This window comes from Carassius carassius, chromosome 2, assembly GCF_963082965.1.
Source record: "Carassius carassius chromosome 2, fCarCar2.1, whole genome shotgun sequence".
Taxonomy (NCBI): Eukaryota; Metazoa; Chordata; class Actinopteri; order Cypriniformes; family Cyprinidae; genus Carassius; species Carassius carassius.
In genome coordinates, this window is record NC_081756.1 from 33,937,049 (window position 1) to 34,081,227 (window position 144,179).

General features: G+C 37.5%; 1 protein-coding gene across 4 annotated transcripts; it reads right to left on the reverse strand.

Moving 5' to 3' along the window:
• Positions 1–7,885: 7,885 nt before the first annotated feature.
• Positions 7,886–117,043, reverse strand: LOC132109193 (protocadherin-7-like). 4 transcript variants are annotated; one of them, XM_059515297.1, is made up of 4 exons: positions 112,919–117,043; positions 63,711–63,927; positions 12,917–12,935; positions 11,644–11,782 (listed from the first exon to the last, which is right to left on the reverse strand). In XM_059515297.1, the coding sequence occupies exons 1-3, from the start codon at positions 116,003–116,005 to the stop codon at positions 12,919–12,921; spliced, it is 3,321 nt and encodes a 1,106-aa protein (XP_059371280.1). In that variant the 5' UTR covers positions 116,006–117,043; the 3' UTR covers positions 11,644–11,782; positions 12,917–12,918. The 4 variants fall into 4 exon arrangements, with proteins under 4 accessions (XP_059371279.1, XP_059371278.1, XP_059371281.1 ...); XM_059515296.1 differs by lacking the exon at positions 12,917–12,935 and having other exon boundaries at positions 7,886–11,782; positions 63,735–63,927; XM_059515295.1 differs by lacking the exon at positions 12,917–12,935 and having other exon boundaries at positions 7,886–11,782.
• Positions 117,044–144,179: the final 27,136 nt, after the last annotated feature.

Sequence of the window (144,179 nt, forward strand, 5' to 3'; positions counted from 1 at the left end):
TCAAAGTTCTCAACTCAAAGACTTCTTCTATGTACACAAAAGGCCCATTTCACTCAAATATTGTCCACAAATCTGTCTAAATCTGTGTTAGTGAGCACTTCTTCTTTGCCAAAAACCAGTCAGTATTTGGTGTGACCAGACAGACTCACAGTTAATAAGGTTGTTGATTGTGGCCTATGGAATGTTGGTCCACTCCTCTTCAATGGCTGTGTGAAGTTGCTGGATATTGGCTGGAACTGGAACACAATGTCATATACGCCGATCCAGAGCAGCCCAAACATGCTCAATAGGTGACATGTCCAATGAGTATGCTGGTCATGCAAGAACAGGGATGTTTTCAGCTTCCAGGAATGGGGTACAGATCCTTGCAGCATGGGGCTGTGCATTATCACGCTGCAACTTGAGGTTATGGTCGTGGATGAATGACACAACAATGGGCCTCAGTATCTCATCACGGTATCTCTGTGCATTCAAAATGCCATAAATAAATTGCACCTGTGTTTGTTGTCCATAACATATGCCTGCCCATACCAAAACCCCACCGCTACCACCATGGGCCACTCGATCCACAACATTGACATCAGCAAACCGCTCACCAACACGACGCCATACATGATGTCTGCCATCTGCCCTGTACAGTAAATCCGGGATTCATCCATGAAGAGAACACCTCTCCAAAGTGCCAGACTCCATCGAATGTGAGCATTTGCCCACTCAATTCGTTTACGATGACAAACTGCAGTCAGGTTGAGACCTTGATGAGGACGACGAGCATGCAGATGAGCTTCTGACAATATGTGCAGAAATTCTTTGGTTATGCAAACCGATTGTTGCAGCAGCTTTCCAGTTGGCTGGTCTGTGGATGCTGGATGTGGAGATCCTGGACTGGTTTGGTTACACATGGTTTGCGATTGTGAGGCAGGTTGAATGTACTGCCAAATTCTCTGAAACACCTGTGGAAATAGCTTGTGCTAGAGAAATTAACATTTAATTCACTAGCAACAGCTCTGGTCGACATTCCTGCAATCATACCTCCTGGGAAAAAAATAGGTTGCTGCTGGAAGAGGTGTTAGTGAGGACAGTAGGGGGTACTCACCCTGTAGTCTGTGTGGCTCTTAATGCCCCAGTATAGTGACAGGAACACTATACTGTCGAAAAGCACAGTCTTTCGGATGAGACGTTAAACTGAGGTCCTGACTCCCTGTGGTCATTAAAAATCCCATGGCACTTCTCGTAAAGAGAAGGGGTGTAACCCCAGCGCCTGGCCAAATTGCCCACCCTGGCCTTTGTCAATTATGGCCTCCTAATAATCCTCAACCACTTGATTGGCTCTATGACTCTCTCTCCTCTCCACCTGTAGCTGGGGTGTGGTGAGCGCACTGGTGCGTTTGTACTGTGGCTGCTGTTGCATCATCCAAGTGGAACACTGATGCACACTGGTGGTGCTTGATGAGAGACCCTCCCACATGATTGTAAAGTATAAATTGTGTATATAATTGTATACAAAAATACACAATAAAGTGCTATACACATGCATCATTAATTAATTAATTAATCAATTAATCAATTAATTAATTCATATAAATATACAAACACTCAACGCAACTCTTTCTCATTTCTTCCATTTTTTTATTTTTAATAGTAAATCCCCTGTTTACCAAAAAATAAAGTTTGCTTAATTTTCAATAATTTAAAGAATAATTCAATGAATGCTTTATGTCTTCATTTGATAACCAGAAAAATGTATAAACACAACATAATTCCTAAGTGAAAAAAAATCATAAGGCTATTTTAAGAAAAAAAAATGAATAAATTAAGTTGTTTTATGCACTTTAAATAATCAGACATGCTAAAACACAGAATACAATAAAACATATGTTGAAGAAGAAATAAAACATTTCATAGGGCCCAAAACATGTAATTTTTGTAAAACTTTTAATAAATTGTTGAGAAAATGTATGTGTTATGATTTTAATTAATTAGACATGCTTTTTTGATTAATACAGTTAAATGTTACCATTATAAAAGGAGTTGAGAAAAATTTTAACAGAAAAAATTGTAATACAGAAAAATTTAAATGAAAAAAATGGAATTTGGAAAAAAATAAAATGGAATTTGGGAAAAAATAAAAAAGATTTCATAGGGCCCTATGATTGACACGTTTTTGTGACATGAGATGTTAGCGTAACGTTAGTGCAGAGGCAGCAGGACTTACTGTGTGCAGTAAGACTCATTATGTGGCCTTTTTACCCTTAACTGATTTAACCCTTTACACTTTTTTAAACCTATATATATATATATATATATATGGTTGGGGAAGTTGTGGCCTAGTGGTTCGAGAGTTTGACCATGACTAAGGCCACAGCATAAATAGCTGCCCACTGCTCCAGGTGTGTGTTCACGGTGTGTACAGTATGTGTCCACTGCTGTGTTTTTGCACTGTGGATGGGTTAAATGCAGAGCACAAACTCTGTTTATGCATTGTCACTCCGGACTGTATGTTACATCACTTTAATTAAGTAAATAAAATAGTGTACATGCCATGTTATATTTGATATACTGTTTGAGTATGGTACCAATTTTATTGTTTCCACCAAACATTTTACATACTCTTGAAGATTTCTTTAGGTCTTGTCTCAGACCCAATCTCTCTGGTCTCCGTCTTGACTCGGACTCAACTCTCTCTGGTCTAGGTGTTGACTCGGTCTCAACCCTTTCTGAACTCTGACTTGACTCGGACTCAACCCTGTCTGGACTCGATCTAGACTCGGATTTGAATGAGCTGGTCTCGACTATAACACTGCTTCACACTTGTAAACAGGAAAGTAACAGAATCTATGCAAACTTCATATATAAGGCAAATCTAAATTCTGCTGTAAAGCAGCCTCAACAAGACAGTAGTGTCATTATTCACCTCCAGTCAGTTTAGTGTTGGTTCAGTTCAGTTCAATAAATGTGTAAAGTTAATCAGTTATGAAAAAAAAAAAATCTGACATTAAGCAGCTCTTCTGAAGACATTAGTGTCATTATTTGACTTGAGTCAGTTTAATGTTGATCAAATTCAGTTCAATAACAGTGTTGATGTTGCAAAATTGTAATTTTCAGTTAATTCTATTGAGCTATAAAGGTACTGTCTTTAAAAGACAGTAGTATAAATGATTAGTTTTTCTCAACTAATCATTTAGTTCTTCACTTCCATGGCACTTGAAATGATGATTTAATTATTTAAAGGGGGGGGGGGATAGGCCAAACAAACAACAAAAATCAATTGTACAAAGTGCTAACAGTCTTTGATTGAATTTCCTGTTATGTAGAGGACAATATTACAAATTCATACATCCAAAAAAACATAACTCTGCATTGACAGGGTATGGGCTGTGCCCATATGCTTTGGCATTGCCTCAGTGATTCATATAATTCTCCATCAGTGGCTGACAAAGGCAGGGTTAAATATGACAGGGAAATTCATTTAAAAACACCATCTCGAGCAGAACAGCAGTGACTGTGCTGATCAATGACATTATTAATTAACCTTGCTGAGTATCGACTCTCTCTCGTTGGATCTGGATCTCCATTTCTTTCCATTTCTCCCCTTTAGCACACACTCACATCTGATCTAGATGAAGATACATTATATTTTATTGGGATGGCGGGACGGACATAGTTACATAGTTTGCTCTTATTCAGAAGTGAGGTGTCATTCCATGCCCCATGTTTTATAAAAATAAATACATAATGCTTTGTATAGAAATTATATATAGACTCAAATGCAGGACTGCTTGTGCAAGTTTTCACATTTGTGCAACTATTAGTTGTTTTTACACCCAGGAAGTCTGTACTTTGAGCATTATATAAATCATGGCATACATGGTCAAAAAGGTTAGGGACAAGTTTATATTATTGAGCCAATAGAAGTTTTTTTTTTTTTGGGGGGGGGGGGGGGGGGGGGTAATAGTCATGCTCTCATACCTCGAGTGTCATGTAAGATTTCTGCTGTAGCTGAGAGCCTCTGATCCAGAGTCCAGAGTCAGTTCTCTGTGAGTGTTCCATCCATCACACTGGCTGAGGGATATTAGGCTGAGGCTGAGCAGGGAACAGCGGTGAACTTTGGGGAGTTTAGGCACCCTTCTGCAAAAGTAGAAGTCACCAAACTCTCTAGGGCATAGGGTAAATAATGAGGTTTAAAAAAGCCCATGGTACCCATGTCCTTGTGTAACTAATCACAGAGACAGAAATAATTTATGTTATTAAAAGCTGTTCATAGTGTACATGACTGAAGTTCTACTTATAAGCCTTTTTTTAGTTTTTTTTTGCTGTTGAATAATATATTTTCTGAATAAAATGCCTCAGTCTATTCTATTCTATTCTATTCAATTCTTTTTCTTTTTTTTCTTCTTTAGGGATTGAATGAGGGTTCCTCTTCAGGAACTCGAACTGTGTCGAAAACTCTACGGGGAACGCGTTTAGCGCTATATCGAATAGCGAGAAGTCACAGGCGGGATGACGTAAGCGACCAGGAAGCTATAAAAGCACATGCCGCGCAGCTGGCATCAGCTTTGCGTCTTTCAGCAAGCACTCTCTGTGTGCACTTATGACTTATTTATTGTTGTTTGTCACTATTAGCTCCTTAAAGAGTAAGCAATAGTCAAAGAGCAAAGCTAAGACGAAACATCTAAAAGGCGAATCCAAATCGTGTTTCAGACTGTGTGCTCCTCCCTGCCCTCACTACACCACAAGTGGGAATACATACAGTCTGTGCTCGGTCTGCCTAGGATCGAAGCATGCTGTTTCGACTCTTGACGGAGCCAACTGCCTGCACTGGTACGAGCCAGTGTGGACGCTTCGATCCCGGAGGGCTCTTCTCGAGAGGGAGTCTTCGCCAGCGTTCCTCGCGGTGTCGGTCCAGCTTTCGCTGAGGCAGAGCGGCACATGCATTCGCTGGGTTCGCAGATAGATCTGCTGGAGGTTATGGAGATGGGTGCTTCCCTGTCTCCTTCCTCACCCACCAGATCTGCCCGATCTCTGGGTTCGGAAGCTGTGACGCACCGCCTTTTTTTCTCCGAGGAGATTGAAACGGAGGGCGTCGATGAGCTCTCAGCTGCACAAGCATCAGTTTCACAAGCATATTATGCCTATCTTTATAACGAGCAGCATTAATGAGGAGCGCAGCTCGCGCAGTCATTTCTCTGGAAAAATAAGGGGGCTGACTGTGCTTCTCGCATATCTCGGGACGGGCTGAAGATGGCTCTTCCTATCTCCAACCGTGTTCCCAAGATCTAGAGTTCGTTCTCGAGGTCTGGAAGAATGCGCAGCTAACTGCCCAGTTGGCTGCGTCTCGATGCCATACCCCCGGCACCCCTGCCGGCGCGTGCTGGTACTCAAAGCTGATTCCAGCTACGTGCCATGTGCTTTTATAGCTTCCTGGTCGCTTACGTCACCCCACCTGTGATGTCACGCTCTTTCATAAAACAGATTACACATGATATTCAGAGTCGCTCACGCTAAACGTGTTCCCTGTAGCATTTTCGACGCAGCGTCTCATTCCCTCAAGGAACTATGGTTACATGCGTAACCTAGAGACCATTTCTTGCAGTCCAATGAACATTCATAGCATTCATTGCTGAAACACCTGGTTTTAGACCACAATATTTATGAGTATGGTGTAGGACCTCCTTCTTACTGCCGATACAGCATGAATTCATCTTGGTAATGACAGATACAAGAATTGCTCAGTGGCTAGAGGGATTATGAGCCATTCCTCTTGCAGAACTGTGGCCAAGGCACTATATGATACTGGTGGAGGAAAACATTTCCTGATTTGCTCATTCAAAATACCTAAAAATGGCTCAATTTATGTTCAAATCTGGCAATTGTGCAAGCCAGGGAGATCTTCAACTTCCATTCTTTCACCAGTCAAGATGTGTGTATTGGTGCATTATCCTCCTGATACATGGCTCCACCTTCAGGGTTTGAACCATTAGGTACACATAGTCCTCCATAATGGCTTGGTAGTCCTTGGCAGTGACGAATCCATCAAGCACAGTGGGCAATGCCATGGTATTGCAGCCCAAACCACCACTGATATGCCCCTGTGATTCACTCGGGCACACAACATTCCAGGTAGTAAGCCTCTTTGGGGCTTCTCCACAACGTAACATGGCTGCAATGCAAAGACAGTGTAGGTGGACTTATCAGAGAACAATACATGTTTTTCATTTTCCATAGCCCATGCTGTGCACCATTTGGCCTTGGTATCAGTAACAAAATGCTTGGCTATAGCAGCTTGACCATGAATATTGTCCTTGTGAAGCACCCGAAGAATCATTTTAGTTGGAACAGGAAAGTCAATGTGTGCATTTAATTCTACAGTGAGTTGGGGTTTTATATTTTTCGCATACAATTTGGGTTAGTACCTAGACATCTCTTGCATCCCTTGCAACAGTTTCCTCTTGCATCGACAGTTACTCTTGTTGGATGTGGTGTGTCCTTTCTGGTGGTATGCCCACATTATCCTGGATACCATAGCTCTCAATACACCACAAAGACTCGCTGTCCTGGTCACAGATTTGCCAGTGAGATGTGCACCAAGAAGTTGTCCTTTTTTAACACCTCTCCCATTATGCTGCGTAGTATTGCACTGCTAATTTAACCTTTCATTTCAGTTTCAATGTCATACTCATATATACAGTATACAGGAATTAGTTCCACATTTGGCCTACTTCTCCAAAATAAATAAATAAATAAATAAATAACTTAAAAAAATAAAATGAAAAAATAAATAAAAACTATATTTTGCCAGATATTTTTCACTGTAGACCAGGCAAGTACATAATAATCTAAACAAAGCAGTTGTCTTAAAGCAGAATGTCTGTACACATTCTTGAATTTGATTTGAACAGATTTGATTTGAAAGATCACAGCACAGAGATACATTCTATTTTTGGTGCATTACATTATAGTGAGATTACATAAATATCTGGATGAAAAAAAAAGTTTGGTACTGATTTATAATGTTATATCACACAATTATTACTGGATCTTTTGGATGAGTCAGAAACCATGATTATTAGTGTTAATTCTGTTTCGGAATTCATTAAAAGTATATATATATATAGCAGGCAATGAGAAAAGTTGGAAGACGATGGCATAAACTCCAGAGGAACAACGCCCAGTCCGCTCAAGCCACAGTAACTCTAACCTAGCGCAGGAATCCAAGGTGGGAGAGGAATAACCGAGAAAAATACCAACTGGACGAGAACAGGAACAACAAATAGACAGGAGAGACAGGACAATAATGAATGAACCAACAACACGACCAGGATTGCCAGCCAAACATAAAGGCAGCGCAAATGAGTTGCAGCTGGCTTTCATAGACCGCAGAGACGCAAGATGAACGCACAGACCCATGAACCGAGACAGTGAGTATGTCTGATTGATGATTGAAACCTCAATATAAGATTTTATCAGCATTGGTAAAATGGAAAATGCTGTCCACTCTCTAATCATTTATAAACTTTACTGTATGCTGTCAACAGATGGCAAAAAGGCCTGTGTCTGACATCACAACTCAACAAAGTAAAAGGCTTCATTTATTGACGTTGCTTGCCAGCCTGTGTTGGCTATATAAGTGTGCTCTATGACTTGTGATTCATGTGAAATGTATTACTGGCTTACATTTGTTAATCAGCAGATGAAAAAAAAACAAAAAAATCTAATAAAATAAAGTGTTTATATGTTTTTACTTATTAATTTGACTGTTTGCTTGTATTCATACATTAACTATTCACTCTATTATTTGACAATCTATTGATTACGTAATATCCTTTGTGTATACCCCCCACCCAAACAAAATAAAATAAAATAAAATAAATAAAAACACATCCTGTCACTGTTGTATCATTGTATATTTTAATTTCTGCAGAGACAAAAATTACAAGCAATTTATTTACAGAAATACCTGTACAAAAGCAAAAATTATGTAAAATAGATCATAAATAGAGGTGGGCTTGCGCTCAGTACAATTGCCATGTTCAGCTGCGTGCATAGTGACTCATAATAAAACAATTATTAAAATCAATTCTCAATTCTACATCAACATCCAAGTCAAAGGACAAATAGAGTATGATTAAAATGACAAATTTGTTTTTATTTTTTTATTTTTTTATCTGTGATGTGTCTTATGACCTAAGTTTTACAACTTAAGTTTTTTTCTTTTTCTAAGTTGAAAGCTTAAGGAACACACACCTCAGAGTGCAAACGACAATTAAACAAAAGCGATTTCAGCACGTTGACAAGAAAGTCAGATGTCTTTTAGGAATTAAGGTGCAGACTTTTTCCAGGCATGTACAGTAGACATAGGTGTTGATCTCCTCAGTTTATTTTTTAAATGTAGTAACTGCCTGGTGCATGTAATCAGCTATATATATATATATATACTCGATAGTCCTCTGAGGTGTGTGTCCCATTCACAAACCTTTGGAGCTTCGTGTTTCATCTACCTTTTAATATCATGAAAATTGCAGAATGTCTCAAAGCATGTTTGCTTCATCGCTTAAGGACACACTTTGCATTTCCTCTGTTTTTCTGTAAAGGCCATTGCAGCATTGTGTTGTTGATGATCCTTTTTGAACTTTCACTTTCATGACTAAAGTTATCTTTGCTGTAAAAAAAGAAAAGAAAAAGAAAACACAGTTTGGACGTGTGATCATGATAACTTTGAAATGGATGGATATACCAGGGTATCACCTATGACCTGTACAGTTGGTACTCATCAACATACTTAACAAAGTTTGACTGATCTTACTTAAAGAAGTCACAAGATAAAAGCTTTTGTTATTTTAAAGTCTATCATAGTAAAATTGCCAGGACTGTAGTTTCAGCATAAAGTACTCTTCCCCCACTTTTAGAAAGCATCTCAGTACAATTGGTTTCATACTGGTTAAAACCAACAAGTCATACCAATAAAGGTATAAAAAGGCACAGTTGCATATTTTGCATTCATTCTAGTTATGTTTTTTTTTTTGTTTTGTTTTTTTACAGAAGCACTACATAAACAAAGTGGCACTGGAAAGGAAAGGGAAAGATATGACTGATGAGATCTGAAGAGGGCATCATTATGAGCGTATATTTGAATACCAAATACAAAAGAGAGTTATGTTGAGAGTCCATTTGAATTCTTCTGGACTCATGTTTCACAACTACATAATGAATCTGCTTAATAATGAAAGGTATTTTTATGTGACAAGAATATAAACATTACAGAACCAATGGATAAAAGTACATCTGCCATAAAATAAAATTGTAAATAAATCAGATAAATAAGCAATGGGTGATATGATGCTAAATACTGAATAACAAATGTGTATGATTCTTTTTCATCCTCGTCAAATCAATATTCATAGTCATATTACAATGTCTAGTGTCTGTTTGTAACAAACGCAAGCAGTGGACTTCCATGTTCACAAGTTATGATATTTGTACACTTTTTTTTTTTCTTCTTCATAGTAAGTGTAGATTCCCTTTAAACGTGCAATAAAAATGTACATTTCTATGTATACAGATTGTAAGCATCAGAGCACTTCTTTTAAACACGAGTAGTACAGACTACAGATCTGGACGCTGCAAAAAAGCAGTCTGTTCAAACTTAAGGAGTCATTAACACAAAAAAAAAACAAAAAAAAAAAAACAATTGCATCTGAATAATTTACCACCTTTTTGTAAAAGCACGTAGCCTGTTAAGTATACTTGTCCTCTTGCAAATGGTTTTGGATAGGCCCATGATGCATGTATAATTCTGCACTTGGTATCCCCACATTGCAATGAAACATATGTGAAGGTAATTGAAGCAACATGTGACCTAAAAAGAAGCTTTCCTGTCCCAGTTCTTTGAAACATCATGTCATGTTGTTCCCGATACTTTGGTTATACAGCTGCATCATCTGCCGCATTGCAATCGCTCCTATCGTGCCTGTAGTAGATGAACTTTGAATGTGATTGTACTACATGAGGGACACAAGTTCTCATCCTTGATTACTCTTCTGAAGTGTGTGAGATTGATAGTGTATCTGTTGAATGAGTTTATTGCTCTATTTAACATTCATACTAGGAATGTTACACAGGGCCAGCCCAAGCTCTTCAGCAGGGCAATATTATTAAACTAATTCACCCCAGCAGCATATCCAAATCATGTTCCTGTGGATTTATGGGATAATTATAATGTGTATGTACAATGTGTGGATCAATTGTGTGTGTGTTTGCAAGTGTGTGTGCCGGAAGGCCAACTTGAGATCACAAAAACTTCAGCATAGATTCACACATATATAGAGAGATCAACCACAATTACACAAAGCCATGGCATTCAGGCAAATAACTGACAAGCTGTGAGATGTACATAACCTCCCTCTGCTTCAAGAGGTGTAAGGGAGCAGGATGAAAACGGGTTGCTTGTGATTTCAATGCGTGTGTCAAGAGTATGTTTACAGATTGTGTGTGTGTACAATACTTCACCCATATGACAAAACCGTGCATTGGTGGATCTTTGTATGCTTGTGTTCCTTCACTTCTACATAAAGTTGTTAGGCACACAGGTAAACTTGCTTTTCACGCTGTAAGTTCGTCGTTTACAGCGCATACGGCATTGACTTCGACCATTTGAGTATCTACAAACCCTTTTAAAACTAAGGCTAAAGTCAATGACGGTGTACGAAGCACTCCGACATCAAGTAGTTATGCCATCATTGATCGTCGTGTGATAATTTTTGTCCATCATCAGCCTGTCTTTTTTGTTTTTTTCTTCGATAATGTGATTGGTTGTCTGGACAGTTCAGTGCTTTGACTGATTGCATATGGACATAATACATCCATGTAAAAACACTCCCACCCTTCCCCCAAAATAAAAACGGATTAAAAGACAGAACCAGTCACATCGGTTCACAATCAGTTATAAAAACAAAGACAAAAAGGTATAGTCCAGGTCCATCTCAAAGGGCACACACTCTTAAGGGGCTAGATGATGCATGCATGTTAAGAAAGAGGTCTACAGAAACCAGGCAGCACTTTGGGGAAGTCTACGGGGCCCATTACGCTAGCAGCAAAGTAGTACTGATCCACCTACATTCCCTTCTCTCCACCTCGGCCACTTCCCCCTCCCCCGTCTCATCCTTCTCACGCACATATACAACATGTAATTCCACGGTTTTTAGTCAGACGGCTATTTAAGTTCGAAAGTAGTGCTGCACTAATAGCGCGAGCAGTTGGAGGAAAATCCATGTTGCTTTTGTTTTAGGGTTTGGTTTGCTTACAGCATCTCTGACAATGCGGAATCACTGTCATCATCCCTCGCAGTCGATGTGTGTCGTTTACAAGTAAACTTCCCGCCTGGTGAGAGTTCCGCATTGTTTCGGCTTGTATTCACCTGTGGGTGCTAGCGGAATCTCCTCAATGGGGCGAGACGTTTCCTCGCTGACAGGAAATCCAGCTGAACTAAATGCGTCGTAGGATGAGGAGGAGGAAGCCATCTTCTTGTTAAGGAGATTACGGTTACGGTCGCCCAGCAGGTGCGAGTGGTCCCCGTTGGCAACAGCTAGCATCTCCTGGCTGCCGGGCTGTTCAGCAACGCTGCCCCCAGGGGAGGTCATGAAGGTGGAGAGTTTGGGAGGGGTGGCCTTGGGCCTACGTTCAGGCGAGGTGCGCACAGGCATCCAGCAGGCATCCGAGTGGCCATATTCGTCACACTCCCGCGTGCATTTACCCGTCATAGCTACGTCAGGCAGGGGCCGAGAGTCTGGGGGAAACAGGGAGAAGGAAACAGAAAAAGTGTAATGTTAATGACATTGTTTTACTTTAAACAACTGGAGAAACAGAAGAAAACAATTGTAATATTGACTAAATAAATAAATAAATAAAATATTGTGGTATGTGTCTCATGAAATGGGCTTTAGAACTGTAAGTGTTTGACAAATGTTTCTGAATGTTCAGAATTTCTTTTTTTCTTTTCTTTTTTTTCACTGTAACTTCATGGTCAACACATATCACATTACACAAAATTGAAACATACATTCACAAACAACAACACTCAAAGCTAAAACATAAATTATACAAAATAATAAATAATGTGAGATCTAAAAAGAAGACCATGCTTTGAAAACGTGGGGCAATTCTAGTGTTCCATGACCTCTGACTCCTTAACTAATGGCCTGAATTCATCTCTAATTGCTATGTGTGTAGCTGGTCTGTTTCTATGCAATTGCGTTGTGTTTTTATGTTTCTACTAACAATTTAACTCTACAAAAGCTTTCACATTTTAGCAAAGTTGTACAGAAATGAAGACAGTGTGTCATTTTCTTGTCTAATCCCCTCTTTGGCCTGAAGGAAACCTACAGTGTACTTATGGAATGACATATTGAAGGATTTGCTGTTAAGTGACATGCTATTGGGTTACATCTTTAACACATGTATGCAAGTTAAAAGGATTATACAAGCATTTTCTAAAGGCTCTAACTGTTACGCATCTGAATGATTGCTTATTTTCCCAGGGTGGGAGAAGAGATCATTTTAGATTCAAAGCCACAAAACCACAAGTATCCTTAACATCTCATATCGCTTCTATTCAGAATGTCTTCTGAACAAATATAATTCTGTTAAACACTCAACGAGCAAACAGATAACCATCTGTCTATGCACAAACAAGGTTGAATATGAAGTTCACTAAGCTGAAATGCACACAAACACTAAATGCTGAAGTCCCTAATCTTTGATGCCAAAGCACAAAGCTGCAGTGTTAGAGAGGGCCGGTTAATGACCAAATGTGAGGCATGGCACAAGCAAAAGAGGTTAAATGCAAAAAAATAACATAAAATAAAAATAAAAACATGCTGCCTTCGTTGAAGAGCAAAAATTTGGGTTAACAATGGCTTACTTTTAATGTTCTTTTTCTCCTGCAAAGAAAGAATAGGGTAGAATCACTGTTCGGTTCCTTCACAATGTAATGCTATGTAAGAGTAATCAATTTAGAAAATGGTATCAGACAAAAAAGCATAAAGTGTTGCAGTTATCTGAGAATTACATATATATATATTTTTTTTTTTGTTTTTGTTTTTGAAAAATGTCATCTATGGTGACAGATTGAGAGAAAAAAAATGAGAGTGAGAAAATAAATAAACACATCTATACAAGAGCAACATGTTGCTCCACAACTTTTTTTATTATTATTATTATTTTATTATTATTATTATTATTATTATTATTATTATTATTATTGTTGTTGTTGTTGTTAAGTGCTTAAATTCCAGGAAATCAATAATGCAAAAAGAAAGAGTGCTATGAGTTGCATTTTTAAGTCACACATCACAAGAAGCTAACATTTAAACCCACTGTCTCTCAAGACTGTTCAAGATCCTAGTTGCAACAAACCAATTTAGCATCCTTGTCCAATTACCGCAATTCGCTGACCTCAAGCGAACCCCCAAACATGTCCTCCTGACCTCAAGGCCAGACTACAGTGTGGTTGCATTGTGGGCAAGTAAGGGTTATTTGGGTCTGACCGAGACACCAGACCACAGAAAGAGTTCAGTGCCGCATTTATGAGACCGTAAGGCTGGATTACTGCCCTGTGTCTAGGGAAAGGTGTGGATGTACAATTGCCCCACAGAGCTCTGTCATGCATCAATGAATGCTCAGTCAACCGACGGTACTTCAATAGCACTAATAACAAAGATGAGCGTGAAGGCTCCAATCTGCAGGACGCCGATATGCCAGTGCAATGTTAATGCTTCTGACAGGGATTACAAAATGGCTGGATAAATCTTATTTGACAGTTAATGTGTTCAAAGAGGCATTACAAAATGTAACATGTTATTCCCATACACGACAGTCAAGAAAATATCAGTGTCAGACACTCATCTGTTTAAAACACTGTGTTAAGTCTCTGTAAGGAAATAGTGTGTGTACTGGGGTGGGTGGGGGGTGTCTGAAATAGAGAAAAGTAAAAAAAAATATATATATATATAAAAAGTAGTCCAGTCAGACTTGTGAAAGAATCATTTTGGAAATGCCATAAATGTTTAGAACAACATGAGTGATGTTCATTTTTTGGGATGTAATTTTACTGAACGGAGACTGAAGGTTTCAAGCTTCAAAACCAAAGCAAAATCATCACAGAAGTATCATAAACAGTATGACCTAAGGCATTCAGACTTCTGTGAAATGGATCAGCTGATTCATTAAAGAGTTGACTCAAAAGAACAGATAGATATTGCTTTTTCTCTCATTGACATGCCAAGGAGAACTAGACAGCATTTCAGTGGATAAAAAAGCCATCTAGTGCTCCACTTTTATTACTTAGAAAAGACTAGCCAGCATATTATTAAAATAAATCTACTTGTGTTGCTCCCCAAAAGAAAAGTGTTGGTGGGGCTGGTCATTACGGTTTGGAATGATGACAGAATGTTAATTTTCTTCTCCAGTATAACTGTCCATAAAACTAAAGAGACTCAACATCTAGCATCTTCCATCAGCCTGGTATTATGTCCACATATAGCTGCAAGTCCAGTCAATTTTGATTGTTAGTGTTCAGTTGATAAACATTTCATGCCAATCAGTCTTTCAGACTACTACCATATCTCGGCAGCTTCACAACTCCAATGCCTGGCTGTCAGACCACTCAGGCCCCTCAAGGCAGTACATTGGCTTTTCATCTATCGCTCATTGTGCCATCTTCAGCTACTGTTTCCTCCAGTGAAAAACAACAAAGAAGCAGTATGAGTGAGAGCAGTACTTCATTAGCGTTCCTCGTACACCGCTGCCATAAGGCCTGTTACTTGAGTCTACGCTTCTGTTTTATTATTCCGGCACTAAACTTTAGAACTACATTATACACATATGTTTCACAAAAATTGTCACTTAAAGCCAACAATTGTTATGATTTAGCCTGAGGATGTAAGATACTTTGGTCTTACATGTCAGAGATGGATGAATTTGTTGGATATTATATGATTTTGTCTGATATCTATTCTGCATGTCCTGAAGCATTCAAGTGAAACTTATAACTGCTGGCATATTAAGTATAGTTTCCTGTTCAATGTTCTTATTTCTTCCCTATAAGTTTGTTCTCTCCCAGCTTAAGCCATTTTTTTTCCAGCTTTAAACTCAGAAAACTCGTCTTAACTGGATTTCAGCTTTTCCTAGTTTGTGCTCCTATTTTAGATTCTCTTCTAAGAACAGTTTTGTCCAATAATCTCATTGCAAATGGAACAGAGCATTGCCTGATTTTAGTCAGCAGTTAATGTAATATAACAGCATGTAATTGTGATTTGCACAATCTCTGTCTCTCTTCAAGCTCATTATAGAGGTAAGATGGAGACCATTTAAGATGTCACTCAAAGACGCACGCTGAAGCAGCCATAATTCAGAGCATTTAGATGGGGGCAGACACAGGTCAAACATGCACTGAGATGAATTCAATCATTGCTAGAATGGCTTTGCCTCCACCTTGTTTCATTTAAATTATCATCTTAAAGGAATGAATAAGTCCGGCAGAAATCTGCTGATCCATTTTCTTTTATCTCTCTCTCTCTCTCTCTCCTCTCTTTCTTAAATATTTGAATGGATGCAACAACAATGTCTGAATGTTTTGGAATTGGATAAAAATAATCAAACCGAGGGGCATCAGCAAATAAATAACGGTCAACCTTTCCTCAGAACTAACTTTACTTTTCCTAACCATTTAATTTGCAATTACTTTTACCCAACTGTTCCCAAGGTCAGTTACAGTGATACATGAAGTAAAGAGATGTATTTGATTGCATTAGGGCTAACAATGAACATGGTCAAAAATTGTATGTGCCATTTCACATGAATGAATAAATGAATAAATGAATAAATGAATAAATGAACGAATGAATGAATGAATGAATGCTACTTGTCTCATTTGAGACAAAAAATAAATAAAATAAAAATAAATCTATAGGCCTGCAAACACAAAAGAGTATTTCTTCCTTACATATTTTCCCTAAAACCCCCATGCCTTGAAATTTGACACCAAGCCACCAAGCAACTCAGTTTGAGCCTGAAAAGCAAGGATTTGGAGATGGCAAACAAAGGGCCATACTCAGGCCTCTACCCCAGGGCCGAGCGAATGTCGCCGGAAACGCACATGGCTCTGTGGCACACTAACTGTCACTCAGTATAGTGGGCTTTTCTGCCAACGGAGGTTCGGAGTATAATGCCTGCCATTTTCCGCAACCAGTCCTTTTGAATAACTCTGAAGAAACATCCACTCTTCTCTGACAGAGGGTTTGGAAACGAGTGATCAGGGTAACAGCGGGAGGGGGGAAGGGAAGATATGGCTCTCAGAGCTATTCTGTGAGTTAATTACGTGTGGACAAAAGTGGATTCCCTGGCGCAGTCGGAGCTCTGCTGTTGTGAGGCTGGTGTCAGGGTTCTGGAAAGCTGTAAGTTGGCCAGAGGCTCAGCTAATTGACAGGGATATGAGGATTTTGTAATCTATGTGTTTGGGTTTGTGTGTATTTTGCCCCACTGTATAAAGCTTAATGCCTAGCTTTTCTAGCACACATGAACATGCTTGTGCTTGGAAGCATTAGTCGTCCTTCTATATTTTCAGCACTCTGCGTGTGCATGTGTTTTCATCTTCTGCAAGTTAAGCCTCGTCCCTTAGAGGCCCGCTGAACTACAGGCTCCCCTTTTGCTCTCTGTTTTCCGGATGGGAGGCCCTGCCAAAACATAACTGCCAGCCAGAATGGCTGACCCTTCTGTCCAGTCGCTCTGTGTGTGTCTGTGTGAGAGAGATGAGCTTAGGACACAGTCTAAAATCTCAGCAGAATCCACAAGTTTATCCAATAGATATACAGCATTTACAGAAAATCATCTACCACGTGTTCACACAAGCAATTGCATGTGACCCAACAAACCATTACAAGACGTCTCAGTGTCATTTAATGTTGCTGTTCACAATGGGAGAGAAGTAATGGACAAAATGACAAAATAAGTGCCAATAAGAACATATTTAAAGAGACACAGGAAAATGTTTTGTCATCATTTACTCACACTCATATACAATTTACCAACCCCATAGTCTATTAACTGAATAAATAATAATAAATAATAAATAAATAATTTACGTGGGTCTTAACCTTTTTAAGCGGTACGGTCCCACATATGGGATTCCTATTTCCGTGCCCCTGAGGGTATGGTCCTACATATGGGATTTAGAATGCTCGGTGATGTCTCATAACCTCCAAATTCAAACTGTGGTTTCACGCGTTGACTGGCACTGAGACAGAGACAGACACGCATTGCGCTTGTCATATTATCACAACTATGCGTATTATTAACCACATAATGCATATTTTAGGTTTCAGACATTTAAATACACATAAATACTATTAAAACAATGCATTTAGAGTTTGAAAAATACATGCATATGTCTATGGAAGCAAAAATATTTTTTTTTTATTAATATCAGTTACACATACTATAAAGTTCACTCTATTCTTAACCTAGCTCACCCCATTTCACATTACAGATCACGATCAAGATCATTCAGAAAGGTTTTTAAATGACAAAACACTCATTTACACATAATTATGAATCAGAATATCAGATTGTTCATGACAAGGTATGCAAGTTTGTGAATATTTTAAATAAAAACAAGGAAAAATGAAATAAAAGCGATACATCTGTCATACAGTGTTATTGTAGACGCGGTGTGTCATGTGACAAGCCTGACTCGTCGCCATAGAAACAGTAAGGGGAACGTTCTAAAATAACGGTCATCTTAAAAAAAACTCACTCTGGGGGGACCGCTAGAATATTTAAAACTCACCACTGAAAAGGTTAATATTAATAGCACTGCCAGTTTATATTTACCAACTTTTTTGTCAACTTTTCAAATCTGTCAGTTCCTCAACTCCCGTAGCCTTATGGGATAACAAAGTGTCCACTTGTTTCCCACATCAGAATCTCAGCAGATGCAGTACATCCTACTGGTATTGTCCACCTACTTTATGATGACATCCTGCTAACATATTGTTTTCTGGATACTGTGTAGTAGGCAATTACACATACTGAAACACAATCTCTCCATTTCTTTGCAACAACAGGGATATTGTCTCCCCGTGAATGTTCCTGTCTGTTTTCCCTGCAAATAAAATCAGCCTCTAAGCAGCATCACAAGCTTTCTCTTAGTGAGATTAAAACCCCTCTTTAACACACTATCTTGTCTTTGTCCACGGATGCTACACGAGTTTCATATTTTCATTAGGAGGCATCTGCACAAGACATAGCAGTTCTTTTCACCAGACACCACTGGAAAGGCTGGAATATTGAGGGAAAAGGAAAATGAGAAAGACTGTTCTTTTTTTTCTAGTTAGTGCTGTCTATTTGATTCAATAACACTGGACTGTCCTTGTAGAATAGGCTGCAGCTCTAATGCTCTCTCTGTTACTTTCTCTATTTCTTTGCACATTGTGGACACCTAAACTCAAGATATCACATCTGTCATTAAACCTCAATTTTATATACACATACAGTAACCAAATAAATAAATAAATCATATGAACAATTACACTCTTAAAAATAAAAGGTTCTTTGTTGGCATTGATAGTTCCATGAAGAACCTTGGACAACTGTGGAACCTGTTTAATGCACAAAAGGTTCTTTATAGTGTAAAAGGGTTATTTAAATTATCAAAATGTTCTTAACAGTAAGAACAAATAAATGGTTCTTTTAATTATTGTTTACTGAAAGGTTCTTTGGGGAACCCTAAGTGGTTCTTCTATCACATCATATTGGAAACAAACCTTATTTCAAGAGTATAGAGCAGCGCTCCTGGGGGGCCGGAGTCCTGCAGAGTTTAGTTCCAACACTATTTATAAATCAAGGCAAAAGTATTTGAAAACTTTTTGGATGTCAAAAATTATAGGGACATCTTCATAATTAATGTGATGAACTAGACTTAAAGTCCAGAAACTTTTTAGGGCCATATGTCCTATAGTTGCAGCATACTTACTGACGGGCAAAAATAATTAAGTTAGCAAAAGTAACTTTTTAGCACTTTCCCTTGGAAATTGCTGGCAAACTGAGAGCATAACGCCTTCTAATAGCATTAGGCAAGGTAACACAGCAGTCAGCTCATGAGTGCTTTAGCTGAGCTAATATGATGTGTGAGCCGGTAAAGTTTCTGGAGGATTGAGGCCGCTGTTGACCTGGTTTGCTTCAGTAACCTCAGCGTTACACTGCATATGTTTTCAGCGGTGCTGCACCAGTGAGCCAAGACAACAAAGTGTACAGTAACACAACAATAGGAGAAGAACCATGTCAGACATGGTGCAATGAATTGCGGCGGAGTGATGTGTGTATTTAATTTCCTATTTTGCTCTGGTCTTTCTACATCTCTACATCAGACTCAGCCCACACCCTCCAGGTGGCCTCCAAATTATTATATTACATTCACAAATGAAACTCACAAATGAGATTGCTTTAATATCTCTCTATTTCCATATATATATATATATATATATATATATATATATATATATATATATATATATATATATATATATATATATATATATATATATATGTTTATATATATATATATATTTTTTTTTTTTTTTAATTTTTTTTTTTTCTCCAAGACAGCAATGTGATTAAATACAGAAACGTCCACCGCTTCTCAGATTTTTTTCCTTAGTAGGCTTAGTGATCTCACATGTCTGGTAAGTGTAACTGATTTCTCTAGTTGTTAGTAGAAACACAATTTCATCTCACATTGTGTTCACATATGTCAATATAACAAAATTATTATTTTATAATAATCAAATTACCTGAGCTACCATATAGTAATTTAATGCTCTACACTCTTACAGCATTTAATGTATTATTATTATTAGTAGTAGTATTATTAATATTATTAATATTATTATTAAGAACAGAGCAGAATGATTTAACTAAATAAATAAATATATAAATAACTGCATTTAAAATTTTTCATATCTCACAGTGTGACTTTATTTATTATAAAAAATAAAAATAGAAATAAGGATAATAATGCACAACCACATGCACACACACACATACACACACACACACATACACACACACATATAAATACTCACAATGGACCACATTTTCAGCAAAATCCCTGCAAACTCTAACTAGTGTTGAACAGGTATGGGTGTACCCTTATGGTGCTTAAAAGCACTTGGGGAAATAATTATTCTACCATTAGAGCTCTCCAGCTATGATTAATTGAGCAGAGATTAACTAGCATAATTTAGTTTTGCCGACTATCTCACTGCCATTTACCTAATGCGACTTCCTCTCTCTGCATCTCCCACTCCCTCTCTCTCATCAGAAGGCATGACGAGTCTCGTAAATGTGGCGCTGACCCTCGTTTTCCTGACTTCTCATCTATCAGTCATAAAAAAAGAGCGAGTGTGCTCATATGCATACACAATCACAGTACTGTCATGTCTACCTCTCTAAATTGAGAAACAAAAAAAATCTACAATTACACATTGTGCATCTGAAAAGACTAGTGAAGCTGCAACGTTCGAAAAGCTGAAACTAAAGTAAATGCCTTTTTCCCCCACATTAGTCAAAAACATTTCAACGGTCCAATCCATTGCAAGCGCTGACACATATATTACACAATTTCCATGAAAAAGAGTATGAGTGATAAGGTGAAAAGCATTCAGGAGGTGGACAGACAGTAAAAAATGAAAAATTGTAACATTTATATTAGAAAATGGTAGGGCTTGAGCAAGGATTGACTCTGTGCCAAAAGAGAGACATATATATATATATATATATATATATATATATATATAGAAAGTAAGAGAGACCGGGATTAAAATCTCACATGCGTGTGTGTTTGTGGCTAAGTGTGTGTGCATGATTTTTTTTTTCATTGATGGTCTTTAGACTTCGTCTCATTGGCTCAGAACTGGGTGCCTTATCGCACGTTCCCAGACGCACACACACAATAGCCTATTTTACACCATTAAATGCGTATTTGTCAAAATACAATTTCAATTAAATCCCACAAACCTACTGGTTTGTGCTTTGCTCCACTTACTACTAAAGGAAAGGGAACAGAGGACAGAGTAACTCTCTCTCTCATATATATATATATATATATACACACACACACACACACACACACAATACACATTCACACATAGACAGAATACAAGGAGAAAGGCAAAATGAGAGACATAGAGGCTAGGAAAACGAAACTGGATTGTTTGAAGAGAGCACTTCTTTTAAACAAAGTGTCTTTACTTAATGCTGGCTTATTCCTAATCAATGTATGCACGATCACAGATAAAAACTGTTTTCAAGCACAAACAAATACAAATGAGTAATGGTGTCATATTGGGAGGATACTTCAACTCGTGCAATCTCATCTCATCAACAGTGCACAACTCACGATCCCTGCGGATATTGGATCATAACCTCTCTGTTAGTCGACCCAACTGGCCTTACTCACTACACCACTTTTCCTGAGCCATGGACCCTGCATATATTTCTTATGAAAAAAGGCACCAGATGAGTCATCACATTTAATTCTCAGCATGCCAAGGGGTGTAAAAGGCTAATTAAGTAAACCAGAGGTAGGAAGGGTCTAGCTGGCTGTTCCAGATCTCCAACACTGTAGGGTTTTGGCCCTTCAGGTCTGCTGAAATTGAGCAAAAACTTGCAAAATGACCGGGGGTTCATATTTCCACGGGGTTAAGCCATGAGGTCTTGATGAGACATCCTCTTGTTTCTCAGTCTAGCACCTCATCAAAAGTCAAGTGAACTTTCGGAGGTTCCGTCTAGTCAGGCTTTGGTTTTGTGAGGCTTTCATTAAGGATGAGTGGACTGAGCAAAGACACACAAGCTGCAAACAACTTCCATGGCATATTTCCGAGGTTTTTAACAATGTGAATATCCGAAAAACAAAAAAAATGGGGATGTGTGGGCACTGACAATATGAAGAACATCACATTCTTTTTGCTTGTATGCTGGGAAGCACGGGAACAGATAATTGCTAAAGCATTACCGCGTCCCCATTTTCTCTCAATTTAGCACCCAAAAAAACGTTAAAATTCTCAGCATCACTCCTGTTTGAAGAGCCCTTTTTGCAAAGACACACTTTAATGTGATGACACATTAAAGTCATATACTAACTTAGCTTCAAAGTATAGCAAAATAGCTTAATGGAGTAGTGGTTTTGCTCAGACTAAAGGCTTAAATTAATTTACGTGGTCCCATGATGTTAAACATTGACATTCCGCATGCAAAAAAAAAAAAAAAGTGGTTTTAAGCACCTTTATCCTCCAAACAGACATTTTGTCATCTTAAAAAAACAAAATAAAAAAAAAACATTTAAATGCGCACAAGTCATATTTTCATTTAAATCAAAACCTTTTTCCAATCATCAATGTAAATCTAGAAAAACAAATAAATAAATACATAAATTATATTATATTATATTATATTCATGAAGAGGTTTATTTTGCGATAACAACTGGCTGAATGTGCACTACCCAGTGTATCACAGAGCTGCGTCCCACATAAATAAATAACTGGACACAAAATTGATTGAGTTAAAATATATCAATAACTACTAATACTCAAAGCAAAGTTTCTTGAAGAAAACTGTTACTAGCAAGTAGCGTTTAGTCAAGAAGAATGGAAGTTCAAACTAGACGAATATTTAATGGAATATTTAATGATAAGGTATAGTCATACTACTTATTACATGGCTTTTCATCACAGAAATAATTATGGGTTACAAATGATAATGAGATTTGAGATGAAACTGATTTCAAATCTTACCTGTCTATTATCTTATAATCCATTACACTGTTCAAAACAATGATCCTGGCAAGAAGACGAGCACAGCAACGATATTATAATAATATTGAAATCCTCATTAATACTGATGTCCTCCAAAGTAATTTCAAAACAACTGAAAACTATAACAGTGGCTCAAGATGGCAGCAGCTGGTTTACCCAGATGAGCGGTATGTTATTCAATATTACTACTAATGATGGTTGTTATTGGGGAATAACATGCCTGGAATGTCGTGACTGACCAATCAGAATCAAGAATTCCAGGGAGCTATATTATATTTTATTATATTATATTATATTATATTATATTATATTATATTATATTATATTATATTATATTATATTATATTATATTATATTATATTATAATGCCACTACTCCTTGAATTAACAGTAAAAGTCTATGTTGAAATCTGAAATACCTCTGCAGCCTCATTAAATTCAAGTTTCTCAGTGTTTCTGAGCCATACATGTGGCTGATATTCCTTTACGAGGGAACATAGAGCACTTACAGGTGTGCTTTGTTATAAGAAATGACTGTAAGCGTGAAGATGTGTCCCAATGGTGTGTCTCTTGCCTGTACCACAGGTGGCTTAAGCTAAATCAAGGGCAGTGTCAGTGCACTGTCACTGCTGCTCTCTCCTGAGCTGGAACTAAGATATCAATATCCTCTTTTCTGTACCTGAGGACTGCTGGAGGAAAGAATGACATTAAAAACAAACATAGTCCAGCCACCTGCTGTGAACGTGTACAGTATGTTAGTGTAGAGGCTGCAGAGGCTTTACGTTGTATGTAATGGCATGTATGCTTACAATAATAGCTATTGCTAATAACTCCGTGTCTGTTTGTACAACATCTATGGTTGTGGACAGGGTGGAAATGTTTGATAAAACATTGCATGTTCACATTACACCCTATAATTGATCTCTCATTCGTGTCATTATATATCTGGAAACCCTCTGCTTAAGGGTGGGCCATCTTGTTAATACTAGCTAAGCTACCAGCTTAAAATTTCTGTATGTACTATTAAATTTTTTTTTTTTTTGCCTTTTCAAACCCAAGCTCATCAGAAAAATGAGCATACTTTATTAAATGCACTTACACAAGCGGTTTATGCCAGTGTGTCTGCAGTGATCAAAGCACCTTGCCACATCGCTTTCTCACATTTTGACTGATTCCTCTTGGCAAAGTGATTCAATTAAATCTCTCTCTCTCTCTCTCTCTCTCTCTCTCTCTCTCTCTCTCACACACAAACATACACATTTATTAGCTATCTAAATGGGGACATTCCATATGCGCAATGGTTTTTATACTGTACTGTATATATATTATAACTGTATATTCTATCACCCTACACCAACCCTGTACCTAAACCTACCCCTTAAAGAAATCTTTCTGCATTTTTACAATAAAGAAAATAAAACAAAAAAGAAAAAATGAAAGAAAGAATAAACTTTATTTCACTATTTTATACCAGATTTACAAATGAGGACGCCCCCAAAAGGGAAGTTTTTTTTTTTTTTTTGATTTTGTTAGGTTTAGCTAGCTTTTGGGTACAAATTTGTCCCCAAAACATGGTTAAGTAGGCACATATATTTTCATGCTTGTTTTGAAGAGAATAAAAGGTGATAGAAATATGTCAAATCACTGCATTATGCTGCAAACTGGTATTTTTCATATTATTTTAATTTATTAGGATAAAAAAAAACTGGTTTGTGGAACAAATATTGTAGTTTTACTGTTTATTGCGCAATATCAAAACATTCATCAAGATGCATTTCATTTCATTCAAGAGTTCATTGTGATTCTTATTATTTAAGTAATTTTGCCTCTCAAATAAATTTATTTTGATTTAAGAAAACAAGACAAAAATAAAGATTAAGAGAATCTTAAATGTCAAGGGGAAACATTGCTCTTTGATTTTATGTTTTTATAGTGCTTTGTTATAATGGAAGCAAACTACATATACATACAAAATACACACACACACACACACACACATCAGTCAGAATGAGCTTTTTTGTTTTTGCTCCATTTTTCATGAGCTGAACTCAAAGATCTTAGACTTTTTCTATGTACACAAAAGGCCTATTCCTCTCAAATATTGTTCACAAATCTGTCTAAATCTGTGTTAGTGAGCACTTCTCCTTTGCGGAGATAATCCATCCACCTCACAGGTGTGGCATATCAAGATGCTGATTAGACAGCATGATTATTGCACAGGTGTGCCTTAGGCTGGCCACAATAACAGGCCAATCTAAAATTTGCAGTCCAGTCAGTATCTGTATACTGTAACTGTAATATAAAATGACTGTCCACCCCTACCGATGGATATTTAACACGTTTAAAGCTTTCTGCTTTTCTCTCCTATCTTACCCTCTCTCTCTTTCTCGTTAAGGTGGATTGATTTTTGTCCATTCCCACCTAGCAGTGCAACACTGATTCTCAAGCAGTGAGTCTGTGGGAAATATTTATCCTTATTGATCCAAAGAGCTGATGAGTCTGTTATGAACGCTGCAGTTCAAACAGTTTTGGTCCTACAAAAATCTCTAAATAGCAATTTTCACTTGACTCCACCATGTGAGAGTGGACAAACATGTCAGATGTTTCTTTATAATTGTCTCTCTGTAGCACAGCATTAAGGAAAGTGCAGCACTGAGCAAGACAAAAAGGGAACAGCGAGGAGAAGACGTCATCCTCATGTAGATGAGGAGCTGGAGGGGTTTACTGGCTGTGAGCATGGCAAGAGGGTAGCGGAGCGGGCGCTGATAATTCCGTCTGCTGTCATGTCATGAAAAATTCAACACCTACAGGATATTTTCTGCATCAAACTTTCATGCCATCAGGTTGTCTCGACACCACTTGCTTCACACACCCTAACGATGAGAAAACTGATGAGAAAAAGCTCATCTTCCTGTGTGCTGTCTCTGATAAAGGTGCACATCACAGCGTGCCGCTGACAGACAGGGTACAGTAGGCAACAGCAAGCTCTGAGAGAATGCATAAAGGTTTAAGGCAGCTCATCTCTTAGTTAGGTTCACCGTATCTTCACAATGAGAAACCGCAAGGGAAACCTTAACAGCTGGAGCCTATTCCAGAAATGCAATCTGTTTCTTCTCATTCGTATGCGCGCGTGCACTCATGCTAGCTGATCTGACTTTTAGTCGTCATACTCTTTTAAATCTCAAAGAAAAAGTCAACAAAGTTGATCATCTCTCTGCAATAAAACTATCCACAAGTTCTCCCGTGTACAATCCCGTGTATTACACAAGGTCATATGGAAATCTGTCCCATTTCCCAGCCGGCACAATGCATCATGTCAACATAATAAACAACAGCAGAAAGCGCTTGATGAATTCAGCAGAGCACAGCGTTCAAAAGGCTAAGTGACTTTACTTTAGCAGGAGAACATTAAACATGCCCACCATCAAACTAAATTCAATAAACATCACCATTCACAGCTTATTGCATTAGATAATGCGCATTAATTGTTGTTCAGCAACATTACTAGTTATTGAAGAAGATTTTAAGTGAAAAAAATGTAATGAAATTTTCTGCCTAAAAGCATCCTTAAAGTACACTATATATATCTCTCTCTAGAAACGAGCAGCACATTAATCAGAATGAAATGCTGCTTTTATTTTTACTCTGAGATGAACGGGTTGGCTCTTTATCAATAGCAGTACTGGACTCTAAAGTTGGACAGGGTACAAAATAAAAATGAAATAGCACCCACAAAATGGCTCTAATAGTAACGTGAGGCTGTCATTATAAAAAAAGCAATAGATTTTAACATTGCTGACGCACCACCTGAAAATCTAATAAGCAGTACATTTGCCTCCATATTCTGTGTGCAGTGAGTGAGCTGCATAGAGAGACTGGTAATGTGTGAGGCAATTTAATAAGACTTACTCCTGGCTGTAATATTGCATGAACAACACGGTCCACCAGGGTGAAAAAAGTATGCATACAGAGAGAATCATGCCCTGGCATACGCCTTTTAAGAGCACTTCCACAAAAAAAAAAAATCTTAAATGGAACACTTCCTGTGGAATATATATATTTTTTCTGCGACTAAGCGACTAATACAATTTTGATCGACTAAGCCTCTTCTCATTGACTGGCAGTTAGTCGACTATTAGGGTGCAACCCTAAGTAAATGCACGGTAACTTCATTAAAAACTTTAATATTGACAACAATGTTCTTACAATGACTTTGAAGATCACATTTTTCATATATTCTACCAAAAACTATGGCCATTAATGTGCATTTTATGAAGACAACATCAAGTAGCCTTGCAGTGGTACGTATGCCAAACTTAATACGGCCACAGTAGGAATGTGTGGAGTTTATGGTGTTTATACATGACTGCTCTAGCTGTCTCCTGGTCTGTCACATTCTCTGACATTTACAGCAAAGCCCAAGCTGCCAGTGTATAATTCACCCTGGGCCATGGAGAGTGTATATTTAGGACAGGCCTATCTCAGTCAACCCCTAAAACATTCTCGCTAAACTCTCTCACACTTCACTGAAAGCCATGTCCAAGCTAGCGTCTAAACATGACCCTACGCCACTGTGGGCGAGGAGCTGCACACAGAATGACAAACTCTTTTCTCACTTTCTTCTCTGCCTTCCATTCCGTCTCCTCTGTAACATCTTCGGCTTCCATTTCGTTCTTTTTTTTTCCCATTTGCTCACATTGAGAATTGCACATTTTCTTCCCATTTAAAGGGTTAGCGGATTTGGATATCAACATTACGCTGTAGATGAAGGCATAATGGAGCGCAAAGGAGCTCCTGTGATAGGTGGATCATCTCCCACCTAATACAGACACACTAAAAGCCATTAACTAGAGGAAGCATTCGAACTTTCCAACCCGCATTACTTCAGCAACGAGAATGGACTAACAATCAGAAGAGGTTCTCAAGAATGCAAATAAGCAAAAAAGCTACAGCTGGAAGCCTGAAACATATCATTTCTTTCAACTTATCCCCTACATTAGCATTTAATTTTCTCCACCACTTAAGCGTGCTCATTATATATATTTGCTACATAAGAAATGGAGGATAAGGCACTTGCTTAATTTGTTCTCCTCCCTCAAGGTCTTGGCTAATCTATTGTATGGCATAAAGGGCTTGTGTGTCATGCACTATGTTGGAGGGGATGCAAGTGCATTAGTATTATTAAAGGAATGATGAAAAGTGACTCCATCGCTCCCCGATGATGAATCACTTGGCTGTCTTTTCATAGTCAAATGACACGGGCTGGTGAGAATCCATGTGATGTGGCAGGATTTGACCCTGCACACAGATAAAAACAAGAAATCGCCAAAATGAAAAGAGCAGCTTTTTATGAAACAAGATGCTCAGCTGTGCAATATTGCTCAGGATTCATGTGAAAGTGCATCAGAGCTGCCAACGCAGTTTCACATACACATAAACTCTAAGTAAGGATGCTTTATTTTCCTCTGTGTGATCTTTTGAGGCAAATAAAATATTAATAGAGCTGGAGTGCAAGTATGTGATCATTATAACAATTTCTCTGCTTGTAAAGAAAAGGAAAATGTTTTCACAAGTGAAAATGCTGATTTGATGAAAGTAAGATATGGAATGTGGGGGAGAGAAAGACAGCAAACTTGACCCAGAAAACAAGGGTCTCTGCTATGTTCTGATAATTACAATAATTATAATATCATATTTTATTTTATTTTATTTTATTTTCCTGCTGGTTATAGCACATTTTAAAGATTTTCTTCAGTAAAGTATGAGTGGGAGACTGAAACGACTTTATTCTTTATTATTGTGCCATTAGCTGAGAAAGGTTTTTCCATTTAAGAGTGTATGGAAGAAGTGTACAGTACAGCAAAGCAAAGCAAGCTATCATTAATATTGGACAAGCTCAAGATTTCCTGCATGCATAAGTGGCGAGATTTATTGATGTCTTTGCGCCACAGATGTGACAGGTGCGTGTAGGTACTTATTCAAGAAAGAGCACTCTGTGAATGTTCTGTCAATGTTGCTCACTGGTTAACGGAACGTTTGCCAAAGGGTTCTCACTTGCATGTGTAGTTTTGCGGCATGCTTTGAGCACTAAGTCAAAGTAAAGAAAGACTTCCTGTCTTACATTAAAGTTACAATATGTCTAGACCAATTGATGTTTTCCACATTATAGACCACCTACACAGCAACCATTTAAGTGGAAAAGTGGAATATAATTGCATAAATAAAGCAAAATAATATTTTATTATTTAAAAAAAAAAACCTTACTTGATGTACAAATTTGCAGCAGTTTTGGCCCAAGCCCTCTCTCTCTCTTTGCTCAGTGTTGGTGTTTACTGAGGGAAGAGTAAATTCTGCCCTGTGGCCTCCCTTGCAGATGATAATGGAACAGAGTTGCCCCATACATATGCCACATTAGTGCCTGCTCCACATGCCGCCTATCAAACACAACACAGATAAATCCTTGTTGCTTCACCCTCAAGGACTAAACTAAAGGCGTCCATCATAAGGCACTCTCTCAGACACATACACACTGTGCTCTGAGTGAGGAGCCCTTTTGAACCTTTTACTTTGCAGATGAAGTCGGCCTTTTGTCGCTGTTCAAGTCAACATCGAAAGTAAAGGCCAATAAACTTGTATATGCCCCCAGAAATATGAGCATACATAAAAAAAATATGACTATTAAACCTGTTCAGCCTCAGGCCTACCACTCTTATATGGATATAATGGATTTTTACAATTGTAAATTGTCTCCCAAACTGGTTTAATATTCATTAATTGTATCATAGACTTAGAAAGAGATTAGTGCCTAAATCTGATCAACATAATAGTCATCTGGACTCAAAATAGCAGTCGGTCCTGGGGGTTACAATTAGTTTTATTTATTTATTTATTTATTTATTTATTTATTTATTTATTTATTTATTTATTTATTTATTTTTGTGAAACATATGGCTTACTCATAATTGTACAGTATCTGCATTTTTACCTGTGCTAAAAGTATGAAGACTGATAATAATAATAATTATAATAATAATAATAATAATAATAATAATACTGTACGTCACACTATAGTCTATGCTATTTTTGGTTGTTTGATGGTTAATCTGATGTATCTGTAAGTTTGTAAATAATAATTGAATGATAATCACTACTCTTTTGTTCACAGTAAATGTAAGATTGTATATGGCTCAATGCATTACAATGTGCCTTTTTGTTTTGTTTTTTAAGAATCAGTATAGGATTAAAAAAAAAGTAATGCAAATTGCATAGCAGACTGAATATGTGAATTTGAATTGCTAATTCAACTGCTTGTTTCTTTATCAGAAACAGAGAGAGAGAAAAAAATTGTTTTCTCAATTTTGTCTTGCTGATTGTATGGAAAACATGCTGTGTCGCCCTTGAAATCTCCTCATAGTCTCTTACTTTCTCTAATACTCTCACCTAATTTATACAGCAATGCATCATGGGTATTGAATCCAGCTTCGATCAATGATGGCTGCAAATATCCCAGCAGCTTATTTTCCCAGGAAATGGCCTGACTTTTCGTAGTGTGAGAGTGAGCAAGTGAGTTTTGTAGCCAGTGAGAAAGAGGGAAATGGGGTTGAAGGGTAATTCCCTTGTGTAATAACGTGCCTGTATGGCGACCAGTGTTTAATGCAACTGAAGTCTTAAAGAAAACATGAAATAAGAATGGACTCTATTTGCTTCCTAATGCACATTCCTGATCTTATTGTGAACAATCCATCACCACATTATTTCAAAGAAATAGAGTTATAGTTAGAGTTATATTGTAAAGGTCATGTTCTTGACCTTATCTGCTGCTCTTGTGTAACTCCTTCTAATTGTCTTGCATTGAACTTGCGCATATCAGATCATCATAAGTTAATATCATTCAGTGGCTGCGTTTTAATGGGCCATACTAATCCAATCATAATTGGACTAGAAGCACAAGCAGAATAAAAAATAAATAAAAAGTCACATGTAAACACGTCAATCAGATTGAACTGGCCAGATCTGACTAACATTTCGGTAACACTTTAGAATAGGTAACAACTATTAGTTGCTTATTAGCATGCATATTACTAGAATATTAGCCATGTATTAGTGCTAATTAAGAACATATTAATACCTTATTCTGCTTGACCTTATTCTACATCCCTAATCTTACCCAATCCCTAAACCTAACAAGTACCTTACTAACTGATTAATTAAGAATTTCTTGAGAGAAATGTTATAGTTAATAATTAATAAGTGTTACCAAAATTTGATTGGCTTGTAAGGGGTGGATTATTCATTTTATCACTTTTATCACCAATCACTTTATTTAATGTTCATGTCAACAACACATTCAGATTCGTCAAACAGAATTAATTCATTCTGATGGAAGCAAAAAAATGTCCATGTAAACGTACCTAATGTTATCTTAATGGTAGAAAAAAAAAATCAATATGGTTCGTTCCAAATCATTTTGTAATATTAAGAACATTTATTTATCTGCTCTTTCTGATGGACTTTACAATTTCTTCAGGAGAGATGCCTTTTGTACTCAAGATGACTTGGTTTCCTGTTATCATGAGGGACTGCATAGTGTGCTTGATACACTTGCACCATTAAAAACTGTCTATTTTATTCTGCACATTGGTTTACACCAGAACTGAGACAACTTAAAACTAGCATGCGTCACTTGAAATGTGTATGCATTAAAATGGACTTACTTTTCATAAAGATATGTATACAGATCACATGCTCTTTTACAAGAATGCTCTTTTAACCACTTAATCTGCTATAATTAGGTCAGATGAAGGAAACACAAGATCTTTGTTTAATACAGTAAATAATATCTTACAGCCTCTTGATACCCTTCCTTCTCACCTATATTCTACTGATTTATCCAATAATTGTATGAGCTTTTTTAATACAAAATTACAAAATAGCTGATTCTGGACTGTTAACTATACTCATCCTACATGATCTATGTGTGGCCTTTGATACAATTTCCCATCAAGTTATTTTAGATAGATAATTGTCTATAGGTATCACTGGTGTCCCTCTCTCCTTGTTCAGATTTTATCTTTCTGGGAGCACTCAATTTGTCCATCTTTATCTGTTACCACTGGTGTTCCTCAATGCTCTATTTTTATAATTTACTAATTAACTCATGGTAATATTTATTTAGGAAATATACAGTTTTCTTAAGCTGAATATTGATAAAACAAAGGTTATTCTTGTTGTCACCAAATCCAACAATATTACTCTGTCTGCACATTTCCACCTATGGAACATCAGCCCTCTTCATCCATTCCCCACATCCAGTTCTGACTTCCTGTTTAATATTGAGTAGAGTACAAGATTATGTGTCGTACTTTTAAAGCTCTTCACAATCTAGCACTCTCATATCTCTCTGACTTGCTTCATATCTACATCCTTAAGTGTACTCTTATATCATCTTCATCTGTTTCCCTTGCTGTACCGTCTGTTCGTTTAGTCACTATGGGGTCCAGGGCGTTTATCTGTGCTGCTCCTCGTCCTCATCCTCATCACAATCTATATGAGAAAGTGATTGTTTGACTACTTTTAAATAATAAAATAAAACGTTTTAATTTATGCTGGAAAATTTTATTTTTACTCAAAAAAACATCAAGTTAATGAAGCAAAATGTCTTGCGAATGTAATTCATGATTTTAAGGCTGAACATCTGAGAGATTTGGCTTCAATCTTTATCGGAATCAGCTTTAATGTTACTAAAGCTCAGGGTAGCCTAAGTATTCAAAGAGTTGACCATAAGGGTCATTTGTGAATGTCACCTTATCACACGCAGCTATGTCTCGGCCAAAGTAAAGGTGACACAGGTGTAATCCTGCAGTCTGTTGACTAAGGGAAGTTTTCCGGCGAGCCCACAGATCCCTCAAAGACGCCACAAACACTTCCCTCTAAAAAAGTCAATATTTGTCCGGAACTGCAGGTGAATAATTTATAAATTTGCTCTCTCTCCTAAATACCATCCTTCCTGAATCGCACCACAACACAGAGCATTCGCCACCGACTCTCATCCACCAACAGGAGAAGCTATTTCTGCCTCAGCTGCGGTGCTGTGGATCTGTCTGCGAGAATATATCAGCTTTGCCCCTCTTTTTATGGAGAGCAAATGAAATGAAATTACTTTCATCTGTAAACTGTTTCCGTCTATGGCTTGCCGTAGTCGGGGGTGAAATTGCATTTCTCCCTCCCTCATCCCTTCTCTTACTTTCTTGCTCCTTTTTATTTCTCTTTCTCTCCCACCATCCAACCATTGCTTTTTGGGTAACATCATTTTGATGAAAAGCTCCATGAGGGCACAGTTGAGGGACTAAGGCTGGTAAGATCATGAATGTTGATGGTTATTGGTTTTATTGATCTTTATAATGCATGGTGAGCGTGTTATCACATCACCTTTGCATTCATCATTGTGTTATCAATTGCCCGCCATTATTGGCTAAAAAGCGTGAGCAGGGGTTCAAAGAGAATGGAGCAGGTGTGATCCATGTGATCCGTGGACATTTGTGGACTGATCATAGGTGTAACGTGTAACATAATCAATGAAAATTAGGAACTTGATTCTGTCAGAGGTCAGAGAGCGTGGGGATGTGAGTTAGGTTTGTTTTGTGTATGATAGCATGCAAGAAACTTGATTTCCTATTACATTTGTGATGACCATGAACCAGACCAAATTGTCTTATAATTTCTTCTTTTCAAAAGTAGCTTTATTCTAGAAGTTTTCTGGTAATAATCTAATACACTGTATAAATACTGTATAAATCTAAAGTCCTTTCAATCCCAGTACCGTGTGTCAGTCTTCCTCTCACAAGAAAAGAGTCAGATGACTCTAGGACCCCCACTAAGATTGATTCATTCCTCCCTCCTTCCCACCGCATGTGTGCTCCAATCAGCAATATTTCACACTGACAGAAGGACCCCACAGCGGGCATCCGCCAAGATGCCTGACTTTCTTCTCATATATTAAATTATTCCATTGAGATAGAAAATTACGACACAACTCTTCTGAACCCAATTCCATGTATTTATTTATTTATTTTTATAATTTTTTACAAGCCTTAGCACAAAACTAGTGGATGAACAAAAGCGCATTTGAGATATAAAACCCATCAAGTGCAATAATGGAGCCAGTTTTTTCTGTTTATTTATTTATAAGTACCTGTTATGTCCCCTGAATTAGAATGCTGTCTCCTGCTCCCGCCAGCCTGAGGTAATGGGTCGAGCGTCAGCAAATATGTGTCAAGCTGGTAACTAATGAACAAGTATCTTGCAAGTGCCTCTACGGTAACAATTACAGAACGTCCACCCAGGCCCTGATGACTTCTCCCCGTTCCCTCCTTCCCTCTCTTCTTTTGTTGAGTGGTCTTGTGGCCCTAGCCAAACCTCCCACACTCTCCCTTCTGCTTTTTTTCCATCTAACTATTCTGCTACTCCCTCTCTCATGGCGCAGAAAGCTAGTATTAATATCCCTGTTAAGTTGATTGACTCCATTTTGTGGCAGATGCCTAGTGCATCACCCTCCCCTTCAAATAATACCTTATCATGCAACAGTTAGCTTGTAGCTCCCCTGCTGCAAGCAAGCAATTGAATGAATGAAGGAAGGGGAGGTGGGTTAGCTCAGGCTACATTTTGAATACTAATGCACTCATTTTTATTTTTATTTATTGTAATGCAGGGTCTAACCGCCCCCACTACCACCAATGTTTCCTTTCTGCCCCATGAATACTGCATCAACTCTAACTGACTGTGCATGCTGACAAAGAGCCCTAAGAGCCTTAAGGAGTTTGACTGGGGCAAGTCCATCTCTGATGCTGTCTACTTTATTGCTCTCTCTCTCTCTCTCTCTTGTGTTGCACTTTCACCTCTCTACCCATCGAATGAAATGAATTGGAATTAACAGGTCTGTCTCGAGCAATAAGTTTGACTTAGTAAGTTTGAGAGCTATTGTGTGAATTAGCATTAGGAGAGAAGTGACATGCAAGGAAACTGGACAGGGAGTACTTCTGTTGCTCTTAGTTCAATGAATATACAGTGAAGTTTATATACAGTACCATTCGCCAAATCTGCATTATGTTTGCATTTCGTTGTCAACAAAAATAAAAACAAAAATTTGATGTTCTTATTTATTTATTTTTTGCCATGTTACACATGATGGTGATTTGAGTGTCATTTCAAGTTCAGAAAGTCTGAGTCTGCATTATAGTACAAGCCCATTTGTGTGCATTTGAGTTCATTCAAAACTGTATGTTCTTTGGTTTCCCAGCATGCTCTTTCTCTAAACAGTGTCTCAATGTTGCCGAGGAACAGATTTGCAACTTGGGACATCTGAGGGACTCATATAAAACATACAATTTTATGAACCAAAGGGGTGTGTAAACTTTTGATCAGGATAATTTGATTTAATTCAGTTATTGTGTTGTCACTGTATGTATTTAATTTGAGCTTTACAGCTTCTTCAGGGCAGTACTAAAAATATATATATTTTTTGTGATTTCATATTATTAAAAAAAAAAAGAATTTAAGGGGTTTGTGAAAGTTTTTAACTTATAAGCCTAACTTTATGTTCTCCTCGTGTGTATGCTACGAATGAATGTAAATAAGTAAATCAATACATATAAAAAATGAAAGAAATATGTTCCTCAGAAGCAAACTTGGCATCACTAAGTTGCAATCAAATTATCATTCACTAAGGTAATCCAAAAGTTGTACTTTGTTCAGACGTTGGAGGTCTTGAAAGGGCAATTTGTCTCTGACTTGCCCAATTACTGTACTAAAGAACAAACAAATGTCAATACCCAATGAATAATTACTATCATACAGACCTAATTAATCTTGCCAATTAAACCCCAGAGATGACAGAACTTTTTTATCTAGCTCTGATGGTCACAATCTATACAACCTCCGTGACCATGACTCAAACGTTCGTGACTCCTGATGCCAAAACAAAGCTGCTTTTCTCACATGCAGCGCACACGCGCGAGCACATGCTGAGCCTAATTAATGCACAAAGGGTCCTTAGTAGCAGCCTGCTTCATTGGCGTGATTCACATGCACCATCTTTGAGTCATACACACATACGCTCAGTAGAGAGAAAGAAAGGAAACGATGAAACGAAAGAATGGATGAGGCTCTCGTCTTTGTGACAGGGCGATAGACAGTGTCTAACATTCAAGGTCCTCAATAGCTCAGGAAAAAAGGCTATCTGGCAAAGTTTCCAATTTGAGTGATACAATAAAGAGAGAACTGAATGAACTGTTTTTCATGTATTCTATAATACTGTCTGGTCTGTGAATAACAAGGTAAGAATGTCCTCTATTAAAAAGTACGCCAAGTCGCGTTCTGTGGGAACTTCTTCAGATTTTTCCAGGTCTATGATGGGTTTGAAATTAAAGAAAACTGGCTTTGAATTTGGTATGGATTGAGCACTGCCCTCCTATTTAGTCTGCACTGCAGTTGTGTACAGTGACGTAGTGCCACTGCGAGTCTGAGCCATTTCTTTTGCTGCAGTATGTGTGTGTGTGTGTGTGTTTGTATGAAGGTGCAAAAGGTTTGACTGTTTCTACCTGCTTAGTGGAGTTTAACTGCTCACATTTTGTGAGTTTAACACTCTCTTACTCTCCTTTTTGTTACAACAAATCTTTCTTCATTCATTTACTTTCTCCACGGCACATTTTGCTTTCATTCTCATGTCCCCTTTTTCTCTCTGTCCCTGCTCTGCTCTGTTGATCCTCAGCACTTTGTGTTGAGGCAGATCCAGCTGCCAGCGCATGGAACCACTGCACATGGTTACCTTTCTGATTCAGTTTTCTATTCCCATGATATCTCTCTCTCTCTCTCTCTCTCTCTAACATACGCTCTTTCTCTTTTTAAACTTCTTTCCACTTCCCCTCTCATGGCTCTGTGAGCTCTTACGTGTATCAGTCCTGTTTTCCACCCATTTTTCCCCCCTTTTCTTTTTTTCTTTTTTCTTTTTTCTTTTTCTCTTGCTCTCTCTCTCTTCTGCTGATAGTCTCAGACAGAGCATGCTCCTCACACACTGGGCTCTGGAACAAAACGGGCACCATTAACTAGGGAATACACACCTATCCATCTGCGCATCAAGAGCTGTCAGTCAAAAGGTTGGAAATTTGTGCCCTACACACTCTGCGATGTACTGGAAATAATAAAAGTCTCTCATGAAAACACATATCAAGCACTGTAAATTTAAAATATTTTTGTATGCCCGTCATTTTAATAGAAATGCAATCCTTATTAAAAATATTAAAACCTATTAAAATGCCGTCCAAAACCAATAAGCCAATAATTATTTTAATAAGCCAATCTATTAGTGTTATTTCTCATTTTAATTAGTTGTTTTTATTATTATGAAATATTAAAATTTTTAAAGTGTTATGGCAGAAATCAGAAAAATGTTTGACATTCAAATGTGTCTAAATAAAATAATAATAATACAGATAACAAGTGAATCTTACATTTTTAATGTGATATAATATTTAGTTTGAATATTTTATGTCAATTTTATAATGCACAGTGTTGGATGTTTGGTAAATATGAATTTTGACAGTGTTTTTATTTTTTTAGAGATTAGGTGATGGTCATGGTGATCATGCTCATGGTCATGGAATCATGGTGATGCAAAAAGTCAAACTAAATGAAAAATAGGAGAACTTAAAAATCCAATATTTATTTAATCCAATCTAAAGTTTTATAATATTTACAAATACATACTGTACATACACACATACATAAATAGATAGACAGACAGACATAAGATAAGGCACCAGTAGATTGTGCATATCTATGTTTACTGATTGGCTATTTAGCTGATTGCCAGTGCAATTGATTGAAGAAAATATTGATTTAAGGTAGTGATAATGATGATGGTGATGAAGACCATGATGAACCTAATTATCATCATCTTCGAAATGAACGTCTTATAAATCTGTTTAATCCCAGAGGGCCTAAGGTAGTCTTCAGCGTAATGCTTTCCCCAGATTCCTTTGCAGCCCTCAGGGAATTTATCAAAAGAGGATGCATCCTGCCTTCTGCCTAAACATTCCCCTAATGGCCTGGAAACACACACACTCACACAGACACACACCATGATTATATCTAAGGCATCTCCCCTTAATTAAAGATCAGGGGAGAGGTGGCAGACGTCAGTGACTATATGCGAGGGGTCCTCCAGGAGTCTCGAGCCACCTCTGGAGGTCAAACGTTAAACCCTTGTGACACTTGAATCAACAGACAGAAGCCGGATCTAAACATCTTTGCTAAACATCTCTTGCCATGTCAAAACAGCAGGAAATGAAAGGTTGAAATGAAACAGCAGAATATAGGGTTCCATTTCCTCTCTCTTTCACAGATTCTGCCTCTCTTCCTCGCGCGCCTCGAATTTCACCCCATCCGTTCTCTTTCTATCTCTAAAGTCGAGCGGAAGTGGAGCTAAAAAAGACAAAACAGCATGATTCTCTCGTTGTCGACAACCAGTCAAAACCATTAAATATTCATTCCAAAGAGGATTGTGTTCTATTGTACAAAAAAATAGAACACTATTGTTCTATTGTAGAAAAAAGGCAGATTACCAAAATCGGCGACCATTGTAGTCCCTAATCCCCCTGTAATCCGGAGGTATTGATCGATGATCCCAGGGATGGTTGGAGGCAGAACCGGAAAAAAAAAGCAGAGCAGTGTTCCTCTTCTTAACGGATATGGTATTTAGACCAAAGTAGCCTTGTCAAGTTAAAACAGAAAAGCTTTGCAATAAAAGGCCCTCTGCTATTCATCCGTGTCCCATTCTCTCTTTGTTCTAATCCATCCGTGCTCTAGACAAATGCGGTGGCCAGTAGTAAAGCAGATTAGATACATGACTCTCAAAACTCAAAGACTTTTGTTTGGACTGCCCAGTCCCAAATAGTTTACTGAGATACAATCAATTACAGAATTTCCATCAACGTTTGTTTAAGAATCGGCCACTGTATATGGCTGCCATCATTACTCAGGCCACAAAGCCAGCGAGTGACATGGCTAATGGCACCAGTATGTACGGCCTGTTGTCCTGGATGCACTTTAACCCAGGAAACAGATGAGTGTGGACGTTGTCGCTAATGGAATCTGTAGCTATATTATCTGAAAGCGGGGAAAGTCGATACAGGCTTTGTGTCTTAACCGTATTGTCCAGCTGTAGCAGTGGTCAGCCTTTCTACAGCAGTCTATCCACACAGCTAGTCCACTCAAAGAACACCTGTGCCCTGAGCTCTGAGAGCGGCCATCAAAGACTTGTTTTACAGACATCAGTCAATACCATTCATCGCCTCGCTCACAATCCCTTTACCTTATGGCATTTTCAGTCTTGTAAAAAAAAAACCTCACCAGGTTTATATTTCTTTGGCTCCTTTGAAGACTGTTACTGACACAGGCTGTTACAGATACTCAGATGTGGCTTAATAATGACTTATTTTGCTTCTTTTCTCAGCAATATATATATATATTATATTATATTATATATATATATATATTTTTTTATTTATTTTTTTTATTTTTTTTGTGCTCATTTAACATTGAACTTACTCAGGCAGTTTTATTTTTTTCATTTTTGACATGTAAGATTTAAAAAAAAAAAAAAAAAAAAAAGAGAAAAAAAAAATCTAGCAAATAGCAAAGTAAACGGCGTGTAGCAACAAAAGATGCTCGACCTTTTCTCAGTGCTAACTTCACTTTTGTAAACATTCATTTTGCAATTGCCTCCAAAAAAAATGGTTCTAAGGTCATATTTGTCAGTTTCATTCAATATTACAATTTAAAGTCCTTTTGGCCCCTTTTACAGATGGCATTAACATGTCTTTCATGCCTGGATAGTATCTGGACAGACATCCTTGGTTGTTTTAACTGAAACCCTTCTATCATTTACTGACACTGATAAATACACATTGATGGATAATTCAAAATGCTTTGTGACATTTCTTTTTTTTTTTCTGTACAAACCATTGAGTAATTAGGACATTATTCATTATTTACTCAGTAATTAGTATTTGAAATTATAAGAAGAAAGGACAATTGGATTTTTAGATTAATAACATTAATAATTTTAATAGTCTTTTTATTTATTTATTTATTTATTTTAATACTCTACCATTCAAAACTTGCTGCCAATATTTTCTTTATGTTTTTGAAAGTCTTTTATACTCAGAAGGCTTAATGTATTTGATTAAAAATAGATTATATATCTATATATCTATATATATAACTGATATATTTTCATCAGGATTATTTTGTAATATTTTATAACATTATAAATGTCTTCACTATTGACTTAATGCATCCTTACTCAATACAAATATTAATTAAACCACTATCTAACTAAATAATATTAAGGAAAAACTCTTGACATTTACACACTTTGTAATATATATATATACCTATCAGGCTTTGTAAAATCACCTATCACCTGACAAGTCAGTCCTGTGTCTATTCCCGAGAAAGACAGGGCTTAAATGAGACCCTTTACACCTGAACTGACTGGTGGCCTACATGTCATACATGTGCACAACACACGTGACATATTCTTGAAGGCACAGTTCAAAACACACAAACACAGCACCTCATTAGTCACCATCACTAGAGGTGTTAGGTGTCCTAGCACTGCATGTATTTACCTGACTGCAACACAATACACCAAAGGCTAATGAGATCACTCTTTCCACAGCCAAATCCCTCTCTCCCTACATCAATCCCTCCCCTCCTCATCCTTTATTTGTCTCTCCGTCCCACAAGAAGCTTCAGTACCGAAGGAGGAGTCAATATTTTGGAAAGAGCTGTTAGGTTGTCCTGCTACCCAAAGGATGGGTGTGTGAGTGAAACTGTAGTGTGTAAATGTAAACATCAAATGTGCTATTACAGATATCAAATCCTTGTGAAGGTCTTGCTATAAACGGAGGTTAACTTGGAGGGTTTTTTAGACATATTGTCTCATTTTAGTGCAATAAACATGAAAGAGCTGCCTGCAAATACATTGCATTGAAATCAAACAGAAATCCTAACAAACAGCCACCGCCACACATGTTAATCCATTAAAGGGGGCTTAAGGACAAATCTCCGAGATATGATCCCTGCAGAAGAGTCTGTGTGTAAGAGTCACAGAAGGTAGGGCCAATTAGAAAGAAACAGACAAGAGAAACCGAACAGAAGATGAGAGAAACTGGTGGAGGACTTCTATTCTTATGGATGAGAGGAGTTTTGGAAGACAGAAGGGGTCGATTTAATGTTTTTATCATAATTCTAAAATCCATATCAAAGGGCAAGAGTACTGAACACAGCAACTTCAGCTCATGCCTTCATTATGATGAAAATTACAGCTAATTCTCACCTCTCTTTAAATGGTTCAGAGTGTACTGTCATTATTTCACGAAGGCAACTTTAAAAGGGTTAATTCACTCCAGAAATTGCTAAATAAATTCAATTTTCCCTCAGAAATTGCTAATAAATTCCAATTAAATGCAAAGAAATGGCAAGTCAGGTTGAATTAAATGTGAAATTTAGAAAGGCAGAAGTAGAAAGACAATAATTCTTGTAAAACATACTCCAATACTGTTTGCAAATGTTTAACTGTTCAAACTATCTACTTTTAGAACAGGGAATGACATGAAGGTGAGTAAATGATGAAATCATTTTTATTTTTTGAGTGAACCATGTTGTTAAAGCAGGTCAGTTTATAAAGTCTAGCAATTAATTCATGTAAAGTCAAAACGTGTTCCTGTGTCTCAAACAAATGAAAAAGCAAGTTTAGTTGTTTACGTGTAAGAATCTAGCAGACTGCATCTGCAACAGCTGTGTAAGCTTGAAAACAGCAGATATAAGGTGTTGCCAAGGCAACCAAGGTGGATGTAAAAGTGGTAATAGGTACGGGCATACTTCATGGGCAATTCATCAGAAACTATTAAATTAAATTGAGTCTTTTCTTTAATCATCTCTGTGATTTATGGAATCTTTTATTCTCTGACTTCAGTGGACTCCCTTTTAATAACAAGGAGACAATGAACACCATCTGAGATTAAATAATTAAAAGTGTTCAAAGATAAGATTCTTATCTTTTATATAGTTTTATAGGCCAATTGAATGAAGCTCAGAATGACGATCGGCAAAATATGATTATGTGAAAAGCTAAATTAATTACAGGATTAACAAAGATAGTACTGATGAATATTGGGAAGATTGGTTTCGATCAGCCAGACTAAGAGCTCAACATAATTCAATCCGGTTTTGACGGCGTGAGGTATGAGAGGGTTGAGAGTGTATACATGGCATTTTTGGGAGCACAACATTGTATTTTAGAAACATTTTCCATTTTTTTTTTCTTCTTCTTCTTTGTATGCAATTAAAACAATTATATATGATACCAAAATGATCTAAAACAGTTTGAGAATCAAACTGATTAAGATTCAAACTGATTAAACCTTGAATGCATTATCAAATGAATCCTATATATAATCCCATATATAATCATGCACTAGCAAATGAACTAAAGTGACAGGGAGTGCTAGGGAGGAGTGAAAGACAGGAGAACTATCTCTGTCCGGTCTGACTTTGCCTCTGACCGGCTGGTCTCCATGGATATCGGCTAAATAAAGTAAGTGGAGTTTCTCTCCATGATGAGAAATGGGCCATGAGGTTTATGCATCCTTAGTACCCTCCAGTAGCCCCCCAGAGATACACAGACTGTGTGTGCAGGCACATCATACGATGCTGTACATTTATTATGACTGAAACATCTTGTTTTGTGGTAAAAGTAGAAGAAAAAAATGGCTAGTCAGCTGGATACTGTCAGAAAATAAACTCTGAAATCATCCTGAAGGAGTATATTTTGGAGTAATGACCAATTGACCGTACATTGCAGTGGCAAACTAAAATTTGTGTATAAGACAAGAGTCAGTATACAAAAAAATCGTGTCTAACTATTCACTATCCATTATTTCAGAGAGCTGTATGTGCCCTTACCTTTCAAAGAAGTGACACCAAGCATGTCCATTATAGCACAGGGCGTCTGAGGCCACTTGTACAGGCACAACTGACAAGCACCACGTGTTGCTTTCCTTGCACGCTAACACTCTCTCCTAACCTTTTCACTGGAAAAGCCTTCATTGATTTAAACAGGCCACAAACATTTCACCTGCCATGGACAGCCTGTGGGAGCCCAGGGGGTCTGCTGACAGTGGGGCATTGGCCCAGCATGTGGTCCCTATCTGGGGACCGGGCAAGAGACCACCTACCTGGATAACTAATGCTTACCACTGCGTCCTGTGTTGGCAAGCAGATTTCAAGTTAGAAAGTGCTGTGCTGTGTGTGTGTGTGTGTGTGTGTGTGTGTGTTTAAGTATCTGTGAGTGGGAGAGAGGGAGAAATGAGAGACACAAAAAAAAGTGATTCAATATGGGAAGGTGCTTGGAATTGAGAATATAATGAAAATAAACATAACTATTAATGATGAAGAGCTCTAATAAATAGAAATGTAAAAAAAAAAAAAAAAACTCTGCCGTTCCAAATGCAAACAACAGGGGGCAGCACAGAGCTGGAAACTTGTTCAGTATGAAACTGCAGCCCGCCTTTTCTGTTTTCACCATTGGGAAGAGTAGATGCAATGTTTTGCTTACATTGAATACACGTCCAGAGACTCCTTTGAAACAAGGAAACCATGCTTTGTAGATATGAAGAGTGAAATGTAAAATATATATATAAAGACATTTATATGAACTTAAACTGTCCTGCTGTGAGTGCTAATACAAGCTCCCATTACTTCAACAGTTTGAAGCTGATCTGGCTTGAGACATTAATATCGGCATGCTGTACTTTGCTCATAAGTGGGAAGGCTGACTGGTTTAAAATGAGCTGCAGCACAGAGCCTAAATTGACATTGAAATCTATTGACTTGCCAGAGACAGAGACAGGGCTGGAATACCAATGGAGAAAGGGATTAAACAGACTCATTCTTCATGAAATCAGGAATTTCTCATGAGGACAGAAAAATCTATCTATCTATCTATCTATCTATCTATCTATCTATCTATCTATCTATCTATCTATCTATCTATCTATCTATCTATCTATCTATCTATCGTATATCTTGCACTCCTCATGCTCAGTATTTTTCTTCTTCGTTTCCCTCATGCTGTCTGCTGTGATTTGTAGAGACAGCTCTTTACAAAACCTGTTGAGCAGGCAGGCCCAGTCCCAGCCAAATGGCCAGTGGCCCACCCTAAGGCAAACATATCCCCCTTACCTTTGTCATACACAACCTCCAGCAACAGTCAACACACCTGCGTACGCTGGCATTTAGATTTTAAAAGTGGGCAGGGCTCAACCAAACCATGATAAATAAGCTACAATAGGATAGAAGTCCAACTGTGAGTGGCATATACTATGGAACAAATATCATAAGTCCCTCAGTATGTGCAGATAAACGTGGAAAAGAAATGAAAATCTTTCTCTTTCTGCCACTCTTGTCATCTCTGTTTACAGTAGTGTGTTGGGAGCTACAGAGCCGGTGTCATCACACAAAAGGCCGCACTGTCAGCATCTTTCAGCTCTTGCCACAGGGACACAGCGTGTGTATATGATCGTGTGTGCCTGCGTGAGAAAAGGATGGAGAAAACTCAAGAAAGAAAGATTAAGAGTTGAGACAGAGAGATTCATTCTTGAGCTGCTTTAGCAGAGTGCTTCAGACATTGAGTAAGTGCTGAAAGCTGCCCAGAAGCTTTAGCTGGACGTTAGTGCCCAGCTCAGCAGAACTTCCTGTGGATCCATCTGCTAAAGTAAGACATCAGACAACTGAACCTCGCTCCAGACAGACAAGCCTGACCCCGGCAATCTAGTCTGCCTTAAAAACACCAAAGGAATGGCTATTTTTGCCTGAGGTCTGTATTGGGAAAATAGTACTGTATTCAGCAAATACCTTTTGAGTTTCACTTATGTAAGTGCCAATTCAATCTGGCCATTGTATAAGAAGTGTTAATCCAGTCAATGAAAATGCCTACGAATCATTACAGTCATTAACAAAGAGCTTTTAGATTTGGCCAGAGATATACCAAAGAAGAAACAAATTATCATGATGATAATTAAACATTTGATTAAATCATACTGACGAGGCTACTGCAAAATACACAGGCAATAACTGAAAGCAACAGTATTGTATTTTTACAGCAAAGTCACAATAATGCTAGTGTGTGTATTTTACTTGCTGATGTTTAATTGAATACAAAATTGTTAATTTGGGTAAATGTTGCACTGAAATAGAAACTAAAATACTGAAAAAAAAGACAAATGCTGAATATGACATCACTACGACTAAACACGAGTTAAAATGAACACGGCTAATACAGTTAGTGGTAATATTTCAAACTTCATATTTCTGTCTGCTCAGCCTTCTGCTATGAAATATTATAGAGTAGCTTGCCATTGTGCTTTAAGCTCCTATATAAAATTCTTATCCAGTAACAGCGGCTTAACAGACATTCATATGTTAAAATCAATATTTCTCCAACCTGTCAACAGTGTGCTGCAGTGATTGAGGCAGTCTGACACTGTTCTCACTCTGACACTGAGCTTGAGGAAACAAGGTCGGCCTTCCAGTTGTCATCATAGCCCTGGTGTTGTATAATTCTCGTCGGCAGCTCTATTTTGTTTTTTCCCTCCCAAAATGTGTTGATTCATTTGGGAGACGGGCGAGGAGAGGGAGGAAGCTGAGGAAGAGCGAACAGCTCGGACGGTCTAGAGAGAGCAAGATTAAAGCCGACACAAAGAGCGGTTTGATTAGGCATCATGGCCTGCACCGCGTGATGACTTTTTATGCTATCTACTGCATCCACGCGTGACTAAAGGGTTATTTGATGCAAAACCCCAGCTAGGGAGCAGAGAGGTCGTAATGGCATTGATTCATTTTCACATCACTAATAATTGCAGCTTGCTGGAGATCGTTAACATACTTTTCCCTTGTCCTGCAATAAAAGAGCCAAATTGCTGTATGGGTGAGCGGTTTGTGTGGAGGGAAAGATGACAGAGGAGGAGGATCTTCCCTCTAATTTTTCTATAGGTGTGCTCTGGTTAATCTGTCTGTCGTCTGTTTGGCAGTTATTTGTTGTCAGCTGGTTTGAGGGAACAGGTGGGGCACGGTCCTGAGTCTAGATAATTAAACGTCTTTGAGAAGGAGAGCCCTTCATTGCTCTTCTCTTTTTCTCTCTCTCTCCATCTTCCTCCCTGACATTGCAGTATGGTAATGCAGGCCCTTGACTTTGGGAACTCAACCCTGGGTTCAGGACGTGTCACTCACCAGGAGTCAGTAGGGGGCGCACTATCGAGCTCAATTACCATGGGCTGTCAATCAAACCGGCCTAGCATATAGCTACTAGTCATTACCTCTACTTTAAAGGACACAGATACCCTTCAAAATTAAAAGCCTTGTAACATGATCAGCCAGGGCATTAACAAGACTTTAATCAAACTATCACAATTAATATATTGAATGTATACATATTTGTTTAGAATCGTTGCCCATAACTCAGGGATGTAATGAATTAAATTTTTGCATAAATGTTGCATAATAAACAAATTTAATAATGTGTCTAGTTTCACAAATATCTTTGTGCTAAAGGATTAAAATAATAATAATAATAATAATAATAATAATTATTATTATTATTATTGTTTTTTAAATTATTTTAAATTCTACTACTACTACTAATAATAATATTTATTTATTTGTTTGTTTATCCCCCAGGATTCTTTGATGAAATGAAAGTTTAAAAGAACATTGATTGATTGATTGATTGATTGATTGTAAAAGTCCTTAGTTTGTCTTTTTCTTGGCCAAATAAACTTTTTATTTATTTGGTTCCAAAATAGAGAGAGTGTGTGTGTATATATATATCTTAATATCTTATCTTAATATCTTACAATATCTTAAATAGTATTTAAATTCCTTATTTATAATTAATTTACATTTATTATTATTACAATCATTATAAATAATTGTATTAAACTAACGGCCCTAAAGCACAGTGAATTTGGATGTATACTACACTAGAATGAAATAAGCACTAACATACATGAAAAAAAAAAAGTGATATAAATATTTTTTGTTAGCCAAAACCACACGCAAACTCATGCAAATGTACAGATAGATGTAAACATCATCTCTTTGTGCTTATTGATGTTTAGAGACGACTCGCACAGAGCGTCTGTCTCACTCAGTGGCCGTAATTACCAGAGAATCCTCTAGAAGTATTCTCATATCACAGCAGGCCTGGCTGTCGAGAAGGATTATTTCCCCGCTCTCCGACTACAACACCGATGGCTAGCTAACAGAATGGACTGTCAGCTTGTGTAATCACCCCAATAAAAAAGCATAGACATTGTATTCTGTCTCATTTCTGAAGAGGCCATTTTAAACCCTCATATTAAAGACTCTCCTTCAGTTTCTCTCTCTATCTTACGCCTCTCAGCCATTTTTTTATGTAATCAATGAATTACTGCATTTCATTAGCACAAAATCATTAATTCTAATATGATGTGGAATATATTACATTAGGATAACAAGAGTCTATATGCACACCAGTAATCCTATAGACAGAATAAGTACTGTCTGCGACACTCAAAGAATTTCAGTATTTGACATTTTGATCTATAGAGTTAATTTCAAAATATTCATTCCAAAACTGACCATACAGTGTGTTCTGATCCAGCAGATGAGCTACTGTAGCTGAAATTCAAGAAGTTAATGCTGGTTCTGATTGAAAGGTGTCAGAATACACAGTGCATCACAGTTTGTTGCGTATGTGGCTGCAGAGCCGCAGACCAGTCAGGGTGCCCATGCTGACCCCTGTCCACCATTGAAAGCACCATCAGTGTGCATGTGAGCAATGGAAGAAGGTGGACTGGTCTGATGATCATGTTTTCCCTTTACATCACGTGGATGGCCAGGTGCGTGTGTGTCGCTCACCTAGGGAACACAGGGGGCACTATGGGAAGAAGGCAAGCCGACAAGGCAGTGTGTTGCTTTGGCCAATGTTCTACTGGGAAACCTTGGGTCCTGCCACCCATGTCGATTGTACTTTGACATGTACCACCTACTGTACCTAAGCATTGTTGCAGACCATGTACACCCTTTCATGAAAACAGTGTTCCTTCTTGGCTCTGGCCTCTTTCAGCAGGATTATGCACTCTGCCACAAAGCCGAAATGGTTCAGGAATGGTTTGAGGTGCACAACAATGAGTTTGAGGTGTTGATTTGGCCTCCAAATTCCCCAGATCTCAATCCAATTTAGCATCTGTGGGATGTGCTGAAAAAAACATATACGATCCATTGAGGACACACCTCGCAATTTACAGGACTTAAAGGATCTGCTGCTATCATCTTAGTGCAAGATACAACAGTACATCTTCAGGGGTCTAGTGGAGTCCATGCCTCGACGGGGCAGGGCAATTTTGGCAGCAAAGTGGGGACCGACACAATAATAGGAAGGTGGTCATAATGTTATGCCTGATATTCATTCATTTAATATTTGCGTATATTTTGTTGATCATTTAGACTGTTCCAAATCACACTCCAATGAGTTATATTTCAGTAAAGAAGGTAAAAGGTAGATACCAATGTACACAGCAAGGCAGCTTGAATTATTTGTTTATAATCCAATTTTCCTTCATAAAAGTAAAAAAGGTGCTTACAACATCAGATTGTCAATAATATATCAAATAAATACATTTCTATATCCACGAGCCTGTGATTTCTGTGATGTCAAGTGATTTGAGGAGAATCAAGCGTTCAGATCAACACTAACACGATTACTGAGCCCATCATCTCTCCTCACTGTGTATATTTATATGATTTTTCCCTTCACTCTTCTCTTTGTGTGAGAGATCATGGGTGTGAAAACTCCTCATGCTGCATAAGTTAAGGGACTGATGTGAGGAAAGCTTGTCAGCCGTAATCCACTTTTACTGATGTAAACACACAGATCTCCATTTACAGGAACGACCTCTGATCCAATAACACACCTTCGCCCCTGGAGGGAATTAATGTGCATGCCTGTCGAAATGGGCAGAATGAGTCAAGACTGGGATGGTTCGGAATGAAATATTATTGGACATTCTTTAAAACTAGTATCAAATTATAAAATTCAGAATTCAGATCAGAACAAGATCATGCTTGTCTGTTAAATGTGCTTCACTAGATTTAATCACTACAGAGTGTGTGTGTGTGTGTGTGTGTGTGTGTGTGTGTGTGTGTGTGTGTGTGTGTGTGTGTGTGTGTGTGTGTGTGTGAAATCTACTGCCTATCCAAAATGTCTTAGTTTTCACCATTTCTTGTTATAGCTGAAAATTACTTACTTCTGTCTTGGACCATGAGAGCAGACAGAAATCAAGAAAGATCCACCCTTATCATTGTGTTTACTGTGCCTGTGAGCTCAACAAAATATGGCTGCTGTGTTTGGACAGACATGCGCCCACATCTGCACGGTTAAGACTGTGGATTGTGGAAAGGCTTTTGTTGAGGCTTTTGCTAATTGCATTCAGTTTGTCCAGGAATCCTTCACTTTGGGTATTCCTAATGTAATCCAACACAGACAAAAGGGGGGATGAACAGGGGTGGATGTTCTGGAGCAGACGGGTTAAGCACCATGTTTCAGGCAAAATGCATTTAGTCAAAAGGACATTATCAGACCAGGAACGGAGCTGCTAAAGGGTGCTCACATCTGTGAAATGCAGTCGGACTGACAAGACAATGGCAATGTGTTTAGTCTTAGGCTGTATTCATTTGTTAATGCCAGTATGAAACGGCATACACTAATTAATCGAAATTAATACTTTTATTCAGCAAGAGTGTATTAAATAGTTCAAAAGTGGCCGTAAACACTTTTACAGTGATGAACGTTTTAAATAAATGCTGTTCTTGTAAACCTGAAAAAAAAAATAATAATAATTACTGCATTTTAATTTGAAACATTCAAAATAAATGTGTAACATAAGTCTATTTACCACATATGATTTCATATGGCTTTAGAGGACTTGGAATATAGCACACAAGCTGTACAGTGCATTTTTATTATTTATCATATTTTTCAGTAAATGATGATAGCATTTTCTGTGTGTGTGTGTGTGTGTGTGTGTGTGTGTGTGTGTGTGTGTGTGTGTGTGTGTGTGTGTGTGTGTGTGTGTGTGTGTGTGAACTATCCCTTTAACTTGACTGTTTAAAGAAGAGAAAGAGAGAGAGAGAGAGCAGGCCATCATTCATAAATAGGGATCTGAAACCGGAGACAGTGTCTCTCGCTCTCTCTCACACATACACATACACACACGCGCGCACACACACACACACACACACACACACACACATCCCAGTATCCTTCATTGAACCTGATAAGTAAACACACAACCACACAGGACACGAAGAACCACATCCTCACTCGTTTCTAAATCAAACACAGCATCTATTCTCATCTCTCTCTCTCTTTCTTTCTCTCTCTCTCTCTCTATCTCTCTCTCTCTCTCTCCCAGTGTCTACCTTTTCTCTCTCTAATGAATGTTGTAAAGTGACCTACTGGGGCCCCGACACAGACAGCATGGGAGTTTTGATCTTGCTTATGATACTAATATTAACATGTGTGGCGGCAGGGCCCTTGTGATGCCTCGCCGTGATAAATGAGCATTCGTTAATTGGACGTCGAGAAAACTCCCGTTTCCAAAGCTTTTGACACATCCATATCCCCAAACTACCGACTCCTGACGATTTGTAATTAAATAATGGCAGGCAGGAGGAATAGTGGTTCTACAGGACTGGTGGGCAGAACGATTACTGGAGGAACAATATTAAAGAATGCAGCATAAACAGATGATTACAAAAGGGACGGCACCACCTGAGCTACCGGGGGAGAGAGGAGAAAGGGTGCGATAATTACCCATCTAAGAACCCCAGATGACACAAAAACTGTAGAAATGTGTCAGGGGCTTTTGGTTTGAGTCATGTCAATTCGGGTGATAATTAATGAGGCTTTGTATGGATACGTAAGGTTTTACCATGTACTGTTCAAACTCATTTATCATTATGTTGTGATATATTATAAGTACAACAGTCTGTGTGAAACGTTGTATTATTAAATAATGTCTAATGCTTTTGTCATTCTAGATAATTGTTTAATTATTGTTAATGCTCAACCTTTTTGTCCCCAAGGCCCCCTACTTTCCGCAGCAACATCCAAATGTAATATTTAAAGAGATTAGGATTATCCACAGATTAAAATAAGTAACTCAAATAATTATAATTAAAACTAATTAAATGTTTGGGGTGAAAAAAAAGAAATCTTGTTTTGTCAAAAGTTGTTTAAGCTTATTTTAGTCCTTTTTTGTCTTATTTTAAATCATCTTGAGGCCCTGCTCTAGTTTTATAAAACCTAATAATCCACCAAGATTTGAGTTCCCATGGTCGATGTCACACATTTTCTTTAGTGACCTGAAATAGAATATAATTTGAGAATATTAATTATTTACTATTTATTTTATAATCTTATTTATTCAAAATCCATAAACATTATGTTTATTTCTATTTTTGAAAAATATATATATATATATATTTATATACAGAGTTCCAATTTTTATAATGCAGTCTCAGACTTTTGGATGGAGGCTGGAGGCAAATTTGCATTTGGCAGGAGCTCTAAAATATAGCGTTCTCTCCACTGACTGCCATCTTGCCGAGTCTCTTTGCTCCTGACAGTTCACCATCATAGCCAGTAATAAATGCAGAGATGCTCAGGGCCCGTGGCTGCGGGTTTAAGGAAGATGTTCCTTAGTAATTCCAACCAGCAAACAGACAGAGACCAAAGACTAACCTGAGTCGAGAGGAGATTTGCGAGCTCATAGACAGTAAACCTCTTTCTCTCCTAATCACCTTGTACAGATAAAGGGTCTTTCCTCTGGGCCCCAATGAGACATGTGCATTACTGTAAATCCCACTTAAAGAATGTCTGTTATTACTATTTCTCAAACACACCCAGAGCCAGTCAGCTTTAAAACAATTTATTGTTGTACAGCATTATATTCCCAATGCTATAATGCCTCCATCAGCACTTTCTTTGCCGGGCTGAGGGGTGGGATTAATTTATATGTGCAGATTATATATGGGGTCAAAAATTACATAGAGACAAGAAGGAAGATTTAACAGCTAGTGTTGGATAAGCAAAAGTAATCCAAGCTTAACGCATGCACATAAAACAGAATGAAAATAACAAGAAATAGTGAGGGAAAGGGCTGGGAGATGAAAGAATAAGAAAAAGCACAAATATAGGCCATCAGGAAATTGTAATTTCCAAGCCCAAAACCATCTGGTCTTGGCTGATAATCTGTTGACCAATTTGATTAATATTAAAAATGGGCGGGTATTCAAATTTTAACATTTTTCATTTGTATTTATTATAAACAGAGGCAATTTTTAGAGGTTTGTTAGGTGAGGTGGAATAAAACTGACGAACGCCCCATCACTCCCATCACTCATTTTACTGTTTCTTTCTTTCTTTCTTTCTTTCTTTCTTTCTTTCTTTAACTCCTCTGAAAAAGTGTCCCATTTCTTCTCAGCCTCACCCCCAGAGCAAAACTCCCGGCACCATCAATTATTTCATTCACCCTCTGAATCAGATCCATATAGTTCACCAGGCTGCACTAGCATGACATTGTCTGAACTCAGCAGAAGTTCATCTGCAGCGTGAGGCCTGTCATCAAGACAGACGAGTCAAGTCAAGTCACATCACCTTTATTTATATAGAGCTTTTAACAATACAGATTGTGTCAAAGCACTTTACAGTATTAAATAGGAAAACACTGTGTCAGTTGGTGTCCATGTTGTTTTAGCATGGAAGGCTATTAGCCTGCTCCTGCGAGTCTCGTGTCTACTCATAGTTAGAGAAAATATATACCCAAGTCTAGTCTTTGTTGAAAAAAAAAAGCCAATTTCCCAAGTAATGGTGATGGCCGTGAACATTTGAAACCCATTAGGACGGTCAAATACTCGTCAAGTCAAGGCTGGGTTTAGTCATGTAATGTAGTTTTCTTGTGACATGACTGAAACCTTTAAAAACACCTCTTTATTGATCTCAGATAAAAGGCAAGCAGTCTGCCATCCTTAAATTTGATTTGTGTCTTTCATTTCTCTATTCTGCTCTGCTTTGCCAATTTCAGCACAGTCTGAGCAAATACACATGCCAAATCAAAGTGTCAGTCATTAAGTGCATAATTATATTATTTCTGATGAATGGTAAATTTACAGATTTTAATTAATCATACTTAGGTTTTATAGTTTGTGTGTGTGTGTGTGTTTGGGTGGGTGGGTGGGTGTATAAAAAGGGCCATAGAAATATGACTTCTCAATAAAAAATAAAAAGGCACAATCCTTCTCCAGAGGCTTTTTTTTCTGTTATGCATTATACACATGTTCATAAACTATCTAGGAACAAGGTTTAATATTCAGAATGCATGGACGTAGTTAAACTACTTTCAACTTTTTGAAATTGTATTTGTTATAATGTATATGTAACGGTATCAGGTGATCGACAGCAGTGTCATCCTATCAGCAAGTAGTACCTTGCATTTAAGTCTGATTGGCTGTTACCTGGGATGCGTCACGTCCGATTTCCCCTGTTGTTTGCTAGCGTCGACGGTGGTTGTAGGTAAGCGAGCTGTGTTTTAATAGGTGATCCTTTCTGGAGTTTTCCTATGTATAACTTTTTTTAAATCATTGTTATCAATTGGTGCAGCTTTGGTGCGGTGCCCTCCGTGCTGCTTAGTGGGTCTGATGACTGTTCACCTCACAGGTAATGTTTATTGTTAAGAGCTCGTGATATGGTGCTGAAACGGCTGTGTGGGTTTAACATTCTTTCGGATATCAAATAGGCATGATTCCCTGTATTCCTTTGTGTAATCGGTGGGCATGACTGACCAATCCGTGTCTATTAGGCGTGCTATCTAGCGTGATCTCCTGATGGTAAGTGTTTATACGTTACTATGACTGGGAGTGGGGATAGTATTACGATTGTTAGCATCTCCGTTTGTTATAGGATTCTCCTTCTCGTTCTATGCCGTGATTGTTGCTACTGTCTCCACACTATTAAAGTGCTGCGGTTAATACGGCCGCGCTGAGGCGATCATCACTAAAGAGACGGAGACTGCTCATTTGGTTCTTATCGTGGCGTTATATTTGACCCTGGTTTGTGTGGGGGACTAGTTGGTTCCTTCCACTTGTAGGGGAGCTAGCTGCCCTTTGTGTCTTTGTTTGATTTGAAACCTCTTTTTGTTTATTTTCTGTTAACTTCTAATTTTTTGGAAGTATAGTTTGTTTGGTTAACTTGATTTTTATTTCATTTTTATTTCATCTTAATTTTGTAAAGCCATTTAAACTGCGTGTAATATTTAATCAAGCCATGTAATTGCTTGGTTGATGTGATCAACCATCTAGAAGTACAATTCTATTTGTGTGTGTGAACCTCTACTGAGCTAAAATTGTCTTGTATTATCTAGGTGACCAACTAATTGACTTTCCTGTGCTTGAATGGTTTTCTTTTCTTTATTTTTGTCATTTACATTTATTGTTGTGAGGATTTGCTTTATTGATGTCCATCTGGTCATTTTTTTATGAACCTTGTTATAGTTTCTTCTCTTTATTTTGCAGGCACTGGGGTCCCACGGGTGGATTGCTCTTCCTCCTCCTGGTGGTGGTCCTTTATCGTGTGCAGTGTACACTGAGTGTGTGATTGTGTGATTAAGTGACACGGGGTGTGCGTGTGGAAGTGTGCTCTGTAAAGTCAAACTCTACGTTGCTTCCTGCCGTTGGGAGCCTCAGGCCTGCCGGTATTTAGTTTCTGTCTTTGCATGTTTTTCTCATTGTTTAGTTTAAAGTGGGTTTCAGTGTGCAACATTTTAAAGTATTTTTCTATTAATAAACATTTGTATTTTTGTATTACTCGCATCTCTTGCCTAATTCTATGAGGGAACCGAACCTGTGTGCTGTGCTCATTGTTTGAGTTTTTTCCCTGGGGCTAATCCCTAGGGTGGCGTAGTCGGACATTATTTACTAGGGAATAAAAACTTGCTCTTGTGTTTCAAAAATTATACCGCCCCGCCACATATACATTATTGGAGTTTATTTGACACACATTTTTCACTTTGGGGTTTCATTTATAATTCATGACAAATTGTTAGCCAAAAAATATGGTTTTATCCAACATGTGCATTACACTGTTTACATCGATATTGGTTACTTTGCATTCACATAAAATTTATTTTACCTGCCATGTAAAATTATAATATTTATAATAATAATAATAATAATAATAATTTAGCATAAACAAAATGTGTTCACATGAGAAACCTGAATTAACATCTTGAATTAACCTGAATTAACATGCTCTCCTATACAGCATCTTGACTTTTTAAAATTGTATCTTATTTTTGAAAATAGCCTCTAACATTTGTTAAAGAGAAAAATAACATGACTGGAGTAACACATTACCCTCAACACCAAAAGGATGAGTTACAAAGCAGACTAACCTAATATTATATATACAGGAGCTCTGTCAGCCATATTGTTCAGTAACAGCAGAGCGAGCAGTTTCCTGCGAAGGGAACCTGCACTATCGAATAAATCACCTATGTGTGTTCAAGACAAATGAGGACGCTAACATTGCACCTGTTACCAAAACATCCTCACTTGTATGCAAGGCCTCTAAAGAACAGAGACAAAAAAGCTTAAACAAAACAATAGAGAGAGGGGGGTTGTGGGAAGGGGGTGTCGTTTTCATTTTAGTTTTTCCACTGATAAATTAGACACAAATATTTTCTTGCCACGGCCTACTTGCTGAGCCTTGGCCTTATGCAGAATTCAGTTCCAATTTGTTGCTTGGATTCTGCTTGTGTTCGTGTGTGTGCATCCTCAGGGGTGGGTGTATTGTTTGTGGATATTGTGAGTGGATTTCAGGAGCCCATTTTATGGATTAAAACCTCTCTCCGGTTTTGTCAGATCATCCAAGCACTGAATCAGTGTGGGTGGTTTTTTAATCATTATGTCAGTCCATCCACCAACAGCCCCCTTCACAACAAGCAAATGTTGCATCTAAGGAAGCCTATGCATGGAGATCAAACATTAGAGAGAAAGAAAGCAATAAAGAATGAAAGCAAGAAAAAAATAATTAAGTGTTTAACTATGATGTACATTTAAATTAACATTTGATACAATGCATTTATCGTGTATATGCATGTTTTTACATTGTACTTGTATATATATATATATATATATATATATATATATATATATAGATAGATAGATATAGATATAGGTATAGAAAGATAGAAAGAAAGAAAGAAAGAAAGAAAGAAAGAAATCAGTTACTTGTTTAATTTTTAAGTACAACAGCAAGAATGAAGGAAAGACTTGACAGTAACAGGGGATGCAAAGCAATGGGATACAAGAAGCAGCAAAGGAAGAGAAGGAAAACAATCTGATAGTCCTTTGAGAACCGAAGGCTAGATTGATAGGGAGAATATAAAAAAAGTCCATGGCTAAACTCAGAGAGCCACAGGCGCTTGTAAACTCCCTCCACAGCCCTGCCTCATATCGCCCATGGCTAGTCATTATTTCCTTAGATTAACCACACAAAAGCCCTGAACGGCACACACATACCTTTTGTTCGCATTCTAAGCCTTTCAAACCAGGTGTCTCCCTCGTTTTTTTGTTCAAGTCGCTAATCCTTTTTTTTCCGGCAAGGGTTATAAATCCATTTCTTCTGTCTTTTCTGCCAGAGCCATGTGATCTTGAGGTAATTGTCTGCGTCTTGGAGTATTTTATGCTGGTTTCTTTTTACATAATGAAAAACAATCTTTGCTCCCTTCAGGGCACACTCATCCCTCTTTCAAAGTCTGCGCTCTTTGTACCTCTGAACATTTTTGTTCTTTTGTTTGCTGAATCGGTCCTTTGTGTGTAGTGGTATGTGAGAAGTTAAATGCGCATGAGTAGAAAAGTTGTATGTACTGTTTTGACATAACACTGCCGTCACCTGGCTCTCTGTGAGGTTTGGTGTGAACACGCGTGTGTGTGTGTGTGTGTGTGTTTTATGCATTTCTTGTGGCCGTGCATCTACTTTGCCACTATTTTCAGCCCAAAAAAGACTAAATCATCAAAACGCAGTGGGGAACAGTTGTTGGAGAGACTTCAATGAAATTCGTCAGGCCCAAGGCATATTTGACATGACATTTCAATAATCATGTGCCAATGCATATTCACCTCACAACAGGTACCCGATGAAAAGCAATGCCAAAATTAATTCCCTGAACTGTCAGGTGTTTATTTTATTTGTCTAGCTGCTGCCATGATTCCTTTCTTTCCCTGACCTTGCACTGTTTTTCAATTGACATGCAATTTCTAGACATCAAGGCACTTGCTTGGAAAACATTCAGATGCCGATGAAAAGAAAACGCTGCCATAATGCATGACTTGAACAGTTATACAACACAATTCTTTTTTTTTCTGTTTGTTGCACGGTTTTCCAACATTTATTTTTAGAAAGCAAGGGATAAATTCCCTTAAATGTGATATTTTGAGAGACTGACGCTTTTCTGTTCGTGAAAGGTCACAGTTTGTGCTGAGAGGTGTTGGACAGAGGCACAGCAAAATTTTGGGGTGAACCTCCCAAATGCCACCAACTTACACTTACACACTTCAGAAACATCTCCTCATGTCACACTCATTCTGCCTTACCTCTATTCCTTCTCTGTGTGAGCGGAACACCAGGCTGTTTCTTGTTTAATAAGACAAAAAGGAGGAGGACAAGTGAATAGAGGGAAGAAGACATGAAAAGAATGCCAAATACTTTGCGGCTGGTTCTGCAGAGATGCATCTTCCTCCTCTCGCGCCTTGAGCTCTCGTTGCATTGTGGTAGTTTATTCATACATCTCACAACAGGTGCAGATTTATACTAGGCCAATGCCAAAGGGACCACTGGAAACCTTTCAGAATGGATCACATTTTGCAGCGAGAGAAAGAAATATTAGGGGGCTACAGAAGCAGATAGTGAAAGTACCTTCACGGCCGCTGTTAATCTCTTCACCGCAAAGCGATTCATCATATTTGGCTAAACATAGACGAGTGATGTTGTCTCATTGGTGTAAACGATAGTCATGTGATATGGTTGGCAGGCAATGAGATTGTTAATGATATTCAGTGTGTTAAATAACATATTCTACGATATTTTGCCTTCCTCCAATCTCAATCTCCCTCCATTCTCACTTAATCAAGCTTAATTTACAGCTCGGTAATTAAACAGATCCAATACCTGATGTGATTGCAGGTACCTCAAAGCCTTGCCACAAAGTGATGGTGAGCGTCTCATTTATTTTAAAGGTCTTGCGGCCAACTCTGCTAATGCCCGCCTTGGATTTTAATAAGACCACTCAAAGAAACAGCCTTCCACAATTATCCTAATGTTCCAAGAACTTAAAAATAGCAGTTAATAAAATGCATTTGACCAGAGCGAGTGAGATAAATGGTTTTGCCCTCATTTTTTTTTTTCTGGGGGGAGGGGGGGGGGGGGGGGTTGCTGTTGGAACAAAGCAGCTACAATTCAGAAGCCAACGTAAGCCAGATTGTTTTGTTGTTTTTGTTGTTTAACCTTAGAAGCAATTTCAGCTGTAGACATCAGGAATGCCTGCATAATTGCAAAGCCTCTAAAATGTTTAGTGCTTTTATGTTCGGGAAGGTTACACCCCTTCACAAAAGCCAGGTGACGCACAAACACTTGGCAGGAAATGCGAGTGAAATAGTGCTTGTTTTGTAGGTCTAGCATGGCACTCTGCCTGAACAATACTTGCCACTTCACTGAACTCCCAAAGCCTGAAGTTTGCACACGCTATCGGGGCAAGCTTGTTTTTGTTTTGTTCTGATTAAGAAAATCCACACGCTTCCACATTCTAGCACTAAAAGTCCTGACAGTATCATCTAAAAGCAACTGCAAGATGAATTGCTGAGTGCAGTAAAATATGCATGGTTACACAATTCAAACCACTTACTAACCGGAAATACCTGTTTCTATCTTCTCAAACACAGTGACGAGTATACATAGAACAACCTATTAACCAATTGCACTTTTCCTGTTTGTGAAAGGAATTCAAGACATGATTGTTTGTATAATGGTCGGAGCACAAGTTAGTATTTGTGCTTTGGGTGTTAATAACCATGTTTAATGATATGTTACTGTTATACATGAGAATGCAAGTGTATATTTTAGCAAATCAGATCAACCGCAAAACACGTCACATGCACACACTGAACCTTACATGTGTAGCGACCTGCCCATAAACCTGAACCTGATTCCAATTTTCTGATAAAGGAGAGCTCTATTAACTCTTTAGCACTGTCCTACTATAACAAATGACCTTGAGTCTCAGGCCTGCCGATGTGACGTTTGTACAACACATCAACCACAGCAACTCGCTCCCATTGTCCCAAACTAACTGAAGCCACAAAGTCCCAAAAAAGCAAAAAAAAAAAAAAAAAAAAGCGAAGGTCACACACAAACTTTTGAATAAATGCAAATGGCATGTAAAGGTTGCCTGTGATGCTTGTCATTGCTTTAGTGATCTCTCTCTCTCTCTCTCTCTACAATTATCGGCCCCGCTTGAGTTCTGGTGAGAAAAAAAAAGAGGTTTATTGGATTGAGGCTCTATCGAGCTCTTGAAATATGAATAGCTTTAATTAAAAGCGACTGGCATTGCCATCTGGCCCTCTGCATCCGGCTTCTCTAATGAAGTGAGTGTACGCACAGTATTCAATTATTTATTTATCTGTTTGTTTGCTAATGACCAAGTTGCTGAGTCCAATTTGAGAGGTACAAGTAAATTCTACAGTTAACAAATATATTTTTTTAGAGCTACAAGCGAGTTTACTTGGTATGTGTAAATGTCTTTGTGTGTGTGTGTGTGCTTAATACTTAAGTTTCTCTCTTTCTTTATAATTCACACTTAATCTCTATCAGTACATCAAAATGCAGTGTTAATTAAGACCCCCCCCCCCATTGTGAAGAGCATTTAAAAAAAAAAATTCTGTAAAATATTCTTATGTAAAATAAATTTTATGTTTAGGAGTATACAGCATTAAATAGCAAATATCAAAATTATGGTGCTCTATCTATAGCTATCAATCTGGAATACCGAAAGTGAATCCTAAAAACACTATTGGCAATAAAAACCTGTTATTTGTATTGATTCATAAAAACAGATCTGAAGTGATCATTTCAGTTCCTATCATCTCCAATTGCACTAACAATGTTTCTTCTGATCCGAGACCAGCTGTTGATTATATGAGGTTATATTCAGCTGGATCTCTATTCTTGCTTTGAGACATATTATACACCCAGTATCTGTCCGCAGTCATGATAAGATTACAGAAACACTTAAAGCCTAACAAGCAGACTCTAGTGGGTTCAAACGGTGGTCAGATTTTTGCACAGTGTTCCTCTAGAGAAAGGCTATCTTTATCATTGGCAAATGCTCCACTGTCTCTAAGGAAAATAAAATCATTGTCTTTCTATCTGTTTGTCTTTCTGCCATAATGAAACTACAAAGTTACAGGATAATCAAATCTAAGTGATGATGTCGGAAAGCAGAAAAGAGAGAGAAGATGCAAGTCCCATGGTTAAGCACGGGGGAGTGACGAGAGAGAAGGAAGAGATAAGAAACGAGGAGTAGAGCAAATGTATTGACTGGATGATCATCGATTGACAACGAGCAAGTCGAAAAGCAGGATTTTTCCAGAGAGTCAATCAGTCTCTCTCCCGCTCGCTCACTAGCTCTCACTTCCTTTCTCAGGTACATTCATGTGCACATTAAAGGAGGAAATAGCTAATCGTTATTTATTGTCAATGTGTTATATGTTTGTGCAGCTTGGGCTGCCTTGACATTTGTTTGTGCAAGAGAAATATAAATTGAAAAAGAACAGAAGAGAGAGAGAGAGGGTGTTTTGGAAAACCCATCTTCACAGTAGGGCTTCTTCATTAGGGGGGATGCTCAGTTCCTGCCATGACCTTAATCCCAAAACAAACAAACACACTCACAACAAAAACCTCACCAGGATCCCAATCACACACATCCTTCACAAGCATAATGACCACAATTACAGACCTTCAGTGAGTCCTTCTTTCAATTGATGGCATTTTGCCCATCTGTTAACTTCAGTGGTATGTTTGTGTGTGTGTGTGTGTTATCTCCCGTCCATATTTTAATTGACTTCAGGTTATCAGAGCTGCAATACAGCTTTAGGGATGCAGCACTATGAATGACTACTATTTATCCGACTTAATTAAGTGCTTTCCATGAGAAGGACACTGAGAATGTTGCCCTTTCAACATGGAAGAGCCGGCAACATTCTTTGCAGTCCTGTTTTGCTACAGACGGAGCAAGACAACCCTGTTTCATTTTCTTACAAAACACGATTATGCATAGCTTGCAGTGTATCAATTAGAAAAAAAAAATAATAAAAAAAATAAATAAATAAATAAATAAAAAAAATATCAAGTCCCCTGAGAGAGCATTAAAAGAATTAAACAAACCTAACAACGACCCAAAAGACTCTGTTAAAGCGCAACTAACCCACAGCATGTCTAAGCCAATTATAAAGCACAAACCCACATACTCACACTCAGGACATCTCTGTCATGAAAGAGACATTGACAGCGACTTTGCAGGGTGACAAGTGTGACTGGCTGTGTATTTGAGTGTGTATGATCGTGTATGTGTGTGATGTTTGATAACGCATGAGCCTAGCAAAGCACATCAGCTTTGAAAATGTCCAGCATCAACTTCAAACTGCATTGAATGCGTAAACAATTGTACAAATGTTCACTTCTGCTCAATTCTAAACCAAACATAGTCTCCTGACTTTTCTATTTTCCTCATATCTCTCCCTCTCTAAACCTCTACCCTCCAAACACACACACTGATTGTTCTAAAGATTTGGAGCAGCAGGTTGAGGTATCTATTTTATTTATCAAAAAGTGATTCATCTGTTTATTTGTATCTGCCCTTGAAAGAACTTACACGAAAGATAGAATGGAACAAGGAGAGGGAAAAGGCAGAGACGTGAGATGGCAAGAGAGAATGAAAACGGGAGAGAGGCCAGACAGAAAGAGAGCTAGATGAGAAGATGAATGGATCATTAAATGATTACTAACAAAACATCAGAGAGAATGTGTGTGCCTCCATCATGTGCATTCATCCATCCAAATGTCCATCACTTCCTGGAACTGTAGCATTTGAGGCTGGATAAATGCAATGATAGCACAATCAGAAACACCGCTAACTTTCCTAACCTTAGAAATACTGACAATGGAATGAAAACGTCTTTTAGTATCATGAAATATATTACCCATGTATGTCACAAATGAGACTATAAACAGCTTTTTTAATACCCAACAGCATAAGTTTCCTTACTTTTCCGTCCTGCTCTCCAGCAGAGTTCAGAATAAAGGCCAAATTCTCAGTTTGATCTAATCAGCCTTGCATTGATCTCCAAGTGACCAATTATTTTTTAGCTTAGTCTGAATTAGAGCCAGACTTTAATTGAGGCTAATTTGGCACAGAATTGTCTAAATGCAAAAGGCTTCAGAGGCTTTTCAGTGGTTTACCCAGGTTAGCGTCAATTTCTGAGGCTTTTGACCTTCGACCTTCTACAAACCCACACTACAAACTTGTGCTATGGACCTGATAACCTAATTCTAAGTGAAACACTCGCTCCTGCTCTTCTAGCATGTTATCCGATGAGCAAGAAGAACAGACATTGCACAGAAAATGGCACGTTGAGCTTACACAATAAGCACCTGTTGCTGATAAAGTATCAAATGTAGACAACACAGCCCTTAATGCTCGACAACTGCTACCGAATACCTCCCCAAAAGTGGCTCCATTGACAGAGACCCAATTGGTTGGTTGGTCACTAACAGTGGAGGTAACTGTTGACCACAGATAGCTTCTACAGGAGACAGGTAAGTCAGCCACTGAATGAAACTAGATACATGCTCTTACTGTTCAAGCCCTTTCACCTGTTAAACTCCTACAATATAAAGAGCGTGATAGGCACAGCAGCATAACATAGTGCCAATGATTACTGAAAAACGGACAAAATTGCTCAAGCGAAAACTGTTCTTGAAAATGTGTTTTTGCAACTCACCGTGGCTTAGTAAAAGTGAAGAAAATTACATTTTTATCTGTTTATCTGGTACACAAACAAACCTCTCATGAATTGATGCTTAGAAGATGAGTTATGTCTTCAATGAAGCAGCCTTGACCTAATCTAATGCTACAGGATAATGCAGTATGCTGCCTACAGAGTTTTCAGGTTAACTAGCATGTTTATACTACGCTAACCGACCTCTAACTCTTACTGGGTTAATACAGCAAGATAATTAAAAACAAACTATATATATATATATATATATATATATATATATATATATATATATATATATATATATATATATATATATATATAAGCCATTCATACTAAGCTCTACAATCACAGTTGCATAATTGGCGTGTAAGACAAACCTAGCAATTCCCGCCTATACTCAGCCCTTTCTTTTCATTTCTGAGTATAACCCAGCATCTGTAAAACTGTAGTGTCAGCGCAGCTGTGTGTGAGTGTGTGGACTTCTGTGAGAATTTCCCTATCTTAAAACTGATGAGTATTTTTATTTTTATTTAGCCTTTAAGCTTAACTCTGACTTTTTTTTGTGTTTGCCCCTACCATTTTCCATATGCTCTGCCTCACCGACACTGCCATCAGGCGTAGTCCTCTCATAGGCGTCTTCGGGTAGAGGGAGGGCACCTAGTCTGGGGCCAGACGAGCTCTTGCTGCTGGGCGTCTCCGACTCCTCCAGGCCACTGTCGTAGCAGCTCTGCAGCGAGCCCTGGTGTGGGTCCTGTGGCTGGCTCACCACCGAGAAGGTCACTCGGCGGAACGGCTACAAGAAAAGAGATTGCTGGGGGTCACTGGACTGAAGAGGTCGAAGAAGAGGGGTTGATGGGTAGATTTATTTATTTATTTTTGTGGGGGGTGTGGGTGGATAATTCTCAGTTAAAGTACTTCGCAGTAGCTCTAATTAGATAAGCGCACTGCACTACATGCTACAAAATGACACAAACAGCAACTGAATTAATGGCTCTCTCTCTAAGTAGCAAATATATGTAGCTTGAAAGCAGTGTTCGGCAAGGGAAGCACACATAAATAAATTGAACAATACTAATGAGCTGCACAGCATTTGTTTAATGGATTCTCACATGAACAAAAATGGTGGGATAGTAAGTTTAATGCCCACAGGAGTAAGTACAGATGCCACACTTGGCATTGTGGTTTAAATATAGCGGCGGAGGTCTGAAGGACATCGAAGTCTCCTTGTGTGGTTTATTTTATAGCAAAAACAGGACAAGAAGAGCAAGCATTGTCCCAGTGGGAGATAGAATGGAACACATGGCTACAGGCTAATAAACAAGCACATGGATCCACACACACATTTTTCAAAGTAACTAAAGAACAAATAGGTGAAAGGATGCACACGGGAGTAATAAACTACTACAAGGAGGATCGTGTGAATTTGTGATCTGCACTCTGAACCTCTGATCTTAATTTTCTCTTCCACTCGGATAGTCTCACAAAAGACAGCACGATTGGAAGAGATGACTGAAATGAATGGACACAGATTATTTTGAGTTCCAGCAAAAAGAGAGCAGATACAAATGAAAGGGAAGGGCATAATGTCTCTTTGATATGGTTAATTTCAAATTTTGTTTTTATTATTATTATTTTATTTTTATATTTTTTCATATAGATCATGCTTACATCATAACATTAAGTTTTAAACAGTGTGTACTGTAACAGCAGCCCTTACTCTGTCTATCCACCAAGGGAACTTTGGTCTGAAAAAGTATAACCACCAACCAAAAAAGCAACAGCTTTTTTTCTTCTTCTTCTTCTTCTTCTTCTTCTTCTTCTTCTTCTTCTTCTTCCTAACTGCACCGAAAAGTTCGCCTGATGCATAATAGACACTAACAAAGCAGTGGAGTGTCTAAGTGTTTGCCTCTGGCCTTCTCCCTGCTGCCCCACTTCCTGTCACTGCACATTTTCTTTCAGGAATATTAAAAAAGACGGAGCACCATCATTCACTTCTCTTTTTCTTTCCAACTCACTGCCTTTCAGACTGAGTGGCCTAACACTCATCATTACTCCAAATCGTGCCTTTAATTTGACACGTTGCCATAATCTTGGCATTTGTATTCTGTCAGGTTAGTAGGGCTTGCCTTTCAATGTGAAAGAATGCACACACATCCACACCAGCACACACACACACAAATGGCTGTTCAGCATCTATGCATTTATAATGAACATGCCTATGGACATATCCATGTGTCGTCCATCTTTCTCCAAAATGCCCTTGAACAAAACCTCTCCAAAAGGAGAGATGAGAGTATGCCATCCAATGATGACCAGTCACCACTGACAAAATCTTGGCATCATACAGATACCAATACCTAATATATTCTAATAACAGTAAAGATGCCACTTGCACGCATTTGGCATTTGTTCTTATGCTGCAATTATTCATTAATTAATTTCCCTAATTTCTCTTGCTCATGTAGAAATCTTGGCAATAAATCATGTTTCCGTGTAATTACAATCAACATTCAACAAATGAATAGAAATAAATATTCATAGGCTAAAAAATTCACTTTGGATAGTCAAACATTTGTTGCATAATTAAATAGAGGCACACAGGGGGTCTCGCTATGCACTTGCATAACGGATCAAAATTATGTTTAGGTATCAAAGCTCGATTTTCTCTCTCTACCTCCAAAATGAAATGGCTGCCTCTGCCTCTCTAAGTGAGACAGCAATCAAAGTCCCATGCTGAAGAGTCAAGGCTTAAATTACCCACAAATGAACTGAACTTTAGATAAATTGGTAGAGTGTGGCATTATGCTTGGTGCAAATGTGATTTTCAGATATTAGAGTCAATGAATGTCATGCATGATGAACGGTGAGATGGGAAAGTAGTTGGCCATGCAAAAATAGATAGATTGGTTTATTGATTGAGCATTGATTAGCTGGGCTTCCTGTTGAAGCAGCTTTATGAAGGACATATGTAATTAAATCTTGCACATACATTTGTATGTGCATCCTTTTGTGCCATTCCTATGTAGGTAAAAAAGCTGTAGGACCACTGATGAGATGAACATGGCATTCATTTCTACTGGACAGGTACCCTTTGATGTTCTTAGCAAAACAATTAATAAATAAAATAATAATAATAATTATATATATATAATATATATAAGCGGTGCTGAATTGGGCTCTTACACATCCTTTTCTGTTTGTTTAAACTGCGATTTGTATTTGTTCGTTCAGGTGCAGGAGGAACTTAAAAAAGAACTTCACAAAGGAAAGCTCGGTTCAGGGTAGCACAGCGCGCGAGTAACCAGCTCCTCAGTTCAGCTTTTCAGCGTCTTGTGTTTGAATGCTTTAAACTCTTTTGAATGGTTAAATTGGCAAATGGCAAGGCTTAATAACGCGTGAAGATACGCTTTCGTGACGACATCACGGTGTATGTGGGTAGTGGAGTGACCTATATCCATGAACCATGAAGAGCAGTAGTTTAGCCAAAAACACAAACTTTGAAGCCTCATGTGTCTTTATGCAATCAAGCAGACAAGAGATGAAAGGTGAAGATGAATTGAAGGAAGAGAAGAAATAACACTGAATGAGCTAAAACAGCAGAGAGGAAGAAAATGCAAGATGTGTGGTTAGAGTGGTAGATGTGCTGGATGAAGTAAGTATCGTAAACAAGAACATGAATCAATCATTGGTGTCTAGACGTGATGGCCTGCATGGCACTAGAACCTGTAATTAACCTCTGTTTAAATTTTCAGAAGCACCCTGAGGCTGAACCACAAACTGCTATCTGGTCAAGCTGCCACTGTACAAAACAGCCCATGTTGTTAATGGGTAATGCTACTGTAGGTCAAAATAACCTGTAAATCAGCTGCAGAATGAGCTTCAGGTTGTTTAGACACAAATTCCCATATTTAGGTTGAATGGCTAACCCAGAACCAAGCCTGAGAGTGGGGGAGAGATAAGCATTGTGATGTTCTGATACTCATAATGTTTATCTAAATCCAGTTTTTATCCTGATTCTACATAACAAGTTGAGGATTATGTATATTATGTGCTGATTCTGAGAGGAATACCTGATCCCACACCCATGGAAACTTTTCCAGTGAAGTCAGTTATGAATTTGCAACAGTCAAATATGCAAACAGTCAACGATATATTCATTTGTGGGACTGTCATATTAACTCGTGGGAACGTGATCATTTTGTTCGAGGTAACGACATCCTTATGTCGTGGCCTCAAGATGCTATGTTCCATTTCTTGTGACAAGTTTAATGCATAAACAAACCAGCGTGACCATAGCAACCCAGGATTATCAGAGGTGGATTCATTAATATTTCATTTTGAATTAAGAAATTAATCTATTATTTATTAAAGAAATTATTACATTATTGAATTATTTGATACCGTATCATGTGCGATAGTATGCATTCAAATGATGTTTTCCATGAATTAATGTTACATAAAGTACAGTACATACTATAAAAAAGACCTACAAGAAAACATTTGTATTCATCCTAAAATCTTGTAAGCCCATTAACGGATCATCTTTTCCCAATAAAATTTGTTTATTATTATTATTATTATTAGCCTATTATTATTGGTTATATTTTTATATTCGTTCATATTCATTTTTCCCTTCATTTCGATCTCTTTACTTAACATTCTGAATACTTTTGTAAATAATAGTCTACTGTAAATGCTCGACATGCCAATAAAGCTTTGATTATGCTGACTGTAATTTTTGCTGGAATGCAGTTTAAACTGTACATATATTTCATTTTATTTCAGCCTATTAATGGACCGTAATTATAAATACTATAGTTTTTTGTTGAGGAATTAATCATTCACGTAGTTTCATTTGTAAATGAAAACACAACACGCTCATTTATAATCACACATGGGCATAAATACAATCATAAAGTCAAAATTGATTGGCAAAATTATCAGCGGTTTATTTGCAAAATATATGGTAGGCTAGCAAATACTAACATAATTATACAAAACGTTAAGTAAAGCAATACGCAAAGTGAAAGAGTGAAATAAGCATGTATAAAAACAAAAAAACTCCAATAAGTTAACGTGATAATAATGATAATAATAATAATAATAATATACAAATATTAAATAAAATGTTTAATGTTAATGCAAATGTTTTATCTTTTTTTTGATAAACCCGGGTTGCTATGGTAACACCACAACTTAAGAAAGCAAGCAAGTAAAATGACATATTGCATTAAATAAATCAACTAAATTAAAATAACAAGTGTAGCAAAAAAAAAAAAAAAAAAAGTAATCATCTTTGCACAAACCCCTAAGGTTCCTACCTTGACACTTTTCAAAATTTTCAGAATTTTTCTAAATAAATAAATTTGTGAACATTGTCTTGTGCACTAAACCTCTCAAGTCTAAAAAAGAGTGGAGCATGTTAAGAAAGGAATGTATCTCTGTGTTTGAAAGAGCAACACAGCCGCTGGTGAGGAGGTCAGGAAGTTCTGTTTATCCTGACGCTTGGGGAGGCTCAGGTGTCTGCTTTGTCTTAAGGGATGACTGGCGCTGGTCAAGCTTCATTTCTCTTCAGTCTTCCTTCCTATGAGCACCTCCAGATGGGCTCCAGACCTCCTGAGACCTACTGGAGTTCAGCCAGGTCTGAGGTCTCTCTGGCAAGTCGTATATCAACACACCTCACTGCAGGCGCTGAAAACTTCCAGGGCAGATTTTAGCACTGGACCACTTCCCTCAGCAGAGTGTACTTTTGATATCTTACCCAAGACTGTTGTGTTTCAGTCAAATGGTCTTACTCCAAGGGACCCCTGAACACATTCAAACTGAGCCACAGCAAACATGAAACAGTTTGGCCATGTTTGAGGCCCTCCTTTGACTGCAATTCACATGTCCACAACTTTATACCAGGGGCTTTTTAATCACTTTTAACCCATCGACTGCACCCTTCATGGACAAGCCTCAAGCAGAACTGATAAAAACTTCAAGAGTATTATTTTACAAAGAAATATAAAGCTCTTTTTTATCATTTGCGTCTAAAGTTCTTCAGATAAAATCTTTAAAGTACATCTTGGTGAACCTCAGCTGGCTTTCATTGAATGTATTCATTATCAAAGTCACTGAGCCATAGATATCTCACCTGGCCTGATCATCCATTCATTCATTCATTCATTCATTCATTCATCTATCCATTTTTTCTTGTCATCCATTCCAACTCACACTCTCAGCAATGGCATGGTGATGCATTCACTTTTTGCTGTTCCAGTCCATTTCCTCTCAGGCCAACTTTGACTATCCGCATGCCAAGTGTTCCAGATGTTTGTGTCTTTGCCAGACAAAACACTGAGGATGTTAGTAACTGTAGTGAAATTAGCCACACTTGTTTATCAGTGTTCATACATTTCTTAATCGAGTAGACAGCATTTATACAGTATGTAGAGCAGAGAGACTACCATTCAACAGAACTTCGCTTGATCATTTTATTTTTTATTTTATATATCCACAAAGAAATAACTGTTTTGGTCTGCTTTTGCTCTTGTTCTAGATGAAAATTGAGGAGCAGGGCTGCCTCTGTATCTTCAAGCCTCCTCAGGTACATCTTATTCCTGGTTTTATGATCGTGGTATCCTAAAACTCTATACAACTGTGATGTTGTACCCAAAAGTCAGATTATTTATTATTGTCCATATTTGGAGAAAGGATGGGTTGGATTCTGCATGAATGCTTGAAAAAGTTGAAGAACTGTTTTAGTCGATGGTCCTGCCAGCTGAAACATCCTTTCTCTACTCCACCTTTGCATACGTCTCATCGTTCCTATTACCGTTTCAGAACTCGCATTAACATTCCTGACGAGAACTGAAAAGATGAAGGGAAATAAGCACAGACAGATGGGAACATCAAAACATTTCTCTATGCTCTTTTCCTAAAATCCTAGCTAAACTTTTAATTGCTCTTTAAGCGGCAGATTAAGCCAGAACATATTCCGAAGGGATGATGTGATGGCTTCAAAGGCTTAGCCGACCTCTGACCTCCACTCCATGAGAAGGAACAATACCTCAAGGGTATTGCTTCACACTCCAGATCCCAAACATACTTCTTAAATGTTTATTTTTATAGAGTTTAATGATAAATAAACACCACAGACATTTTACACTGGTATATTTTCTCTCAATTCATGATGCTACAGAGATAATGGATTTTTGATGCACTGTGTGCTTTTTGTTTTGGCTCTAAATTCGAAAAGTGTTTTCCTCCACATCATGTTTTTTTCTAGTCTTGTCCTCGATTTTTTCTCTGTCAGGAGTGAAAGGGATATGCAGTTTCCTGTTCTGGTGCCGAATATCTATCCTCATTGGGGCAAATCCATTATCATCGCAAGCTGAAATGAGTTACGGTCTCATGTATCCGTCAAACTTATAAAAATGCTTTCCTAACAGGATAATGTAGGAAAGCTGAACTCCATTTCAACTTTAAAACCGACACACAAACAAACAAGCGCACGCTCATCTAACCTACAGACAGTCTGGCTTTGACTTACGCGATCACATTACAAACAATTTCAGACAATCTCCTTCAGCTCAAAAGGACACTATCTTCACCCTTCTTGTGTGTCCCTGCATCCGTCAATCATCGGCCAATGACACTGTGCTACAAGAAGCGTGCAGGACTCACTGTGACTGTGAGAAGTTAATCTGACAACTGACCCACTAATGTCACTAAGTGACAGGCGTAATCATCACAGCTAAAGTAGTCAGCGAAAGCACAGGCTGTAAACAACCTAAGGGTGGCCAGGAAATCGTAATTCGGACCATGTGGTTTCCTGGCGTAGATGGAGCGCTGTCTCTCCTGAGCAAATATCTGGCAGCATTATAAAAAATTCCACCCAGTCTAGAGAGAGAAATGACAAAACAGAGTATGTGTTCACACCTCAGCTGGATTATGATTGACACATGACTGCTCTAACAAAGCACAGAGTGCTATTCCCTGGCAGGCCGCATTATCTACATCATAAGCACTAGTCTATTAAATATGTCTGCAAACAGTGAAGCTGTCAAGACGGCAAATAGTACATTACAGTGATTCATCTTTTAGCATTTTAGGCATTGTGAAAAATGTGCCGTTCCAGAGAAATTATTTTACCTGCCGAATGGAAATGTGAGCAGGAAGAGGAAGAAACTGAGACGATATCATGGACGACCGCAGCATACTGTAGCTGGCATTATATAAAACAAACAAGGATTTGATCAGATGAGAGCAAAATTTATAACCCTTTTTAAGGGCTTAGGGAAATAGTTTAGAATGAAAAACATTCTTAGGCATTTTAATCCTCATTTGTTTGGATAAAAGCGTGTGCTAAATGACTAAATGTAAATGTAATCCTGCCTCATCCAAACACGTATGTGTTGTTCTCACTTAACCTCGATCAAAATTATGATCTGCAGTTTTTCGGCTAAGTCAAGGAACCTTTGAGAAATCTATTCCCATCAGGATGGAAATGTCTGCAATTGTGAATATTGTATTTTTACACTAAAAAAAGTCATTTTTACACTTTTATTGAATACCATAACTAAATAGGCATTTCATGTTGCACTGGCTTATGTTTATAAAATGTTCATAAAAAACAGAATTCAATTAATATGGGGATCACGGACTGCTCAGAACGACCAGTGGAGCAGATCAGGTTAGTACAAGAAAGACTGTCACCTTAATTGTCACCTTACAATGCTACAACAAGATTTATATTTTTAGAGAAATTTTTAATGTATCGTGGTTTACTCTGTTGATAACTGTATCCCAAATATTGTTTGGAAAACTAATCCTGTTTGAATAGCACTCATGACAGTTTAGTTTTAATACTTTAAAACAGTCACAGCAGTATAAGTTATATAATCATCTATAAACATTTTGTCAAATTAAGATCAACATGCGATGTTTCATCCTCACTTTCCATTTTAATTTTCTGTAAATGCATTTTTTGGTCTTTAGATGGTTTAAGTGAGTAGTAAATGTATGCCATTAACAAGATGACTATCCAAATAAGATCATTTGGATTTCAATCTCTGCTGCACATATTTTTCTTCTGTTGTGTGTCCTTGTTTGTTTGTTCTTCTTCATTGTGCTAAACAAACACACAAACACGTTTAGTGCCCTGGCTAAAAGAACACATGTGTAAAAACAGACTGATATGGTGAGAAAAAGAGTAAGTGAAAGGAGGCCTGGCATAATGATAGGATTTAAGCTTAATCTTAAAACCCAACTTTTAGTTTCAAATTTAACTAATTTATGAAACACACACACACACACACACACACACAACACAACACAACACAACACACATATATGTTTGTTTTTGTGAAAAGTGGGGACATCCCATAGGCGTAATGGTTTTTATACTGTACAAACTGTATATTCTATGGCCCTACACCAACCCTACACCTAACCCTAACCCTCACAGGAAACTTTTTGCATTTTCACTTTCTCAAAAAAACTCATTCTGTATGATCTATAAGCGTTTTGAAAAATAGGGACATGGGTTATGTCCTCATAAGTCACCCTCTCCTTGTAATACCTGTGTCATACCCATGTCATTATACAGAGTTGTGTCTTGATATCTCACAAAAACAAGAGCACACACACACACAAACAGGTTTCATTTTTAACACATGTTTTATTGTCGTTACTTTACCCTTTTTCATTCACTTAATTTCCTGTGTAACAGAATACCTTTTGGTGGACTGGAGCAAAAGAAGGCATTTATCATGAATAAATCAATGTCAATGTTGACAGAAAAGCTAAACTCCCTTTCTGGGGGCTGTGGACACATTACTCAAAACGTCCCTGCCGTGTCCCCCTCAAACATACACACATACATACATATGCTCGCACGTTGTCATTGCAGCGTCCTTCATAAATAGACTGACTCCCACTGTTCAGATAGAATGGGCCATTTGTGAGTCTCAGCCAAGGTCCAAAAGACAATTATGAAAGCTGCGATTAAGAAAACAATTATTTCAGAGAAGTAATTATCCTTTAATGTTTGAACAAACAGAAGCAGAGAGAGAGAGCGAGAGAGAAAGAGCCCAGGGCCCTGTGAGATTAGCCTGGTGTTCACACTGTGATGGCCATTACATACAGGGGCATTGTGAGGAAGTGATCAAACTACTGAAGTTATGATATAATACACTCAAATTCATGCTCACATTCAAATATAAAGTGCCCTCAGGTAACATGACTCAACACACATGGCTGTTCCCATCCAATTATTAATATTATTATTATTATTTTGGCAAAAATATTGGCAAAAATATTAATGTATTCAAGAAAAATATATTGTAAGTGCTATATTGGGTCCTTGCTGTTAATTTCAATTGTCACATAAAAATAAATTAATAAAACAGGAGCAGTGGGGAAAATAAATAAATAAATCCCAGCCCTACAGAAAGCAAATGCAATTATTTCAGTAGACGTTAAAAAAGAAGAAGAAAATCAAATATTAAGAGGAATAAATAATAATAATACAAATAAAATTAATACAAACAAGATGAAAGGATGCTATCGACAGTTGCTTTGCATACATGTGAACATGAACGAACACAGAAATGTATCTGGTTTGAAAAGTATGGGTTTGGCTCTTGTCCAGTCAAATCCTGTGAGTTCCCCTTTGGCCCTGAGGCAAATTGAAAAACAACAAAAAATAATATGATTTCGATAGTGATTTAGTACCTCCTTTTTACGGACAAGGTCGATTTCCTCTTTGAGCTGTAATGAGAGAGTGTCTCTTTCTACAGTCAACAAACTTCACACACTCAATGCAGATTAATTAACGGTGAAGTGTTTCTTCTTCTTCTTCTTCTTCTTCTTCCTCCCTATCTTAAGCTTTTCTTGTTCAGTTAAATTTGCTGAGAAACGTATAAGCCATTCAAAGGCTGAATTCCAAAATAGTGTAAAAACTGTGACACTTTTACATTTCAACTCCAATGGCATGAGATTGGAGGCGAAACTAACCAATGCCAATCAAGACGGTAAGTATTTTAGACAACTTATCTGGAAACACTGATTGATTGATTAATTGATTGATTCATTCATTGATTCATTTATTCATTCTTTTATTGATTGATTGCATTTTTACCTGCTATATGTGAAGTATAATAACAGATGTTCCATTTGTTAAGATTAGTTAACCACATTATTTAACATAAACTAACAATGACAAATACTTCAAAAGCATTTTTTTTTAGTTCATGTTGATTCCAACATTTACTAATACTGCACATTATTAAAATCTGGAAAATTGGGAAGTCGTGGCCTAGTTATTAAAGAGTATGACTCCTAAACCTAGGGTTGTGGGTTCGAGTCCCGGGCTGTGTGTTCACTGCTCTGTGTGTGTGCACTTTGGATGGGTTAAATGCAGAGCACGAATTCTGAGTATGGGTCACCATACTTGGCTGAATGTCACATCACTTTTTTTTTTTTTTCACTTTCCAAATCAAAAAGTACCTGTGAATGTTAATGGATCTGAGCTCACATGCACTAACACAATTTTTTATCTTTTTGTTCTAGAACTTCATTATTAAAATGAGGATTTTGTTGGTGTTATCTCCTATATTACAATAAATTCAGTTTTTAGTAATCCACTATTAATTTTCTGATTCCATTTATTTCCACTACAGTTTTTTTTCTCCCTCTTTCTGAATTTACTCTATGGCTAGCAAGTAACAAAGAATCTCTCGTATCACTGAGATGCCGGGTGTAAGTGAGGCTTCAGATGGCTCAAGCTTCTTTCAACAATTTCACTGGCCATAAAGACACCAAAAATCTCATCTCCACTGCTCGCCTGTCTTCGTTCCTTTCAAACAGGAATCTATAAGCTGGGCGAGACTTAGTTTCTCCAAAGATCTCTGCACATCAGCCTGCTTCAAAGGGAGGTGCTATCAGACCCTCCCATCGTCACGGCAATGATGAAGATACCGATCCTAATCCCCATGTAAAAATGAAAACCCCCGAGTGCACGTGGGATTTCTTCGAGTACACTTCGCATCTCTGGCTCTCTCCCTCTTCTCTGTCTCTTTTCATTTGAGATCTAAGTCAGTAAGTTAAGAATGTTCATCAGTGTGCTCTCATTCGTACTTTTACTAATTGAAACACTGGGAGTGAACTTTTGTGAGGTTTTAGAGTTGTTGCTCACAGAGGAAGCTGTCATTTTGTACTGATCTGGGATCAGCCTCCTCTCTTGGTAAACAAGATAAACAGGTAACTGGAAATCATACAGGGCGACTGGAATTCTTGAAGTGGTAAATGTGTGGCTTCCATGTTGCCACTCTGTTCGACTGACTCAAAGGCTCCTTGCCTGAGGGCTACAGAGAGTCAAACGTATTATTAGCAGCGTGAAAACATCCCTGGGGCCAGCTAAACAAATAAGACACACACATGCGATCCTGGAAAGACGGGAGCAAGACAAATGACACAAAGGGAGAATTTGTAGATGAACTCAAAGTATTACAGAAGGATACGAGTGTGCCTTCTTTCAAAAATCAAGTTTAAGACACGTGTATCAGGTTCTTAGAAATGTACTCTATGCATTTTTTGGGCTTCAAATGGTTTTAAAAATTAATATTAAATTTACTTTAGATATTTTACGTGAAATATATATATATATATATTTTTTTTTTTCTAGAATGTTATTATTATTTTCATTACAAAGTCAGGAAAATAACCTTGGTCTTAACCCATTAGACCTGACCATAGCCAGCTGCTCCATAGGACATTGAGAGATCCAACTAGCTGACAGGTTAATGGCCAAATTGACGAGAACAACTAGGTTGATCAAATGACAAAGGGCCTTGCTGGCCAAGTAGACTGAAGACAGATATGAACCATGCTTGTCAACACTCCCGTTATTATTGGGAGTTTCCCAATAATTTCACACCCATCTCCCGCACCTCTCCCATTTTGTTATATCTCCTGGGAAACTCCCATAATTTGTATGGCCCAAATCTCATTATATGAAGAGTCACATCAATATATTATTGGTCCAGTTGCCAGATCTTGTATAAAATGCATCCTACTCACACAATCGACACATCAATAAAAATTTCAACCCATTTGTGACCTCAACCTGGTAACGTACAACCCAGTTTTGCTGTTGATAACTACGCAGGTAGTAGATGTTGGAAGTTAAATCAACTGGTAGAAATGGGAGAAGACTCCCATATATATACACACACACACACACAAATTATATCTCAATATATCATATCTCAAAGCCAAACCAACAATGCCAACGCCTGTTGCAAGTGTGTTGCACTAATTTTAATATCGGACACTGTGGGAAAAATGACGTTACTCAGCACATTAAATCAAAATGCCACAATCGCGCAGTGGAAGCACAGAATGGCAGACAGGCCATTTCGACATTCATCAAGGATGTTTATTTATGCGTATTTAGCCTGCCTTTGACATTCCCCCATTCCATAACCTCCAAACACCACCACACGCTCAGAGGTCTCCCGGATTTTGGTCCCCAAATTTCGACAGGATTGAAATGGACAGAGACAGATACAGAGAAATGTAAAATGTTCCAACTGTTCACAGGCTACAGGTAATCACAATCAATTATTTAACGTGACATGAAGAAAACAAGCATCACATAGTTTGAGCACACACAAACACACACACACACACACACACACAAACACTAGCACACATGTATGCTAGTGTTAAATACAGGGCAGCTAGGTTATCATGATTATGTTTTATATTTTCATATTTATTAATTGAAGAAGACATTATGAGGCAAACTGGTCTCTTGTGGATATCATATGTGTTTTTGATGTACAGCTGTAGAACAGGCAAAAGTGTCATATTTCAATTAAGATATATGCAAAATGGCAAATTTATAAATTATTGATAGCTTTAACACTTTCCTTGAGGGAAATAAATTGAACTATCCAAATCAATATCTGGACATGTGAATTAAATGTGAATAAAAACATTTAATTGACCAGTTGTGATTTTAAAAAAATGTGGCTTGCGTTAAGCTTGTGTGTTATAAGTTACAACATGCTTTTAACTTGACAAGCAGGTTTTTTAACCAAATCAAACGTGCCGAAATTTACACACACGCACAAGCTAACCTCTATTTCTTTGACAACACACATCAAGAGCAAAGACAGCACATTCTGCACTTCTTAAATTACTATAATGAGGCATTAAATGAGGGTTAACACAGCATGTTAATGCTACCCATCAAAACTCGCCTGAACATCAACGAAGAGGCACTCTCAAATCATATATTCTCTTTAGTAACCATACTAATGAAATTGAAATGGTGCTCTTATGGCCTTTAAAAATAAAAATAAAAAATTGCAACATGATCCATGTCAGTCTACTGACTAGAATCAGAATTGGATGTTATTGCTCGTACAAGGAATCTGGCTTAGCGGGTGCTGACACACTGGATAGAAATTAGGTTTGACATATATGCCAAAAGTAGACAGCATTCCTCAAATGCTTAAATATGAGAGGTGAAAAGGCCAATCATAACACAGAGTAACTGTTATGCACTGGAAAATGATTTATCTGGCTTAACATACACAAGTATTCACATGTTAGGCCATTACAAGTAAGCCTAATCAGGTTTCATCAATATTTTGCCTGATCAATGACTAAGATGCCATGACATCATACATGCAATAAAAAACTAAAATGATGCCAATGCATTTGGAATTCAGTATCAAATATCATTCACAATCAAATGTCTGGTTTCTCTTAATATAACAGCCCCACTGAAACATCACTGTTCCAGTACTGTTTATCAAATGAAACTGAGAATTGTTTAAAATATCACTGTATCAAATAGTAGCATGCTGGCTTATGTGTAAAAATCTGCTGCCACACATCACTGATTAGAGTGAACAGCCGGCATGTTTAACTGGACCGGGCCGGATACCCCACGCTGTCTGCTTTATGTCCCCATGATGGACGAGACAACAAAATTTATGTCGCAGTTAGAAGAAAGTTATGCAGAACGCTTTAGGCTCATTGTGGTTACATGTAGCAATAAAATGAGTGAGGTGTGTACAAACAGGTTTTCAATAAAAACCCCAACAAATTCAAATCACAGAGGTGTGTATAAATATACATAAAGGTGCTGTTTACAAATTAGCCCAGAGCATTTGAATAATCTCAACTGACTGTGTGCAGACAAAAAACATTGCCAGGTTGCAGGTTTTTTTTCGCTGGTTTAAACTCTACAGCATATGCAAAGCAGACACCACCCTGTGGTCCAAGACCAGCTTATATCTGTGTAACTGGTGTGTGTTTTTACCACCGTACTTATGAAATTATGTGTGTTTGTTATTTGAAACAATTCAAGCAGAATAATACATGTCAGGATGGTGAGCCTATGCTTACATTTTACTGTATGCTATACTACACATATTTAAGATTTTTACCTGATTTGCCTGTGGCCCTGTTGTCTGTGGTTAGCAGCGCAAGGTTGTGGGTTTGGTTCCCAAGGAACATATGTTAGGTAAAAACTGTTAGCCAGAATGCACTGCAAGTTGCTTTGGATAAAAGCGTCTGCTAAATAAATACAAATAAATCAAACACTTGTGCTTGTTTAAAATGCTATGAGTGCATTGTTGTATTAAAAATGGATATTCTTCTTTTATGTTTCTAATTTGCTGCGGATTATATATTATATATATATATATATATATATATATATATATATATATATATATATATATATATATATATATATATATATATATATATATATACATATATATATATATATATATACATATATATATATATATATATATATATATATATATATACATATATATATATATATATATATATATATATATACATATATATATATATATATATATATATATATATATATATATATATACATATATATATATATATATATATATATATATATATATACGTATATATATATATATGTATATATATATATATATATATATATACGTATATATATATATATATATATATATATATAGATATATATATATATATATATATATACGTATATATATATATATATATATATATATATATATATATATATATATATATATATATATAGATATATATATATATATATATATATATATAAAACAGTGTTTTTCAATTATTGATGTTTTTAAACATGAACTTTATTTGAGTGTTACATTATGGCAAAAGTAATGTAACATAATTCAATTTAATAAAAATAGGGGAAATGTGCAATCACATTTATCAGCTGATACCAATAAATGAAAATGCATATTTTCTTTTATTTCAAGGACATTCCTGTTGACTTTGTACAATCAGTACAAGTAATTTTGGTACTGTGTTAAATCACTACTTAAAATCTGGTTCCTAAAGCAAAATCAGTTAAGAAGCAGCACTATAACCCATAACATGGGTTTGAGGGAGATGTAAAGGGGCAGTGAGTCACTGGCTACTCTGCAGTGACCGCACTAACCACTGGATGTGTCACTGGCTGCGGAACTCTAACATCTGCAGGCAATATTATGGGCTGCGGCAATTAAAAACCCAACTGGCAAACTCCCCACTTCTCTTTTCACATTTATTATGCCTTACCTTTAGCCTCCTTTTTGGTCCTGCACCACACACACACACACACACACTCTCCCTTTTTTTTTCAAAGGGAATTAACAAGCTACTATTAATTTGAGTTCAGTGACTCTGCTTAAACATGAGCTGGGGAAAGAAAAGAGGGGTGAAGGGATGGAGCTACGAGGAGAGAGAAAATCCTCAGCAGAATCCCTATGAATAAGTAATAAACCAGCTGTATGATTTTTCATAACTAAAAGAACGACAGATGAAGAAAATGTTCATCTCGAAGAGAGATTCCCTCTCTTCCAAGAGAAATCCCCCTGTTAACCCCTCACACACGCTCTCTCACTCACACACACACACACACAAACATGCATGCACTGTACAGCAGGGCTGATGTAAAGCATCACAGAAACCACATGATCTTATGTATGTGGAGTAGCATATGTGTGTATTTAAAGTGTATATGTGTGAGTGTGTGTCTGCCAGTGCTCAGTTAGATCAGTTGGATTAGCTACGTGTAATTGGATACGAGGACCTTTCATTGTCCTCTCATCACTTCCCTTGAGCAGAATTAAAATTAGCATTAGAAAAATAAATAAATAAAATGACGCATGCATATCTTGTGTTGTGTTACCAGTCAGGTCTTTAATGTGATCAGAATGTTTTCCCACTGCAATATGTTCATGTACACTACATTAAACATTTTTGCTGACTTTGACTGATCTGGAACCAGCGTTTAAATCCTTTCCATGCATATAATTCATTACAAAACAGCAGCCAAAGCTGGGTCAGCTGAGGATCACCTTAAAGCCCTGCAGAGACTGTGAAACCCCTCCTTCTGCAAACAAATAGTGCTCACTCTTCTTGCTGTTCTCTTTCATTTTCTATATGGTGGCTGCTGCTTTGGATCTATAGTCTGTAGGCGAGCTATAATCTGTCCTTTTTCATTGTCTCTCTCGTTTCATCAGCTTTGAGTAGCTGACATTGCACACTGATATACGAACACGAAGGCTTGTCCTGTAAAGAGGTATGAAGTCAGTACAAAGAGGTCAAGGCTCGGTTGGTTAACATGACCCAGTTAGTCCTTTTTAATAGATGCTGTAACACAATCAACTACACAGCACCTTTCTTAACGGCCACTCAAAAGTAGCTGTACATTTCAAAGGAATACAATTTAAATACTATTTGTATTGTTTTCAATAATAATAACAATAACTGTGTAATATTAATTAACACCATGTACTTATAGGGTTAAGAATTAGAATTAGGGTTTGGTTCATGTTAGATCCAAGCAATAATCAAAAATTAAGATATACTATACTAGTACTAAGTAATAATATATTAAGTAAATGTAACGTTTAACAAGCTGTAACATTATTTATTCATTCATATGATAATGATAATACTAATAATAATGATAATAACCAGCTAATTGGCATTGTCATGATGACATAAAAACCAAATGGCATTCTTGGGTAATTGACTTCTTTCAAATCTCTGTTGTTTTTCGTCAACCGTGCAACTGGCATTGAGATGAATGTGAATGACAACTGTGCCTCAACAAACTGACACAACCAATCAAACATTCAAAACTCAGATTGTACGCACAATCACTCCATAATAAACAACAGACATAATAGAAGCAAACATGTCGTTAGAGAGGGGCACATATGGACACACATTATGTAAATGTTCAAAAGCTGTAATTGTCAAACACTGCCTCTATATGAAATATCTATCAGGGTTTGTGTATGCGTGTGCAGTCAGAAGTATTTGGATTGGGTTTCTCTGCACTGGCTCTCCTTGACACTCTGTTTATCAGTGTATGGCAGGCAGAAAAAAAAAAAAAAAAAAAAAAAACATTAGATGTAATCGCGGAGAATGCTAGCCCAGAGCACACGGCACATAAGATTTACATGACGAAAAAACAAATCAAAACATAAAATAACCCCAGACCAGGCTGCCATGGTTTCTGTCACTGGGATAAACTTTGACTAAAACTAGTGCCAAATATCACCGAAATGCTAGTTATGATGATGCAGGCTGAAAATGCAATTCAAAGTCAATTCTTCTCTATTTTAATCCAAAACTATAAGGGGAAGTGGGTCATTTGTATTAAGAGAGTAATTCATTGCAAAATAAGGTTTAAGATAGCCAAAAAATATATTAAACCTGAAGTTACGTGCAAAGTACTGGGTTTGCGGTGATTTCCGAGAAAGTAATTATTCTCAAATGCACCATAATGGGGAAAATTTGGGGGAAACAGATTTTTGTTTGCCTCATGCAGTGTTAATATTTTGTTCCTTTCTTCTTTTGTTATGACTGACAGTATCTGAATATTGAATGTGTGTGGGTTGAATAGATGTGTGTTTGTGTGTGTGTGTGTTCCGATATTACTGATTAAGTAGCACTCACTGATGTCCCTGCCTAATCTTTGATCATTATGTGTCGCTGCCAAACCCTAAACAGAAAATCAGAGAGATGTTTTGCATGTAAAAAGAGGAAGAGAAAAAAGAGCATCTATAAACCATCTCTCAAACAAGAGAGGGAACATAAAGAATAAGGGGTGCATAATTAGCGCTCTTTAATAAAGCATGAGCTGGAGAAAGCCGAGCCTCTTTGGGAGGAGGCAGAAAGCCTAGATACTCCTTTTAATGCTATTGATTGGGAAATGATGTGTGTGTGTGTGTGTGTGTGTGTGTGTGTGTGTGTGTGTGTGTGTGTGTGTGTGTGTGTGTGTGTGTCAGCGTATGTTTATGTAGGTATTGATTGCTTTCACCCAAACACTACAACAAGCTTCATGCACCATTTTATTCAAAGCTTCTGCAACGAGCTAATGCTACAATCAGCGGCAAAATCTTGGAGGAAGAAACCAAGCCTATTCAGGAGAATTATGAGGTATGAAGTGAGACATAAACTAAAAGGATGCTGTGTGTATGTGCATAGAATAGCTTTTTCACTCGCCGCCACGGTGCCTTCAAACAAACAACCCAGTACCCTAAGGGAGAGAGGACTAATCCATTCAGCCAACAGAGCACTTCTCATTATCCACTAGCCTACTAAAAAACACGAGTGAAGGATGACAGGAAAGTGGAAAGATGGAAAAAAAAAATCAAGAATAACATGACTAAAATAGTAAACCACAAGACACTCTTTATGTTCATGGGTAAACATTTACACTATAATAATATTGTGAAAAAGTTGCATGGAATATACCATAAGTAAATAGCATTTCTCAGAGGCAGCTTCTCCACAGTTCTCAGTTATGATCGATATCAAATTAGTGTCAAATGTTCTTTTTAAATTTCAAATGATCTCATTTATATTTGTAAATGTTTTAGTTTTTTTTTTTTTTTTACTTTTCTAATTTTTATTCCTTTTACGTTACTATTTAACTTTTTTTTCAGTTTTAGTAATTTTAGTACTTCATTTGTTTATTTAAATGATTGTCCAAAAACTTTTTTTAAACTAATATTCACATTTATTTTACTTACATGAATTACTGAAAACAGTTTTTAATAGTTTTAGTTAACAACAACAAAAACAAACTGTAGACATACAGTGAGTATAGAGCTATAACATAATACAAAATCACTACATTTTAGTGAATATTGTAAAAAAACATAACGTAATTAAAGACAAAATGAAGCAATTACAGTAAAAAAAATTAATTAATAAATAAATAAATACATTCATTAGCTTTCTAAATCTGTGTACACCTATTCTCAAATGAATCTAATAAATAAATGCAATTGCACAAATCAGACATCATACTGAAGTTCTCCTTTATTCTGTAGAAGAAATAATGTACAGGCACACACACTCTCACACAAACACGTGGTTATGTGGTCTCATTTCATACCTCAACAGCATTCACATTGGGGCAATGCAGGTGTTGAACAGAATAATAATCATTGTGTATGTGTGTGTGTGTGTGTGTGTGTGTGTGTGTGTTTCTCTGGGTGGGCGTGTGGGGGGTGTTATTAGGGACCGCACAGACATGCGTGCATTAAAGGAGCACATGGAAACACATTCATACAACCCAAATACATTGAGATTTAGATTTACCCACAAATATATTTACCTCAGCCACTGAGATATAGTAGGCGTAGGTTAATCCATAGCTGCATGAAAACAGCCCTCCAATTGGCTGAGATGTGACAGCTCTCCTGCACACTCCAGGAAGTGATTGATGTTAAGCGGACTTTGATATTTGACTGCTGTGATGACAGTAGGAATATGATTCATCTCCTCTGCCAAAGGAAAATAACCTGCTTCTCTGGTTTCCAGGCTCAAAACACTCTCACACACATATGCAGAGACACAAAGACACTCAGACACACACACTGAACTGCAGTTGTACTTCAGGAGCAGTTTCACTAGAAAACTGACCATAATATTAGACAACTGTTAGTGGGGTTGTGCGACGATAGTCAGAGATATCGACGATAGCAGATGCCTTTGTTGATAGTCAAGACGATATTAGGCTCATTCTCCTATTAATGTATTAAATTATAATAATAATAATAATATTTATCATTATTATTTATTAGGCGGCCTATTATAATTCGGCTATCAAATTGCCCTGCTATTTCACTTAGGCACCACATTTCACACACACCAGCACAAATGATGATTAGAGCCTGTAGCCGGTGAAGGAGTCTCCAACCACGAACAGACGTACATCATCTGCAGACGCGGTCCGGAGTGCTATATGACTGATGTATCCGTTCAATTTTATAACTTTACTCCAAATATATGAACTTACCTATTTTAAATACTTTATGTTTAATGTGCTCATTTATGTCCAATATTTAGTGTTAAACTGTTGGTCTTTTAATTAAATCTACTATTGATTTTCACCATTGACTGATTTTGCAGAACATTTAGACTGATAACTTCCATACGCATGATGCGGCAAATTTATCACAGGATGGGCGGTATGACAGTTGTGTCCGAATATATATGAACTAGCTGTTTTAAATACGGTATTTTTTATATTTAACATGTTAGTTTATCAGTATGTTTGAAAGTATTTACTATTAACTATTTGGAAGTAGTTTTTTTAATTATTGGTGATTCAATAGGCTCTCACTCGCGCACCTGCGTGGTTTAAAACACCAAAAAATAATGCTATGACAAGTACAGAGAGTCTCACTCTTGCTCCACCCATGCACAATAATATCATGTATCGACGATCTCATGAGCTGATGATATGACGATTTGAAAAATTACAATATCGCCCAACACTAACTGTTAGACATTTGATGAATGATGATAAAAATTATGTTTAGAGGAAAAAGGGAAAGAATTGATGAATGCAATATTCATTCGTTCCACATCCAGCTCCGAACCAGAAAGGCTTTTGTTTTATTTTCCATGGGGAAGAAGAAGAATAACATAAAACAAAAGCTTTTTTCTTTATAAAAAGCTAACTAAACGGCAGTTTAATTGAATGAGTCAGTCAGGGTTGATCGCCAAGAAGTGGAAAGAAAATAGTGGTGGTCCTGTGAATGAATTTTTGAAGGGGGTGCTGCTAAGTAAAAGAGGAAATGATTGATATCCCAAACTCATCTTGTATTAGTTAAATGACGGTATTTCTCTCAGTCCAAAACACGCTGCAATAAGCTCACTTTGCCTCAAATGAACTCTATGCCCTTTCTCTCTTTGCTCTATCTCTCAAAAAGAAAAAGAGTAAACTGTGTAACCACAAAATAACTGCTTCTGCTGGTACCTGGAATTGATTAGCAGTTTGTGAGTCATGGGATAACACTCAAAGGCAAATTTTCCTTACTGGAAGAGTCTGTGGGAACTTAAGGTGTGAAGAAACTTCAGATGTTTGGGTGTTTGCTGAAGGGCTGCACCATTTGGAGAAAATCTAATTTTGATTTAAATAATACAATATTTATTATGATTATTATTATATAGTACAACTGTACAAATAAAATGCTAATATTTATGGCTTAAAAGCACAGGGAACCCATAAGTCTTGCAGTTTGATGACAACAGCCAGTTTATAAACCAGGCCGCTCCAAGAGATTGAAAACACTGGCTCATGAGCTGCTCACGTGTAAAAGATCACAGTGCTGCACTTCACTCTGTGAACTCTGAAACACACAGCACATATATTTAGTTAAATTGCAATTGCAGTTAATTTTTCATTGATTTAGCATGCAGCCTTGGTTTGTTGGAGGTAAAAACACTGAGCGACAAACAAAGTATTTATCTGCATGCTAGTACAAACACAACTGGGTGTGACATAAATGGATCTGCCTTGCTCTGTCTCTGTTTATCTCCCTTTCCCATACACACACACACACACACACACACACTTACACACACACATACACACAAACACACAGATGTCAGCTTAGTTACATATGTGGATAAATGGGCTTGCGTATGTGTAATATGTTAATCCCTAAGGGCATAATGCATCTCCCCTAGAGAATGTTCTGGAAGTGTTAATAGCTCACAGCCGGGAACACGACTCCTTCCCAGACCACAGGCAACAAATCACTCCAAACCTGCACTCCAGTTCTCCCATATCCTACAATATATCCATGCTGAGAGTGTTTCCATCCACCAAATTCTCCTCATTTTCTCCCCACCCATCTTTTAAAAGTAGCAAACTGCAAAATCTAATTTCTTCCTGTAATACCTTGCTGTGTATGGGAATGAACGAATAAATGTAGACAGAGAGAAAGAGAGAGGGAGAAATATCGAGGGAGAGGTGCTAGCTCAGCAGAAGGCCTGGTTAATAGCACCATTACTGTCATGAGGATCCAGATTCGGACAATGAATTAATAACGAGCGGAAAGGGAGCTGTGTGAGAGGGAACGAACACACACACACACGCACACACACACACACACAATCACAAGGACACACCCACCACCACCTGTTGCCTAAATGTACTGTATGGAACAGCAATAAAAATAGGTGATGTTGATTCTGAAAATGTGACATAAATAGAAGAACAACAGAATAGATGGAAATATAGACCGGATGTGCATGGATTATTAAGCCCACAGGCCATCAAGCCCACATTATAGCTAGTTGGAAATGCATCTAACATTGAAAATGAATATTAATATGACTGAATTTTGGTTTTTCACCCTTTTGATCCTGCTGTAGTGCTTAATGCAACCCTCATTAGATGTTTAGCTCTGCTTTCTATTGATTGACTGGTTATTCTTAAATCATCTGATGCATGAGCAATACAGTCGAGGCAGTATACTGGAGGTGTGCTTTAGCTTTAGGGAAAACAAATCCCAGGTATCACTAGTCCTTATTAGTTACCATAGTTACCTTTTGATTAAATTTCCAATAGATATTGGGTATTTTTAGAAAGAAAAACATGAATGTGTCATTTAGCACTCCAAATAAAGCTTTATGTAATTATTGATTTACTTTATTTTTTTGCACCAACCAATTAATCAAAGTTAAAAGAAGGCTACTGTAAATACAAGCAATTCAGCAAATAAATTATAATGGACACCTGTGGAATAACTAATCTAAATGTGCCTGAAAAAAAAAAAAAAAAAAAAAAAAAAAAAAAATATATATATATATATATATATATATATATATATATATATATATATATATATATATATATATATATATAATTCAGGCCCCAGACTGCAATATATGGCGCACTAATAATGACTGTATCTACTAATAGATTGAACTAGGTTACACTTTATTTTAAAGGGCTCATATGACATTGCTAAAAATAACATTGTTTTGTGTATTTGGTGTAATTAAATGTGTTCATGTGGTTTAAAAAAAACAAAAAAAAAAACGATTTTCCTACATAATGTATATTATTGTTGCTCCTCTTTCCCCCGCCTTTCTGAAACAAAGTTGATTTTTACAAAGCTAATTGTTCTGAAAAATGTGGTGTACAGTTTTACAAGTTCTGTCCTCTTTTGGAAGGCCAAACAAAGTATTTTCGCTTTCAGAACAAAGCACAGCATCTCTATGAAGCGAGAATCAAATACGCCTTCTTTCTTTGCATGAACATTTGGTCGGTGTTATGCAAATCTCCCCCCACAGTGACGTAGACATGTGGGGGCATGTTCAAACGTTTTAGGAGGGCGCAGATGAGTCTTAACTTTTACAAAGAATATCTCTTTGGGTTTGAGATTTTAGTCTTTTCAACTTTAGGTATCTTATCTATGCACAAACAGCTTGTAACATTCCAAAAAGAAAGGAGAACTTTGAAATTGCATGTTATTACTAAGTACAGTCAAAAAAGGTGTTACCCTGAAATATTTCAAAAGCTAAAATATGATGTATAGGTATCATGCTGATAATATAAAACTGAGACATAAACAAGCTGAGTGAAATGTCAGAAATGAATGTCAAAAGATAAATGGTTGGTAGTGATATAATATTAAAAAAATAGTGACATTTCTAAATACTATATTATTTATATTATATATATCTTATTCATTGGCTGACAGGGTCACATTTGACATTCAACTCTCTGTTGCTGTCCACTCGTTACACAAAAAAAAAAAATATGTGACGTGTAGCGTCCCATACTCAGAATTCGTGCTCTGCATTTAACTCATTCAAGTGCATACACACAGCAGTGAGAAGTGAACACACACACACACACACACACCCAGATCATTGGGCAGCCACTTTTGCTGCAGCACCTGGGGAGCAGTTTGATGTGCTGTGCCTTGCTCAAGGGTCTCAACTCAGTCATGGTACTGTAGGTGAAAGAGAGCACTGTAGATTCACTCCCCCCACCTACAATCCCCACCGGTGCCAAGACTTGAACCCACAACCTCTGCGTTACTAGTCCAACTCTCTAACCATTAGGCCACGACTTTCCACAGCCAATTGTTAGACTTTGATTTACCTCTGTTTTATCATTTTTATTACAGCATAAATAAAGGTTAAAACCTAATGCAAATCCGCTCAGAAATTTTCAAGGAACATGATTTGTCATCTCCATCAAGCCAATCGGGTCAAACTCATCTGTTTCCTTTTAATTATTTTGCAACAAATCAAATCACATATGAATCATATCAAATTTGGATATCTAATATGGGTCAGATGGATTATACCGTACACAGAAAAATATAATAAATAAACGGATGAAACAGATATAATTTATCCGAAAAGAATCGCCAGGCTTTGGAACAGAAGCTTAATGCACAGATTAAGGAAGATAAGACATATCACATTCATTTTGTGTATTTTGAAAACATCATATGGGAAAATCTGTGAAAAGTGCGATTGTGTATAAGAAACTGAATGACTGCTACACTACACACATGCAGCACCAAACAAAGGCCACCCAAAAAAACACATTTGTAACTCAAACACTGGGTAAAGAGGAATAACATTGCCATTTGAGTCATAAACCTTGAGGGAGAATGCAAAAGAAGAGTGCAGATTGTGTAAAGATTATCTATAGATGCTCCAATATGAAGAAAGATGCAGAGAGATGGAGACAGTAAGAATCAATGATGTGCTATTATACCCCTAGACAGCACAATAAAACATTTAAAATATGAAGCAAACAAATATATCAGGCCTTTTGAATCTTCTCTGTAATGGAAATCTACTTCAGTCTTGTCTCATTTTTGATTTTGGAGAGGGGGGAAATGAAAAAAAAAGAAAAAAGAATACTGTTGAAGTGAGAGTTTGAAGTTGGAAACGTCTGTGGTCTGTATGTTACTGCAGTGTCCCATGGCAAAAAAACACACATACATCGACACAAGTTGAACCCCTCCACCCGATTCATTCAGCATTCAGCCCTACACTATGACTCCCTCAGCCAGCATGTGACAAAATACGGCTTCCTGCAAAACAGAAATATGCTTATAAATGTCTTAATAATTTCACACCCACCCGCATGTTATACACACACATGCATACTCTGCCTCTCCTCTCGGTTTACAGGAAGAGGTTAATCTTGCTCATAATTTGATGAAAAATTAAAAAAATAACACGGTGTGTCTCTTCATGAGCGCAGAAGAATAGACAGAAAGACACTGCCCTGGGCAACACATTTTCTCTTTCTCACCTCCTCTCTCATCCTGCGCTCCGCTCGGCACATCAGTATGCTGGAGACACGTGGATGCACACACACACACACACACACACACACAAATAGTGTTGGAAACACACACAAACGCTTGCCAGGAGTCTCTAGACACTGGAGCTTTATGCCGCAGAGCTCGCTCTCTCTCTCTCCCTCTCTCTTTCACTCCATCTTTATCCTTAAGTCATCCGACTCCATTTCTTCTAAGTAATATTTCAACAAGACAAAGGAGTATTTATTTGAGATGTACTTGTTTTAGTATTTATTTTAGTATATATCTCTTCTTCCCTAATTTTGTTCACAGCGAGGCAAAATGCACCACATCCAACTAATGGGCTGATTGTGCTTTTATAAAATGTATACAATATGTGTCATGAGAGCCCTTGCCTGAACCCGCCTCTGAGAAAGTCAAACCCAAACTAGATCCATCAGAATGCTGTTGAGAACGAAGCTAAGGAATGTATATCAAATATCCTATTGTCCATTGCCACTGCAGGGATCATTTAGCTTGTTTACACGCTAGAGTTACTACATCTGCTGCATCCCATTCAGTCTCAGTTGAGGGATTTTCCTACTTCATATCACTGACTTCTGGCGTTTCATTAAACAACACTCTGAAGATATATTAAGAAAGAAATTGTAATGCCATCATTTGCCTTGCAGGTGTTTGACTGTCAGCGAAGATGTCTCCAAATTTGCAAGAATAAATGATGCTGAACAGTGCTAGCATTTCTTTTGGAGGCGTAAAATGATCAGCAGCTTATTTGCAGTTTTACACACCTATCTCTGCAAACTGGTTTTATTATCACACAGTGTAGGAATTGTCACTCATTTGTGCATTTGATTAGCTTAAAATTAGCTGTGTATCATCATATACTCGCATAACAACCAGTCATTGGAAGTTGACTCATTCCCTTTTCCAAGAAAGAAGTTTGAAATTCTACCTTTACAAAATTCAGTGGAATGCAGCACGAGAAAGGTGTTGCTTTCTTTTGTGACGGATAATTGCAAGTGGCTTTTGCTGAACTGACAGCTTAGCTGAACAGTGATAAAATAGGGAAATTGGGATGGGAAGAACGGAGGCAAACTGGAGCTTTACAAATGGGAAAATATTAAGATTCCCACTTCTTTTTTCCATTCCAGAAAGAAAACAACCGATCTCTACATTTCAGCTAAGAGGATTCTACAGTAAACATATGCTGGCCGCAACTGTCCAAAGTATTCAGAGTTATTCAGCCTGTTCTGGCTGATGTGTGTCTCCAGGTCAAGGTCTTTCCTCTAGCCTGTGCTTTAGCCCCAAGCATCTTCAGTGTCCTGCCAGAGGCGCTCAGGTAGTTTAATTTAAGCCAAGCTGAGGTGGATCAAAGCCTGGACCGAGCTTCCACATCAAAGTGTGTGCTGTGCATCTGTGCGAATGAAGCGAGACCTCGATTTACCTTTGCCATAAACTGGGGTGGAAAGGGACTGAGTGGTCAGTTTGCCTCTGAGAGATGAGCAACAGAGGAAGCAAAGAGAGGAAAGAAGTTGAAGCGTTGCATAGATTCAAATTACACAAATATGCACAATGATCTGAGAGCTGGTTTTATGATATTGTATTTTTAAAGCACTCACTATTAAAACTTAGGAGTTATTAATCAATAAATTGATACTTCAAAAAGTTAATCCTTTTCAAGTCTTATCTTTCAGTGACCTTTCCAGAACACAATAATCTTGACAAGCAGCTCGATGTATGTTTTCTATTCAGGCTGCCAAGTTTCCAGACGTTGGTAGATGGCTTGAATAAGATCTTGTTTAAAGAAGAGTCAAAGCCACATGCTACTTCTTAAACAACTGTAGATGTTGGCTTCAATGTTTTCAGCCGTCATTACACATCGCAGAGATGTTATCGAAATATGTGATCTGTAACCCAGACACACACCCCCTAAAGGATGTCGGCTTTCGGCACGAGCTGGAATCTTTGGCAGCAGTTACAACACTAGTCTTTCTCACTTCCAAGATGTGTTTAAAAACAGTGCACGGCATACAAACAATGGAATTCCTTGTGGATGCTTCAGCGCCTCAATAACAATTAAACTTCCATTAGCAACATGGGTGAGTTTAAGAAGTTTCTTCTGTCCCGCCAACCATATGTCTGAACCGCTGCCAAGCAAAATATCTCCTCATGCTATAAATATTTAATCCTATAAACTAAGAGAGGTGAAAGATAAATGCTTACTCGGGTAAAAAAATGTTAAAGGTGCCGTATGTCAAATACTCTGCGTTTAAAAGTGTACCATCGGTTAATATGTCATATTTTTATGCATCATATGTAAAAACCTCACACCAAAGCTTTTGATATGAGATACTTTGATATGATATCAAATGCCTTTGATATGGTACATAAAATACAGCTTTTCATCATAAGCGGAATGTTAAGTGAGTGAGAGAAACCCACAATTGTGTATTTAATATGCAGAAATGTACTGTGCTTGTTTTCCTTTCCATCATTTCAATTTGACTTCAAAGGAGTGTAGGTAAAATGAATGCGAGTTTTATGTTTTCATTATTGTAATTTGATAAAGAGGCAACCTACATAAAGAATCACGCACACAATGTATCTGCATCAATTAAAAAAAAAAAAAAACACAGTCATTTCATTTTGACATGTTTTTGATGTGTGCATGAGCGTATATACTCATGTTTCACAGATACGTGCACCTGCAGGTTTTGCCATTTCCAAAACACCATTTTACAGATGAATCATCTCCATGGTGAGGGTTTAAAACATACTCTATATGTATTTGTGTGCTTGTTTTGTTCATTTTCAGATATATCAATAAGAGCTGTTCCCTCCTCATGCTTAGTCTCCACTAACATCCCTAAGAAATCGAGGAGTGAAACTAAAGTGTAGCACTGATGGGATTCTTTGTTTTAACATTCTGCTCCCAAAAGACACAAAAAGCATGTTAAAGGGGGTTACAGATAAGACTCAACTGTTCCAGGCACATACATTATTCTTTTAGCATTTTCTCTGAACTGTTTTTTCAGGTTTCCAAAGCCTCGACTGCACTGAAATTCTTCCTATGGATCCTTTTGTATCCTTGCATTTTTGAAAGAACAGATTCAGCTAATATGTGTGTCTGTTTGCAAACTATTGAGTGTATGTAAGTGTGTGCATGATTGTCAGGGAATATTGCAGTCCAGTCGTGTATGTCAACTGAGGTAGATTGAGGCAATAGCAGTAATTAACTGTAATTTCTTCTGGAGAAGTTATGAAACCACTGCGGTTTCAGACTGACAAACAGAGGAGCTATATAAGTAGAAAAATATAGAAAAAATATTGAATAAGATATGCAAAGAAATCTAGCACAAACAAACTAATAATAACTTTTTACAGCACATGCTAATCTATCTGAAGTAAATAAATTCATAAAGCAAAAAGACTAGGATGGATCATCTCATGGCTAACAAAAGAAGATTCCAATAAACACTTTGTTTTAAACACACTGTTTCATAAACCTACTTACCTTTGTGAAAAATAAGTACACTTGCATGCTTTAAAAAGTAATAAATTGTACTTACGTAAATAATATACTTTAAAAGAATATACAGTACTAATTGAATGCAATGTTTTCTGATAATTAATTGCTGTTATTTGCAATTAAATGAAAATGCATTACAGTTTAAGTTTTTAATTCAATGCAATTAGCTGAACTTAAAGGTACAGGTTGTATGACCTGCCACTTGAGGGCGCACTATCAAATCAATAACAATCACGTGGTTTGATGGCGCTAAGAAAGAGCGTGGAATGGTGGGATGTGTTGTCTTCTACCCAACCGCTGACGGCCATCAATCAGACGGAAAGATAAATCATGGATTTAATGTGAGTTCAACGATCTGCACATGTAGATTACATACAAAGTTAATGCAAAGACGCGATCAGACGATGGATCAGACTCGTCCTCGCGCGGGTTTAGAGATGCGATGCCCTGCGTTTGGCGTATATGCCCCATACTACTAATCTTGTTGATCATTATAATAGCATACGTTTTCTGTAAAGATACGAATCAAAACAACTCACCAGTCGAGTAAAACACAAGCGAGATCGGCAGCGCTTTCTAGTTGAAGTTTGTCGCGAAGCTGCTTCCGCATTTGTCCACGACACAGTTGTAATGTGGTTTCTACGTCAGTAAAGGCGGTAACAAAGGGTAACTACCGTCATTGACAGACGACTGCACTGCCATGAATTTTCTCATGATTTACAAGTAGTTGAAAACATCAGCTGAACAAAATATATAACACTAGGCTAGTGGTTTTTGGATATTTTACTGCAAATATCTTACAAATTGTACCTTTAAGATTAAGAAAGTAAGTAGGTATGACTTAAGCACAAGGATAATTTGCATTGTATTTGCAATACTTTGCAATAAAAATTGCAAAGTGAAAAAAAAGTGAAGTTTTACAGGCTCTGAGCAGTAATGCCCTAAAACAGCTGCTAATATTACATTCTCAGGAAAAAAATAAATAAAAATAAATAAATAAATAAATAAATAAGTAAATAAATAAGTGTGAAATTAATCTACTTTCACGGGTACAAAAGCTTGTCTCTGGTGCAGTACCCTCAAGTGGACATTTTTGTACATTATTTATCCCTAAAATGTCTGTAGTAGCACCTTTAGGGCATTATTACAACTTTAAGGTACTAATATTCACATTTAAGGGGTTGATTAGGTTCAGAGTTAACCATTTAAGGATATTGCCCCAGTGACAACCTTCTTTTTAAAGTATATCGATTTAAATTCAAGTTATTTAGTCCAAATGAAAAAGGAACAAACATCCATTAATACGCTCAAGTGTTCCACCATTACATTACTCTATTGAAGCCCACTGTGATAAAATGGGACAGTCTGCTGAGTTAAAGAAACAGAAAAAAAAAAAAAAAAAAAAATATATATATATATATATATATATATATATATATATATATATATATATATATATATATATATATATAATAAGAAATGTCTTTCCCACACTAAAGATATTGAAAAGGATGTCAGCCAAACTGTTTTTTCTGTTGCATGCCAGGAACAGTTTTGGAAAACAAAATGGACTCGGAAAACTATGTTATAAGTGTGTGTTTATTAAGGCAACTTACTGAAGTAAATGATAGGAAATGGTAAAACTTTATTTTAAACAAACTGATCAGAGGGGGATGTGTGGGACATTTTCAAATGTTGGAGTACTGACTGGGCATGAACTGACTGTGTCTTTTTTAAAACAGACCAAAAAACATCCTGAATATGTCTGTCATATGTATTCTAACATCAAGACTAATATTTTCTGTTAATGGCAAACAATCTTGTGTCATGATAACAGTGGTTACTTTCTCTTTACACTGATAATGTAGAACTGAGGTGGTTGTAAAGCTCTGCTGTTTCGCTATTATGGTCTCACAGAATGGTTAGTACAGAGTAAATAAATGATAAATAAACAAATAAATAAATAAAAACAGTGGAAACTGTGAAGCATTCATTGGGATCAGGTGAGGGCTTTTGAAATTGATGTTGTCCAGAGTGTGTTGGCTTGTTTTCAGGGCTACAGATACAGTATGTAGAAATAACCTTGTGTCGAGGCTATCCTACTTCAAAATTGCATTTATACTTAGAGTATTCACTTCTCTAACACACACACACACAAACTCTGAACTACCAATACGGTATATTTTGTGCATTTTGCTCTCCTCTTTCATTTGCTTCACTCTTTATTTTCAAGTTCTGAATTGAAAAAAAGTAAAATAAAAAAAAATAAAAGAAAGAAAGCTTCCCCTCCATCTACAAAATCACGGAAAAGCCCTGCTTCTAATATCACGGCTTCTATAAATCCCCAAGGGGATTCATGTAAATGTTTGCTTTGCTTTTAGAAATACATTCATTGGAAGTGCTGTCTGGTTGTATTTTTAGTCTTTGTCTGTCTTCTAACAGACTTTGGTTGAAGTTTATAATTAGTAAATAGTGAGAAATCAGTTACATGAATGAAAAGACTTGTTATTTAGATCTTTTTTGTAAGAATGCACACTCCATGCTCGTTGGTGCTGTGAATTCAGGCGAGGTTTGATGAGAATAGGTGCTGATATTTCTGCTGCAGGCGGGAAGATTTATGCATTTGTATGAACAGCTTTTAAAAATGTTCTGGGCCTCGACCTTACTTTTCATTTCACGCAGATTAATCATTCTGTTTGGGGTCTATTGACCTTGCAGGGTCAAAGAATGCAAATAAATAAAAACCTGCACACAGATACATAGATTTAGATGGTTACAAATAGACAAATATCTCTGGTTCAGACAAATAGGTGACACAGAGGTTTACCGAGTGAATGGGAAAGGAAAGCAACCCTGTTCTCCCATATGGAATTTATTTGAGTCTGCCTTTAAAAACATAACATCATCACTTTCAACAGTTTACATGAACATTAAAATCTCCCATACTGCAAGATGATGTGTCAAGCAAAAATGCGAGCTTCCTAGCTGATGTAATGCATATTAAACAACCCCTAACAAGGAGAACAAAAATAATACTTCACCATATTAAATTCCCCAAAGCCAACATTATAAGTTTATCTTAAACTGTATTGTTTATACACTGGAAACTAAACAAGTATGGCTGTTCTGTGTCCTAATTTGCGTCATATTTCAGGAGGTGCTGAAGGTGAGTGTGACTTGATACTGATGTGAAAATTGCAAAATTGCAAAAATTTTTGGATTTCATTATTATTTTCTTATATATATTTTGAGCACCAGAGATGTGCAGTTATCTGAAGCACACGACTGCTCCCCAGGCAAGCAATCTTTTATCGTTTCTTCAGTCTCTCCTTTTGTGCCTGAGAGCACCACATCCCTCATCCGTCTCCTCCTGTTCTTCTTTTACATCTATTTCCTTGGGTCCGATCTAGCCTAAGTTCATACATTTGGCTCAAACTCAACCCGTTTTAACAATATTCTGTTTAACAAGTGTTCTATAACTGGAAAAGGAAGAACGAACAGATGCATACTCGCTTTCTTCCTGATGAATCTGACAAGCAGCTTATGGAAAGAGACAACAACCAGGAAGAAAGAGGAGCAAATAAATGAGATGCTGAGGACAAAGTTGCCTTGAGAGTGGGAGGATGGTGGCAGAGGGAGATTGCTTACAGTCGGTTCACACATCTGCATCAAACGGCCTGACACATCTGGTGTTATCTCACAACACACAGTAACCAAAAATAACAATCGTTTTGAGAGGGACGTGTGCCGCAGTTTCACTTTACACAACATTACACTTCCAAAGATGTCTTTTGGAATATGTGCTGTAATATATTTATTTTATTATTATATATATTTTTTATATTCATGTGCAATCATCAAATACCTGTATATAATGTCCCCTGAGATTTGAAGACACCTAGGAAAGCAAACGTGAAACTGTCTGTTGAGGGAGATGGGTGGAAAGGGAAGGTTGAGACCACCAGGTGTTTTATGTAAGCATCCCTTCGAGATCAACGCATCAGTTTGTTTTTAAGTGTGTAAGATATGATTGCCACTTATTAAAAATGTATCTCAGTGGTCATTATTTATGTCCATTTATGAAGCACAAGCCTCTCTTTAGATCACCTTAAATCATGGAGGATATGCAGCTCAAGGCCTGCTGCCATTAAAGCAAATGGAGGACAAAAATATGCATTTTCACTTGCAACCCCACTGTGATATATCAAATCCTACTATAGAGGCAAATTAAGTGCATAGACAATTTTATTGCATCAGACTTCCTGTATCTTGACCTCAATTAGTCATACATATATTGAATTAAATCTATAAGATTTACACATACTTTCAGACAGCCAAGTCAAGGCCTCACACTCTATTCTGAACATAAATATGTATATATGCAAGCAAGATATTTCCCTTGGCACTGCTACAGAAATCGATGTTTCAAATCACACACACACACACACACACACACACACTGACACCTACACAATATACACAAATTAGTGTATTTATGAGGGGATATGCTGACACATTTGTGAGAGGTTAAAAACACAAGGAAGAACCATTTGAGGAAAATGTACGATATGGACAATATTAACCCCCTTTATAGAGACTGGTACACAGCTCACCTAGCAGCTCTACTTCATAGAAGAGCAGATAGAAAGAAAAAAAATATATAGAATTTGAGTAGACAATGAAAGAAAGTAATTCAGCCTGATATGCAAGTAAAAAAATAATATATATATATATATATATATATATATATGAAAAATGGGATATAACGAGTGTGGGGTGAAAAGACAAGAAAGCAGAAACACCAGGGATTCCGAGCAAATATCACTGTTATTTATGTCACCCTAGCCAGACTTTTTATGTGAGAGATTGAGAGTGGAGGAGAGGGGAATTGGGCCAGACCTAAATGGAAATGTACATATATCCATCTAGAGGCCAGTTTCACAGGGCTCTTGGGGGCTCTGTTCATTCTAGCTGGGCCGAAGGAACGACCTAGCAGCCAGATATAGACCCGATAGCAAGTCTACTGGGAGGTATCGGGCTCAGGATAGAAACAGCTCACTCATTTCTCACCTTTCACTAATTAATTTGAAGATGAGTGCATATGTGTGAGATGGTCTGTGGGTATGTGTGTGGGTATGTGTGTGGGTGTGTGTGTGTACACTTTTGCAATTCTCCCATGGTCGCTATTTCCACCAGTTTCAGAAGTCAGATTTGCCACGATCAAACCCCCTGACAAACACACACACTGAAAATCTCCCTAAGGTCCAAGGGACGCTTTTGCAACCACAGCATGCCTTCCACTATTAGTTATCTGCTTTGCTTTAAAAGAGAGCTCTGCTGAAAACATCTCGGAGACACTTCACGGGAGATTATGCATTATGAACAGTCCCGCTAATATGGCTCTAAAGTATATTCTGATGTATGAGTTTTAATTAAGAATGAGCCGAGTCAACATTAAAAATCCATGACTGAAAATATGCGTCTGGCCTCTCCCATGCCGTCTCTTCTTATATTTCACCTTGTTTCCCTGATTTGATATTTGTTTAGTGCAAAGACACTAAATTTGACAATATTGCTCAGAGGTTTATCTTATAATTAAGGAGAAATACAGTTACATTTCAGCTTTGTGTCAGATGTTCCTTTTGAAATTTCCATTTCTCAATCTCAATTTCTGTCTAGGTGAAAAACAGAGTTATTAAATAGACATCATTAGTGATGTGTCTTCCAAAAAGTACATCATAAAAGCTTAACATTGTTTTCAGTGATCTTTGTGACTGAGATGGGTTCTCTCCAAAGGGTCTGCTTAATGACATAAAACATCTAACTGAATTACTTATTAATGGGTGGAAGGGAAGGACATGAACTACATGAGGTACATAAACAGCAACAGACAGAGGAAATGTGATCAGGAGATGTTGCAGGCTGGACCCGAACTTGTACTACCTATATGAGCAGCAAAGCTTAACATACTTAACATACTTACACTGTTGCCACTAGGAAACAGTCTGGAATGTCATTATTTGCTATAGGCTGGCTAAGATACAGTAGAGCACTTATTCTCATGAATAATGAAAGATTGAATAATTGAATATATGAAAAAAATTTAGTATATAATGATGCACAGAAATAGTTAAAAAAAATACTGCATTGATAGGTCACGTGATGTACATAAGAATTGACTGTAGAGCAGAAACATTTTCCTGAAATTTGAGTCTTGTTTTACAGTATAAATAGAATACATGTCCTACAGTTCAGTTTATGTATATTAAATTCAGTGTTGTTGAATATATGAAACTAAAGTAACTTTATTTGAAAAAAAAAAAAACTGTACAAATTACCATTTATTAAAGCTCCACATATTCTTAAACCACAAATGTTAAAATACTGTACGAATCATACACTTACTAATGCTCGAGAAAAACCTCTGCAAACGTTTTCATGTAAATTCACCTTACAAATTGTTATATTTACACCCTGCAACATACCCCACATTGTCTATTTTGAACTCCTTTATTAAAATAACATTTTACTAATCTTCCAAAAAGCCCAGAGAGAGACAGAGAGAGAGAGAGAGAGAAAGAGTAAAAGAAGAACTGAGTTAAAGAGAGAAAGAGCTACATGTTGCTAAAGAATGAGGAAGGGTGAGATCTGAGAGTTTGAACAGCCCCCCCCCCCCCCCACGTTTTTATTTATTCATTTATTGTTCTACACTCCTTCCTCTTGTATTCACACCCGGACTGAAAACACAAATGCCCTGAGGAAGCTCCCAGCAGCTCCCGTTTGCCTCTTTTTCAAATCTGTCAGTTCTTTTAGTACATCTGCCTAAGACAGTCACAGAGACAGACACATGCTCACACATATACTCATTCACGGTCTTCGCATGCCGTTGTCAGTGTTATTTTGGTGAATGCTGCTATTGCTGTTGACATGAGATTGCAGTGAATACTGACGTCTGTGTCAACGTGTGATGCCACGTGCAGATTCGCCCAGAAACGCACACACACATACACTCAAACTCCTGCTTGCCAGTGTATGTTGAGGCAAACAGAACGTCAAGTTCCTAAATATGCAAGTTTCAACATTGTGTGACTTGTAAAAAATTCATTGAAATTAATGTCATGTATCAATATGCACACACACATTTATTATTGCATTGGGCTTTTAGCCTCTGTTCTCTTTCTTTTTTCCATTTACTGTTTGTACTATGTATTCCCACAGCGCTTGTTCAGATTCATTCAGATCCATCCTTTTCCCACCCATTTATCTCCCTTCGGCTCTGTCTATATCCACAAACCAAACTCCAGCACATTCACTAAACTTTTTGACAGTGGAGGAAAAGAAACAAGGGAATGTCTTGGCTTTAAAGGAAGACAGAAATGAGAGAACGTAGAGAAGAGTGGATTTTTAACAACGTACACTCTATGGAAGCATATGTTTGTGTTCAACAGTTGCATTGACAGATTTTTACAGAAAAGGAAAGGCCTCCCATTAGTCTGTTTCTAAGTGTTTACAGACACACAGCATGTTTGTGCGTATGTTTCTGTGAGGGGGAAAGAGTGCAGTTACGGATATCCAAAGCTTTTCGCTTGCTTTCATACTTGTCTTTTCACAAAACTCTGTTTAATGCGTCTAGAAATATATACACATACACACGCATACTTGATATTAGGATAAATATTTAAAAGAACTCGACCAAATCACCTTAACAAACATGCATAACTTACATCTGCTCGAACTTGTATTTACCCTACGGCAAACTGAGAACTAAACAATATCATATTTCTCTGTTTCAAATATGGTTTAACAGAACTAATGTCAATTAAGGGCAATTCCATCCACTTGGTGGCCTTTTTGGAAACACTCAAGCAGCTATTTTCTATCTATAGACAAGGAACAGCAGGTTCTATGAACTTATTATTAATAGAGAGATATTAATAGAGATAGACTGAAATTTTCCTTGAAGCCACAGATTTTCATCACAATCAATTGCGGTGGTCAGGGTGTAAGGCTAAAGTCCATAATTCATGTTTCATGGGCTTGTTTAATGCTTCGTTTGAAGCATTTCCAGGACACCTTTAAGATGTACAGCCCTTGAATCTCTCTTTCTTTTTTCTCTTGTTCTGTCTCTCTGAGATAACAACGTAAAAGAAAGAAAAACAATTCTGGCTAGCAAATTTGGCGTTTTGTGCCAACAGCTACAAAGCTAGCCAGGTCTGCAAGAGCTTTGCTGATTTATGTGCCGGCGTTGTAAAAGCTAGCGTGCCCCTTGCTCACAGCTAATTGAATCCACTGAATTGAGCGATCTCCAAAGCTAAAAAGACACAAATTATCAGTAGTCTTGAAAAGCACTCCCGAGGAGGGCCTCCTAAATGGACAACACACTGTGTGAGACACTGAAAAGATCTGTCACAACCATCATCCACTGGCCCTCCCACGACTTTGGCCACCGCTGCTGAGGGCAGGTGGAGAACATGACCAACATGATTTTCTCACACTGCAAACCAAAAACATTTCACAAAGTAATGTCCTTATTCGACTTCTTCATCACTTAGCGACTAGCTGCACATTTTGAGAGACATGAGCTGTTGGATGAACCTTTCAACAGCTGTCAACATGTTAACACTTTAAAATACATTTTCATTTACATAATTAATTCATTAGGTAACATGAAGTAATAATAAACAGACTTTTTACATTGTTTGCTAATCTAGGTTAATAATAATCTCTATATATACCAGTAGTGGTTAGTTTAGTTGTATTATTTTTATTTATTACATAATTGTACATTTTCATTTGTATGAATCGCTGTTAGATAATCTATTGTGAACAAATGTGAAATCTTTAAAAAATGACTTATAAGGCTCAGGCTATATGATTAAGACTAACATAATTACAACTTTGTTATTTCTTTATAATAAACTTTAAATGACACTTTTCAGGTCTCCATTGAGTATCTTTAGTGAAGGTGAAGTCTATTCCAGTGTAACACGGTTGGTGGTCTTTTGGGGGTGGTGAAAGATGGGCTGGAGTAGTGACATGCCATTACTATAGAAACAAGATGGTAGTTAAAGCCCATACATTCTACATTATCATATATACTTAGCCATTCCCACTAAACCAAATCTCTCAGGAGAGAGAAAAATAGTTCTTCTAAAGGAGTTTGGACAATAATAAGGCATCACACTGCAAATCTTTCAGGTGCACACTAAAAGTAGGAGGTATTCTTCTTATGTAGCAGCATGAGCTCATGATCTCTCCTCACACACACACATACACACACAGACACACACACACACACACACACACACACACAAACCATGTGACACATGAAAATGAGGGTCTGTCTCGAGTTCTCTAGAAGTGTCCAAGTGTTCTCTATACTAGTGCAGAAGGACTATGGGTTTAATAACTAGCAGGAGTTTTTTGGGAATAGCCCATTACAATGTCATCTATTATAGACTACAGAACGTATAGTTTGAGATGTATGGTGAGCCACAGAGGCCACCATTATACAATAGTAATCATGTACCTTTCTTTTAATAGTCCTAATTTCTTTTTTATAGCTCTGTAATACATCTAAAATGAATTTAATAATTGCTGATTAAAAATGAATTGCTTGGGAAGAAAGCCACAGTTTCTTCTTGGACTTACAGTAACTAATCTTCTTTTTCTTGTACTAATATATAGTTTTATTTATTTTTTTATTTTTTACTCTCTCTCTCTCTCTCTCTCTCTCTCTCTATATATATATATATATGTACGTGTTACTCTGATGTATTGTGTCTTTGCTGTCCTTGACAGATTTCATTTACCAACTGGCTAACAGGTCGATAATAAACATGAGCCGAGGGTGGGATGACAGTTTCTAGCACATGTGAAGCTGAGGTCTCGGGTTTTCCTGAAAGGTGTCCAAGTGTTTCTGTGACCCCAACCTTTGGAGTAAATGGATTGGAGATGGGTTGCAGAGGAAGCCTTGATTATTTCCCCACGTCCCCCAGTAAAAAAATAAGGGGAACTCAACACACTGGCACTCCGGACCTGTTATTATATTGGCGGGGCTGCTGCTGTTGAGCAGGTCTGAGAATTAGAGATCACAGGGGTCGAATGACCGGACATACACAACCTAGTGATTACAGGAGCTGCTTCGAGAATATATGGGAGGACCGGGAAGAGGAAAAGATAGAACGATCTCTCTCTTTTTATACCTCAGTCCCTTTCTTAGGTTTTAATTCAGGATAGTATCTCTGTAGAGAGCTCAGGTAGACTCCATAAATCTAGCTGGTGAAAATTAAATAGCCATAGACCCAGTCCTTGCAGAGGAATTGTTTTCTTCCCATAAAATACTTTATTAGAGAGGAGTTTGTCTGCCTCTTCCATGTTTCCTTTGTCTCTGTTCGGCGCACCAAAGCTAGAGAAACTAGTTCTTGTTTTGACTGCATCAACTGAACTCAGTCAGCTAATATTGAGATGCAAGCACTTGATATATGTATACTTGTTTTCAAAATACATTCCAGGTATTGACTTACTATACTATTGACTTACCATTGACTTAAACTAATTACACTACTATATATATATATATATATATATATATATATATATATATATATATATATATAGTACAGATAAGAAAAAAATACAAAAACTTACAGAATGTATTTTATATATATATATATATATATATATATATATATATATATATTTTTTTTTTTTTTTTTTTTTTTAAGGAACAAAGGATGTAATACATTGATTAAAAGTAACAACTATCACACTGTTACAAAAATGTATATTTTAAATAAAATACTTTTTCTTTTTTGATCATAGAAAAATATTCATAAATCATAGATAAAAAATATTAAGCAGCACAATTTTCAGTTGTGTCAGAAAATGTAATAAATGAATCACCAACATTTTTGAACGGTAGTTTACTTTACTTTAGTTTTCACATTTATAATATAAATCAATTAAAGTAAATGAGAGTGTGCTCATCCCTATTAATGCACACTTTTTAATAGCTGAGCAACTCAGAAAATGTGCCACTAAGCCTGTGTGCCATCTAGCATGCAGAAGCACACTGCACATTTGAGTTAGCATTTTCTGATAGGTGTATGGATGAAAAATGACGTGCTCATTTGTGCACCATACTTTAACAAATATAATAGTTTTGATGGGAACTGTGCCACTATTGACAATTAACTATTTAAACAGTTTATTTATTTTATCTTTAATCATAATGTGATCGTAAAATGTGGACGTTAGAGATTATAAGTAAAGAAATTTACAGATCAATGCATGTTGGAGAAGAAAATCTAGATACATCTGTTTGCAAAATTAAAACAATAATAATAAATAAATACATAAATAAATAAATACATAAATAAATAAATAAAAGTCAATACTAAAAGTCAAACGTGTCACTTATGTAACACACACACACATGTTTTGACATCCAGATCATTATTCACAGAATGAACAAGCACACTTTCATGGCATATCCCACCTTAAATCACAATATAATTCACCTAATCACCTGTCTTATTCCATACCACGGCAAGTGATGGAGGACACCAGATCACAGCGTCTGAAATTAACATGACTGAAGAGGCTCAGGGGACTCCATAATTCAGCTGATTTTATAACAGGCTCTCATAAACTCCTGAGCGTGACCTTCATTTTTCAAAGGCAGCCCTGCATTCCGTGAACTGACAAGATTTATTGGCCAGCACTAATAGCCTGGTCTCTCTTTGGTGGCCTCTCATCGATATAACGCTTCCTGGTTAGCCGTGTGAGGTGGCATGTGATAATGAATATTTTTGCAGCTTGCGAGCATTCAGGATTATGTTTTGTGATGGGAATGCACGCTCAGGCCAAAAAACAGCATTAAAAACCTTGGCACACTGCTAAAACACAAAGACAATGACATTTTTCTTTGATATTCATAGCCACCAAGACTATTTGTAGGTTTCTTACGGTTTCTGTGTCTGGAGCTTTCTTATTTTCTGCGGTCTATCGAGAATCACACACAAACACGTGCACACAGTTCCTCGCATGTAGCTAAGTGACAGTGTTCTTGTGATGGAATGGCTGAACCCTGTTGCAGCACATATTCTCTCTCTCGAATACGAACACGAAAACCCGTTCACACACACACACACACACACACACACACAGACAGAGAGAGCACCTTGGCCTTGCTCTTGCTCCTGAGATGCAATGCCACACGGCTCTCCCACAACTTGATGGATGGCCGCTGAACCTTCCCTCTCGTGCTTCATACACACACACACACACACACACACACACACACACACACACACACACACACACACACACATAATCTCATTTGGGAACAGTCTGGACACACACACACACACACACACACACACAGTAGTAATCTCTTTCTGAGGCTTGTGGAATGACAGTGTGGCAAAAGAAATGGAGTGCTATCGGTAGACTCCCGTCAGTTCTTTCCACTTCTTATTGCATTCCCTTTGAATCTATTTGACTTCAGAAGCATCTCTTCTTCATACCAATTAGGACCCGCTGATGAGGAGAAGCCTATTTTACACACATATGTAAGGCTTTGTGCATTATTTATACTGGCCCCAGTGTTTAATCTCCACTTATGCAGTCAAGAGATCACAACTCATTTAATATTTCAGACCCTCATGCCCGTGTGCTTTAAACTGAAGAAGAGCAAATGTTAAAAAGACAAATAAATGGCTGGAGACGGATTGTGTGCGTGCATGCAGGTGCATATGATTTTGTGCCTGTGGTGACAGATATGGGTTATGTCTCTTAAAACCATATGGATTTGGAAAATTATATCACACACGCAGATGTTTCACTGTGGAATGAAGTTGTCAGTCATTCTTGGTGTGTAATATTGCAGCCAATAAACATCTATCCATTCTGCTGAAGCACATTTTGATTAGACTGCAGCAGTATGTACTGTATGAGTATGTTGTGGTGTCACCCAGAGATGACACTTGTATGTTGTGTATCCTTTTTCTTACATGGAGGACAAGTATGGCAATTTCATTTGATATATATATATGATATGATATATGTACTGATAAATTATTCCAAAGGCAGACTGACAATCAATCAATCAATCAATCAATCAAGCAAATCAATCAAATCAAAATCATAAAGTGATAACTTTCTCAAGTTATAAAACTGTTTTTCATCTGATGCACCTACTCCAATAGAAGACCACATTTCACAATCCTGATAGCTAAATCATGTCCCACCCTCTCTATTAATGCATCCCATTGCATAAGTGAAATGGGTTGCAAATGTGCCAAGATGCACCACAGACCACATGAGGCCATAAACATGAACGTGGTCCTATTAAAAAAAAAAGTCATTTCAACCATCTGATCCCTGTTTGTATTCTTTGTGTTACAGTGAACTATTCCCCTGTGTTAGTTTGGAAAAATGATAAGTGGTTGTGCTTTTTAACAAGCACCACTTAAACACAGACAGGGCTGAGGCTGTGAAAACAATTGCACAAATATACACAAAACAACAGATACACACACCGAGTCAAACCAACGCATTTGTTCACTTCCCCTGACCTGAAAATAGCCAGAGAGGAAATATTGGTGAGGTGCCATTTCAGAACCATAATGATGTAAAACGTGATTAAAACAAATAATTCCGGTGCTAAATTCTGACTATACTATACTAAAATCTGAATGAGCCACGCTCAAAGTAAAATGCTGACATGCACACACCTGTGATCACAGTTCAGTTTTATATTATGATTTTATATTATTGCAGTGTTTCTATATTGCTTTACAGCAGCCCAAATGAATAGTGTTACCTATTTTGTATTTGGTTTGCTGTTGTTTTCACTTTATGAAAGCAATAAGCCACTCAAGGATGTGCATTGCCGTGGTTAAGGGCCTTTTCACTTTGCATTCTGCATAAAAACACTCCTTAACTGTGGTACAAAATCACTGTAATACAAAGCCACTCATGGCTGATTGCTTTCATAAACTCTTATTCTGACAGACACACAAACATGCACATGACAGGCAGAAAATGTAGCGCTTAAAACAAAAAACAAAAAATATTACACTACAGCAGTAAATGATACAGCTGAACGTACGTGCATGTGTGTGTGTTCTAGTCGTAATCCAGTGCAGAACTGAAGTACAGATGGGGGTTAAGCACACAGCGATGACACCGGCACTTACAATCAGCACAGCACAGCAGCAACCAATCAAGAGATAATCTCACTTTTTCCTTTTGCTTCGGCCCCATCGCTTCAATGTCGCTTTCATCGTTTTAATATGATAAATGTTACAAGTGCATCTCCATAGCTTCAATCAAGACTATTCTCATGAAGATTGAGGAACAAGAGAATATGAGAGAGAATATAATAAAGAATAAAGAGAGGTGGAATGCGACAGAGGGAGCTAGAAAAATAAAGAGTAAAAGAATGAAAGTGAATGAGAGAGACTGCAGGCACGCTCGAGCTACATCATGCTGTCAACAGGAAGCTGAAAGGATAGATTACTTACAGTAACAGAGGAAGGAATAAAATAAATTAAAGGGACGTCACTATACTACATGTAAAAGGTCAAGTGGAATCGCTACAACTGCGCTCCAAGACGAAGAAGAAGATGAATATAAAGGTGCAACTGTATTTTTGAACTAATTCTCTGAATTTACTTGGCCCTGTTCTGTATCAAATACAGCTTTCATATATCTGACTAAAGTTTCACAGGTGATTTACATTTACTGTTTTACATACGCCCGTGTCGAAAAAGGAAACGTTGACCAGACTTGCGAATGCAAATGAAGAGTTGGCCTCTGTTTTCCAAAGATGATCTCTGACAATCAGCTTTGACGTAATGATCCAGTTGTGAAGAAAATGGTTAATTATATGTTCTAGTGGTGGTAATATGGTAATTTGGAAAGTATAATATTTGCATATAGTACATACATTTCAAAACTCTCTCTTTATCTCCCAATGGAATCCACAACCATGCATGTGTGCTATCTTGAGTCACATCTGTACCTGTGACAGATTTGGTCAGCGTCGGCCATTCAGTGCTGGCATTGAGCTGACAAGCTCTCCCTAATAACACAGCAATCAAGCCTGCAGCTGATCTAATTCTGTCCTGCTCTCCATTACCCGGCAATTCTGTACCATTGCATGGCATGTTATTTAATATTACGATGATGACGTGTAGTTAATGTTATGCTTCTTGTGATGAATGGAATATACTACTGCTTGGAAATGCAGCTCGATTGCTTCATTGATGGAAGGCTCATTAATAATTAGAATGTAATATTTAAAGTTAATTTACTAGAACATAAAATATTTATTATTTAAAGGTCACATGCATGTACACACTCTTCTTTCTTTTAAATTGTAAAGCACTTTGTATTTAATCAAAATACGCTCCTGTGATTTGCGTGGATGTTTTGATGGCAGCAATACAAGGTGAGTTGCAGAAGCACACACAAATACTCATAAACAACCATGCAATCTGCATTTGCATGGCATTGCTTGTCCAAGATGAGCGGTGCTTTGGTCCACCGTGCACATGTATGTAAAGTAAACGCAAGATAGAAAGCACTGTAAAAGCTGAAACCACAACTAGTGGCAGTTCTACATTGAATTACACCCTGGGCGAGACCACCTTCATTGCACAAATCATTCATTAGAACATTTGAAAAACACACTTAAGAGAATCCAGTTATTTAACTATTACAATTACAACAAGAAACAGACTTTTTAAGATCTTCACCTCCAACACTGGCAAAAGACAATGAACACAATTCTGCACAAAATATGAAAGCATAAGGTATCAGAACTTAAAAAAAGATACACTATATACATAAATGTGCCAAAAATATATTCAATCAGATATATAAAAAATGTAACGAGCAGAGAGCAACAATAATATAAAATATTATGAATAATATGCTAATAAAATATAGAATAAATATTCTAAATAGCACAACACCATCACATAAATGTGAAAACACACTAAAGAGAATATAGTAGCAGAGGATGCTCCAAAATATTGAAATTGCAATTGCAATTGAATTGCAATTGAAATTGAAATCAAAAGACAGTAGGCTTATGTTTCATTGGTTTAAACATTAACCAATTTTTTGGGGTGGGGGGGACCCCTGTGTCTTAATTGTTTAAAGCTGCACACAAAAAGGAATGAAAGAAAGAATGCTCTTCCATCACAGACATTCGCAGCATTAAAACCATTTGAATATATAATGCAACAAATCCATAAACCAACAACTGAAAAGACTTACTAATGGTAAACAATCAGTTTCATCCTTTTTAGAGAATGCCCAAGAAATGCATTAAATGCTGAATGCTATGAAATGCCTTGATATATTACCTTTCTGGCTAGCAGGAAGGTGGTTTTATCCCACCTGCATTAAGGTAAATTAATGACAGCTTAAATGTCTCATGTGCAGCGAGACATGGAAACACCAGTGTTGTCCGGTTACCTGTCTGGGGCAAACAACACGGTGTAGTTTCTGCTATCGAGACAGAAGATGGTGTGTGTGTGCATGAAGGAGATTAGAGGGATGTGGGTAACATGAAACCAGACCACACATTTATGAGGCCACTGCACTGGATCCCTCTCAACACACACACACACACACACACACACACACACACACAGAGAGAGAGAGAGAGAGAGAGAGAGAGAGAGAGAGAGAGAGAGAGAGAACAGTAGATACCTTTCTCTAGCCTGTTAACAGGGACCTCTTTCTAGTTCCTGTCTCTTTTACCCTTTCCTCCACTGGACAGAAAAAAGGAGAGAGGATGGGGAAAAGAGAGAGCATCTCAGATGTCAGACCACAAGAACTGAAATCAAACACGGTCAAAAAGAGCCGGGTCTTTTCACACGGAGAAAAACGCTGGTAGTTTTCATGGATGACTTCACCGGAGGGAATTGTACTGCGAAGGGAAATTAATCTTGTCCAGAAAACTAGGTATTTTGAGTCAGCTACAAGACACCTTTATTAATACCACTGTACTGTATGTTCTCCTTGATTCATTTAAATGCTACATGTGTGCCGGTACAACTAGTCTAGAGAACGATGAGGTCATATAACCTGTTCTGAAACTCAGCGGTATCATATAATATAACTGATTTATTGAATTTTACCATCCAAAGTTCAATGCTAACTAAAATGACTAAGCATCTTGATTTTTAACAATAAAATGTCTTATCCTGAATTACTTACTATCCTTTAATTTTACTAAGTGGTCTTTAGATTGGAAACTGAAAAATGTCTTTTTGGCCAAAGACACATTATGTCCAACAATTTTACTGCTTTTTAATCAGCACCCTCTATGGACCCCGTTCCCTCCCTCCATCCCTCCACCCATCCCCTACACACACAAATGAATCAATATATTAATAATTAGGCCTAGATACAAATTCTATTGATCGGCATAATTATTCACAATTACAATATTGAAGGAAATAGTCAACAAGTATGTGTTTTGTCTATTTCGTGTAGCCCTGTCACACAGCTGTAATTAAACTTTACTTCAGTATGACACTCATCAAAAATCAGTGTTTCATCAAGAATTAGTGGATTGAGTCCATTATGAGGGTGCCGGAGACATTTGCCCTTCACGATGAGTGACAGAGAAAGAAAGAGACTGGGAGTAAATACAGATAAAAAAATTAAATAAAAAAAACTTCCTATTAAGAACATTTTAATGACTTCTCTTTATATAGTATTTGATATAGACTATTGTGCTATCTTCATGTGAATTTGCAAGGGCATGTTGGCTACTGATAACGTTCAATATAATATCTAAAGAGCCCCTCTTAAAATGTCAGCAGTAATGACACTGGACTTGATTTTGCCTTTTGACAAAGATGCTGTAATTGCTAGTAATAGTTTAGAACTATTTTGCTCGGCACCCTGTGAAAGTCTGCTGCATTTGCATGGACAAACAAATGGACTACAGCTTTTAAATAAAAAGCAAATAAATTATTATCTAAACTGTGTACTTTGACACACAATTCATGTGCTGGGGCCAAAGAAAAAACAAATGGAGGGTGTGCTTAAATATGCATGAGATGTCCGAAAGAAACATGGGCAACAGTACTGCTTTTGCTGAGAAGTGCAGATGCCTGAACACAGCACATCAGAGGGCTGTTCAAGAGGGTAGGAGAAAGAGGAGATATGAAAGAAAGACAGGACAGAGTTGTCAACAAAAAAGGGAATCTGTGCAAGGAGACATAATTTGTGAGTAAGGAAAAAATAATAGAATGAGAAAAAAGAAACAAGTGGGATATTGGAAAGAAGCAGCAGGCATAAAAATGGATAGATGAGAGTAGATGTTCTTAAATACACAGTGTGTGTGTGTGTGGGGGGGGTAGATATATAAGGAAGAAAATTCTATAAAATGAGAGAAGGTATGTTAGACAGAGAAAAGGCTATCTTGTGGCTTGTGTTTAGAAAGGGCATTGTTCTGGAATGCAAGGGAGGACACTATTTACGCCATGTTAGATAGGAATCAATAATGCATTAACCACCTTAGAAAACACAAGAAACGACAGGGCAAATGTTCTTTTCCTGGTAAATCTGGACAATGAAAGGGCTGACTTTCTTTTTAAATTAACCTCACCTAGCACTGTAGTGCTCCACAGGACAGGGAACAATAATAATATCTATTTATTATTTCTCACAGGTGTCTAAGAACTTACAGAGTTTTGCTGTAACAGGGCATTTTATGCTTTAAATAATGGCATAAACAACAAGAGTACAAGAAGTATACAGTAAAAAAAAAAAAAAAAAAAAAAAAAAAAAAAATATGTATATATATATATATATATATATGATAAGAGAATGTGAGATGAGAGAGAGAGAGAGAGAGAGAGAGATGAGGCCAGATTGCACTGCTAGGTGTCACTGAATTGGTCCAGACACACAAGAGCACAGGAATGTTAAATGTGACCTCCCGCCCAGATGTTCCCAGTCCATTCGGATAAGCACGTTAAAACATGACACCACCACTAACATTCCACTTTTATCAATCATTTTCCTCTATCCTACCTTTCTCCCAGTAAGAGAAAGAAGTAACCATGTTTTGATAAAAGATGTTTTGATAAAAGATGGAGGCTGTGCTCCAGCTGTACATTTACTGCTGAGACGGAATAGCTGTGAACTAGAGCCATATGTGATCACATTCGATCTCCATACGCACACACACACACAGACAAAGGTCACCAACGCTAACACCCGCGTCTGCTCAACAACTACACTACAAAACACGCAAATGTGTCCACAGTGTGGCCTCGGCACCCCAGGTGGTCTGGCGGATATGATATCCCTGACTGAAGAATGCCTCCATGTCGCTTTTAGCATTACAGTACATCTAAATGGCACTCTGAGGCGAAGCAGGTCGATACAGGGAAACAGAAGCATTGGCTAAAAATACATATATCCAGTATGATAGTATTACAGTGTAGGCTGAATAGTGTTGGTGTTTATAGTCATTCAGATAAAGCTTGAAGATTTAGGTATAAAACATGCGATTGATATCATAGATTAAAAATGGTAAAATGTGTTGTTCTTACCTGTTTGTTGTACTTGTTGATGGTTTGGCTGCTGTACTCAGAACAGTGGTCTGATCCGATGGATATGTTATCTCCAGTGCCGACAAATGTGTTGGCTGGCGGAAGGTCCTGAACAGCCTGGTGTTTTTTTCCTGATGTTGGCGACTGAGGGTGCAGTTCAACGGTGGGCAAGGGTGAACTGGACTTGTAATGGCGGGCAAGATCTGGGCTTCCAGGGCCACCGTTGACGGACCTATAGCAGCCCATTCCTGGACTATCTGACAGTTTCTCATTTACGCCATCGTAGCGCTGTATATTTGGCTTGGATGCCTCGACTGTGACGATGCTGCTATATAAAGGCTGTTTAGACTTTTTCTTATTCTTGTCTTTCTTGGGTTTCTTGCCTTTATCATGTTGCTGAGGAGTGAAGAAGTCCTCATGGTCTTTCTTTCCAGCCTCGTAGCCGTTCTTGTTCTTGGGACGACAGTAGCGGGCCATGACGACTACCAGGATGATAAGAATCACCGTCATGATGCCTGACACAACTCCTATGGCGATGCTCAGCCGTTGCTTTCCCAAGTCATAGTTAGGGTCTCCTGCAATGTCAGCATTGAGTGGCGTACCAAGACTTTTGGCAACTTGCGCCTCTACAATAGTGGAGTTGGAAAGCGTTTCGTTGATGTAGATGTGAACCAATGTGGTGGTGCTTTGAGATGGAACCCCGCTGTCATTCACTTGCACAACCAGTCGATGAAGGCCAAAATGTGTTTGCTCTAGTTTGCCAACTAACATAATCACACCAGTCCATGCATTAATTTCAAACAACTTAAATGGATTGCCGCCCACTATTCTGTAGCTGAGGTTAGCATTAACACCTGTGTCTGTATCAGTAGCCGAGACAGTCCTGACCACTGTCCTTATGTTGCTAGAAGGAGGAAGCAGCGTGTATGAGCTATTCATTGGAAAAGTGACAGTGGGGGGATTGTCATTTACATCCATTACAGAGAGAGACACCGTGGCTGTAGCTGACCGGGGTGGATCACCTCCATCAACAGCTTTGACATGGAATGAATAAGTGTTTTTTTGCTCACGGTCAAAAGCCTTGTTTGAGAAGATGGTACCTGTGTTGTTGTCAATAGAGAAAATGTCTTCTTCTTCCTCAATATATAGACTCATGTCTGCATTTTGTCCTTTGTCGGCATCCATGACTGTTATCATGCCAACAGGGCTGTTGGGTTGCAGGTTTTCCTGTATATAGAAAGTGAACACATCCTGCATGAACTTTGGCTCGTTGTCATTTTTATCCGCCACCAGGACTACCACAGTGGCCGAGCCCTGCAGAACAGGCATGCCTTTGTCTTTGGCGATAACTTTGAACTCATATCGTTCCATCTGCTCCCTGTCAAGTATGGTGTTAACACAGATATCACCAGTCTCTGCATCAATGGAAAATACTCCGTTAACAGCGGAGTCCAGTGAGTAAGAGATTTCTGCATTTTTGCCACTATCTGCATCTAAGGCCACTACTGTGACGACACGCTCACCGGGAGCATTGTTTTCAGGAAATGAGACTTCTACTGTGCTTTTGCTAAAAACTGGTGGATTGTCATTCATGTCCCCAACTTTCACTATAAGTGAATTGTTGCTAGAAAGACTAGGGCTCCCAGAGTCAACAGCAACGATGACCACATTATACTCCTGCACTGCTTCATAATCAAGTAGTGCTGACGTATGGAGAAAGTACTTCTTTTTATTCATTTCACCCTCAACCTCACTAGCAGGTTTGAGCTGAAACGGAACATCTCCCACTACGGTGCACGTCACTATACCGTTTGGTCCTTTATCTCGGTCTGAAACTTGGACCAGAGCGATGGGTGTATCAACAATCACGTCCTCTGCCACATTGGCCACACCGTCTTTGAGAAAAATGCGTCCGATTTTTCGGATATCTATATTGGGGACGTTGTCATTTTCATCTTTGATGTTGATGATCACTGTCGCTTTGTCAGTCTTAGGAGGCTGTCCACGATCACGTGCCATGACTGTGAAGCGAAGCTGGCTCACATCTTCACGGTCAATTCTGTGCAAAACACTGAGCCAGCCAGTGCTCTCGTCGAGCCGCAGCAGTCGTCGCACTGACTCTGTGGCTGCTCCAAAGACATATTCAATCTGTCCATTCACTCCGACATCAGTGTCGCCCGCTTTTAGCTGGAGTATGGGGGCACCTGGGGAGCTGTTTTCTGGCAGGTCTGCCTCATAAACACTCTTTTCAAAGCGTGGGGTGTTATCATTTACATCTGTGATCATCACCCTAAGAATGGCTTGGGAGGAGCGTGGGGGGTCACCCCCATCTCTGACACGCAGAGTCAGCTCATAGGAGTCACGCTGCTCTCTGTCCAGCGCTCCTTTGATAAGTAGCTGCGGCTGCTTCTCGCCGTCTGTTGTGTCAGCAACTTGAAGTTCAAAGACGCTGCTACGGCTCGCCCCCTCGTCGAACCTCCGTTTGCCCGTGTGAGTGTCAACACTGCCGGAGCCGGAAGTGCCGATCCGTCTGACAGAGCTCTCGCCGTTGTCCTGAATCAACTCGTAGCGCTCAATTCCATTCCGACCGAAATCTCTGTCGGTGGCCGTGGGCAATAGATAAAGTGTGCCAATGGGTCTGTTCTCCTCAACGGAGAGCGTCAGAACAGGTGAAGGGAAAGACGGCGTGTTGTCGTTTATGTCTAAAATAATCACTTTGCCCTCGAAGAGATCAACCCAGCTCTGCGCGGGTCCTATCACGGACACTTCGAAATCTATAAAACATTCGTTCTCATCAAAAATCATTTGACACTGCGGCAGCTTTTCGCGGTCTATGCGCCGCTCGTTCGTGCTCAGGTCTCCGGTCATGTTATCGATTTTGAAGTACTCGGAGCCAGACTCTAAGGTAAAAGTCACATCCATGCCAGCCATGATGCCAAGGTCCGCGGCTACATTACCTACCCGGACATCGGCAGGACCCTCCTCAGCCAGGCGGTACCGGAGCACTTGCTTGGCTGCGGGCTGACTCAGCAGCTGCAGAATAAGAAAGCAGTAGCTTAAATAGTCCACAATGCCTGTAGTTCTCATTGCTACTCGAGGGTTTTCCGGCAAAATTGAACGTTAATTTTGTTTAACAGCTTTTTCACCTTCTTCTCGCTTTTTTGAAAGCGCCTGTTTCTCACTGCTTGCGTTTTCTCCGCGGTTACCAAACTCAGACAGAATAGCACATATCTGTTATCTTTGCCTCCTCTCAGACTAGGTTTGCGCTATTCCCTTTGCATTTATTTATCACTCAAAATATGCATAACACTGATAGAAAATCTTAACAAATTAATTCAATATTAAGCTTGAAATAAGCATGCCAGAAATTACTTGCTGAGACTATTCCGTCTTTGCCATGACATCGCCGAGTCTTTTCATTAAAACAGCGAAGATATTCAATCCATTGCGCAATCGATTCTTTTAAATCCAGTCTTTCCAGATGCGACCTCTCCGCTCCAGATGATATCCCACAATACGGAATAGAAACTGAAATATCAGAACTTCATGTGCTATTGATATAAGGCGCAAATGATCTGTCCTCTCCGTGTGCGTAGATTTCTCTAGTCCTCTCTGCGTCTAAGAGTTCTCTCACTTGCACAAGAGAAGAAAAAAGAAAAGAAAAAGAAAAGAAAGAAATCTCTGCAGTGCCACTGTGCCGTTCAGCGTTAAGGCAAAATGAAAAACTGAGCAACCACGGAGTTATAATCCTGGCAGAGATGCTAGGAATGTGGTATTCAAATTCCAGCGCGAGGACGGTCCCTCTGTCCAGCGCGCGCCTCTCACCTGCAGCAGAAGCGCGTCTCTGCCGCACTCTGCGCGCGTCTCTCTCTCTCTCTCTTTCCCTCACTCTCTCTCTCTCTCTCTCCACCCACTTCGTGCTGCTCTCCCTGTGCGACAAACAAAGCTCAACTTGATCGCTTAGGTCTACTGTTTGAGGAGGGTCTCTTCTTGTTGCTTCGTCTGGGCATTTCATTGCAAAATAGTTCATAAATAATTTACTGTCCAGACATGCTTTCCAAAAGGGGTTTGACATTTTAAACAGGGGAATTACATCTTTGCTGTGGTTGGCGTCGTGCAAATCAAAACCGGTTAGCCAACCGTCAGCTATCTAAAGATGTTTCAAAACTGTTTACGATGTACAAATCTATATTAAAGTGATAAAAAATGGCAGTACCGTTTAAGATGCAATTCACGATACTGAGCGTAACGGGATTGCTGCTATGGTTACATCTTATTCAAACAAAACTTCTATGCGTCTATTTAGCACATTTTGTATTTGGTCTAACTTTGGGGAAACATATATTATTGTACGTAAATGCTTGCTTTTAGGTCAATAACTGGCATACCCTGTCATATATAGCTGGTGTGCGTGGTTTAATGTAGAAGGTGATATTTTCGATATTTATGTAGTTCGTTTAAGAAAATATCACCGTGAAATGCAATGAAATGCCCAGACGAAGCAACAAGAAGAGACCCTCCTCAAATATATACACATATATATATATATATACATATATACCCCATCACTCTCCTTCTTGGTCAAATAGCCCTTGATGCCTTCGTGTGTCTCTACAACTTTCATACTCATGAAAATAAAGAAAACTCTTTGAATGAGAAGGTTTTGGTCTGTACTGTATATATATATATATATATATATATATATATATATATATATATATATATATATATATATATATATATATATATATATAATAGGCTTACCCTTAAAATACATGATTCGACTGCTATAACCAAGATAATTTTATTCGGTAGGATTGTAAAAAAAAAAGAAGTAAATAAAAAAAATAACCATGGTTTTGCTACACTAACCATAGTTTAACCATGGTATTTGCAGTAACAGTGGTTATACAAATTTTAATCTATAGGCTACACCAAAAAATAAAAATAATAAAAAATAAAATAAAATAAAATTAAAATAAATAAATAAATAAATAAATAAATAAATAAATAAATAAATAAATAAATAAATAAATAAATAATAATTTCGTAAGGGCCGACCTGTTAGAATATAGTGTGTTCGTTTGTGGTGAGATTTTTTCTTCGTCACGAGAGCTCAGCTCTTCTACTCAACCTCTACCCTTTTTTTTTTTTTTGCGTAGAGAAAGCACCACGGACAGCGAAGCTCGGAAGACTCACCGGAGTGAAGCAGTGAGAGAGCGAGTGCGGTGACTCTCCGTGACCAGAACTCCGATAGAAACCATCAATGCACAGCGCTTTTATATACCTTTTAGTTCGTATTCGCGTTCCCGTTTGGTGCTGTAGCAAATGCATTTCATCCGTAAACACTTATTCAAGGCAGGACATTCTAACTGTACCCCCCCCCCCCCCCCCACACACACACACACACACAACGGCGAGGCGGGTTTTAATGGGATATGTGTGCGGTTTTTGCCCATCTAAAGTGTGACTGAAAGGGCTGAGCTGACTGTACCCCAGCGCGCGGTGACTGGACCGGAGAGCTGCTGCCTGCAGAAGGAAGCCGAGCAATCCATGATCTGAACAGAGCGCCAAATGTCGCTACACAGCGCCCTCTGTTGTCCTCTTATTATTATACTGAGAAAATTAGTCATTACTGCGTATATGTTGAGGTGGAGCTGTAGTATGTGTAAAGCGGGGTTTTCCTGACATATCTGCATAGGCTGACACTCTTTCAATATGTGAGTCAAATTCTGCCACCATTTTCACTCCTATTCCCTACAGTCCGTTTCTCATTTAAAAGTACCGTCACTCATTAGGACGTTAATGACATTTGAAATGAGTGCTTTCAAAAGCCACTAGAGGGTGTTACCCTTTTTAGTCTGGAGTGCACGAAAGTTTAGAGGTCAACGTTTTAATATAGACTAGAGTCATTAATTTGTAGGCTCCTCTCAGGTGGATATTTCAGGTTGAAATAGATTATTTTGTTTATAGGGTCCTGTTCACCTAAATGATATTCATTGTCTATACTGACTTTAACACAGCTAAAATATGTAAAGTGCACAATTAATACAATTCGCAAGCATGTAGGAGTGATACTCTGATGAAATTAGGCCTACTGTTAACCTACAGTATGAGACAATATTTGACAACAATATTAATATAAACACTTTCTGATTCATGTTCTAATTCTTATCTGCCAAATATGGGCAAATTTGTGTCAGCAAACATGAACATTAGTTCTAAGTCAAAACAATTTGAAAAGGATAGACATTTTACTGGATCATACATTATTAAATATAACACAAATACATCCTAAAAAAATTACCTCAGAATTGAATCAGCACTTCTGTAAGCAGAGTGCTGGGCAGTGTACTGTGTATAAGCAGTACATTCATTTCCGTTCAGTGAGGCCTGGCTCGAATAAGCAGAAAATAGTACGGAGGACATAAGAAGAAAAAAAAAACCTAACTGTAAGAAAAACAGGTAAAGCATTAATGATGAGTCTACATTATGCAAACCATGAGTGTTTTTTTAATTTGGCAGTAGTTAACAGTTCTTAGTTTGTACAAGATAACAAGGAGGCGGGGGGGGGGGGGGGGGGGGCTGGATGGGGTGCAGAGAAAAACAGAATCATGTCTGTGAATGATTGATAATAAAGTGCCAAATCTCATAGAGTGAGAGCGGTAGTGAGAAACAGTGACAAGAATAACTCTGCTTCCACACATTATATTGCAGAGGTGCCACTGAAAGGTGTCACAGTAACTTTTACAAATGTGATGGAAACTGTTCCGAGGAGGTTTTATGCGCTGATTGTAAAGGCTACATCTAATCTAGAGTGACACAGGTGGAATCAGGTGTTTGGACCGTGCATTGCAGTTAATGAATGTTTCCACAAAGCATACAAAAAAATAGGTAACAAACCTATAAGAGGGTTGAGATCTTTGTCATACCTGCTCAGAAACAACTTTGTGGTAATTAGTCAGTAATTTCTCCTGCACTGCTAAAAAGTTAAACTTCAAATAAAAGGCGGCAACTAAGGAAAAAGCATTTGTTTCAGCATCATAGCTTTGATGGAACAGATATGATATTTTGTGGTCATTTCAAATGGGATCATCAACCGGCAGATTGGAAACTAATTAGTTGAGCATCGTTCCACATGAAAGCTTCATTTTTATCTGGGATCTGTCATGTGCTTTGCCAAACAACCATAACAACCCTGCCAGCAACAAACACACCCGCACCCCTCTGTGTCGTTCCCCTTTTGTTTACTGCAGTCTAGTTAGATGAGGTGTGTGGGCAGTAGCTTACACCTGCTGATTGTTTGGACTTTGTAGAACAGCAGCACCAGTCTTAATCTCTGCAGGCCAGCAAAACGAAACCGCCAGAACCTGTATGGTGCTTCTGCTGAGTTAAGAGACATTGACCACCTCTGTGAAGAAGACTTGTTCGCTCTTACATTATTAGGAGTAGACTTGCTCTTTATCAAGCAGCTAGAGGACCTAGAGAAACATCACTACACAAAATAAAAAGGGATTACTGTGCTATATTCTTACAGATCTATTTTTTTTCCTTTAAAACCAATTAAAATATGCAAAGGGTCTATATGGCATATTGTGTCATTGATTCATATTTCAGACACAGAAATTTGAATCACATTTTAAATTGTATATTTTAGTGCCATAATCAGTAATACCACATGATAGATTGTCGCAACAAATGATAATGGGTTAAATAGTTGTCAGGCACACCAAACTTGACAAGAGCACATGGCAAGGGAATTAACCCACACCACATGCTCACAAGGAAAGATGCAAACATGGAGCATATGCATAAACACCAAAACCAACACTGAACTAGACAGAAGTGTCAGTGCATGCCCCAGACAAAAAAGAAACAGGAGAGCACACAGCCACCCAGACACCAGAACTAAACACTAACATAACCCCAAATATGACAGAGCAAAGTGACAAGATCCTGACATCCTGAATAAATAACCCTAAAGGAACACAATCAGTTCCGTCAAAGAAACACAATTAACATTTTTTAACACTTATGAAAATTCCCCAAAACAGAAACATTTCAGAGAACAACTCAAATTCAAGTTCAATAAAGGTCATGTATTTCAAATTCATTGAATAAAAAAATAAATTATAAATTTATAATTATATATAATATATGGAAAGAAAAGTAGTTACTAAAATGTGACCTTGAGTAAAGTACTTTTCCCTGATTTGTAAAGTAATTTTAGTGCAAATTCTACAGACTCTGAAGACACTTAAATAAATCATTAAAGTCTGCTTTTAAAACATATACACATATGTTGGATGGTTTTAAACTGTGGAGCTTAAGTGTGCTTGAAATAAAACCTCACGAACAGAGTGCAATAAATTAGTTTCATAGCTCATTACTGTGACACTGAAGGGAAATATGTGCCCTTTCCGAGGCTGGAGAAGGCACTGAAAACAATCCAGATTTCGAAATTCTCTCTCCAATGGCCCCGCAGCTATGACTATTTATAACTACAAATGTTCCTCCCAGTTTGCTTGGCCATCAAGTTTGTCCCATTGGAGAATCTTAGACCCTCATAAGCCAGATATACAGTGACGCTGCTCTTTCATGATACAAAAGATGGAAGACACAGAGTGAAACAGCTGAGAGGATGGCTTTGTGGAAATCTTCATTAATTCAGCTGACGGCTTTGTGCTGTAGATCTTAACATGGCCGCATGCAAATCTTTGGCACTGAGTCATTTGAGAGCTTTATTCTGTGATTTGTAAAACACATTGCTCATTTCAGTGACTCAGCCATTGAAGTAATTTGTGTTATGTCAGCTGATATGTCATGGTTTAGTCAAAGAGAGCAAAGTATGAAAAATCACTAGCCTTTTAAAATCACCCTTGACTTGAAGTGTACTATTCTTTTCTAAAAATATTGCTGCAATTTACAGTGTGCGTTATGCTAGTAAAACTGTATTAATTAAAGCTATGAATAAGTCGATGTTTCACTCTTAGATATGCCAAAGATATGCGTCTGAAATCAAAAAGATACTTATTCATAACGTGTGGCGATGCATCATCGTCATCACAACATGTGGTGTAGAGGGAGTTGGTGAGAACGAATATGAGGCAGGGGTGAAAGATAGACAGAAAGAGCATGTGAGAAAGAACGAGGCAGAGAGAAAGTGTGCATGAACGAGAGGGCGGCTTAAAGAACATCAATGTGTCAAAGTCACACAATCTGCAGGACCTCATGGGATCAACAAAGACTAGTTCACCAGCTTATGCGATGTGTTATTGTGATGCTCGTAGCAGAATGCTAAGAAAGAAAGATGTGACACCTGCTATGTTCAGTTATTAGTTTAATAGTTACACAACAACAGAAGCCTCCTCGTCTCCTTTCACATAGATAAGAAATTATTTTTCGTCTTTTTCGAGGTAACCATTCGAGCCTGTCAGCTTCATTTAAGTGTGCCATCCAGCCTGCTTTTGGATAAGACAAACAGTTTAAGAGAAATGTTCAAATTTAGCCAACATATACAATACTGTAAAGTTTGGGGTCAGTGAGAATTGTATTTAAAATAATTTCACACTTTTATTCACCTATTGGACTGAACTGATGAAAAGTGGCATTGGAGACATATATAATGTTACAAAAGATTTCTATTTCAAAGAAATGCTTTTTATTCATCAGTAAATCTTAAAAAAGTATCATGGTTTGCACAAAATAGATTTATCAGCACAACTGTTTTCAAAACTGATAATAAGCATATTAGAATTTCTGAAGGATCACATAACACTGAAGACTGCAGCAATACAAGTAAAGTTTTGTAAAACTCTAGAATATAAGATATTGTTCTTATGTTTGCCAAACGATCTTAAAGCAGTTGTTTTATTTTGTTATATTGTCACAAATAATTTTATTTGTAAAGAAAGGTTATTTATTTATTATTATTATTTATTATTATTATTTTTTTTTTTACTTTATCAAGGAAAATGGATAACAGTTTTCACACACACAAAAAAAATAAATTAAATAAAAATAAAATAAATAAAAAATATGAAGCATGTTTTCAGCATTGATAATAACAATAAATGATTATTAAGAACCAAGTCAGAATTGATCAGAATTTGGGAAGTAAAATGGTCAGTAGTAAGTGTTTAATTCTGGACAACATCATGAAATGTGTCACAGTGGAAACTGAGATTGAAAAATCAAAAAATGCCATAATAAGCTGTGTGTATCAAAAACCAGGGTCTTGTATCGAAAAGTTTCAGGAAATAATGATTGATTTGTATGAGGATATAAGTAGTAAAATGGTCTTTGTCTGTGGGGATTTTAATTTTGATCTGCTCAATCCTCAAAAACAAAACACTTTTACAGAATTTATTCATTCCATGTACAGTTTATGCTTGTATCCATCCATAACAAGACCAACTCGAATAACAAAATCCAGTGCAACTCTGATTGACAACATATTCACTAATGTTCTAGAAAGTGAAATAATAAGTGGAGTTTTAATTACTGATATATCTGACCCTCTACCAGTTTTTACAGTAATAAAAAGAGTGTTTAAATCAGTAAAAGAAAACAAAAAAAATAATAGTAAAAAGGTTAAAATCTCAAGAGGCTATTTCCAGATTTAAGAATGAACTAAGGGAACAAAGTTGGGATAATGTAGACGATGTAAATAATGCATATGATACATTTATCAAAATCTTGATTACTTTGTATGAAAAACACTTCCCTCTAGTTAATAAAGTTATGAACCATTGATTTACAGGAAAGCCCTGGTTTACGAGGGGAATTCAAAAAGCATGTAAGATGAAGAATAAACTGTACAAAGACTTCTTGTACAGAATGTACATACAAACAATATAAGAACAGATTAACTACTATTATAAGATTAAGTAAAATTAATTATTATGGTGCTCTTTTGGAGAAAAATTAAATTAATATAAAAAATACTTGGAGTGCTTTAAACAAACTAATCAAAAAGGGAAATCAAAATGCTGACATTCCAACTGAATTTCTAATAAACGATAGAACTTTGATCAATCAATCTGATGAAATTGCAAATCAGTTTAATCAATATTTCATTAATATTGGCCCTAAATTGGCTAAAGAAATAGTCAACACTAATCAGATGGATGTTTTGAGTAAAATACCAAACACTGATAAAACTATATTTATTCAAGCCACTGATGAAAAATGAAATAATTTCAGTTGTCAAAAACTGCAAGACTAAGATGTCAGCAGACTGGAATGGACTAGATATGTCAGTATTAAAAGATATTAGTGAATGTGTTGTAAAACCAATTGCTTACATTTTTAATCTTTCTTTACAATCGGGGGAATTTCCAGAAGGAATGAAGATTGCGAAAGTGATTCCTATTCACAAGACTGGTGATAAACAGAAATTCACGAATTATAGACCTATTTCCATTATTTCACAGTTTTCCAAGATCCTGGAGAAGATATTCCATAAAAGATTATTCAGTTATGTAGATAAGCAAAATATTCTTTGTGAACAGCAGTATGTTTTTAGACTTGATAGGACCACTACCTTAGCATTAGTGGACCTTGTAGAAAAAATATCAAATGCTTATAGCCAATAAACAATATGCTGTCGGTGTGTTCCTAGATCTAACCAAAGCTTTTGATACAGTGAATCATGAATTGTTACTTCAAAAACTGTACAGATATAGGATTAGAGGAGTGGCCTTTTCTTGGCTCCAGACTTATCTGAAGAATAGATCACAGTATGTCCACACCAATGGCAATGATTCCCAGCTGCTGACAAATACCTGCGGGTTGCCACAGGGGTCCGTGTTGGGTCCGTTTTTGTTTCTTATGTATATAAACGATCTTTGTTTAGTTTCAAAAACATCAAACCTTATTTTATTTGCTGATGACACCAGCATGCTTAGTTTTGGTAAAAATTTAGAAGCATTGATAGATATAGTAGAAAAACAATTATAATTGTTAAAGAAGTGATTTGATTCTAATAAGTTAACCCTTAATTTAAATAAAACCAAATTTATAGTTTTTGGAAATCGTGCCATTGATGTGGGTATAAATTTAAGAATAAATGATACTGAGATAGAACGAGTGAATGAAATAACATTTCTTGGAGTATTTTTACAAAATAAGCTTAGCTGGAAGCCCCATATAAACTACATCAAGGCAAAGTTGTGTAAATCTCTTGCAATAATATCCAAAGTTAAAGAACTTTTAAATGAAAAAAAATTCTATATTTTATACTGTTCCCTGGTTCTCCCGTACATGACCTATGGCCTAGAAGTTTGGGGAAACACTTATAAAACCAATTTTAATCCAATAAGTATCATTCAAAAAAGAGCTATCCGCATTGCGAATAAAGTGGATTACAGGGCCCATACAAATGAGCTCTTCATTAAACTAAAAGCACTAAAATTGAAGGATTTGGTCGAGTTTAAAACAGCACAATTTATGTATAATATAAGCCATAATAGGTCACCAGTGCCTATCCAGGGATTGTTCCAAAAACTAGATTGTGTTTATAATTTCCGAAAGGAAGAAATGTTTCAAAAAACATATGTGAGAACGAGTGCAAAGCAGCATTGTATTTCTTTTGTTGGGATTAATGTCTGGAGTAAGTTGGACCAAGCGCTAAAAGACTGTAAAATCTTAATTCAATTTAAAATTCTTTTGAAGAAATCAATTATAAAACATACATTGAGAATGAATGCTAAAGATGTAAATGGATGCTGGGGATGTTGATGATGTTTTTTTTTTCTCCATGTATAAGACATTGGCAGCTTTACTGATTATGTTTCGTAAATGCACTGGGATAGGCGCAATAAGCTTTTGCTTTTGCCTATTCCATTTCAGACTTTATGTTGATTTATGTGATCATTTGTTTAATGTTTAAATGTCTGAATAAAATTAATCTGAAGTCAACATATTAGAATGATTTCTGAAGGATCATGTGACCTTGAAGACTGGAGTAATGACTGCTGAAAATTCAGCTTTGACATCAAAGGAATAAATTATGTTTTAAAATACAATCGTAAGAAAACAGTTTTATTGTCACACAACAGAAGGATGCAGACAAGTAAGCTGTATAAAACAGAGTTTATTGAACACAAGCACAGAACTGGTCAGGAGTGCAGACTGATGAGTAGATGACAATATGCAGAATGTATGTAGACTTAGTTTGTAATAATAGTAATGACTCTCTTACAGGAGAAGAGATCCGATGCAGACAAAGGGCAGATGACAGAATACAGGAAAGGAAACCCGGCTAGTAATAATATTTCACAGTTTACTCATTTTAGCATGGTTAGTTTTACTGTATTTTTGAACAAATAAATGCAGGCTTGATGAGAATACTTGGTGAGACTTCTTCCAAAAACAGTCTTACCAGCCCCAAACTTGGTGGAGTGTAAATAAAATCAAAATTACTGAATTTCAAAAAACCCTCTAAAATTAAATACACGTTTAATACACATTTCCTAAAACAACGTCAGAACTTGCCCCCATTTCTGTGTCTTCTCTGTCTTTGTGAACTCATCTGTCAGATTCTCCTGATGTTGTCATGCTCCTTAGTACTTGTCACCACTCTTGACAACTGCTTTCTTGATGTAACTCTCTTCTAGTTCCACTCAATCTGTGCTTGTAATCTTGACGTGCTTGAAAATGAGCCAAACTTATTCATCTGTTCTGAACTTCATCTTGATGTCATCTGAGGCGTTCTCTTATTGTTGGGATCAGTGAGCTGGTTTTATCTGCTAATCTTTCATTTTCGCTTGATATTATCCATGTAGAGTAGAGATATGTGCATTAAATGATACTGTATTTGTGCAGTCATTTTATTTTACCATGGATAAGTTCATAGTGAAAAGTAGGTACTACATACCCTGCTGTATACAATGATAATTATCTTCTTTTTTAAATATATGAACATGTCAAACTGCTACATTGTAGTCACTTGACCATATTTTATTTGTAAAGTGATCTAAAATATAAGATATTTTCTTTTCTTTTCTTTCCTTTATTTTGTTTTATCTTTTATCAATATCACTATTGTGAATATAGCCTATATTCTGTTTGTTGGGGCTTTTATTTTGATATGTTCCCCTCTTAGAGATGATGAAGGGTATATTGAAAAAAAAACAGAAAGAGATGATTGAACCAGAACAGTTAATGAACCATTTCTGAGCCATCAGTCACATACAACCCCATTCTGTATACTATCATGTTAGACCCATAGGAGATATGGACCCACAACTCGATGATTGTATTACCATCATCTGATATTCCCTCCTTTTTTATTTTAAGTTTTTCTTCACCAGACTGTCATGCCAGTTGTTTTCTGATGTTTAGATAGAGGGAGACTCTCAGCCAATGCAAATTTTTTAAAATAAAAATAATATATATTTTTCACATATCATTATCAGTGTCTCCTATATTTAATTGTCCTTGGTAATGGTTTTCAAAAAACAGGAGAAGGACAAGCACTTTTATCACAATATCCCAGAGCTTGAGTATGTTTGTGTATCTTTGTCAGCCTAACTAAGATCAATCCTTTAAATTCAGCAGCTCTTTGAATTCTCAGTGAGAATTAATGCTACTCCAAACAGCTTAAGTTTAAGATGTGTTTGCTAGCCTACAGATAAGTCCTAGTCCACAGGGAGGTCACTGCATTTAACTGACTCATCAAAATACTAAATTCTCCTTTGGTCTGTCATAACGGTCTCATCTTCAAACAGGATATATCAGCATTCCTCTTAGAACTCCACCATGTATCCAGAGGGGGGAAAAAGAATGCCAGTTCCCATTTCCCGTTCAAGAAAATACAGAAACCAACAGACAGAAGGGTCAAGAAGCCACTCTGTCAATAGTGTTATAGCCCACAGATATACAAGTGAGGCCTGCCAATCATAAACCTTTGAGCCACATCTATTGTTGGTTGTCAGTAGCCCTTATGGACATCCATGTACAATATTTATTCCCTTAAACCAGCGAAGCATCCTCGTCCAGTCTGACGTCACTGAACGCAGCCAGTTTTGTCCCTGACTCACAGTTCACTCAACCTCCACATTCATAATACATCTAACACATGATGGGCAACAATTGGCAAACCTCTCATATGACTCTCTTTACTTTGCTCCCACTTTTCTTTCATGTTCACCTCCCTCTACTTTTCTTGTCATGTTATGTATTTTTCCTCTCCTCTTTCAGTTCTAGATCTTCTCCCTCACATTTTTCCTTTATAACTCAGTACACATTTCTCTGTTCTTGCTCTCCTCCCACTTATCAGTCTTTTCCTCCCACTGTAAGCCTGTGCAGAAGTGGTCGAGAAAAGCTAACCCAATGTTCTAGCACCCCCCCCCCCCTATACACCTGTAATATGCAGGTGTTGAGGTTGACACTGGTGTTATAATCGAGGCCCAGGAAGCGTGGCAGCATGCATTATGCTCCCTACTCCCAGTGTTCCTTAATCTGCCCCGTCAATGAGGAGAGAATGAGAGGCATAATGTTTAGGGACATCTCCATATGACAGGACAGATTGTGACTGATCTCCCGTACTCCCATCTTTTTTCCTTTTTCTTATTATTCATTATGTCCGTGTTCCAATTCAAAGGTCCCTATTATGCAGTGCTTACTGCTCCCTACACAATCAGAAAAAAAAATCATTCATTTGTAATGCTTTAATGGTTTCAAGTATGATGGCATTATACACTTACATTAGAAGGTTACAATCACCGCGGCCGCATTTATTTGATCACAATAGAATAAAAACTGTCAAAATTAATACATTTGTTTCCTAATTAAACAGTATTATAATTCAAAATTACTGTATAAAATAACTAAATAAAATTACACACCAACATACACACATACTGTATATGTGTTTATTATCACAGCTGAAGTTTTTTAAATGTTTAAATTTTTTGACCTCTTAGATTAACAGAAAGTTAACACGCACACACACTTTACATATTAATATAAATAAATTATATTGTAATATCATATAATAATTATTAATTTTATGATTCTAAATACCCCAAACTCCCAAATTTTACACATGTTCTTAATCTATGGTATATATGCACACACACACACACACACACACACACACACACACACACACACACATTTTTTTAATATATGTATAAGTATTATTTAATGTATTATGATTTTATGACTCGTATATGATATATGTAGAGACTTCTCCTCAGAGTGAAAGTGAAAAACTGTTTGTGTGTGTTTGAGGGTAAATATCTGTGTGAAGTTGAGAAACAAAGAGAGAAAAGGTGTTTGAGAGAAAGGGAGAAAAGAGAGCATAATACATTGAAAATAAAGTATCTGTGCATGAAAAAGACTGAGTTTGAGAAAAAAAAGGTGTGTGGTGTGTGACTTTGTATTTTTGTTGAGGACCACAGGGGGGAGATTTCTCTCTCTCAGTCTGAGTCAACTGTCAGAAATCGAAAGAAGAGAGAGCAATGTGGAATGTGGAAAGATGTTGAGAAGGGCCTGGAGATGATTCTATTCCCCCCGTGTCCTCTCTCTCTCGCTCTCTCTCCTATCACAGGTGTGCAACTTCAAAAAAAGGCCCCACTCCTCACAACCCACTATACAGAGTTAGCACTCTCCCTGTCAAAATGACGTAAAGTGTAAAATACTACCTTAAATCTTCCCCTTTCCCTCTCTTCCACGTACGTTCTAACATGGCATGGGGGAAGACACACTCTAACCCCTTTAGCACACAAGATGGAAGGGCTCACACATGCACACAGCTCCTTACGCCGGCCTTCTCTTTGTCTCTCTCTTTCTCAGATTCACACTTGCACACAAAAACACGCACTGGCTGAGAGGATTGAGATTCTCACTGGCCCTCTTATGTCTTCTTTTTTTAGCTCCCTGTCAGTCACTTATACATACAACCATCTGCAGACTGACAACTCTCTCAAAGGCTCCAGCATTTCAACTAAAGTTGGAGATGTTCTTTATTATAACCATATGAGCATGTCATGAAATTAAACTGTAATGCATGTAACGTTTAAACAACAACAACACACACACACACGTTTTATCTCTTTCAATTAGTGTAATAAATTAGAACCTTCTTGGTAAATACATTTGAAATCACTGCCAATTTGGAGGTTTAAGAGCATTTATTTGAGACGATGAATGGCTAAAGAAATTAAACTCACAAATCAGTTTTCTTTATGGAAAAAAAAAATCATTGAATGATTTGGTTGTGTAATTTACAGTTCTCAAACTGACTATCAAAGTTAAATTGCAAAAAAAAAAATAGAAGAGATTGTCTCACATTAAATGCAAATATTTGGTACAAACACGATTTCAGATAAGAAAAAATATATATTCATGCAAAACCTCACAGAATGTATTTATATATATATATATATATATATATATATATATATATATATATATATATATATATATATATATATATATATATATATATATATATATATATATATATATAAAATACATTCTGTGGCAAGAGGGGGCTTTTACCCCACACAAGGTAAAATACATATGGTATTGATTCAAGTTACTCTGCAGTATGTATTTTTTTATTTAACTTAAGTTCAAGTATATTTTTCAAGTACACTTTATGTAGTAACTATACTACATTCTATTTACTAGTATACTTGTTCATGTACTATTCCAATACTTTTTACTTTTAAGTGTTATATGTTTAACCGCACACCTTGGAAGAATTGTCAATAAAAAAAATACTGAGTACTGAGCTGCGGATTCTAAATTTAGAAAACATTTGTAGATACTGTAATTCATTTATTATTATTATTTTTATTTATTTTTTTGTCACAAAGAATGAAGAATATCTATCATCCAGCAGTTTTAATTTTGACTGCCAACTCTTTAAAATGCATCAAAACAGCACACACACACACACACACACAGAGAGAGAGAGAGAGATACACTTCGGTCACAGCGGTCTGGGCGAATAAGCTGAATAAGCTGCTCCATCAGCATGCATCCACAACTGAATGGAACAAGAAGGGTTAAACTTGAAAAATGTTTTTGAGTGAGTGCACTTGTATAAAATGGATAAAATAAAATAAAAATTAAAAAATTATTACCGAGTTGTATTACATCACATCCTGACAGATATGTAGGCCTATAATAACCCCACGTGTCATCAGTAAAGTGCATACTGAATCTGGTCCACCTATTCCAGTACATTAAGCAAGGATACGTTGTTTTTTGTTTCACTTTTCCAAGCATTTTCCAAGACTTTTCGAAGTGTCTGCTGCAGGATGCATGTGAGGGTTAAGACACGGCAGTGCAGACCATGCGTTATAGTAATACCTGCAACCTTACACCAGATAGGCTAGCATAAACAGGTCATTTAGTAAGCAGCAATCCAGGATTTACCTTTATATGTTCGAGAAGAAGAATGCTGATAATTCGACTGAATTGATGCTTGGAGAATGCGCTTCCAGCCACCATAATTATCACCAGTTAGCAGTTAAAGTATTCTATGCACTATTGGATTTGACAAGAGTCATGAGACTGATTACTCTCTCCTTATCCAATCAAGTTGATGGATGAAAATACAATTTAAACAATCATGTAAAGACCACAAACGGCGGAAAACAGTGGAATAAAAGTACAGATACATCACTTAAAATGTACTCACGTAAAATTACACAATTTTTAAACAAGTCAATAAAGAACAATTTCAGATTAAAAAACAATAATAAATAAATTAATAAATCCAGTAATATGTTACTTTACACCCCTGCCCATCATTCTAAATCTGGATTATTATTTTTTATTTTATTTTGTAAAACACAAAAGATGTTTTCAAGAACATTGTGCGGCACATTATATTTATATATATATATATATATGTGTGTGTGTGTGTGTGTGTGTGTGTATACATTTTATTTATTTTTATTTTTGGTGAAGCTGCTAGTTTATTTGGACAGTAGAATTCTCAGAATTTCTCCAATTACAGAAACATTGCACTCCACATTCAAAGCTCTAGTGTTTTGTCATTTTGAAAATGGTGCACTTTGTCCAGTATATTTTGTAATATTTGTTGTGGCATATCAATAATTTAATTCTTGACATTAAATATTTACAAAGATAGATTCCAGATCAGAAGCTCAGTTACTTGTCTAATAGTAGAAATACATGAAAATACTTGTTTTGTGCTATATATTCTGCTATAAAATGAGTTTACATGCTTTACAGATAAAATCCTTTACTGGGCAACCAGTTTTTCGAGATTGAGTCAATCTTGGGGATTGGTCCTGAGATGAAGTTTTGAGGATCTTTTTTTCTTCTTCTTCTTCTTCTTCTTCTTCTTCTTCTTTTTGTCTTAATAAAAATAGTTAAAATACATAATATGTCCCTTATTGTTCTCTTCCCATCACTCTCCTTCAGAGGTGGGTAGTAACGAGTTACATTTAATTCGTTACATTTACTTGAGTAATTTTTTGGGGTAACTAATACTTTTCGGAGTATATTTAAAGATGGGTACTTTATACTCTTACTTGAGTAAATTTTTGGGGGAAAGTCTGTACTTTTACTTCGTTACTGTGGGCGACGCTCCTCTCATTACTTTATCTTAATGCAATAAATGCTATAAATGCTTCCGTTTATTCCAAATGCACCGTCTACTGTTCTCTGGGCAATGAGAGATGCCCATTCGTGAATGATTCATTCTTTTGAGTCAATTCTGTGCAAAGGCTTGATCAAACCAATTGGCAAACGAGTGAATTGGTTCATGAATCAGTTTGAATGATTCGTTCAGTTCCCTGCCGCACTCGCTGAGCATCTGGAGTGGTTCACTCGGAGTTGTAACGTTTAACATCAGCAGCGTTGAAAACGTGGCTGGAACTGCATTGAATTGAAAGCAAATCTGCAAAGGCTATTATTTGCTTGCGATGGACAGTGTTGGGAAGGTTACTTTGGAAATGTAATAGGTTACAGATTACAAGTTACCCTGTTTAAAATGTAATAGTAGTGTAACTTTTTCAATTACTTTATTAAAGTAATGTAACTAATTACTTTTGAGTACTTTTTGATTACTTTTCTAAATTTGTGAAAATTAAAGAATAATAAATAAAAGCATATACATCAACTCAAATACAGTTATCTAATAAGCATGTGACGTATTCTGTGTAATAAACTCCTGAAACATTGGTGTTTTTTTTAAACTGCTGTCTCTTTGTATATGATATGATGATAGTTTTCTCAAAATAAGTAAAATGCACATGAAGTGACACAGAACAGTTCTAGAAATTATGTTTATGTGCTCGTGTACTCCTATATTGAGGCAGCAGAGGTTGAAAACACTGCGAGCTTCAGTAGGCCTATGTGTAGTAAATGAAGCCATGTCTTTGCCATTAATTTACAGGAGGGGTGGACTGGGAAAAAAATTCAGACTGGAAAATTCAAACTCATACAAACAAATTCATGGACAAAACTATTTTTGGTATGGACCTGAGATAAAAAAAAAATGTTTAAATCTTTAATTTGGGGACATGCTAAATAAATAAAAGTTCTCTCCTGAACTGCACCTTCACTTCCATTTTTCTCTTCAGTCTCTTTATTTTGCCTTGTTATCCATCGCTAAAATGCCGGTGCTTCCTTCACTCGCTCACTGACTGAATACCTCTTTCTGGCGAATTCTCTCGTCAGAAACAACAAAGTGCAGATGTGTGTACGAATCTTTAATTAAGATATTGATTTCACAGTGTTAACAGTTTCAGTGATTTTAATGGGAGTTTCTGAGAGTGATTGAAATCTAGACTGTCAGTGAAAATGATCTTTAATAATGTATATGTTATTTGCTCTCTTTCTGAACAATGAAAGATTAGTAGCAATATTTATATCACATTAACTTTCAATGTTAAATTCACATTTAATATAAAGTCAGTCGTATTAAAAATATGTTATGGCATGACACCTATATCTGTTACTTAAGTAAACCGACAGGGTTTTATAATAAATTACATAAATTGGAGTAAAGGCTGATGAAATATATACATTTATACACGCACACATACATTATATACATTTTATCTATATATCTAAATAAAAATAGGCTCAGTATATATGACCCAAATAACTAGTAACTAACTACTTGAGTAGATTTTTTATCCGATACTCTTTTACTCTTACTCAAGTAACTATTCAAGACTAGTGCTTTTACTTTTACTTGAGTAAATATTTCTAGAAGTACTTTTACTTTTACTTGAGTACAGTTTTTGGGTACTCTACCCACCTCTGCTCTCCTTCTCTCTCGCACTCTCTCTCCTCCGTTATAGTATTTCATTTGCACTGACCATAGACAGACAGACAGACAGACAGAGGAAATGTCTAAATTTTGCTGCGTTTGCAAAGTTTTCATAACTTATTTTTACTGTTGCAGCCACGTTTTCTGTGTCTGCTCATTTATTTTGTTAGGTTGTGTCTGTCAGACCTGTGTGTTGTCAAAGTGGCTTGTACACTACTGTCAGTCACAGTGGACATGCTTGCTAAGGTGTACAGGTTTTTCAGGGCCAAAGTTGCTCTTGCATTTTACTGTGTGCTTTAGTTTGGTTTTTAAAATGGCATTTGTTGTAAAGTGTGAATGAATAATGGTATTAAAGTGAAACATATAAATACAGGTGTAACAAAATGGAATAAATTTCAACAACACAGAAGTTTATTACAGCAAGATCAAACTGGTTGTTGCAGGCAGGTAATGCAATATGATAAGACTTGTTTTAATATTTTGCAGATGGTGTGGAGATCGTGGATGTGAAGAATTGAGCGAGAGCACACACCTCGAGGCTTTAGAAGTGGATATCCCGGGAAGTAGCATACACACAAGAAATACACACAGGGAGGAGAACGGGCACACACACAAAAAAAAAAAAAACAGCACACAAATTCCGTCAATGGCAGAAAACTTTTGGTTAACGCAACCTCTGGTAGAGAACAGTCTCATAATCTCTGTATAACAGCAAAAAGAAGTCAATGGAAACTCCCACTATGCTTGAAAAAAAACTTGTGTGACGGATGTATGTCTCTCCACAGTCTCTCCGCAGGCCTTCTCTCTCCCCCAACCCTCTCTTCATGTCCTCGGTACCTTGCAGCATATCTGAACAAATCACTCAGCAGTTCCCAAGCGCCTCACCTGCTGATCTATCTTCTTTCCCCCTCTGCTCTCTCTGTCCTTCCCTCTGGTGCTAGCACTCTCAGCCCGGGGTGTGATCTGTTGTCCACCCTATATCCAGCTGTCATTATTGATCGGCACAGCCAGGCCTAATTATCTGGGTTGTGAGCTGTGTAGCACATATCCTGTAGAGTGAAAGGAGTCAATACAGGACTGAAAAGTGGTTAAAATGAATCATAATGTTGGTACATAAAGTTTGTTTCTGTAAGTCTTTTGGTCTTCAGAAATGCTATCGGCAGAGGTCAAAGAAGAAAGTAGATGTGGAAATAACACAACAGTGTAATGGAAATAGGAAAGAGATTGAGAAAGGGATGAAGTATTGGAAAAGACGATAGCCTTGTCACTCATCTCCCACCCAAACAGCCTTCCCTCAGTCCTCTTATACCTTTTCATGCAATTTACTCTTAAAATTAGCTAGCGGATAGTCTGCTGCTGCTAAACAAAAGGATAAGCTTGATGTAGAGATGGGAAATGGTAATTCAACCAGTGTTTTGCCACAGTTAATTTTTCTCCACTTGTCCTGGTATTTCCATCCTCTTCAACCCTGCAGGCAATTAGAGTTGTAACTTTAGAGTTCATCATATACTGTAAAAAATGGCTTCTGTCACTCACTTCCTCGCTTTCATTAAATCGACCAGATTAAAAGGGGCTATTCAGTGAGTTTGAAAAGACCATCAGAACAAGCTGTGAGCCACGATTCAGGGGACGAGTCACCTTTCAAATGTAATAAACTGCATGCATGGAATTTCGATCACATGCTATTCATTTGAAGGTTTGAAGTCTCTCTCTCTCAAAGTCCAAAGTCTTGCCACTCACGACTTGACATTGTCCAGGTCAGTGCACCTTTGAACACAGAGACTCAGACAGCAATTTTAGACTTCTGTTTTGTCACTTAAAAGACATATTTAAATATGACCTCTGAGTGAGAATGGTACAGAAAACCTTTAAAGAATGGACTATTGAAGTGATAATGTAGCTAAGAAATGTCAAATAAAAAGCTTAACTTGAAACCTCAATGAAAAAAAAAGTAGTGATATGCATATTTTCCTTATCATTTAACAGGGACTGGCTAACAAGTCATTAGCTTAAGCACTGCTGATTTCAGCAAATGGCTTTAAGTGAATGTATACATGAGGATTAAGCAGATTTTATGAATTCCAGCAAAAGAAATCCACCCATGCATAAAACTCTGCTGTTTAATTATTCTATTTGTTCCATCAACAGTTGCACAAATAGACTAAATTAAGGGTGGAATGAAGCGTAACCCATCTTTTAACAATCTTTGTTTAATTGTAAATTTAAATGATGGTGGACTATTGAATTTCCTGAATAGTACCTCTACTACTACTACTAATATTAATTACAGTTTCAAGGTATTTTCCATTTGGTAAATTACCATATTTCACCATCATTCAAATAAACAATTATGTAGTAAAATAAAACAGTAAACTGTGGCATGATTTCAAGCTTTTAAACATCATCTATAGTCCAATGCTCCCATATTTGATTTCATTAAGCCTGCTTCACATACAGAAATGAATAGCATGCATATTGTATGTGATTTTCAGTGCAGTCTAGTCAAGCTTTATTTAGGATGCCTGTGCGCAGTATTTCCCAAAGTCAATATGATTAACTGCCATTTCTTGACAGATTATGATTTTTTTTTTTACCTACTACAATGATATTTTACCTTTCTAGACATAACCCCAAATCAAACAATTATGTCAAAAAAAAAAAAAAAGGATTTTTATACATACACATCCCGCAACTATTTCAGAACTACATGCTTCCTCCATTTATCCACAAACGATGCCCAACAGGAGATGCTTACATTACAACATCAGTAGGCATTGGCTTGGAAGATGGACTCATCGTTCAAAAAATTAGCTTTACTTTGCTTTCACTCTTCAGCAGACTGAAGTGAAGTGATGGATGAACGGTGGGGGTGACAGACAGAAATGTAGATAAATAGATACAGAGGTAGAGAGCTTGACAGAAGAATGGACTGGATGAATAATAGATAGTTGCATGACACACAGAGGGTTACTGTAAAATTATCATACATTATGCAAATCAGTGCACTTCAGAAGCATTTCCATGTTGTGAAGTATTTTCAACAGTACAATACAGTACTTTTCACTACCACGGAAGCTAAACTATGTAGGAAGCCACTGATGATGGTTGAACAAGGTTCACACTTCTTAAGAAATCCATGGTAGCTAGAGATATTATGAGCAGATGTTTACTTAAACATTGATGTGTGCAGGCATCTGTTTAGAATGACTGAGGCCCTTAAGTGATCATTAAAACATACAGAGGCAGCAACATATAAATACAACCTAGGCTCACTGAAAAAAATACAAAAATGTACTTATACATACAATTCACTAGTGGTTGTAAAACAACAGCATTTGTTCCTGCTTCACATAAATCATGATTATAAGAGTAATTAATTCATGTATTCAGTTCTTTGCACAATACCATGTTATGACACTTTTACAATTAGTAAGCAAACTTTGAAGTTTGCATCATATAACCAACTGTATGTATGGCTTTTCTGATGAAGTAAACATGCTAGGTAGCTCACCTGGTACAGCATTGCACTTGTGACTTAAGGGTTTCAATAAAATAGGTTAAAGATTTTCAGAAACAAGCTAAAATGTTATCTATCCATCTATCTATCTATCTATCTATCTATCTATCTATATATATATATATATATATATATATATATATATATATATATATATATATATATATATATATATATATATATGCCACGTTTGCATTTGTTTAGTGTAGGTGGTAAATTTCTTCATATGTGTGATGAAGCATCATCCTTTTATCACCACTCTTTTCCAAACTGCCATGCTTTACAAACTGTATGCTACACACCTACTTTACATCATGGCCTAAAGGATCAAATTTCTCACATCCCTCTCATCACTCTCTCATTTGTTCATAATTCTTTCATTCCTGACTCTCATCAGTTATTTCCTACAGACACATCCTTATCAGATTGTGCAAAGGGATGAAAATTGTATGTGTGTGTGTGAGATTAAGTGCACATCTCTTATCTCGCAAACACATTCTCAGGTTTCAATAGTTTTACCTCCCTGATAGATAGATAGCTTGTATGTGTGAGAAAGAGTGAGAACACTGGGTGCTAGTCAGAGAGAAATAGGAAACCTTGCCATTACAAAAGAATAACCAGTTGGGTAGGACTACCAACCATAAAATTAGTCTTCAAAGAGGTCAGCGGCACTACATGGAACACATTTACACACTGCTATAAAAACATCCAGAACCATCCATACTGTAAGCCTTGTTTATCTCAGAACAGAACTGGAATTCCATAATTGTGCATATGTGTGTGGGAGTTGATCATCTGAGTGGAGATATTATGATATCAAACACCTCTAAGTAAAGCTAATTTATGTTAAGATGAGTGACACAGTGCTGCTGCGTATAGTGAACTCATGCAGGCGTTAGTCTGGGAGAACGCATGTCATTGACGCTTTTAATTGGGCCATGACGCTCAGCTCATCTTCGTTCTGAAGCACTTGTCATCATCAACAACATCAGTAAATTATCTGTATTGTTTATCATTTAGCCTGAAAATCAAGCAGATATCAAGTGTACTGTATATGAACATATATATATAAACAATCATGTATAACGCTCTCCCTCATACAGAAGTGTCACACACTATATTGCAGATAGAAAGACTGAATGTGGTATAAGAAGTTCAAGTTCAAGTCTGCTTTATTGTCAATTTCCACGTGTACAGTACATACATACAGAGAATCGAAATGACGTTACTCTCAGACCCCGGTGCATACAGATAACATTAACATTAAAGCCTAAAAAATCTAGATCAAATATAAAATGTAGATACAACTATCCAATAAGGGAATGTAAAAAAAAAGGCATATAATAAAATTAAAAATAAAGTTACAGTTCAGTGGTGCCAGTGGGCAGAAGGGGGGGGGGCAAGTTCGGGAAGGAGTTCAGCTTCCTGACAGCCTGGTGGATGAAGCTGTCCTTCAGTCTGCTGGTCCTGGCCTGGAGACTCCGCAGTCTCCTCCCTGATGGTAGCAGGCTGAAGAAGCTGTGTGATGGGTGAATGGGATCACCTGTGATGCAGAGGGATTTGCGGGTGAGACGTGTTCCATAAATGTCCTGGAGGGAGGGTAGAGAGACACCAATGATCTTCTCAGCTGCTCTCACTATGCGTTGCAGAGTCTTTCGGCAGGACGCGTTGCAGGCGCCATACCACACAGTGATGCAGCTCGACAAGGGTGCTCTCGATGGTTCCTCTCTAGATGGTGTACATGATGGGGGCCGGGGCTCTGCCTCTCCTCAGTTTGCGGAGGAAGTAGAGACGCTGTTGTGATTTCATGGCCAGTGCTGCGGTGTTTTCAGTCCAGGAGAGGTCCTCTGTGATGTGCACACCCAGTCAGCAGAGTGAAGAGGAGGGGGCTCAGCACACATCTTTGGGGGGCCCCAGTGTTCAATGTGATGTTGTTGGATGTGTTGCTGCCGACCTGTACTGCCTGAGGTCTTCCAGTCAGAAAGTCCAACAGCCAGTTGCACAGCGAAGTGTTGAACCCCAGCTGAATCAGTTTGTAAATGAGCTGTTGAGGGATGATTGTGTTGAATGTTGAACTGAAGTCTATGAACAGCATTCTGACATATGAGTCCTTTTTGTCCAGATGTGTGAGTGCTGAGTGGAGGGTAGTGGCGATGGCATCATCGGTCGACCGGTTGGACCGATATGCAAACTGAAGGGGTCCAGGGAGGGGGGGAGGGCAGACTTGATGTTGTGCATGACTAGCCGTTCAAACCACTTCATGAGGATGGGGGTAAGTGCAACAGGACATTAGTCATTGAAGCAGGATGTAGATGGCTTCTTCGGAACTGGAATGATGGTGGTAGTTTTGAAACATGTGGGAACAACAGCCTGACTCAGTGAGATGTTGAAAATGTCTGTGAAGACATCAGTGAGTTCTGCTGCACAGTCTTTCAGTACACGCCCAGGGATGTTGTCAGGACCCAGAGCTTTGCGTGCATTGATCCTGCTGAAGGATCTCCTCACCCTGTCTGAGGTCAGCGTCATCACCTGGTCGCCGGGAGGAGGTGGAGTCTTCTGTGCAGTGGTGCTGTTTTGTTGCTCAAAGTGAGCTAAGAAGGTGTTCAGCTTGTTCAGCAGAGAGATGTTGTTGTCACAGGTCCGTGGTGGGGGCTTGTAGTCCGTAATGGCCTGTATCCCCTGCCACAGGTTCCAAGTGTCTCTGCTGTCGCTGAATTGATGAGCTATCCTCCTGGAGTGCTGTCTCTTATCCTCTCTGATGCCATGGGACAGGTTGGCCCTAGCTGTCTTCAGGAGTCTGTAGACCTGCCCTGTCATCCATGGCTTCTGGTTGGCCCAGACAGTGATGGTTTTTGTGACCGTTACATCATCAATACACTTGTTGATGTAGGCAGTGACAGTCTCTGAGTACTCCTGGAGGTCAGTGGTGTTATTGCATGTGGCAGCCTGCTTAAACATGTCCCAGTCAGTTGTATTGAAGCAGTCTTGAAGAACCTCTTATGATCCTTCTGGCCATACTTTAATCTGTTTGTAAACTGGCTTCGCGGCTTTAATGAGTGGTCTGTATGCAGGCATTAGCATGACAGTGATGTGGTCTGAGGCTCCGAGGTGGGGGAGGGGGAGGGCTTTGTAAGCTCCTCTCTGTGTGGTGTAAACAAAGTCCAAAATGTTATTACCTCGTGTTGGAAAGTTAATGTGTTGGTGTATTTTTGGAAACACACTCTTTAGGTCAGCATGGTTGAAATCCCCAGCTATGATGAGAAAAGCATCGGGGTGTGCTGTCTGCTGCTCACTGATGTGCTGGTACAGTTCATTTAGTGCGTTGTTCCTGTTGCTGATGATGTTGAACGGGGGAATGTACACCGAAATGAGCAGTATAGCAGTATATTCCCTCGGCAGATAGAATGGCCGGCACTTAATAATCATAAACTCCACCAGGGGTGAGCAGTGTTTGCAGATCACAACAGTATCGCGGCACCACGCGTCATTGATGTAAACACAAAGCCCGCCGCTTTGAGAGCTCTGTCTGCTCGATAGCATGTCAGCTGGTCGAGCTGAATAGCGCCGTCTGGAAAGCTGTTTGCTGAGCCATGTTTCCTTGAACACAAAAACACAACAGTCTCTTACAGTCCTTTGAGTTGAGCATAGTAATCCAATGTAGTCCAGTTTATTGTCCAACGAGCGTACGTTAGCCAGTACGATGGTGGGGATAGATGGCTTGTGTGGGTTAGCCGTTAGCCTAGCCCGGATACCTCCGCGCTTACCCCTATTCTGCTTTCTCTCACACCGCTTGTGGAACCTCCGCTGTGGGCGAGATGCAGTAGTGGGGGTCGGTGATGGTGAAGGCCTCCGTAGCAGACCGAGATCCCGCAGCTGTTCCGCGTGCGCGGAGTTTAACTGTAAAATTTTTTGAAAGAAATTAATAATTTTATTCGAAAAGGTCTCATTAAATTGATCAAAAGTGACAGTAAAGGCATTTCAGGCAGGACCACTTCTGAGAATAGAGTATATGGATTTGAAAATAGGCTTTGCCTCTGAGGGGCTCGGCTGCCTTATTAGACAGTTTGAGAGCCTCCTTGAGGCAGTAAACCTCAAAAAGATGTATGTCTTGAAAGATATTTCTTAGCTACATATACATTTTACAGACAAATGAGATATAGCCAATTGCAAATAGACGGATTAAACAATAACAATTCAGTCAAGATGATTTCCTAAACAGATTTCCAAATGTTCTATTGTCAATATACTAGGAGGAGAATGGGTGGAGGTGGGTGCAGATGTCTGTGCAATGATTTCACAATAACATTAAGCAATACATCTGTTTTTAACATGGATAATACAAATAAATGTTACTTGAGAATGATTTATGAAAGATCACGTGACACTGAAGTCTGAAGTAATGGCTCCATCATAAGAATACATTTTTAAACCAGATAAGATAGCCTTGGTTACCTTCATGTATTGACGAGCCAACGGTGCCTAATACCCTATCGCTGGTTTTTGGTTTGTCCCTCCTCAGACCACTGATGGTAAATTCTAACCACTGCTTAAAGGAGACAACCCACAAACAATATCTGCTGTTTCAGAGATACTCTGACCCAGTCAGCTTGCTTTAATTGCCATTTGTAGTCGCTCAGATCTTCATTCCTGCCCATTTCTTCTGCATCCAACACAATGATTACGAGAACTGTTTGTTTGCTTACTACTCGAATCTACCCAGACTTTAAAGACATTCACATCACCTGTGACTGGTCATAATGTTTTAGGTCACGTATATATAAAAGTTGAAGTAAGAGTTATTTTAAGTGTAATTATTTCAAAAACTTTACAACCTCCAAATTTTGAACAGTGCATATACAGTTCAATTATACTGTATATATAGCAATTTTATTAGATTAGATATAAGCCATATGTGGCTTGTGCTACATTCAGTACCATTTAAGCAACCACCATTGAGATGCAAACAATGCACTTCTTTAGTTGTTAGGATGTTGTTATTAGCTAAAGAGCTCACAAGCTATTATACTGAGGTTATGTTCGCTCATCCAAAAATACTATCCAAACACCTCCATTGTTATAACTCTCTCTATCTTTTGCTTTCTCTCACTTTCTGACAAACATATAGATTGTTTCCTTCTCTGTAAATCTCTTTCTCACAGTGTCTTTGCCTTACAACATTGTCTGTAGCAACATGAATACATGTACATACACATACACACACTCACAGAGTGGCTATGGAGTGATGGCAGCCTGCACTATGACCATATGGGAGTCATAACTCAAGCCTCGGATTGGCGTAGAAACCATCTGCCCTACAGCAGGGGAGGGATGAAACTGTAATGCACACAGAGACACACACATTCACAGATGAGGTCTACATCATTGCTGCCTCCTCCTCTGCTGTAAGACATCAGATCGTAATATCTGGATACTGCATAACAAAAAAGAATGGCATTAAATGTGCTTTTCCATAATCTATTCAGTTCACTATAAGATGACATGCTCTGCTTTATGGTATCACTGACCATCCATGACCTCACCCTGCAGTCTTGAAATGTTAATTGTGACTGTGTGCGGCAGGTCAGAAACCACCACTGATTGGAGACCACTATGGTGATCAGTATCTGACATTATCATTCATACAATTCACTCTAGCTAACTGACTAACCAACTAAGTAACAAACTAAATTACTGAACTAAATGTTATTGTTAATAAATACAAGATTTTATGATTGTCACTGGCAAACTTATTATTATTATATTTTTAAATATAAACAAATTCTGATACAACACACTCCAAAAAAAGTTGGGACAGAGGCATGTTTAACACTATATTGCATCAACTTTCATTTTAATGAGTTTTGCAAGCAAAATTTTAGTCTAATCTTGCTTGATACAAGACTTCAGATGCTCAGCAGTCTGGGATCGTCATTGTTTGATTCTCAGTTTAATGAGTGGCCATACATTTTCAATAAGAGACAGATCTGGACTGCAGGCAGGCCAGTCTAACACATCCACTCGGTGTCTACGAAACCACACTGTTGTAGCACATGCAGAATGAGATCTAGCATTGTCTTGATCTAATAACCAAGGAATTCCCATGAAAGATGTCATCTTGATTGCGGTAAATGTCTCTGTACAAATCCAGTCTATACCTTCGTGTCAATGGTACATTTGCACATATACCAGTCATCCATGCAGCTCTGCCGCACCCCATATAATGACAGATGTTTGCTTTTGCATTTGTCGCTGATGAAAGCCTGGATGGTTCCTCTGGTCTTTAGGACTGAAAACTTTTGAAACGTGGAATAATCTGACCACAGCACACATTTCCACTGTCTTTTTGACTATCTGAGATGATCTCTGGCCCAGAGAACGCTGCAGCATCACACTCCTAGAGTAACAGAGATTCAAGTTGCATTTATTGATGCAGCGGCAGACTGTGTTAAAGGATAAGTTCACTTTCAGAATAT

Coding starts and splice junctions, on each gene's coding strand:
- LOC132109193 (XM_059515295.1), bottom strand. CDS start 116,005: ATGAGAACTACAGGCATTGTGGACTATTTAAGCTACTGCTTTCTTATT. Junction 63,928..112,918: donor TCAACAAGTACAACAAACAG/GTAAGAACAACA, acceptor CTTTTCTTGTAG/CCGTTCCGCCGAGTGACCTT. Junction 11,783..63,710: donor GGCAGAGCATATGGAAAATG/GTAGGGGCAAAC, acceptor TGTTTCCCCCAG/ACTCTCGGCCCCTGCCTGAC.